The sequence below is a fragment of the Megalops cyprinoides genome, chromosome 2 (genome assembly GCF_013368585.1).
Source record: "Megalops cyprinoides isolate fMegCyp1 chromosome 2, fMegCyp1.pri, whole genome shotgun sequence".
Classification (NCBI taxonomy): domain Eukaryota; kingdom Metazoa; phylum Chordata; class Actinopteri; order Elopiformes; family Megalopidae; genus Megalops; species Megalops cyprinoides.
The window spans coordinates 13478651-13622829 of record NC_050584.1 but is presented as its reverse complement, the minus strand read 5'-3'; the positions used below and the strand labels follow the sequence as shown (position 1 = coordinate 13622829).

The 144179-nt window shown below is 42.2% G+C and overlaps 4 protein-coding genes across 4 annotated transcripts; 3 read left to right on the top strand and 1 right to left on the bottom strand.

The window, feature by feature from the left end:
• Positions 1-13452: 13452 nt before the first annotated feature.
• Positions 13453-25118, top strand: LOC118772791 (ankyrin repeat and SAM domain-containing protein 6-like). Its single transcript, XM_036521402.1, has 16 exons — positions 13453-14038; positions 14896-15428; positions 16961-17005; positions 17617-17821; positions 18607-18713; positions 18899-19047; positions 19662-19896; positions 20342-20391; positions 21081-21284; positions 21436-21604; positions 21804-21979; positions 22544-22730; positions 23078-23145; positions 23369-23485; positions 23767-23863; positions 24490-25118. Exons 1-16 carry the CDS (start codon positions 13725-13727, stop codon positions 24537-24539), a joined length of 2706 nt encoding a protein of 901 aa, XP_036377295.1. The 5' UTR covers positions 13453-13724; the 3' UTR covers positions 24540-25118.
• A 12788-nt stretch (positions 25119-37906) lies between these two features.
• Positions 37907-110853, top strand: LOC118773072 (aryl hydrocarbon receptor repressor-like). The gene is made up of 9 exons (XM_036521827.1): positions 37907-38051; positions 38529-38619; positions 41397-41578; positions 92443-92555; positions 96490-96579; positions 100114-100249; positions 100882-101015; positions 103232-103431; positions 109378-110853. Exons 2-9 carry the CDS (start codon positions 38558-38560, stop codon positions 110477-110479), a joined length of 2019 nt encoding a protein of 672 aa, XP_036377720.1. The 5' UTR covers positions 37907-38051; positions 38529-38557; the 3' UTR covers positions 110480-110853.
• Positions 110854-118856: 8003 nt separating this feature from the next.
• On the top strand, positions 118857-136228 carry exoc3 (exocyst complex component 3). The gene is made up of 13 exons (XM_036522833.1): positions 118857-118983; positions 120775-120937; positions 123789-124008; positions 129066-129747; positions 131439-131556; positions 132289-132414; positions 132500-132600; positions 132992-133102; positions 133631-133772; positions 134249-134371; positions 134780-134941; positions 135204-135325; positions 135524-136228. Exons 2-13 carry the CDS (start codon positions 120794-120796, stop codon positions 135705-135707), a joined length of 2235 nt encoding a protein of 744 aa, XP_036378726.1. The 5' UTR covers positions 118857-118983; positions 120775-120793; the 3' UTR covers positions 135708-136228.
• Positions 136229-139438: 3210 nt separating this feature from the next.
• Positions 139439-142662, bottom strand: pigm (phosphatidylinositol glycan anchor biosynthesis, class M). Its single transcript, XM_036555063.1, has 5 exons — positions 142447-142662; positions 141250-141794; positions 140319-140577; positions 139950-140051; positions 139439-139714 (listed from the first exon to the last, which is right to left on the bottom strand). The coding sequence occupies exons 1-5, from the start codon at positions 142660-142662 to the stop codon at positions 139547-139549; spliced, it is 1290 nt and encodes a 429-aa protein (XP_036410956.1). The 3' UTR covers positions 139439-139546.
• Positions 142663-144179: the final 1517 nt, after the last annotated feature.

Below are 144179 nucleotides of genomic sequence, written 5' to 3'. Positions count from 1 at the left end.
AGAAGGGACGGTTTTGAAAATCTCCCCATCAGGGTGAGATACAGTCTGAGAGCGTTATGGGCTTCCATTGCAAGTTCTGTTTGTTTTCTGGTGTTGGAGACATTAAAAAGCTGTGCATGAGGGCAAAGCATTAAAAAGCAAATCGGCAGCGACGGCGGGAGCAAGCGCACATAACGTTGATTACAATTATGGCAAGAAATGCCTGCAACTGAGTAACAGAACTGCGTTATTCTTGTTGTTTTTCATAATTAATTCCAAGGACAACTGTGCCTACTGGCGTCTAAACAATAGGACTGAAAGCAGCAGAACAAACTGGCAGTCAGTGCCCTGTATTGTTTTTTGGACTGCCTGCGACTTTTTGTTTGACAGTCAAACCCTGTCTGTCTGGAGAAACGTCATGATATAAACATTTTACGGATTTTGGCAAAAATAACCGATTTCACGTAAGGTGGAAACGTCATGTGGAAAGTCTGACTGTTTTGTCTTAGTCATCAATTTCCTTTTAATGAAATAAAGTGAGAAAACATAAGAAGTAGGAGTCCAACAAAAACATATAGTGAATGCTACTGAATGCTTTGACAGAACTGAGTGCTGTCTGTTTTTTTCCTATTGCTCTGTATCCTCTCAGATAATGAAGACAGAGGTTTAGGAAAGCAACGTCTCCTGTTGGCACCTGTTTGGCAGGACCTGCACATTCTTCATAGAACTGCACAAAAATGTTTCCACCGATGTCCATTTTGTAGTGTCTAGCTGAGCTTTGCAGCTTGCAGCAGAATTGTGCTATGGACACCTTTCTAAATGCTTTTAGACGTGCATAATTTATCCCTCTGCATGCTCACAAACCCAGACAGTCCCCTATGACCTGCACCGACTGAGTGCAGGTGCACTCTCAATGGTTATCCATGTATGGTGATAATTCTTGCAGAGATCTTTTCAGCAGATCCTGTTACAATTCCATGCACATCTTCCTTTGTGTTTAACACTTTGACAGAAAAATAATCAGAATTTAAGTGGGCTCCTAAATAGGAACAGGAAATTGCTGACGCACATAATTAACATCTCCTTTGTTACCACTGACAGCCTGGTGTCTTTATCCTTCAAAGTAGCTACTCAGTTAAATGTGTCACATACACCTTTCAGTAGTTGATCTGTTACAAGTTTTGGCAATAATTACCCTGGTATTTCTATTTTGAGAAATAACATTGGCTATTGGATTGATAGTTGTCAGATAACAGTCCTTCATACATTTTTTTTTTCACATGAGAGCATTAAGTTAAAAAGAATTAGATCCCAAGCTAACGTAAACCCAAAAATTGAGGTGAAATGAAAGCCAAATATAAATGCAAAACACATTATCCTTTAGCATACCTATCAGTTGTTATGAAGATTATCTGTTCCAGGTAACCTGACTTTATCTGCCTTTGTGTGAAAACATGGAACTAGAGAATAAAGAAGAAAACTGTCAGTAGGCTATTAGGACCCTGATACACCAAAGGGGACAGGTTGTGCACAGGGTGTACCCACTCCTGGTCAGCTGCCTGCTCCTTAGGTAGAACTGGAGCAGAAGTGCAAGGACACCCAGCCTTTTGATGCAGTAAAAGACACTGGCTTGGTGGCCCTCTTTTCTGATCAATAGGCATAGTGCTTCTGCAAACAAGACAGTGTTTCTCTCTCTTGGGTGTTACCATTTGTATTTTAGGTTCGGTTCTGCTTTTGTCCCACCACAACAAACACCTACAAATAAACTGTCTCTTTGAGTCAGAATAACAAACAGCATCGCACCTCATGTGGCCCAATGCTAAATCACATTGGTGCATTGTATTGTTTTAGAAATGTACTATTTTCAAAGGTCTTGACTTCCTGAGCCGATCTGTAATTGGACTTTTTTCAGAGGCTCATGTTTATCCGTTGGTGTTTTTTGATTCATGACTCACAACTTTGTCGAGGGAACACCTGGGCCATGTTTATTTAAATTTTAAATTCAGTTACTTCTCTTAGCTATGCTGGCCCAGGCATGATCCCTTGAGTCAGTTGTTTTGCAACATATTAAGTTTCCAAGAACAGAATTGAGAATTTGGCAGTAAGACTTAAGGTGTTTCTGTTAATACGAGTGACACGGTATGTTCATCCCTGCAGATGAGCAAATATTGCAGCTTGTCTAATTGCCCAGCACAGTTTCCTAACACACTGTTGCTGCAGTGTCAGTGCGTGCAGTGGCATCTAGGGCCTTGACAGCAATACTGCATTCAGGCATTACCCACATTCCCTCTAGAGTCCAGAATATCAAGGCAGAACTGTGCTTGAAATGAATGACTGAAACAGAGAAAGAGTTGGAATAACAGCCTCCAGTGTGGACTGCCAGGTCACTCCTTCAGCTGGGACAGCTGTGTGTGAGTCTATGAGTAAGTGTGTATGTGTGTGCCTGTACGTGCGCATGCATGTGTGTGTATGTGCACCCGAGCATGCATGCATTAGCGTGCATGTATTAGTGTCCACATTCTTCCTTACAGGTGTAGTGTGGAGACCCTGGTTCAGCTCCCGTGCTTAAAGAACAGAGGTTTCCTTGAGAGATTGGTTTCGAGCCACTGTGATGTCACACAGACAACATGGCTCATCCTTTCAGGTCTCTCTGCTTAGACCGTCACAGCTGGGACAGTGGCAGGACCATCACTCGCCAACGGGGACTGTAGCAAAGGGCGAGAGCAGTCACCCCACTCGGCCTTGAACCCGGGTCTACAGGGTACCAAACATGCGACTTTGACCGCGACGCCAAAGAGCCACATAGACCACAAGCCTGTCCACTCCCCCTCAGTTGAGACACAGTTTTTCACACTTCAGTCACAGCATCTCTGGGCCCTGGGGTTCACACTAAGACAGGCTCCAGCTTTGGCGCTGTTGAAGATTGCTGGTGGGAACCTTTTGCAAAACTGCTATGTTGCACTTTTTATAATTGCAATGGACCACCTATATATGAGTAGCTTATAATTCTGTGTCATATTCAGATCAGAAATAATTTAATGATTTTCAGGTCCTCCTCTTGAAATTCCCCCTGACATGTTGGATATGTAATTTACTTTTTTTGCTGAGCAAGCAAGATACATCAAACATTTCAGACGTGTCTCACACACAAGTTTTAAATTCCTACGGGGCTAATATGGTGCATGGTGGAAAAGCCAATTTTAAACATTGTATTTCTTGTTTTCGTGATAAATTTAGTTTGACAGGATGCAAAGTCATGAACCCACAGTTGGAAAGTGCCGGTTGTGCTGCTTCTGAATTCAGGGAGGATCCATCCACTGAGCTGACAGAGAAAATTTCACCTTTATTTCATTGTTTTCAGTTGAAGTCTGTTCTCATTACCCACAAAATATCTATCTCTAATGAACACCACAAATTCAGGACCACAATCGGGTACTAAGTAGGTATTAGATGGAAGGTGAGCATTTTAGTGGGGCTCCTGGCTCTGGCCTACGTGGCGGAGGTTTCGGGGTCGGGCGTACTCACATGGCCTTGTCACCGCACAGGGTGACGAGAGGGAGCAGCATGTTAATCAGAAAGAGAGGCAGAGGGGACTGTAAAAGTGAGGAGTGACTGCCGGGCCGGCGGCGCAAGATGGAGCACTAAATCTGACAGCGCCTGGCAGTTTCATTACCGGAAGCGCTGTCCGAACGGCCTGAGTGATCGTACCCTTCCCAGCACTGTCAGCTGCCGCGTTATTATTTTTTTTTTTTTCCTTACATGCCTACAAAGTTGAGTGCACCACGGCTCGGGGAGGACGAGCAGTTTATGAAGCCACTTTTCATCTCACTTCTTAGCAGCTGGGGACACTTTTATTTCTGTGAGATATGTTTACTGTTTATTGCTGCACATTTATTGAGCACTAACTCTTTGTCTTTGAGGTGTTTACTCCCTTTACCTTCAGATATATGTATATTACATAACTTCTATGTACTTACGTAAGTAATTCTGTTATTCTCAATGTTTTATGCATCAGCCGTGAATGTATTTAATGCCACTACCCGAAATGGTGATATACAGTATTTAGTAATATATTATTAAAAAGTGAAAAAGGGGTTGTTGCACTCATGTGCAGTGGTAAAACTGAGGTGCTCAAAGACTGTGAAGAGCAAGTACTGCAAGAAAACATTTTTCCTGTTGAGAGAAACTGTTCTGAGAAAGACCACAAGTTCAAAATCTCTCATTAAACTGACCGCATTTTTCAGCCCTAAGATGAAAGTATGGCCTTTTGTTTTCCTACTGTAAAATGTGTATACATCAGTCAGTTATTACATCAGTCAGATTACCATTACCATTACCAGATTACCATTAATACATCTGTCTCCCTGATCACATGGACAGAGACAGCAGCTAAGGGGCTCAGATTTGAGGCAGATGACATCTTGTGTATGAGACCCTGTAAGAAAGAGATCTGGCCTTATTCATCTATCCCGTGTTACACATAGACTAATAGGTGACCATCTTAGGTAAGAATCTCTCTCTCTCCACCTCTTAGGCCACTTCTAGGCATGCCATTTTGTTTAGACTCAATTAGGCATCTGTTGATAACAATCGTAGCAGAGAGGAGTTTTTTCAGCTGTACATTTATAGTGATTGAGTAAGGCTGGTGGCAGATTTTCCCAGATTTGAAAATGAGAGGCTACACCTCAGCTGTAAGCTCTGAGATAGCATTTACTGTTACTGTTATTACTGAGTCAGTGAGTCATTTTTTTTTTCAACTGGCTGGATGGGAAAGCTCCATTGCCATTTTTCCCTTTTTAGAAAGCTCTCCCGTGATTCCTCCCATCTCCATAATCTCTGCCAGGGGGGTTTACAAAACTGAAGCGTCTTCGATATGAACATCAGAAGGTTTGAAAATAAGATATGCACATACAATTAAAATAACATTAATTTTGATTTTGCGTACCGTGTATTCGTTCCATTTACTTAAAATGATAAGCTTTAGTAGCCGTTGTACCGTGAGAGGAGAAGGTTGCATTGTGCAGTTTTTGCTTGCCTTTGTTTCACAACTAATTGAATATTTAACAAAGCTCACACTTAATCAGAAGAATCTTAATTAGAGTAAGAAAAATGTCATCCCTGTATTGTGGTTCCACTGTTTCTATTCCTGAAACAAAAATGATATTCATTGTTTTATGAAATTTAAAATTCTTCGTAATTTCACTGCTGTGTGGAGGTTTATATTTGCATGCTGGCGTGAAAAAGGAAATGAATAATTTCATTATTCTGATTCGTTTACAGGTAATGGATGGGTTTCAGCATGAATGAATGTTAAAAAGAGATATTACTTCTGTCACATTTGATCATGTTAATGGCAGGAAATGAAGACCTTCATCATGCAGTCTGGCGGTGTTGCCAGGACAACCACGGACGGCGACCTCAGTCAGAGAAGACTCATCCATGCTGTAGACCCCTTTACCTCCCATACCCAGCACCCAAACCGCAACAATAGAAACAGGTTTTCTCACCCATATTTCAGAGGAATTTCATGAAGCTTGAGATGTAGTTTCAGTTGAGTGTGGACTGAGGACACAAGGGCTTTGATGATCTACAGGCAAGAGAGTGTTTCTCTACATCCCCTGTGCAATATATGGAGTTACGAGATCACTGTGTACAGGCCAGTGTAAGGCAGTTCTTTTGTTTAATGAGGATGTTGCCTTGAACTGTGGGCTAGAGAGATACATGGCTATGCCTCACAATCTCAGTTTGAGCTTGCTACCTGTGTGTGATCAGGGTTCTCCTCTGTCCATATTTTTCAAAGGGCACTTCCTGCACTGATGAGGTTGGGAGTGGGATCGGGTGAGATGTGATTTTTTTCATACTGGACATATTTCCCTACCTTATTTAGTCCACAAGTACGACAGAACATCTATTTTTTGTTTCATTATTTGTTTTGTTTTTTTTTGTCAGTGGCACTATTCTCGTCAGAAATGATACTTTTATCAGCATGTTAACAGCAAAATTGGTTCATAGAATGTGTATTAAATGTTATTAGCATATTGACTTACTTTACTTTCTGCAGTCAAAATCTCATAGGACATTAACTTTAGCAATTACAGCTATGTAGCAATTACAGTGCAAATGTGAATGTAATAGGTTACTGTGGTCAGAAATTCCGAGAAGCTAGCAAAAAACACCATACACAGTGCCTATTCCTGAAGCCTTGGAACAGCCTACTATGTCTAAGGACGGAGGCAGAGTCATTCAGCATTTCATCAGCACACTTTGGACTGATGATATAAAATAAAAATTCCAAAACTGTGAGAACCAACCATGAATGTTTATTGTCCTTATTTTTGACTGAATAAGGCAAAAATATGATGACAGCTGGGAAGATACTGGTCATTTTGAACTAAAAAAAAGTGGTGCTATCATTTTGACTGTGTGTGAGGAGATTATGAGATTAGGAAAAAAAAAAGGACAATACAGAGCTGGAGAAAGCCATGCACAGCAGAATGCAGCGCATGCATGTTCTGATAACATGAACTTCAGGTTGATTCAACCCTCTGTTCATTTAAATCACATGAGATGCAGGATACTTTTCATTGTTCTGCTCCTTGACCCCCTTCCCCTCAGTGACGCCACACGCAGCCTGTCATCCTTGGGAGAGCCTTTCCCCAACACACGCTGCCATTTCGAAGCGAACAACTGACTGGTGACGTGTAACGAATGCAGGATAATCGTTTAATTAGGGTTTAATTAGGGTATGGTGAATGCCCCAAAATCCATCAATGACAGATATCACCAATGTCAGGCTTTGAGGAGGAGCATTCATATGACTAATCTTGTTAGATTTGACCAGTTGATCTTTTCTGTTCAAGAGACTAATGATTATGAGCAACACATTCTGCAGATGAAGAAAGCTGAGAAAGCCTGATTTGTTTTATTCTGGTGTGTGTGTTTTTTTTTAAAGGTTCCCATTTGTTCATGTTAAATGTTTTTCTCATTAATAATCAAATTTATTTACAGTTACAACTCATGGGGAGTACTATTGTAAACATTAAATCATCTTGTTCCTTTCTCATAATTGTAAATGCCTCAATGTTTCCACTTTCAGACGTAGATTAACGACAACCTCAAAGATATCATGTATGGACAGTTTTTTTCTAATGATTAGTTTCAACCAGAATTGTGTGAATGCCATTACTACATCCTGAACTTTTGTTCCAGTAAAAGTTTTGAGTGACAGAGCAATAGAATTGGTAGGTATTAGTGCTATACTGCCCTCTTCAGGCTAACTTGGGAAGTTGAGGGGAATGTATTACCTTAAATGAAACTCAAGATTTATAGCTAAAGGCTAATGCATGATGCCTCTCACTGTGAATCGCTAAATTACCCACCTGTTGTTATGTATAAAGTAGATACAAAGCTTCATACTGTACAAAATCATAACTTTTATAAATAGCGCTATCCTATAAATAGTCCTTTTCCTTAAACAGCAGCATATGATTTCCTCCATTGCTCACCTTGTGATTCATACTGTTAAGGTGTTCTGATCCTGAGATGACTTTGTCTTTCTTCAGAGAGAGCAAACAATCTTCCTCTGTACAGAGCAAGGTGTGCTCATTCACCAGCAATCTGAAGTCTGCCCTGTGTCTCTGAAAGACAACATAGATCTTGAAATGACATTCAGGCACTGTTCTATTGGTTTGCAACAATTCTGCGAGTTAAAAATGTTTAAAAAAAATAAGATGAAAAAAGAGGAGGGTGGATTTATAAAAGTTCAGTGGAATTCAGATCTATAACTGACAGTTGTAATTGTGATGATTCCCATCTCAGCCTTGTGAGTGCCCTGTTCTATCCCAGCATTGCTGTTTGTATTGGGATCCAAGCACAATCTCATTCCAGGGTTTCTTCTCAGAGGCCAGATGCCCAGCAAGTCGTGAGGTGCAATCTGTTCCAGCAGATAACTTTAAAGTGCCATTTCTCTCAGGTTACGCAAGCCCATTTCTTTTCAACTGTACTGTAAAATGACTTTCGATCTTTTTAGAGTTGCTGATATTTGGTCATCAGTATTTTGACTATTTGTATAACCCTCCCCCCCACTACATTCAGAGGCAATATTATTCTGATACAATTGAAACACAGGTATGCATTATTCAGAGCTGAAGCAATAATTAGATGCTGACAGACCTATCAATGTCCTCTTCAAAACACAAGTGTGTGAATGCATTACTAAGATGCACTCTGTTCTGATTCAACACATTGTTCTGGACAGGGAATCCAAGTTGCAACTGTGTATATTACGAATAAAAGCGATTGATTTGGCATCCCTATTTACTAACCTCAGAAACTTGCTGGTCCACGGAGATGGACAGGTTAACATAATACAGGTTTAGCTGGTTTCATTTTCTCACAGCATTTTCTCATACCCCTATGTGGCAGAGCAACAATGAGCATTTTAATGAAGCTATGGGAGTCAGCGTGCTCTATGGAAAATTAATTTCACACCCTCTGGCCTCCAGAGATAAACCATAATGTGGATGCTGTACCCATTCATCAAATATTCAGGTATTTTCATTGGTGTCAGCTAAACTGTAAAATGGATGATGCGCTTTAAAAAGTAGCTGACTGTCCCTCTGACAATCATTCACCTTGAACATCATCACGGGTGGTTACAGAATGCAATTTGACCACCCAACACAGTTTCCGTTTCTTTTCAGTGGCATATCTTACCGTATAATCATACAACAGCCTCTTGCCTCATATGCTCTGTGATTTCCAGCATAATCACAAATGAAAGCATCTATGTGATCCTGTTGTTGATGCGTGTCTCAGCTGGAGACGGGCGATATTCAGACATATGGACCTTTACATATAGAGGATGACAGTGGCACCGGTGGGGCCTCGATGTGTCTCTGTGCTTTCTCCATGGAACGCCTTTGTGTTTGTCAGTCCAGCGTGAAAATTTAGAAGTACATTCCTTCACAAGTAATTTGAGTAAATATGCATTAATATTCAAAAATATTTGGTATGGCAAAATGAACTGTGCATCTAAGAAAGGTCAAAACTGAGATGAGTAAGTACATTTTTGTATTTAGATCCATTTATATGGTCTATCGTGCTGACATTTTGAGGCTTCTGGATTCCAAAGAGTAATGACTTCATATATAAGCTGGAAAAGCATTCCTTAAGGCTATTATTTTTCTTCTGTTTCTCAGTTTCTATTAAACGCTTGTGTAGATGCAGGAGTCATATGTGCTTTGAGGTGGGGAATATATGAAAAATGTATATATTGACCTTTAAGTTTTAGGTCATTTCATTTGACAACTGTCAAATTAAATCTCTTCTCAAAGATGCAGACTGACTTGGGAAAGATTCATTTTGTTCTACGTAATCTGAGGATTTAAATGATTCTCAAAGTAAGAACACTGCTTCCTTTATGTAAACTCATTAATAATGTAAAAAACAGTCTAGGAATCAAGATTACTGTACAATACTGGTTGGTAATCTGAGCACATTCCTTTCTGCTTTATGGGCTGTAGGGGGATTTTGATTTCAGCTAATGATAAAAAGTTGTGCTGATTTTCATCTAGCTACTAATAAAGCAATACTTATAATTGTGCATTGCAAGAAATGACCAAAAACAAGATGTGCACTGTAATTCTGACCGAGTCAGAGGCTGCCCCTTACTTTTTCTTTCATTGTCCTTTATGTTGTCCCTGTTTAAAATTGCAAACTCTTGCTGTAACTGTAACTCTAGATAATGCTGTGGCCGTTCAAAGTAAGACAGCGTTCAAGTTGCAGGTCTTGGCTAAAAGAAGGTAGATTGATTAGAATCAATCATCATAATAAATTTAATGTGGAGAGGGCGAAATGCAAATCACAGGCATGGGCAGAATGCAGAGGGAGCAGGATAGAAACCGTAATGAAAACAAGTGTTGTGGGGGATGATTGATTTAGATGTCTGAGGCAGAGCACCTCTATCTGTGGGTCAGTGAGCTTCTGCGTTACCACGCTGAAAGTAGGTGATTGAGTTCATCACCTTCTTCATCAGCACTTTAGTTTCTGCTGCTCCGTACCGGGAAGTCATCCAAAAATCTTACTTCTTTTTTTTTTCTCTGTCTTCAGCAACTGAGATTAGGAGGGATTAGAGGCTGCAGATGGTTCGATTTCTGAAATGTTCCATTTTACAACAATGTTCTTTATTTCTTCTGGTGCTTACTGCACTGTTTTAAATGAACAGTTTACCTGGAAAAAGAAATGATTAAAGGTCAAGGCAAAAATCAGAGGTAATATTCTTCATGTACACTGACAAACACGTATCCCTTAATTAAACATATACAAAGCGGTGCAGTCAAAATAGATTGTAGCTTCTCCACACGCTTATTGTTGCAGTACAGTGGAGTTGATTGATTGTGGTGTTTTGTCTCCCCCTGTCGGACGAAAAGTACTCTGCATGTCTTTATATTACGGGCAAGTATAGTAAAGACGTGAAGCTTAGCTTCTAATGCAGTGATAAGGGGAGACGTTTCCTCCAGAAACAGTACATACCAGATACTTCAAATCTCTTGTATACGTGTATTGAGTGTATCTTACGTTTATATTTGGGAAATATATATTTAAATGATGAAGCAGTGTACCTCCACTATCGTGATTTTTCTTTTGAAGCACTGCGCACTGTTCTCATTTTAGTATAAAAAGTAGTGGTAACAAATATGTGAATGTGTCTAACGCGACTTTTACACGTGTCGTTCCATGGTTACAACGTTACATTTCTTACAATATTTGCTTTAATGCTGTTGCTCACTTGTTTGCTGTTTTTGAGAAAGGGATAATTGCGTATAATTATTCACAGGTGATTGTAGTGACCATGCTGAATTGCGCTTAATGGTAGAGCTGTAGAATCAATGTGGAATGAGGCATGTTTTGAATGAATATTGACAAGCTAGCAACAGTCACATTGACACTATCTCTTTCGCAGGTATTTAGTTAGTCAACAATTTATTATCTCAGCCCTCACGGTAGAGTAATTGATTGGCAGTGTGATATGACATGTATAATTACAATGATTGTGGGTTCCTCTAATGTAAGATGATTGATGAGCACTCATCAGTTTCATTTGTATCAAAGTGGAAATTGCATTTTTTCCTGTCCTGTGATCTGAACGATGGCACAGTGGTGGCAACATCAAACAGCGCTAAAAAGTTTCAGATGTGCTGTTTTACACATTCCGATCGGGGTAGAGGAGCTGTATTTCAGATCAACCATCACCCCTTTCCATATGTTTCAGTCGATATGAACCTGCTGAGTAATTAGAGTGGTTACCCAATGGGCAAGCACACTACTGTTCTTGTGTCCCTTATTATTAATATTATTAGTGTATGACTTTTCGAACTGCCTTGCATTTCTCCCTCATTTATGGGACTATACTACACATCACACAAGAGGACAGTTCGTGTACATTCTCTCAGTGTCTTCATCTAAGAGCTGTGATGTACGGTTTTTGAGATATGAGCCTTTGTTTGGTCTTTGGTATCCCCTCACTCTGACCAGATTTGACAGTTGACATTAAAATTGCTGCAACAAAGTCATTTAGGGACAGCTGGTGTCAAATTACACACACACACAAACAGACACACACACACATACACACGAATACACAAAGACATACACACTCTCACATACACTCTCACACAGACACACACACAAAACAGACACACACACATACACACACACAGATACTCACAAACAGACACACACACACACACGCACACACACGAACAGACACACGCACACACACACACACATACCGTTGATAATGCACACAGGCAACCACACATCACATTTTCTTCAGAAAATGCATACAAATGTAGTTCAATACTAAAATTCAACGCAACAATAATTCGCTTTAAATAGCCTGTCAACACAGGTGGAGCTCATATCATTGTTAAACTAACCTAACACTAGCATAATTATCTAGGTGCTATAGAGTTTTATGAAAATCTACATTTGATCAGATTTTGATTAATATTTCATTATAGATAAGTGACTTTAAGCTGTTCATAAATATCTATCTACAGCGCTCTGAAAGCAGTATCCATGAAAACAAATTTCATACAGATATGATTTCATATTGACAGTGGTGAAATATTGTCACAGCCCTTCTTGCCTTAGCACACTCTTAAAGCCTTTTTGCTTTTTAATCTGTCACAAACAAGCTTTTCTTCACAAAAGACACTGTTAATGGTGCATGTTTTACATACAGAAAGAAATGATATTCTTAATCTTAATATTGCGTCCGATTGCTCACAATGATAAATCTTCATTTCAGGAAACAGCCACATATGTAGGTGTTTCAACCATGTTCGCAGAGTCTGTGCATCATGAACATTCAGGGAGCTAAATTAGATGCCACGACAGTATAATAAATCTAAACTAAATCTAAATCTAACTAAAGGATCAGGTATTCAGGTATCAAAAAAGTCAAAATGATTTATGAAGCCCAACCAGTCATTTTTCTATTACAGTATATTGCCATCGCCCTCTCCTTTGGATGCTGCAGAGGACTGCAAATGAGAGGATAGCCAGTGCCCCTTGGTAGATTTTCTCTTCTCTGTTCCAGCATAATTATCCATTTTTAAAGAAAACTGTGGTTGTGAATGTAGTTTGCATCACCATGCAGAACTATATGTTTACTAATTTTAATTGAACATATTGACATCCAAACATGTTGCACAGATCAATATGGACTAATCCTAACTCATCAGTTGACAGCATCCTTCAAACCCCTGGTTACATTTTTAAGTATTTCATCCACCACTTAATCACATAATTGCAACTGGCAGTAAATGGCCAATAAACGGAACATGGTTTGGCCTTTTCAACATGTTTTGAGTTCATGTTAACTACTTCCATAAATCTTCATAGACAGTCTAGTTTAACGTCAATCCACAATTATAAGACAACTCTTTCATGAAAGATTAAAAATAATACATACCTCTTTGCACTGTGACTACATAGTGCTTACAGAATGATTAGGCTCAAAAGTGGATGGCTAGGGTGTTTGAAGATTTTAGGTCTACTCTCACCGCTGTAAAAAAAAAAAAAAAAAAAAATTACCAGTATTAAATGTGGCCGATTTATGTCCTTATATACATGTTCAAAATAAATAGTCCCGATATGCCTGTGATCTTTAAAAATACAGTCCAATTTAACAGAAGTATGGCTGAGTACTTTGCCATACCACAAGCACAGAGAATTAGCTGAGAAAAAAAATACCCAAAGAAATCATCCAAATTAAGTTCCATGCGTAAGTCTACCTAAATGCACATAACGAACCTCAGTGAACGTCACTAGCTCATGTACGGTGTGTGTAGTGGATCCTAACTGCACCCGATCTCTGTACTCCTTTTGTGCAATTTACGGTAAAAGGGAAGTGGTCTGAAAAGTGTCCTTTTACGTCTTGCAGATGTTACGCATGCGCCCCGCGTTACAGGGAACAGATTTCTTGGATACATAGCCATCTAGCTACGCCGGCTACAAATTGTTTTACAGGACGAAATCGCGAACAAAAATATAATGTATTGATAAGTCGGCATTTAGAGTGTGTGGGATATATACGGATGTATGTTCTGTGACATATTTCAACATTTACTGAAATTTAAAAGCGCAATGTCTTTTAAACATGGGCCGGCGGTAAGCGTTGGAAGTAGTGGGGAGCAACTTTCAGGACATAACTGCAATCTAGAAAACACCACCCCGAGATGAATTACAGTATTCCAGCCAGTTCGCAGCTGTTGTTCCGTGCCTGTGATGAGGGGGATTATGAGAGTGCCCGGAGGATCCTCGAACCCGGGGCGAGCGAAACCGGGACTCAGTGCAGATCTGAGTGTAACGTAGATATCTCCCGAGCCCTTTCGCTTGTACCGGTGGACTGCACGGACGAAGAAGGAAACACTGCGCTACAGTTCGCCGCAGCGAGTGGACACGAAAACCTGGTCAGGTTTCTACTTAGGAAAGGGGCCTCCGTGGACAGTCGCAATCATTATGGCTGGACCCCGCTCATGCAAGCTGCAAGGTGTGGTACCAGATTCTGTTTGTGCTCATTGGTCAAAAAGTGGTAGAGGGGGGATATGGGGTGATTAGTTGGCTCATTTAGATATGTGTATTCCATAGGTTCTCAACGCCATTTCGTTGCAATTTATATTTGCAACGTGTCGCCGTATTTAAACACTATTTTTAAGGGAAAGGCAAGCTAGATTGCTGCATGTTTTAGTTGATATATAAACTTTTCCACGGATGCCAAGTAACATCAGTCCTCGCATTGTGCAGTTATTGGGAGTTTACTCGAATTTCAACCCCTGACAGAGTCGGGAATTCAGGTATATTGTGCCAAGAACAGTCGCTGCTAAAATGTACGCCTTATCTTGGAGTACCTTTTAATCATTTTTTTATGTTTTTGCTTTGTGTGGGCATCAGCCAAGACAAATTTACCTGTTGGTGGACACGAGTTGTGGGTCGTGGCTTTTGAATCAGTGCCAGTGTTGTGGCATGATGGTATAATGTGGTATAATGACATGCCAAGTACAAGAGTTAAAATATGACAGTTCTAACTTGTTCACTGTTCGATGGCTGTTTATTGTTTTGAAACAATTTGCAAACAATCTGAAACATTGCTTTTCAGTTAGGGATTGATTGCTATCCCAGTTGCAGGAGTGATGCAGCTATTCAAGACCAGCTATCTCCATTACAATATATTCATATAAGTTTTTCTTAAGTACATTACCGAATAGCTTAGCCATGTTATACAGTCGTTTTGATTAATCACAGCTAGTCCAGAAAGGCAATTTAAAGCATTAAACACAAGTTCAGAACTTTAGGACCAGAGAGAACCATCTGTGGAGGTGTCACTTAAGTTTTCTTTCTTAATATCAGGTTCGGGCACCTCAATGTTGCCCAGATCCTGCTGGAAAATGGGGCGGAGGTCAACGGCAAGAACAGGATGGGGGCGAGCGTGCTCACCATGGCGGCCCGAGGGGGCCACGTCAGCATGGCTAAGCTGCTGATGGAGAGTGGCGCCTTCGTGGACGACTACGACCACCTGGACGTCCCCGCCGGGAACAGCAACCACAACAACAATGGCGGAGGGGGCGGGGGCAGCGGCGCCGAGTTCCTGGACGTCACAGCCCTGATGACGGCTGCCCAGCACGGCCACGAGCCGGTCGTCAGGCTGCTCCTGGAGTGGGGCGCCGACGTCAACCTGGCCCCGAAGACCACGGGCTGGAGCCCGCTCATGCTGGCCGCCCTCGGCGGGAAAGTGGGCGTGGCGCAGCAGCTGGTGGAACGGGGCGCCGACCCCGACCACGTCAACGCGCTGGGCAAGACCGCCTTCGAGGTTGCCCTGCAGCTGAAGCAGAAGGATGTGAAGAACTACCTAGACTCCATCACCACCGTTCGCCCACAGCCAGGTAGTGATCTGGGGGACCGCAGCCTGTCCTAGTGAGGCCTGAACAGAACCAACCAAGGGTCAGCGGGCGAGCGAGTTTCGAACCTGGGTTCTCACTGCTCACTGCCAACCCCTTACGGCCAGTGTCATTGCCAGTTGAGCTAAAGGCAAATTGCCCCTAGCCTGTCAGCAACAACTCTAGTTAACCAGGTCTCGGGGACATAACTGCTGCAACCTCTCGGCTACCTGCTACCCACTACCTAAGGCTTTACGCAGGGCTCACATGAGCTATTTACTTCAGCTCTGCCACACTCACCCCCCTTTGACTTCCTTTGACTCCCCAGCAACCACTGACAGCCAAGCCGCGCTTTAGCCAGTGATCCGAGTCAAGGCACCAATGTAACAGGTGTAGGGTCAGTGAGTGAGTGAGTTTCGAACCTGGGTTCTCACTGCTCACTGCCAACTTACTCACTGGGCAACTTACAGCCAGCGTCATTGCCAGTTGAGTTAAAGGCAAATTGCCCCTAGCCTGTCGACAGAAACGCTAGTTAACCAGGTCTCAGGGAGTGATGTAACCACTGAAACCACTCGGCTACCTGCTACCTGCTATATGCAGGGCTCACACAAGCTGTTCACTTCAGCTCTGCCACATCCCTTCAGTTATTAAGTAGGAAACGTTGCACTTTCAGTAACAACCTCTGTCTTTCTTGATCTTGTTTCTGTGGATAAACTGCAAAACTAAACTGTATATACTGTATATATATACTGTATAAACTGTATATATTCCCTACATCAAGTAGTCTTGTAATAATATATGAATTAAGAAGTATTTAAAATAATGTCCATTTCATGTTACAAGATTTTCAAAAAGACATATCTGACAGCATTCTGCTAGAGTAATCTGTCAGGTGGTATCCATTCACAGTTTACAGTGGTTATCAGTTGCTGATGTGTCAACATCTCTTTGTAGTTGGTGGCAGTGGCATGTTTGAAAACAAAATTTCTCTCACTAATAGCCACATTAAGGGTCTTTTGTTGAAGTGCAATTGGCACTTCTCTGCAAGTAAGGAGATGGCAGGCCCTTTGGTGGTTTAAAAGAGACTCCTCTATCATTGTGGTGTTATCCTGCTTCACACCTCTTCTGTCTGAAGTGTGACTTGGGGGTGTAATGGGAAACACCTGCAGGCGTTGAATACAAATTTGGGTTTTTTTTTTGGTGGTAAATGCAAAGAAAATCTTTTAGAATGACAAACTAACCACACATCCTTTAAATAACGTTGCCTTTAGTATTTACATCATCTCAGATTTCTGCGACAGGATTACTCATTTTAGTAATTGCGACTCATGACATTGAAATATATTTGGCATACCTGTGTGGCTGGAAAAACAATTTTGTCTATGGCAGGCGTATGTTGTCTCTGTATGATGTGCTTCTTGACACAGCATTACATTTACAGCACATTAACAACGGTATAAATTCTTCATTCCGACACAGATATGTGCGTTTTGTTTTAGATGTGTAATATTGGCTGCTGTTCTTTTAACTTTTCACAGATGATGAGAAAAGAAGACCAGATGTATTCAGTGCACTGAAATTAGGTAGGTCCATTGCATACTAATGCAACAAGCACATGTTTGCAGTGTTGCAGGAAGGGTATGGCTGTCATGTTACTTTATTAGTAAAAGTGATGCCAACAGAGACATTGGATAAACTAAGCAACAATTCCCCATGATTGCCATTGTTTAATTATACAAGGTAGACATTCCCCTAGTGTAACATGGAACATAATTCATTCTTACATGGTTGCTCTGTGTGGTCAGGTTTTGTATACAAAGAGAAAAGGAAGTGTGTGGGGGAACAGTGTGGGTTTGGAATGGGGATACAGCGTTTAAGAATAATATTGAAGAAGCCGCTTGTGGAGAGAATCCAGAGACATTGTATCCACAGCCTTTGTACTCCGCACTTCTGGCACTGAAACTTTCCATGATGGACAAAGAGAGATCTATATTGTCCTTTGGAGGGACAACTGGTATGCACTAACTCTGTTTGCGTATGTGTGTCTGTGTCTGTCTGTCCGTCTATATGTGTGCACATGCATGTATGTTTATTTGTTTGCATACGTATGTGTCTATGTGTGTGCGTCTGTGTGTCTATGTCTGTGTCTGTGTGTGTGTGTGCATGTGCATGCATGCGTGTGTGTGTGAGACAGGGAACACCCAGCTGGTGAAGGACATCCTGGACGAGGACCCGGCCCAGGTGAACATGGCCAATGCGGACGGGGCCTCTCCGCTGATGATCGCCGCGGTCAGCGGACAGCTGGAGGTGGTGCAGCTGCTGGTGGAGAGGAGCGCCGACGTGGACAAGCAGGATGGCGTCCACGGTTGGACCGCGCTCATGCAGGCCACCTACCACGGGTAACCGCTCAGCCTTTTAATACCGTATAACGCATGCTGCTTCTGTACAAAGGGCCTGCATTGGGGGCACTCAGATTTACCCATGAGTCCTGGACTCAGATTTGCCTGTCATTCCTGGACTCAGATTTGCCTTTCCTAAGAAGTCAGACTTGTTTGCTTGATCCGTGTAGATTGTATAAAAAATTAGCACATACATTTTTACTGTTGAGGTAACCATGGGTTTCATGCTTGTATCTTGAACAGTTTTCTGGCATGACTATTGAAGAACATTTTTGTAGTTCCTTTATTTTGACAACCCATATGTGTCTCCTGCAGCATAACATCCTTTGGGAATTGCTTATGCATCTCATGTTTAATATGTATACAAACTGTTTTTGGGTTTTGTAATGATTAAGGTGGAAATGACTTCAGACAGCTCACCCTTTTTATATGTGAGTGATTTAAAAAGTTTGATTAAAAGTTTGAACATTTCTTAAAAGTTATGTTTGCTTGCAGGCCTCTTTTTATAAGCCTCTTCTGATAGAGAACAGAGTGCTTCCTGACATTTGAAAGTTGTTATCCCAGTGAGGATTTTTTTATCAGTGCCTTTTGTAAAAGTTTTAATTTAAACTCGGCTGAAGAAGCATAGTTTCTTGTCTGTCTTGTCTGTTTCTCGTTTGACACCTTGTTTTCATTTTGTGTTTCATGTTCCTTCATGTCGGTTAGGGCCGTTAGTACAGTCTCTTGAACTGGAATAGCAGTTTTCATGACAGTACATTTGTTCCTTTTCCATCTCTGTCTCAAAGGAACAAGGATGTTGTGAAGTACCTGTTGAACCAGGGAGCTGACGTCAATCTCCGTGCCAAAAATGGATACACTGCCTTTGATCTAGTCATGCTGCTGAATGACCCAGGCAAGTCAGGTCACCACTCTGTGTGCTGGCACATCTGTAGCATTAGGACTGGCCCTCAACGTCATCCATCAAACAATCTCCATCTTAATTTAGTTTACACCTGGTGACGGTTGTAAAGGCATGCGCTCCCCTCTGCTGGTTGCCGCTCCTAAGCCGGGGGCTGTCCCGTGCTGTTTTTATTGCAGACACTGAGCTGGTTAGGCTGCTGGCCTCCGTGTGCATGCAGGTGGATAAAGAGAAAGGCAGACCCAGGACCCGGTCTTCCCTCACGCGCTCCAAAAGCAGACAGTCCCTCAGCATCCCTGTGCCTCCTGATGATAAGGGCGGATTAAAGGTACGCTACAGTGCAGACCTGCCTGCAAGGCATGTGTGGGAGATAATATACATTACAGTTATTATGGCAGTCTTTATCGCATTATCTTTTTATTCAGCAGGAACAGTTACCTAGGCTGACATACAGAGATTGAATACAATATGTTACAATTTTATCCATTTATGCAGTTGGAGATTTACTGAGGCAATTGTGGGTTAAGTACATTGCCTAAGGGTACAATAGCAGCACCCTAGCAGGGAATCGAACCAGCAGCCCTTTGGTTACGAGCGCTGCTCCTTACCACTACGCCACACTGCTGCCCCTGGATATTTGTTGCTGTTCAGGTTGCACTCCTCACTGAAGGTTACAACAGCTAGCCCTCACACCATATTCGTCCCTACAGAAATTTAGTTACAGATCTGAATTCTCTGACCACTACGCTACTGGCCTGGTTTAAGACACAATGGTTGAAAGTGGAACTGTGTTAACTGAATCAGCTGTAACTGCTGTACAGCTTGGATTTGATTGGTGGAAAGATGATGTCATCATCAGGAGAAGGTGTGCGGTGCCGAGGGCTGGAAAGCCCAAGGCTCGTGGAGCGGGTTACACGTGTGACTCTAATCTGTTCCCGACAGTCGTGGTGGAACAGGATGTCTAACCGGTTCCGGAGGCTGAAGCTGACCCACACACTGAGGCACGGGCTCTCCACCAACCGTCTGGCCCCCTTCCCGGACGACCCCGAGACGGCTCTGGACTCCACCATGAAGGCGGAGCGGAAGAACGCGGGCCCCAACGGCGCCGTCGCGATGCCCCCCAGTCTGGGCAACACGGAAGTCAGCATCGCATGGACCGCCAAGAGCAAGGACAGTGGTGAGAGAGGAGCGCTTCATGTTTCACAGTCATTGACAAAGCAACGGGGGGCTTAAAAGAAAGCGCATCGCTACCCTGTTGGCTCTAGTTTAACACTGAAACCAAAATGTTAGTGTAAAATCATGCTGATGTCTCTAACATCCCTCTGTATAGGTATCAAGGAGTATTTTTAAACCAGAATCCATTTCATCCTTGCATGATTCTTCTTAAATCTTTTATTTAAAAAAAATCCAGGCCAACGATTTTGGTCTGTCAGGGTCTGCTTGATTAATAAAGTTTTTCAGTGAATGAATCTGATATGATGGTTTTATTAAGCATTCTGTTCATGTTTTTCCCGGCAATAGTGCATTCAGCTCATTCTATCTTTGTTCCTCGATGGGGTATTGCAATGTAAACCATTGGAGGTGAAATTCAATGTTTTTTTAATGTTTTGTTTTTTTTTCAGGTATTGGCAGAACCAACACAGAAAAAGATGACTCTCTCATAACTACAATGGTTGGTGTCCAATATTTAGAACTGACTTAGTATCAAATATTTTCGTTTCATTCAACCATTAACTGTGTTGCGCACTATGCTGTCCAGCAGAGGTGTAACTATAGTTTGTAGTGAAAGCAGGTAAAATTTGAAGTGAAGCAGCCATGCCCTCTGCTGTTAAGGTGTTTCGCCTCAGATTGTGTTTCACTGCTGTTGAGGGGTGTTTGGGCATCTTAAACACGTAAAGTGTCTTTAAAATATTTAAACAATTTGCATTAGTGCTGCAGACTCTTTATAGTACGTACTGTCCAATGTCACGACCTTTTTAAGAAGTAAAATAAAGTAAAACCTATTTTACACTAAACAAATTTAAGTATGTCTTACACATGACTCCTGACAAACATATCCACAGGTTTTTTTTATCATATATATGAATTGCATGGTTTTCTTGCCAATTGTTTCAGAATAATGAAAAATGGCTTTGGATATTCACAGCCACCCACACATAGTGGAACATCAGTAGTGTGGGTGCTGTTGTGGCTATCAGGACCTGGGAAAGGAGATTTTCTGTATGTGTGTGGCAAATTTGAAAACAGGATTAGAAATTCTGCAGTCTAAACACCGCCAAGTAGCAGATGACTATGGCAGCACACCATTTGTGACCAGAGCAAGTGGAATCGGTAAGATCTCTTTCGACCTCGTACCCACAGCTGAGGAATGGTGCTCCCTTGACCCGCCTCCCCAACGACAAGCTGAAGGCTGTGATCCCCCCCTTCCTCCCGCCGTCCAACTTCGAGCCGTGGAACTCGGACCGCTCCCGCGTCATGAAGGAGGGGAAGACTGAGCCGGCCCGCCTCGCCATGCCCCAGAGGCCCGGCAAGGGCAGCTTCAACAGCAGCGGCAACTCCGACATCGTAAGTCATGTTCGGCGCCCTGCTCACAGGTGCAGGGAAGCTGCTAAATCTGCGGAATTGTTCATGTGCAATGTCTGTTCCTCGAGCGTTGGAGGTTTAAACTTGAACTCCGTTGATTCTGAGACGCCCTGTTTCCCTCTGCGCGCTACAGACGTCTGTCAGCCGCGTGGTCAACCGGTCCATCAAGTTCCCCAGCATCACGAAGGGTCCCGTGTCCCCCTCGAACTCCGGAAACTTCAACTACTCCCCCCACTCTTCCGGGGGCTCCAATGGCGTGGCCGGCGTGAACAGGCACGCAACGGACCAGCACAACCGGTCTGGTACGCACCGCCTGCGTCCTCCTGACCCTATTTCTGTCCCTTCCTTCTGCTTGTCCTTCTGACCTCTATCACTTCCCCTTTTTTGCCCCACTTCCATTTCCTGCTTCCTTCCTTGTACGAGATTAGCGGAGTGCAGCACGCCGGTCCGTGTTGAATGCTCAGAGCCCAGACCTCAGCACTGTGCTTCTGTGTGTCTTAGGCGGCAGCGCAGACAGCGTCCTGTCCCAGATTGCTGCTCAGAGGAAAAAGGCTGCAGGGCTGCTGGACCAAAAGCCCCAGGCCCCAGAGACGCCAGCCCCCCCAGTGCCCGACATGAGCCTCCCGGACATCCACAGCACCCCCAGCCTGGTGGCCAGTGAGGTCCACGGCAGAAGGGTAGAGCACTCCCCCCCCCCCCCCCCCCCCCCCCCCCCCCCCCCTACTGGTCCCAGCAACTGCTCAAGAGATGCCAGAAGGGCCTCCATAATCTGCAATTGCCAGGCTCTCCCATGTTCAATATAAAGAGAGGATTACAAGATTTCAGTCAGATTGGGGATTAATGCTAGGGATGGGCTGCAGGTCTCTGGGTTGAAGCAAGGTTAGGTTTGGGCCAGCTGGAGGATTAGTTCAATATTATGCATACAAATAAGGTAACTCCAATCTGACTGCTGTTTGAACTCATGTTGTGTTTGTGTTTGAGTTGGGATTTTGTAAGCGGCTCACAGTTTTGAAATGGGATTTGCATTTGTTTTGGCTTTGGGTAATAAAGCGTGCGCAATAGCTCGTCAGGACCTTTGGACATGTTTCCTCTTCAGTTTTGGGAACAGACGTTCCGGCAAGCTCCATGGAAGTCATAAAACTATTCAAGATGAACATGGAAATGCTGCAGGTCAGATGCAATCCTCTGCTGTGGATTGATTCTGGGGTTCAGAGGTTGACGCGTTTCTCCCTTTTCTGCAGAAAATGGACCTCATGAAGCGGCCGCAGTCTGGAAACTCGTCCACCTCGAAGAGCACTTCCCCCACCCTGACCCCCTCCCCGTCTCCGACACCCAAACCGCCCCCAGGGGACTCCCTCTCCTCTGCCTCCTCACACCCGCGCTCCAAGAGCAGCGGTGGCTCTAGCAGTGGCACCATCACAGACGAGGGTGAGGAGGTGTCCACAGACAGGCAGAATGCTGTGGCAGCTTACACCAGGGGTCACAGCTTTTTCTTTCGTGCCATTCCTCATCTACTGAGAATACGAACTTGAGCAAGACAAGTTCATGTGAGCCACGGAGAATGCAGAACTCACTTTTGACCTACTGCAAGGCAGAACTGGATTCAAAGGGTAGAGATCTGCAAAGGCCCAAAAATGATGCCATCATGTGCTCTGATTGTGCAACAGCCACAGTGAAATATTAAAATTCCAGACAAAACATAGTGAAATAGTAAAATTCCAGGAGCAATGCTGCTCTGTGTACACTCTGAGTAATCTGTTTTTTTTCCTGCACAGATGAGCTGTCAGGGATTCTGAAGAAACTCTCACTGGAAAAATACCAGCCCATATTTGAGGAGCAGGAGGTAGGGAAATTAATTGCCACCTTGTCATTTCCTGTTTTCTCCAGAGGGTTACATATGTAAGAGGTTATTTACAGAATAATTCTAATGGTATGGTGTGTATTTTGCTTTAGACTCTGCTCCATGCTTTATGGATACAGTATTTTTATTAATGTTTGCCATAACCACTGCTTGAGTAGGTCCCAGTTAGTCCTCTTATTTTGATTATCTTTGACATTTTTTTCAGGTAGATATGGAAGCCTTCCTCACCCTGACTGATGGGGATCTAAAGGAGCTTGGTATTAAAACAGATGGGCCCAGGCAGCAAATTCTGGCAGCCATTTCAGAGCTGAATGCTGGAAAGGTATGAGTCATCTATTTTTGCTGTTTTATTATTAATACCATTTTTCAAAGGCTGTGTATGAAGGGTATGTCTGTGTGTGTCTTTGTCTTTTCACACATTGCTGTGGAGCTTATACACTTGATGTGCCTATGGATTATACTGTAGTATTTTTTTTCCCTCGCATTATCTGAAGTACTTTTTAAATGTTAATGTAAATTTTTTTTTACATTTTTTTAAACATTGATCACCAGTGATTTAAATTGGGATTATTTATAGTGTTGCTGTATGAATTCTTGTTGCAGGGTAGAGAAAGGCAGATTCTGCAGGAAACAATTCACAACTTCCAGTCCTCATTTGGCAGCAGCGCCAGCAACCCTCGGCCCCCTGGGTATCCCCGCTGTGAGTACTGGTGTTAATGTTTAAGTCGCCGGGCAGGCTCATACAAGGGGGGCTTGCAATGCCTGAGACATGAATAACAACTACAAGTGTGGTAACACAGTGCAAAAATTTGAATGAACCTTTCAGAATAAGACATTTAAAAGTCTGTATTTTGTATATAGAATTTAATATGTCTGTTCAAGCTCATATGTTCAGGTTGAAAAAAAGCCAAAAAGGAATGATCTGATAGATCAACTCATGATGTGTTTGAGAAGAAATATTTATATTATTGAAGACAAACAAATCCAAAGAAACCAGATAGCTACTGAAAGAGTATCTTCAATATAGAGAGCAGAACATTCTGACTCTGCATTGTCCTCTCTCTGTTTTTAAGCAGTAAATATAGCCATTATTGTCTGGACAGCCTCTGTAAGTGCTTTCATGGTTTTCTAGAAAGGTCCCTCTACATCTAAGTTTTCCAGTTGACTGGTTAGCTTAGTTATTGATACATGAGGCGTGGTCAGCAAGGAGGGCACTGTTAGTGGCTATGCCATGTTGATTGCCAACCGAATGGTGTGTGTGTCTGTCTATCTGTGTGCGTGTGCGTGCGTGTGTGTGTGTGTGTGTGTCTCTCTCCTGTGCTGCAGCTCCAGCAGGTTGGGTGAGACAGCAGGTGCGCACCTCTAATAAGAGGTAGTGGCAGGGCAGCCCCCCGCAGGGGAAAGGGTGAACCTCAGAGTGTTGGGTGAGCGAGCCCAAGTGTGTGGAGCCTCTCCTGGACGCCAGTGTCCCAGAGCACAGCCTAGTGCTGGAGGACGCTGCAGCACAGACGCCAGGCCCGCGGCCCGGGCTAGCAAGCGGGTGGACCGAGGCCACAGGGAGCCGCGGGCAGCAGCCCGCTCCTGGCCGCTTTCAGACAGAGCACAAAGTAATGTGCTGCAATCATCCTTACCACGGTACTATGGGTGTCTTACACCCTGTGACATGGAGAGAGAAGGACTGTGTGCTCAGTGTAGTAGGCATTTACAAAAGGGTTCTTCTGCAAAGCTTTGCCAGCCCGCATATGGAAGTTTGGAGGGAAAGCCTGCATTCTATTACTGTGGTCATCATGCTGATGTCATCAGTGGATTCTGGGGTGCCCAGATCAAGAAGCAGTAGGAGAGAAATTATTTCTTTTGTCTTTTATTTTATCATATTTGCCTTTGATATATTTTAGCAAAATAAATCGTTAAATCATAAATATAATTTATTTCTGTGTTCTTGTAGCTTGTTGGTAGGTATGCACACAAATATATTTAAACAAAAAGTGTTTGTATTTTTATGATAAATGCAGTATGATTGTATCATGAAAGTATTGAACATTAAATTTATTGAAAGAAGTTTTGTTCACTACATGTTTTATTAAGAAAAAAGCACTAACAGCTGACACATTTTTCATCCTCTCGCAGTATTGCAGTTTTGATTTACACCAATCTGTGTTTTATTTTGGTTTCCCCCATGCAAACTCTGAATTACTGCATTATTTTCTTTTTTTGTTTGGTCAGTTGAAGGCCTTTTGATATACAGCTATTGTTACACATGACAGTACTGTCTACCCATATCTCCCCTCTCATTCAACCCAGCTGCTAGTCTAAGCCCGGGGCACTCTCGGCTGTGCACTGCTATGACTCCCTCCTGGCTGACTTCCCTGCCGACATGATGACACTCCTTGCTATCATCCAGAGGCTCCGCTCTCTCCCTTGTCTCCTCTCCAGCTCTCTATCCCTCCTTTCAGCAAACAAACACGTGATGCGGCCTGCTCTCTGTTCATGCCCTTATTCTCATCACAAGAACTCACTCGTTTAGGCCGTAGCTGTATTTCCTGATCCGGCACGATTGGACTTAAACTGCACCTCAAAATTCAGACCTCTGTGAAAACGTTCCTCGAGTTGGTTCGCTCTGATTTGCTCTCTGTAATTTCCGTTCTGCGACGTTCACCTCCTACAAAAACCCTGAGTGTTGAACTTGAAGTGTTGATAGGAATGCCTACCAATGAAACGGATGCTAGCAGCTAACAGATTGCTGTGTTCTTCGGGTTCCTCAAGCCATGTGACATCGCCCCCGTAGTTTATGGAAATTTCCAAATATTTAAAAAAATGTGATTTATGACTTATTCCTTTATTTGGGACAATCTGTTTACGAATTGTTTTCACATCGCTGAGAACAGAGGGCCGCTTTCACATGAGCCGGTGAGAGTTGCACTGCCATGCTGGCATCTGTGCCCTCTCTCTTTGGGACGCGTGCCAGCTGTCTGCTCTACATTACTCGGATAGCACGGTGGCCTGTGTTTAGGAATGGGCTGCCTGTACCAGTCAGCGGGGGGCCCCATTCTCCTTAATGTCCCTTTTATGTCTCTCCTGTGTGTCCTCAGCACTTTCGGTTAGTCTGTGTTTTAATGGTTTCGTTCTTGCGTATCTGTGAGTGTAGGAATGAGGGTAAGGATGCCTTAGGCTTGGGGATTTTGCCGAGCGAATTAGATGTACAGTGTGTATGATCATAATATGTTTTAATTAAATAATGTATTAATTCGGGTCATGTTACCAGTGTGACATGGTGAGAGACTGGGCTTCCAAGTGCCAGCATGTATGACAGTGACATGAGTGACAGTGTCACAAGACCACAGCAAATACGGTTCCCGCGGTTCAAACACTGGGCGTTCAATGGGGGGGGAAGAAAAATAAATCAGGCACACAAGTCCAGCAAAGGGAATCCAAAACGCAGGTCCAGTCAAAACAAAATCCAGATTCTCCTCCAGACAGGGTCATATGCTAATATAGGTTCTATTTTACCCGCCACTTCCACTGCTCACGACAAATCCTCCTCATTCCCACACAGCACAGGTGAGAGGACTCCCTGTTATCCAGTGTTGATGAACCTAAACGCCTGTCAGGAGTGTCCATTGGGAAGGCGTGGTGTGAGCTGAGGAAGGGGTGGAGCCACCGGTGGAGGAAGTACCGGACCTCAATTACCTCTCCCCTTGCATCACACTAGGTATAAGTGCTTATGGAACTACAAAAAGAAGTACTTTTATTGTGGGGTTTGCAAAATGGGGGCGATTGTTACTTGTTATAAAATTGCACTTTTGGGGGTGGGATGGTAGGAAGATGCTTACTTATAATTGAAGTAAAGATACACAATCAGTGACCGTTGGTACTGAGCCATCACCTTCATTATAGTCTTACTCTAATTTATTGCTCTATGGCGTATTGGCATTCTAAGCAAAACGTGATCAAATGTCAGATGTCCTCTGTGTGCTTTGTCATAGTTAAGAGCGCAGGGAAAGGAAATAGTTATTGAGAGATCTTCACATGCTATTAATGGCTCAAATTCACTGAATAGCAGTGTTACTGCTAAAAGTGACCCCTTGGCTGCACTTCGGAGCTGCCCTCATGTACTTTTGCAAATTCATTACATGGGTATTGCGTGATGTATTGATTTGGCGGGCACCCTGTATAAGGGCAAAGATATAGCTTGCATTTTTAACATGCTGTCCAGATATACAGCAGGATATTTACTGAAGGAATCCGGGTTTAATAGATCAGTCAATGCTACAACGGTAGTGTCCCACCTAAGAGTGGAATTTACAGCCTTTGGATTGCAAGTCCAGCCCTTAAGCCAAACCAGTCCCAAACTCCAAACTAAAATGTAAATCTTCACCACTATATTATTGAATTTGAATGCAAAAATACACAAAGACAAACCAGCAACAGATTCTGCAACTGTTCATATTTTCCTAAATGAAAAACAGTACATTTTACTGCAATCATTTCTGTCCACTAGGTGGCGGGCTTTAACCTCTAAAATGAAGGCTTAGAAGCCTTGACTGGACTGAAGCAGTGGCACTAACCAGTTGGGCCTTTATTTTCTAAACTTATCAGAACTATTCAATTTAACATAGTCTTATTACTACAATGGAAGGCAATGTCAACACAGGCTAATATACAAAATACACAGTGGAGTTTCTAACATACTTCCTTCCCACCTTCCTTTCCAAGACAACAATATGAATGCCAAGTATTATTTCAGAAGTATTATTCATCAGCCATTATCTCAGTCGGTCAAAGGTTAGTTGTCCAGTTCCTGAAATAGTAATGCAAAAAAAAAAAAAAACATTGCGGTTGCTGAGGTTTGAAGCTTACCACTGGAATGCTTTCATACAGCTCCGTGAGCAAGTATGAAACTAAAGGTAACACCTGTGGGTGTTACCTTTAGTTTCATAATTGTGACCTATAGCGTATGTCTTGTAGGATTTGCATGTGAGTGGTTTTGATTGGTACATGCGCCTCTATTAGTAACGCAGGCACTGCAGAGATGCCTGGTCATTATGTTGTGGCTCTGATGAAGTAATTGTTTTCTGATGGTGATATTGAGTGTAGTGCAGTGTACTGTATAGAAAAGGTGCGGTAAAACGGTGGATACTATGGATGTCATGCAAATTAAAACGTAGCAGCAATAGAACCTGAAACGGTGACACCCAAAAGGCTGTTGATAGATTTGGCAACGTGTTGCTTTGCGCCTGTCCCCGATGCTGCCAGCATCGGAAATCCTCGCTCCGAGGCCTCTAGATCAGACGGACTTAGCAGCTCTGTCCCCTGCCTGCTCTGGCCAGCTGGATGAGGCCGGATGCTTGGGATTCCTGGTCACGGGGCCCAGCGTTGCCAGGAGTTTCAGTGATCTGTAGGTGTTTGGGGAGGTTCTGACAATGACCGTCCCGTGCACAAATCTCTGATGCACACACAGGTTGTGTGGCTTCATCCCTCCGGCCTGCCACTTTAGTTCCAGATATAAGCCGACTAAGCAATTTTACACATCCACAAAAGCAGCTTGTCGGGGACTCAATTTCTATATTTTTTTTCCATTGTTCGCATTCCAGGTTAAATGTCATTTTAGCCTAGCCATACTCACGTTAGTAGTAGACCTGAATGCATCCAGCTTGTTTCGGAGTTCAAGTGAACTCAATGGCTCAAATACAGATGCACAAGATGCCTCTAAAATATTAGTATGATAGTGCTGCATCAGAGAGGACAGAGGACACTTCCAACAGAAGTGCAGGGAGTGGTAAGAATGTTGAATTCAGTGGTTTCACTTCCTCTCAGTTTTACTCGAGTTTGACAGTTTGCTGCCTTCAAACTACCAGTTTGGTTTATGACATCATTGTATGTATCATTCTGTTTCTCTTTATTCACATAATAATGACTGCAACCTGGTCACTGTGTTTTTTTCTGTATTTGCTGTTGGAATATAGAGCTCAGCAAATTAAAGACAGTAAACTCCTGACCCTTGAAGATTGCATATGAACATATTGGCATTATGCACCTAAGTAGATGTTATCCATATCTGAAGTAGCATAAATGATTTTTAAATGTGCCCCACTGAATACTGTGCAATAAAACAGAATATTGAACATTGGTTGTAGGCAGTCAATTGACTGTATTTCAGTCTAGGTGCAATTTAACTTTATTTCACTGTTGAACTTTTGTACCTCTCATCTGGGTGATCTGAATGGAATTATGTTGACGACAAATATTGTTTTACGAAAACAATTACTCCATGTCTAAGACGTTTCCGTTCCAAATTCTAGTGTCTAGAGCGTTTGGATGCAAAATCATTTTAATTAAAAGGTCCCCATTGACAGCCAAGACACATTTGGAATTCATTAGTTTATTGTTGACATGTGCAATGCAAATGCGTTGAATAGTCTCATCATTTGTTTTTGCAGCCATAATGTAGAAAAAAATACCATCTGATAACTATTTTGTGAAAATCCTGGCCTCCGTACATTAGAACTCTTTTTGTCAGACAGGACCCTTGTTTTCCCTCACTGGGAGGAACAGTTAAGCTACCTCAGACTTCAATTTGTTCCAGGGCTGAAGATGACATGGGCGTGATAGGGTCAGCTCTTGCCTCCCCACTTCAAAGATTTGTATCAGATGGGACAGCCCATGAGCCACAAAGGTAATTGCAGTCATCGTCAATGCTGGTGAACTCACATGCAGTAAAGACGCAGTCTATCCACGACTGTTGTGACCAAAATACATTGGTCCCATAACTTAATTGCTCATTATGAGCTAGATTCACGTGGAAAGTTGCAGTCTGAACATGCGTGCCTATCTTGCCGAAGACATTAAAGCGAAGAACTAATTTTCCAACCGCCCTAAGGCAACAGCAAGGTAAAATATGAAACTTACTTTCATGTATGATATGTGCCTTTGATGTCCGAACGTAGACATGCGTATGGGAACATCCCTGTCTGGTATCTTCGGTTGGGTCCCTCTAGGCAGTTGGGGGGAAATCTCTTCCTCTTTCTTCAGATGTACTGATTCCCTGTTGTTTCACACTCTTCCCCCAACACATGCTGAAAATACAGTGGTTCCAATGCATTTTTACATGTTAGCATAACGTAACAACAGTCCCTTGAGTCTGCTTACCAGAATTAATCCCTGCAGAATTTGTACTCATCTGCGCAGGTGTGCACTTAACAACACCAATAGGAGTATCTGAAGCACTTAATCACAGTATTTACAATACAATGATTGCACTTTAAGTTACTGTGTTGTAAGTTTGAAGATTGTGGAATGAATACAATATTTGCTTTTATTCCCTAGCCCAAGTGACAAATATTAAAAATTCAGAGCCAGTTCCAATTCAAATACATTTTTGAATCCTTCAGTGAGTGGCATCTGTTGATCCTGAGGTGCACAATGTCAGGTTATCAATGGAAGGGAAAAGCGAGCGCATCTCTAAGCCCTTACAACCGCAGAAGTGTAATATGCAAGAGGCTTGTCAGGTACACATAATGCTTCCCAACACGCTAGTCGTGTCGAAGCCCAGCACGGCAGAGTGTAGCCGTGTCGAAGCGATCCTCCCGCCAATGTGAAATCTGCTCCGCCGTCAACTGTGCCGCTGGCACCTTTTCTTAGTAAGGTTAAAGCTTGACAGCACCTGAGGCTAAAGCCTCTAAAGCTTTCAGCTTGTGCATTGCTATCCCTGGGCCATTTACACTTGGCGTTGTGATGATAATGTGAAAGTGAAATCATGTCTTCGACTGGCTTCCAGCGGCTTAGGCCTGCGGATCCAGTCCAAAAGAGCGTAGCCAGGCTGCAGCAGGCTCCAGTTTCAGTGGATGCTGAAATATAGGGAGTGGGGAAATAAGCACACTATTACAAGTACACTTCATCTTTCACAGCTTTAATAGTTTATCAGTCTAGTTGTGAACATTTGAAAGAGCCTTCAGGTAGATGTGGGTCTCTTTTTTTAGTAATTCTAGGAAGCCTGAAACTATGTGTGGTATACAGTAATTATATTGGGAAATCTGGAGTGATGTGAGTGCAGTCGGCATCTTGGTTTGGGGCGGTATTGTTTGAATGATTTATTATTTTCATGTGTTGTGAGCAGATAATCTCTGATGAAACTGCAAGAACAAAAGCCAGGCTAATGTGCTTTTAATGTATTCCGTGGCTTTCTGATTCAGAATTTAAGACTCAACGTTGACCCCTTGGGACTCCCCATTTAACTCGCTGACCTTAATTTCACTGACTTTCACCACTTTGCTGCTTTTCGCACACAAGAATTATCATATGGCGTTTTTAGGTGCGTCCTCTTTTTTTATCCGATATTTCTTTAAGTGATGAATATAGTACTTCAGACAGATGGTTGTTCACACACACACATATATTATATGTGTATATATATATATATATATATATATATATATATATATATATATATATATATATATATATATATATATATATTTAGTCTCATTGCTATTGGTGATATTAGTGCCTTGTAATGTACTTAACTTAACTGTACCTAAACAACCCTTTTCCTGCAAAAACAGTTTCTGAAAAACTGTTTATTGGAATCTGTCTTTGAACACATATACAAAAAGAAATAGTATGGCTATAACATAATTCAGTTAAAGTCTGGCTATATTTTGGTCATAATACCAATGCTCAGGGTGAGGTAAAAGGTTAAATCATTGTGTCACCCACTTTCAAAGAGGTCTGTGGCAATTTTTTTCCAGTTCAGTTGAGTATTATCCTCTACTACACTACATGTCCATAGACTGGGTGACTCCTAATGTACAACTAATGCTCATAGTCAAAAGCCACTGTATTCAAATAAATAAACAAAGAAACTAATGTTGAGTTTTTTGACCATGAACATACTACCAGACTAATCTGCTAATCCCAGCTTCATATAGGAACAGGAGGAAGCTGACACAGTTGACATGTTGACTCATTTTGTATAATGAAGTAGACAATAATGTTGTGTATCCTCATGTGTTTGTGTCATGACATGCGTTATATAATGAAATGTATCTTATATCGTATCACTGGAAACATGCTGATATTGCTCTCGTGAGAACCCAATTGTGGCACAAAAGAGGGTCCTGGCAACCAATGGGGTCATGTTACAGGCTAGCGTAAGGCAGATTTTTTTACTGGCATGAGAAAATATGACTGGGCAGTTCTAATAACACAGACTGTGAGATTTTAAAACTTGGCTTGCTTTGAAGCAAAGTTTTGTGGTATTGACAATTCACACCAGACTTTTTGTGGTCCTGGTTCCTTGTCTGGGAGCCTGAGAGTACTCACTTTTAAACCAAACCATTAGGATGCTTTTTTTGATTTCCTGTAAGAAGATATATTTTGCATATGTATTTTTTTTTTACAATGACATGTGACCAAACAGATTCACCAGATGAAGGGAGAAGGAAGCAGGATGGCTCTGGCTGACCATTCTTTCTCTATAAACAACCTTTAAAGTCCCCTGTTGACCTTCTGAGGACTGAATTACATCACATCCCGTCATTTCTTGAATCACATGGTCACAGTTTGGAACATACCTTTATTTTGGGCTTGAGTGTAAAAAAGCATAAAACATTTTAAATCACCTTTGCTTTGTCATTTTTTTCAGGTGAATGTAATGAAACAAAAGTAATATTTTGTGCCGGATATCTTAAATTTTGCTGCAGGTGAAACAGTGAGTCGTGTTGGCATGCTGTGTGCTAGTTCCTTTTCTTTCAAGGAATGGATCTAAAAGAACAATTCAGGGACTTGGTAAAATTATGAACCACATTGTTTTCATTGCATTTCATGCTCTCCCGCAACTGTCATATAGAAGATACAAGCGCAGACACAAAATGCATGTTTGACAGGAAAATGTGGTTTGTGTAGTGTGTTTCAGAGTGCTTGATGACACGTGTTTTTCTGAAGTGCGGCATTGTAAAGCAAACCACAATTATCCAAAAGCCAGATTCCTCCCTGGACAAACTAGCAGTTGCGGAAGATGATTAGCATCCCTGGGGGGTCTTTGGAAAAGTGCAGATCTCTCCCAATCAGGATTACACCGATTTTTCTCCTCAAATCCCACAATGAGTATACGGTGCTGTCCAATGAAAGCCCTCGCGTGGAACCTGCTGCTAATGAGCATTGATCAAATGAGGTCAGCACCACTCTAAGCAACGCCAAATGCTTTGTTCGCGTCAAAAACATGCAAATGTGTCCATTGCAGTGTCCACCGATTAAGGTCTCTGCTCTTAACCTGACATGGCCAGAAGGTGCTTCTGGGTTTGTGGGAAAACAATGATCTCAGATGTCTCTGTATTTTACTCTTATATCTATATTTGCATAAATGCAACTAAATTTGACGTTTATGGGGGATCAGGTCCGTCGACGTTGGGTGTCATTATTCCTTTGGCTTGTCTCAGTTTTATGCTGTCAGCGTAAGTGTGGTGCATCATGTTGTAGGTTTACGGATATCTTGACAAAATGGCTGCAAATGAATATTCTCAGCATCTGAAACTGGGGTTCTATTCAGTAAATGCAAAGAATTGTAGTACATTTTCACCTGACTGGTGTTCCTGACACAAGTTATTAGGTCATAAGAAGAATACACACTATATTCCATTAAATTAAATCAGTTGCTACCATTAAAAAACAAAAAACAAAGAGGGCTTCATCACTGAAATTAGCAATTGATTCGATTTGACCACTCAGTGGAAATGCAGTGGTACACAATAGGCTAATGTCAGTCTAGTGGGCCGTGCACTAACAGCTAACCAGGTTGCGTGCGAAGACATGCTTCCTCTACAACTGTGAGAGCTTAATGATGCTTAAGTCAAGGCTAATCTTAAAGAGACTATGGAGAAGGGATCCTTTAGGATTTACACTGACACAAAACCCAGCTTTGAGAGCAAAGACTGACAGTGTTTCCAGGCCTCTGGCTCCACCTGTCATAACATTGACATATCACCCTCTGACTAATACACAGCATAACACATTGATTTTTATCTTTGTGAGTAAATGATATGCAAAGAGGTTATGCTTCCATTGTATTCTGGAGAGATACCATACTCGACAACAAAGCCATAACCATGGGACATCAATCACATTTCTCAACTCATTGCCCCCCACTAAGACCTTTATTATACATTGAAAGAAAACTAAGACTTAATATCAAATGCAGTTGTTGCAATATTGCAATACAGTTTATGCATTCTGAGCATGGCTTGCAATCTGGGCTCTTAAATCTTGTTTTGGCATGCAGTCACTCATGCTCACTGCATGATATGCTCATTGTTTTGAATCATTTCTAATTGCTTTGTGCAAATATGTTATGATAAGTAGCTTCAATTCAGTGGCAGACAGGATTTTTTTATTTTGAAAAAAATTATGAAAGGTATAATGCCCATCCATTCTGATGTGTTTTTTATGTCTCATATATAACATGGACTAAAGTGTGTATGCATGGCTGCAAGACCTTTTCCTGAAGGTACAGCATGAATTAGATTGCTAGCATCAACAAATCTGGCAGTTCATTAGATTAATGTCTGCTCTGTCTAAACTTTACATTGGTGTGAGCATGCTTCTGTGTCTGATAATAGGATTATTATTATTATTATTATTATTATTGTTATTATTATTAATTGTGTGTAATCACTCGTCTTTTGCTGTCCTTTTTACTCTGGGTAAGGGCATCTGCTGAATAATTAAATGAATTAAATAAAGATGAAGAGCTCATAACTGCCTTGACAGCAATTTCAAAATTCTTACAGAGATACCTCATTGTGTGTGCTATAAGTTAGTTTAACCACTGTTCTAGAATAAATGTTTGAATCCACATGTCTCATTGATAAAAGCGCTCTTGCAGTCATCTCCTACCGCTTACAGCTGCATACCATTCGCCTGACATCTATGATGATTTAAGTTGTGAGACTAGTTTCACGTTCAGGATCTCTGTGTATCTTTTTTTAATGAGGACACTCGCTTCTCATCCTTAGAGCCACAAAAAATGTAGACGTGAATTAAATAGTTAAGCCAACCGTTGTCTAGGGCCGGGTGGTGAGGAGGACTTGTATAAGCCTCTGCCTCCATCTCCTCTGCTTTAAAACATCCTGTTTGACTGGTTCATGCTCATCATCTGTGGATCATCCCACAGCCTTACGGTTCAAATCACCACACAGGAACCTCTCAACATTTCAAATTAATTACCTCATGGTAACCAAGATCTAACAACATGAGAGTGATCAGGCTACTGATATCACTTCTGTCTCTTTGCAATGTTCTGTAATATTTTGTGCACTATATGGAAGAATGTGGTGTTCCAGAAAAGTGTTTATGAATGATTCAACATATGCTCTGGCTTTATTTGATAACTATCCTAATGTCACTTTTTTTTTTAAATGGAAGACGATCAGATACATCATATTAACATCAGGTTGACTATGACAGACCGATGATCCGTGATCAGAACTACACATTTGACAAATAAGATGTACAGAACATTCAAATACACATTCCTTTATGAAAAACAAGAATTGAATAAACATAATAAATTCATTTTGGAAAACTAAAAAAAGGTAAATATTGGGCAATCAAATTGTGTAAGCACAAAGGATAGGCCTTCACGTGCTCTTGTCTGGTGATGTCACTGTCCTACAGTCCTGATCAAGGTGGCCTGAACCAAAGTCACTGGTAGTTCACTAATTATCTTTCAGAAAGGCCATGAATCCATTTCCCTGTGTACAAATGCTGTTTCTAAAGATGCATCTCTCCCTCTTTTTAGCCCAATTTAGTATAATTTTGATCCTTAACAATCCTCTCACTAATTAAACTGCATTTAGTGCTCTCAACATGTACAATCATAAGTGATAACAGTGACAATTATTACATTCTCCAGATGTAGTAATGCCTATGCAAACCTACTGAGTGAAGAATAGCTCAAATTTATGCTGATACACAAACTTAGTTTTATTTGAGAATTATAAAACTAATGGTGCAACACAAGAAGTATGTTGTAGATCTGCAGCCATGACATGAAAACATTTGCTGAACACATGTGGTTTGTATTTTGTGTTTTGCATATTTGTAAAGGTTTACCAGTATAGGTCTATGAGTTTTCATGGATAACTAGACATGACAAGAGGGCCAACCTGCAAATACATTTTATTTGGTACACATATTCTGGTAACAAAGTAATAGGGACAAAGTAACAATAGTTTTCAAAAAATGCAAAGCATTTCATTTGTGTTGCATCACTTCATAATGTCACTGTCGAATAAAATAAAATAAAACAACATTGGCTAAACAAAACACGAGACTTCTTTATCATTTATATTATTATTTGATTGCTAAGCAAAACAGGAATAGAAAAAAAATCGCAAAATGGTGAATGTGATTAAAGGCGCTAAATGTTTATCCGAACACGCGTTTAATTTGAATAAGGACAAACGAACTTTAGTGGGATATGCACGCTGTTCGAAATACCCTTCGGGTAATTATAAAAAAGCAAAGGATGACTATCCATTAAACAAACTACCTAGTACAATTTGTAATGTTCCTTTCACATAACCCACATCCTCTAGTCTTCTTTTTTTTACATTACAAGCGTACATTATGAATAAGAAGTCTTTTTTACTTTAGCAAATGCAGTTCCACAACTTTGCCACACGGACACAAAGCGGTCGCACTTATATAAGCAGTGTTGTAACGAATCCCTCTTGTGTCTGTCAAATTCGCCCATAAAGACGCGTACAACGTAAGCAAAATATTTCACATTCGAACTTGTCTGGTCTACTGCTACAATAAACGCATAAATGCCACGTACAGCAGGTTACCTGTCTGTGGTTTTTCATCTTGTTTAACCTCCTTGTGTATTTACCATCCAAAAGAGTTAAAGGTTAAGTGACGTTTTTGTAAATAGAGTCAAAAAGTAATTTTATTTACTTTCTGAATGCCCGACAAACGGTAACAAATTAGTTTATTTGCTATTTTAACATGCTATGGCATCTGACCGGAGGGTATTGTGACCGCTAACTGAACTCCACCGGCTGAGTTCACTCTACATTGACGCGCTGTACTGAGTCACCGCGTCCTAACATGACGCTTTTTACTTCCTTTTCATCTTCAATGTGGCCTCATATGCACCTCTTCCAACGATTCCCTTTTTGTTATAAAAACCCCATAAACGTTTTACTTTGCGCTTCATTAAAAAGAATATCCAAATACGCGCAATTGTCTATTATTAGATCTTCCAACGCACCACTGAGTCATGGGCATGTTGACGAGGTATTCCTAAAGTCTTTTCGTAAAGATCTGGATCTCAAATCCCCTTTTGTGTCCACACACGCAGTTGAAGGCTGTGTCAACACCAATGCGTTTTTTCGAAATGGCCCTGCAATCGCCGTTGCTCCAAATATCCGATCCATTTCGGACGAGGCGTAAAGGCAGCCGGGAGTGAGCGAAGGCTCTCTCTGAATATCACCCTCACAGGAGATTTGTAGTGGATTGCATTGCGTGTGATCCCTCCCCTCGCTCTGCGCTCTGTCCTGAAAGCTGAAATGCGTGTGTGTGTGTGTGCGCGCGCGAGTCTGTTTGTGAGGCTCAGAATTGCGTGCGAAGAGCTCGCCTTGTCATTCAGAGGAATCCGCCACCTGAAACACAAGGAAGTGAAGGCGACTCAATTGGGTATAAAACATCAACCACATCTGCCTCTAGCATTGCAAACTGATAAAAAACATCAGTTTAGAACTCCGGTAGACGGTTATTTTATTCTCCCAAGGAATTTGTCCAGTTTAAAAGTATAAACAGCTACATTTCAAATCATTTGAATGACACTGTATTGACATTTTACTGGATTTAAAATATATTGACAGAGCTGCTCGGTAAGTGTTTTCAATACTTTTACCTTTTATGCAAGACAGCTTTGAGAGCTGACAGACAGAGATGTGTTTTACAAGCTATTCATTTAATAACAATAACATTTCTGAATAGAAGCAGCATGTACAGAATGAGGCTTGCAACTGATGCTCACTATGCTGCTTTTCAAAGCTTTTATGCGATTGGTTCTCCAATGTAAACAGCAACCGCATGTAGGTAAAACGTTTTAAAATATCCTGTACTGTACATGAATTTTCTGTTATATTTCCCCCCACATATTAATTATGTTTGCATATTTACACTAGTTATTACTTTTTTAACTGATGAGTTTGTAGATGTAGGTGTGTGTTGTACTCTGTGTCAAGACTTAATTGGTTAGGCTAATATTTGTCCGGGAATGCTTTCTTTTTTGTATGTAGAACAAAATATTCATTTTTATATTAGTGTATGAAGTAAGTGTTACATTTTTATTTTTGTTTTAGCGCACCTGTTACCTTCTCAGAGTAAGATCATGATTCCACCGGGGGACTGCATGTACGCTGGCCGGAAAAGACGGAAGCCCATTCAGAAACAGTTACGTATCCCGCTATACCGTGCGGTTTGTTGGATGAAGTACTTATTGACTCTCGTAAAAAGTTGTTAAACATTCTTCACTTATGTGTTCTTAGTGTTTTATACTGTTGGGAGAAACTTTCAGAAGTTAATTACATGGCTTGACAAGCTCCCCTTTCAAAATTAATTGGAAACAATACAAGTAATAATTAAAGCGGGCTGGATTTTCGTGTATGAAATATGTAAAGCCATGGTTTTAACTTTTTAAAATGGTAATTTTCAGAGGGATATTGGGTGGATGTTTACGGCTTTTTAAATTTGAGTCGGAGGTCCCCACACTTTTTTCAGTTTTATTCTTAACAGAATTTTTAAAAATAATAATTTTCAAACACAATTTCAAGACGTCGTTGTTTAAAATAATGAAATAATGTGGAATAAATTTGAAAAGAACAGGCAACAGGTTGTATATTTTATTGAAAGTTTCATGTATCTTTATAAATATCTATAACTGGTTGTGGAATATGGTACTATATACATATATATATATATATATATATATATATATATATATATATATATATATATATATGATACCATGTGCATTAGGAATCTGGCACTTAAAGTTTTTGCCTGCTGAGGAAGTCAATGTTTAATTGGTTTTTACTGTAAACTGTAAGGCATTTGCCAGCCATCTTTCAAATGTTCTCTGCAGTTAAGGTCACATGTGGATTAAAGCAACATGACCTTTACATTTCAGCTGTCTTTCCCTACATTTGTTTTAAAAATTAGCCACAGTACCTCCCAGAGGGAGGAAATTAATTATTCAAATTCAAGTTGGTAACTGTGGGCACCATCCACAGTTTCTAAAACAGTTTACAGTTTTAGTCTTGACTTCTGATGTTTGAACTCTGATTTGTCTGTGGAAGCCTGTGCTTACAATACTGTGGTTGATATAAACAGCAGTAATCCACAGGGTCAACACTGTATTCATTTGGATATAACTGAACATGCGAGTACATTCTATTTTAACATTGATGACAGTACTTTAACTAACTTTATTGTTGTGAACAGAAGCCACACTTTGGTGATTGCATGCAAAGGATCTGTGTTGATACTCATCATGGCATACATCTCTACTCTTACGGGTATATTCCAGGTTAAATCTACTGCTTTTTTGATTGTTTGTGTAATACACTATAGAAACAGTTGATTTGTAACTAATAACAAACAATTAGTACATAAGTACAATAATAAATTAATTGAATACAGTGTATATGGGGAACTACAGTAAATACATAGCATATATATCCCACACCAGTAGTCTTTGAAGACATCTTAAATTCCTTAGTTTGAGTTAATTTACAGATGTTTGATTGTAACTGTGAGAAATGGGAAATTATGATTAATGATTGCTTAGTGTTTACATATTGCATGATTTTCTTGCTTTTTTTATAACACTGATTATTACTGTGAAAGAGCCGGTTTTTGGCCTTAAGCAGCTCAACCGGCTAAGTGAAAAAAAAGTGTTTGTGTTGAATATACAAACACTTGCATGTCGTTCCACACGCTGGCGAGGCTTCACTCTCGCATGGAGAAGTGAAAAAAAGAAGGGATGGAACATCATTTGGGACAGCCGGCAATGGAGCCAGTGAATGAAACTCATACTTGAAGTTTATTTAAAGACATGCTTTGAGTGCTCTGTGGCTTCACTGACAGAAAGCAGACTCCCATGGGCACCGCTACCTCATTGAAACTACAGGAAATCCAGCTGGTCTTACCATCCCATATGCAAAGGGGCAAAGCACAGGCGAAGAGAAAGAAGTTTTGATGGAGCACCTGTTTCGTCCAGAGGAAACAAAGAGAAGTCAGCGGCAGTGGGGCTTAGCCTAGCCGCAGCGGTGTTGTATGATGCAGATTTGGGATCTCAGTCTTATAGAGGGACACTGGGATCTGTTACCTCTACTGCATAATCAAAGCCTCTCTTAGAGGCTGGATGACCTTTCTTTTTCCATAAGTGGTTACAGGTCTGACTGTGGAGCTTTAACTAGGACAGCACTAATGAGTCATTGCCTTAATGTTTATTATGTGATATCTTTCTGTGCTATATTAGCCTGGGGATTTACTTGTTTGTCTTTATTTTTTTTCTTTTGCACTTTTGTTGTCAATGATACTATAAAATATACACTCTGACCAAAGTAAAGAAGCAACCAACTAAAAGGCTGTTGAATGACATACCAGTGAGATGGAATGTCAATGATAATTTATCAACCAGTATTGTGTAGGCTTTTATATTTGGAAACTTGAATTTGCTTACATTAGGTTGAAGTGACACAGTGTAGATGTTTGTTTTGGCAAACTTCCAGCAAGCTGCTGTTGAGCATTAAGTCCATTCATTACAATGTTTAAATTGCCTACAGGGTGTTGATTCTCATAACCATTGTAAGCAGTGGTATTATTTAGATTTCATAGCGGGTGTAACTCCCTCTGAGTGTACTTTAGTGCTACTGGTTTATGTTGTATGACAATTCAGGATAAAACTCTCCTTTGTGCAAGGTTTATGGTACTCTCTTTATGATCACGAGGTGAAAGTGATTTGCCCTCAATCTGACCACTGAGTCAGTAAGTGGTCTTCTTCCCATTTCATGCACTTTAATGGCAACTATGACTGACATTTGTAGGGTTATATGCCACTTCTTTACCTTTATGAAGCAAATTCAGCAGCTTTTTTTAAAAAAAAACCATAAGCAACCACAAGCTCTCTTTAGACACACTCTGAGCCCTCTGCACTGTGTCACCAGGAAACCGGCAGCAGTCAGCGAGAAGTCCAATCCTTCAAAGCGCCACCGGGACCGCCTGAACGCGGAGCTGGACCGCCTGGCCAGCCTGCTGCCCTTCTCCCCGGACATCATCTCCAAGCTGGATAAACTGTCAGTGCTGCGGCTGAGCGTCAGCTACCTCAGGGTGAAGAGCTTTTTCCAAGGTGAGGCCCTCCCACCGCCGCTGCTCCCTCACCGCACTCTGCTCCTGAGAGTCACACTGACGCCTGTGCATCAGTGGCATGCCACTTCATCCTCGCATCCTTTCGAGAGGAGCGAGTGCAAGTTACCACCCAAAGTTAAACTGTAGATTTTTTTAGTGTGTATCACTGGTCACTTAATATACAGCATTCAAATGTATGTTTGAATTATGAATCTGAATGAGGAAGCCTCCGCTTCAGGTTGTAAATTGGTGGGGGGGGGGGGGGGGGGTGCTTCCATGTGTGTGCGTGTGTGTACCTGCACACGTGTGTAAGTACTGACTAGACATCAAGGATTTCCTCACTGCTGGCTCCTGAGTGTCTCCTGTAAACCTGTCTCTGGAAGAGATCACTGGCCTCAGGTCTCAAATGACTTTTTTTAGACAGTGCGTGGCTGTAGACTCCAGAACACAGAGACAGCCTTGTGTGCACATCCTCGTTGCGCATGGATTGTTTCTTCAGTCATGCCTCTATCTAACTCAAATTTAGTGGGTGACGGCCAATGTTGCACAACACCCACTCCTGTGCATTCTTCTATGTCGAAGTATAAATATCTCTGTGCGGCTCTACTTGCAATTGTCTACTTGCAAAAATGCATGCAAACTATTTGATTGACCAATGTAGGATATGAAAGTAGCACCCCAACCTTCCACCCCCCCCCCCCATAAAAGAAAAAAAAAACTGAAAATTGTTTTCATAAAAACATGAATGATGGGGAACCAACCATGAAAATGCTGTATTTCAGACAGCCTGTGTCCAGACTTGGGTTGTGGTTCTCACATAATATCCCTGTAACTTTCCGGATGCAGAAATTCATCTAATCTCCCCCATAAATGCAGTTGTTACGACATCAACCAAAAAAGCTGATGTCACAGGCAACTTGTTTCCTGTCTTGGCTCTTATTAATAAATACAGCTGTCCCTCTTACCAAACATATTTTTTAAATAGAACTTATTTGTTCTTAGAAAACAGAAGTGGTAAGTTTGATCTGGCATCTGGTCATCCGTTTCACTGAATGTAGAAAGAATTTGTGTTTGTTTAACAATAGTGTATAATACTCAGTTGATTATTTCTAGTCTGGCCATGTCTTATCAGCCAGGCAAAGCTGTATGTTCATCGCTTTATGATATGCTCATTAGCACAAGATACACTATAATTTGTAGCAAATTATAGTGTACCTATAGGATCTCACAGTCCCAAACAGTTGTTGCACACTAATAAAGTGTTCTCTGTTTAGGGTAATAATTTAAGTGAAACACACACATAGGCTTGGTTCCCTCTCTATGGTCTGTTGAGAAAGAAGAGGAAGGGCTCTCCATATTTGATTGTCCTACCTGTCCCCGGAAGATCAACACTCAGTTCCCTCTACAGAAAGTGAAGTTCCCCCAAGTTTGTGACAGGGCCATCAGTACACGACCTTTAATTCAGCATGCTCAATGTCTTGTTATGAATGGTAGTGTCCTTGTTTAGAATACTACCTTGTATTGTGGGACTCCCTGAAGGTTTCCTGCTTTTTGCTATTAACAATTCTACTACTGCAAATGGCTCTCATAAATATTTGTTTTTAAGGAACAACCTAAAATAGTGTATGTTAATGAAAAAGAAATTAAAAAGTTTGTGAGCACTTTTATTACACAAAAACCTATAGGGTTGAATGGTATATGACACCTGCTCATTATGAGAGAGTCGCTATAAACCTGCAATCTTTGACAGACAGAACTGGAAATCATGCTGACAACTAAAACAAACAAAAACCTTAATTTCACTCAAAATAAACCTTATGTGGGTTATAGGGTTTTTCCAGGTCATCTCCATTGACTCATTTCCAGAGTCCAGACAGCCTTTGCGAACGTTTTTTGGGCTGAACGTTACATTGTGTCGGAGGGGGTTGTATATAATCCACCTTGGAATACTTCAGACTGACAAAGATGTTTCCCCTTGCCAGATGACTAGATAATATTTTCTCTTCTAAGTCATTACTTTTCCCCTCGGACAGTCTCTGGTGCATTCATGTAATATGAAAACAGACCAATATATTCCAGTAGCATCAATCATTGGTGCATTTAGTGTGTCTGGCTCCGTTTTTGCTAATCTTAGTGTTATTCCCCATCCACTGCATGTTCAATTATTTATGGGGCACTTCAGAAAAAGATCTGAAAACATCTCACAGCAAGTAGCGTTGTGGTTCTGATGTCAAAACAAACTACTCTGAGGCCTGAATGAGGCCAGGCTAAAATCACAGGCTCACTTTCAACATGTATTTCTTTCACTGTCATTGTTTCGCTGGTATTAACAGATTGATTACTTAACAGAACTGTCTTTTTTTTTTTTGTAAAAGTAAAGTAAAACTGAAAAAACCCAAAAGTATGCAGAACCTCTCTTCTCTTCAGCTCTCTCTGCATAATTAAGTGTAATTTAATTACGCACTGGCAGTTCGAGGGAGGTGCTTTTCTTGTTCTTTTTTAAGAAGTGTCAGAATGAATATATACTCAACTCACAGTAAGTTGTCCCTGAAATTAGGACAGCAGGAAAGGCACTGAAGCCGTGCAGCAGTGCAGAGCGGCGCGTGATTGGCTGAGGGTGTGTGTCAGGCTAAACAGGTGAGGGGAGTGGCCCGGAACAAGAACTAAGCTCTAAGGCCAAGCCAGTGAGCTGGCGCAGTGGAAATGCCCGCTCATCTCAGCCCTTGCTGAGGCGAGGTGCGGTCCCGTCTCCCTCCTCCCCTGCAAAACCACACACCCCCAAGCACCTCTCCCTGTTACATTCCTCACACAGCCCTGACAAAGCACTTCCCAGACCCTTCACCTCCCGCCAGGTGTAGCACTTAACAAGTCTCTTCCAGGCGGCTCACATGATATCCGCACACATGGCGGGCACATGGCGGGCCTGGCCCCGACGAAAAAACCAGCGTGCGCATCGCTCAGACCCAGGTGATTATGAGGCCATTAAAGGTATCACAGTTACACTTCGGGATGGGGGCATGTGGGCTTGATCGTCGGGAGGGGAGAGCGATATTCGTGTCGATATTTGCGAGGCACATGTTGGGCCTGAGGATTCCTGGGTCAGAGAGGGAGAAAGAGATATTGATCTCTCTGTGGTTCACAAAATGGAAATAGAGTGGGAGGGAAATAAATGCATCTGTTATCAGTAGTAATGGTTGTTATTATAAGAAGCAAGTGTTGTAGGCAGTGTTAAAACAGCTAAATACATTAAGACCCTCCCAAGGGGATTGAGTGAATTGAATCTGAACATTCCCATGTACACACTAAGTAAGTATATTTGGAACTTGGGGGAAAAAAGGACAGTCTATGTCTGCTGACTGTGCTGTCCCAGCCCTGCTGATAGGGCTGACTGCAGCTCCTAGTGACTACAACATGCTTCTGTAAGACCACTAGAGGGACAAAGAGAGAAGCCTGCATGTTGCAATGAGGAAAGAAAGACAGAGGGGAAATGTTGTGTCAGTCTGAGTTGCAATGGAAAATAGCAAGCAAAAACAGAAGGCAATACAAGCAAACAGAAATGGCAGAAACCACAGCAGATGTTTTACCTTAGATGGTAGCTTAACCATGGAGTTTATCCCCCTCTCTTGAGTTGAGGGGTGCCCTGTGTGGGTAACAAGTAAGACCTGTCCTTACTTAGCCCAAACAGTAAGCATACTTTACTGAGCAGGCATTTAGTGGCAATTTTGCTGATTCAAATCTAGTGAAATAACTGTGATCACAGAGAAGATTGTGTTATATTTGTGAGTGGAAGATGTCAGATTCAGTTGTGAAATTGCAAAGATGTCAGAATCTGATGTCAGGATTTGGTTATGCAACAACTATAATGAGGGTTTGACAACCGGTTGCTTCATATTAATGCCACATTGACAATCCTGATATTGCTATGATAGTGTCTATAGTGCAAGAAACAATTGGATAACTGAACCCAAAACATATTGGTCAGCTCTCAGTTGGTAAAAGTTTGAAGTCTATCAGATAGTATTTACCAAACACACACACACACACACACACACACACACACACACACACACACACACACACACACACACACAAACACACACATATACACAAATGTGCATGTGCGCACACACACACAATAACACAAAGAATTAAGGTTTTGCTTGAGAAATACTGACTGAATCCTGTGTGGTCAGTGGTGGTCATATTTCAAGACTGTCTGTCTTCTGCAGATCAGTTATGGAACAGAGCAACTCAAGTGATTACAAATGTCCTGTCATGCCCAATTGTTGATGCGGGTTATCAGGCTTTTTCCTAGACAACACTCTATTGTGCTCATATATATGTGTATGGGGGGGGGGGGGGGCTTGTGTATGTACATTAGGATAGAACAAGATGGAGGATATTGTTACTTATCTGGACACTTAATCTCACACTGAGTTGATCCCTCAGCATGGATAGACGCAGTCCAATTGTTCCATCAGTAGGGTCACATAAACTGAGTTATGTCTGCCACACAGAGAACCATACATTTGTCATCATCCGGTACTAGAGCCAGTGAAATATAGCAAAGTACATACTGTATAGTTGTAGGCAAGCTGTTTATACTGTCATGCTAAAGTCAGGGAGGCACTGTCTGAGCTTTCAGTGCAACAGGAAGAAAGGAAAAAGCATGTCCTGCTTGTAAGAGTACCATACATGAGTGCGACCCTGCATTCCGTGTCTCACTTCGAGGCATTTGCATTACATGATATAAGTGTGTAATAGCCTTGGCCATTCCTCAATAGCTGATGCAGAATGTGATGAAAATACATGTCTGGTATTTGAACTCTGAATCTGTAAGTAGACTTAACCCATTCATCAAATTCATCCTGCCAGGCCATTCCAGGGTTTCTGTGTTGTATCCAGTCACCTTGATGCAAGCAATAAAAAATGTCAGGAGAGGATAATTTATGGGTAAAATGAGTTTATCGTCTCCTTGCGGATTCAGATCGGTTTTCTATGAAGGATACTGTAGCCCCTCTGGCCTCATCCTCCAGAGAAACTCTGCAGTCAGGTATTACCCTCAAATGCTATTACTGTTTAGCAAAATCTATAAATGATGCCAGACTTTCGGTTATCAGACAATATGCAGCTTTGAACATAGGCCAGGAGTGTAAGCATTTAATCTTTCAACTCAAAAAAGCTTTTGGAGAAGCTACACTAAGTGGCAGACACACACAGGACAGTAAACATATCAAAAGGCAGATTAGCTAGATTTTGGTCTGATCCGAATCTGAAACCTGCTGTTCCATAAATATTCTCGCTGGAAAGGGGGTGCCTTTACAGTGGCTGTTTACAGAAGTGGAGGGCAGTGTTCTGGTTCCAGCTCCAGTCAGACTCACCCCTTTATTCCCCTAAGTGTGCTTTGAGTTCTGGGTGTTTTCAGAGCGCGTGTAATAATCCTGTCCTGTTTATTGTCATGTCACAGAGGCTGCTGTAATTAGTCAGCTCTTTAAATATTTACTTTAGGGATTAAATACCTTCTCTCCTTTGTATTTCTGCATCGGTTGGTTCCACCTCCAGTCCTCTAAGCTGCCTAGAGCAGGTTCTGTCCTGGAAATCTCAAGGGGCGTGGCAATCTCCATTGTCCTCAGTTGTACTCAAGTTTATACCAAAGTCACCAAAGTCGGCTTACCACCTTATTTAAGTCAATAATCCTTAGTGTAAACAAAGAAAAGAGCTCAGACTACATTTAATTGACCCCATAAATCAATCGGCCCAATAACTTCTTTCTTACAGTGGTGAACCTGGACAGAAATACTACCTCTGAAAACTTACATCAGCAGCTGTTACGTTATAACCAGTTTTTCAGTTCTATGTTTTATATAGGTTTTCTGTCAAGGTCCGTGGCATGTATTATTCATGTAATGTAGACGATCCTATTCCTTGCCCTCAGTTCGCCTTTCTTATCTGTGTGTCAGCATTGATGCTCATTGCTGCAGTACGTTGAGGCAAAAACAAGCTAATGCAATCCAACACAACCCGCACCTCTGTAGCATTGTCTTTTTTGTACTTATTCGGTTATGCCCCACATACACATGAAAAATACAGGCATGCCAATCATCCAGGTAAGCAATAAGTGTGAATAGGGAGCTGAATGCGTTGTGATTGTATGGATTGACGAAGTGCCTGGGTTCTTCACTTGAGTTTCCATCTGGCCTCCAAGGTAGGTCCTGCAACATTAGAGCAACTTTACATCAACTATACATTCTCCAGTTTAAATAGTATTTTGTCACTAGCAAGTAGTATAATACACATCTGTGGAATTTACCATCTGGGTATCTTCCTCTGTGTTAGTTTTCCTGTAGTCGCTATATGATTGGCTCAGATAGCTTTTTTAGTTTTTTGAGGGTTTATTCACTATTCAATTTGGAATTCTTAAGGGAAGAAAACATATTAAAAGGAATCATTTTGAAGCCCTTTGATAGGTATTCTAAAAAGGTTACTATGTAAAATACATTTTAAGTTTGCATTAACCTACCCTACTACCCTATCTACTATCTACCCTAAATCGCCTCTAATTTAAACTGTGGAGAAACAGGGGAGTTTATAAGCCATGGCCAAACCTTACTGTCACAGTTGTTTGAGGGCTCCATATTGTCCGTTGTGCTATCTTGTCTCTCAGGGAGTACATCTTTTTATTTTTTCTGTTATCAGATATTCATTTTAATGGTAACCAGCCGTGTAAATATTAGGTACGTGGATGAAATCAATAGCCTCTGTTATGAATATCAGATGTTCGAGCTCCAGTCAGCCGTTTTAATAAAGGACAGGCCTGTCTATCTGCTCCTTGCATCTAATCCATGTTAACTTGCTGCAAGCTTCTGAATGTTTCACAAGACCAAAGGGATCTAAATATAGTACCAGAATGAAATTCAAGCTGTTATTTAAAAAACTACTTAGACAATTTTTCAATGAGTTTTCAATTTTTCAATTCTGATGACCAGTGAGAGAAAACATACTGAGAACCCTATGTTGTTGTTATGATGTCCAGCTAATTTTTTCTCCAATAATGCCACTTGTCAGTATTTCCTGCCAGCATTAATTCTCTGTGGATAATTCTCCCTTGACTTAGCATGCGGGCCCAGTTCCTGACACACTGCAACAAGCCGACCTACCAAAGCAACTGTCAAAATGATGTAGCTTACCCACCAAGAGACAAAACCTCTTGAAGTGTTACGCCTGCCGGAAAACTTTCAAAGTAGCTCTGTCAACCAAACCTCTGAAATCTTACACTTTTCTGGAAAAGTGTTCTTTCGCACATTAATTCAGACATCTGGAGCTGGGGTTACATTGTGCCTTGGGACAAAAGACCTGCACAGTTTAAGGACCAGATTTAGAGACTGTATAACAGTATAGCAGAATCTCACAAAGACTAAACAATACCCTCTCCATAGATGTCAGTCCCTACAGTCCCTAATTTGTTTTAAAATGATCAGAAACTTGTGTGTGCTTTTGCATCTTTTGTCATTGTCCAAAGCTTCAGCAGAGCTCTGTTGCACTGTTAAACTACGCCTATGTGTAGGCCCTGTAGAGACATCTGCCAAGATCTCGATATTTAGATACAACAAGCTTATTGTGGGAAGTGGCAAGACAGCTTTTTAGAATAAGCTTGTGAATGAAACCGAAAAAATTGCAAGGCAGTTGTATCCAAACCTATTCATTTGGTGCATCTCACCGCATTCAGAACTTTTCCTAGTTCCTAGCATTTCCCTGAAGTCCTTTCCCCTCAAAGACCACACTCCTTCAGCTCGCTGCCATGCTGTTCTCGAGCCAGTCCCCAGCCGAGGAGATGAGTTTACTGATTATTTTGACTGCTGTTGTGTGAATGAGGGTTATTTTGACTGCATCTGTCACCATCTCTCTCCGCTCCGCACACAGCACACTCCACACTGCTGACTCCTCGGTTTCTTCTTACCCCGCTGTCTGCGGAGCTGGCAGTCTCCCGCCTTCCCCTCGCCTCAGACCCACGGACAGGAAGAGGGCCTGTCGGAGACTTCAAAGTCCCCCTCTAAAAAAAAAAAAACACTTGTAGGCCACATTTTTCATGACTTTGTCCCTTTCACTCCCCAGGTTTAATCGAATGCAACTGGCACAGGTTTCTGCAGCCCCTCGATCTGGAACTGCTTATCAATGAAGTGTCTGCTCTTCACCCTATCTGTTTTCAGCTTTTTTTAAAAAATTTTAGGCGGAGAGGAAGGTCTGAGCAAAGATATGAAACCCAGTCCAAACAGGAGAACTTTAATTTAAGTTGGACTATGTCTGGATTTTTAAAGTCAGCATAGCAGGGACAACCTAGTGCTCCTTCAGTAGAGACAATTTGTTTTGCTTTTGTTTCCTCCTTGCGCATATAAGGTCACTTCGCAGGAACCCCAGTTCAAAGATAAAGTCAGGTCAGAGTAACCACAGTGAACATTTGAGACATGCGCTTATACTTGTTCTGAATGAACTCAAGGGTACGTGCGTCTCCTTCCATAATGTAATTTTGCGAACAAGTGGGAAATACTCTTGTATAATAGAGAGGGGGGGATAAGCATGTCCCATGAGAAAGGCAGAAGCAGAGGTGTACTGCATGTTAGAGGGCCCCCCTTTCTTACCACAGCACATGTTTAGTCTGACTTAAGTGAGCCACTGTAGCCCTGCCCCTTAGTGGGGCCGTAGTTGTCAGTCATTTTTCTCAAACTGAGGAGAACCAACGAGAGACATAAGGAAAATAAACCCAACTTTGCTGCAGCGTAACAGGACCCTTTCAGAACACGAGGCTGAGTGTTCTGCGTCAAACCTCTTGAACACCTCTAAACGTGCACACCCTCCCCACCACAAAAATTTATCTAGTGCATGGAATTCTCATGCAACATGCTGTAAGAACGGAAATGTATGAAATACAGCCTCCTCCGGTCCATTATCAGATTTCATGCTGATTGTGTCCCTAGTGTGTGTTTTATTGGGATCTACTGCAGCTGTGTTACAGCTCTATCCAATAATAATCTCTATACTTTTTTTTGCACAAAAGTTATGCATGAATTAATGATCAAAGAAATGTATAGCTTTGCAAATGCTGTGGGGAATGGTAATTTTTTTATTTAGTGTTTTTTGTTTTATTATGTATGCATGTTTTATTATTTTAGGTGCATTTTAAAGGGAGGGCAGGGGGGGAACACATATTTTGGTGAGACAGATTATTTTACTTGCATTATCTTCAACAATCTAAAAATGAAACCTCGGTAATCTGGCTCTGACGGTACTATACCTGCAAGAAGGAGGGCCTGTTGAGATTATGATGTCAGTAACAAGAAAAAGGATGGTCAACAAGTGTGGACTATGGCTAGACTGCATCGCTACCATAAAATGACATCACTCCTGTGAAAACATTACTTATATGTTAATTACACAGAGAATTGCAGTGGCGTCACCTGCCATACCCCTGGGGCCAAAGTGCTGTTTAATCCATAAGGGGTCCTTTCTGTAGCCAGTCTGCCACTCCCCCTGAGCTACCAAGGTGACGCCCAGTCTTTTCATAAACACCGGCTGCATGGAAGTGTATCGTGGAGAGTAAGGATTCTAAATGGACAACAAACAGGTAATACGTTGTGCCAGTGCAAGCTGTGTAATCGAGGCCACAGGAATAACCTGTGTCCAGGTGGCCACTGAATTCCTTTCAATGTGCCGAATTAGGCCCTTGTCTGCTAGTGGCACGGATGCCACTGGAGCCGCTCCCCATCCTGACACTTGGACTGGTACTGAACTGGGCTCCATCCTGGCACTGCAACTGGCTCTGTTGGAGTGGGTCTTAATTTGGCACTGGAACTGGTTATTTCATACTGAATCATAGTTTGGTACTGAGACTGGTTTCTTTGGACTGGGTCTTCATTTGGCATTGGGACTAGCTCTGGAGTAGGACCCACCCTGGCACTGGGACTGGACCTGTCAGGCCCGACCCCTCTCTTGCATTTGTACTGGTTCTGTTGAGCCGGCCCGCATTCTGGCACTGGGGCTACTTTTTCTGATAGGGATGTTTGTAGTAAGAAGTGCAAGTCTTTTTGTGATCAGGCCCACTGTCTGGGGCTGTGGGTCACAGTGCTTCACATTTAGGAAACAGGTTTGGTAATAAGTGTCTGCTCTTGCTCTAAATATGGGTTTTGAATGGGGAAGAATACATCAAGAGGAACTCCTGCCCCATTCTATTAACGTCAGTCATACGTCAGCCAGAGACAAGGTCCACTTTCGTAATTTGCTGCTCTATCACGCTACAGGGCATATATCCTCTGTACCACTATGTATCTGGGCAACAAGTATTAGATTATCCGTGATAACATCTGAGTGTGTTCTTTCAGAAAATTGATCTCAGCTCACTCTGTTAGAATGGGAAGCGTTTTAGAGAGAAATCACATTCTCTCAGTCCTACCGAGCGCTAGCAACCACAAGAGGTTTTAGTTGCCTACAGTGTTTGGGTCTCACTGCAATTTTGTCATGTCAGTTTAAGTTTTTTGAATGACATAACATGGTTTAACCAAATGCGGAGGAGCTTCATGATAATAAGCAATCCCCATATTCTAGTTCCAGTGATATTACATAACTGAATGCCCCAGAGAGGAAAAATTATGCAAAACCATTTTTCTGTATTCTATTTATGGAGTTGAACTGCTTTGCCAGATCACAGCCAGACAATATATGCTCTCAGAGTTCTAATATCCAGTATGTAGTGTAGTGTAGTGTATCATAGACTTACTGAAAATACAAAAAATATATGTTTTTCATATATTTCTAAGACCGATATAAAATCATTCCATTAGTATTAGAGTTCTTTCACAGGTGTGTGGTGCTCTATCCACCCTCTCTGTAAGTAATTATGTCTGCTAAACCAGGAAAACATCCAGCTCCAAAGCAGAGGGGAAGATGGAGTGAGGTGACGTAATCCAGATGCAATCTGTGAAAGGCTGCGCCCGTCAAGCAAAGCACCACATAAAGGGAACGTGTGGCGCATTGCACTTGTGCACTCAGACAGCCTGTAACTTCTGTGCAGTGTTCGCCCAGCACAGATGAGGCGGAGAGGACTGAGGAGACACTTTTGCAAAAGGTGAACTTTTAGCGAGATATAAATTAAAAACAGCACTGATCATTTATGGACTCACACTACTTTACGCTGTGATTTTTGAATGTTTCTTTTTTTCACTGTTACTCCGTTGAAGGCAAGGTGTTTTGCATAAGCACCACAGCAACATTTTATATATTGTGCTGTGAAAGAAATTTGTACTAGAGGCTCTCTGTCACTGATTGAGTTTTCTAACTGTTAAAACGTGAAAATACAATCATGAAAGATTATGTCCTCTTGAAAGTTATCACTTCACAGTGTTTGATGAAACCTTGATGGAATTTTATAGCCGTTTTAATGACATGCCACGATTGCTGGTACGGTAGTGGGAACATGGGTTTAAAATGTTCACTGCCAAGAACAACCACTGAACTCTATTTAATCTAACTGCAGTGTGCTCTGTGAATAAAATTAATTGAAGTAAATGTCCATTTTTCATTCTTATCAGAAAAGTTGCTAATAAACAGAATGAAAAAATGTCGTACAGGAAGCAAGAAAAGCAAAAACGTGTTTTTCCAAGTTAAAGATCATGCCATTTTCTTAATTTCAGATGTACAGTCATATCACTTCCAATCAACCTCTTACTTACTAAACCTCTCTGTAAACTTCTGTTTGTAAAACCCCCTATGTAAATGCCTGTACCGCTGCTTTCTTGTATGCTTGCTTATGTGCAGTCAGCCTTGTTCCACTTTAATATTATATATCAAAACAAACCCATCACATTGATCAACACAGTCAGTGCTTACAATTAATCGGAGTGGCCACTGAGCCCTGCAGCTAAACTGCCCATCCTGCTGACTTCATTGCATTTTGCCCCTCGGGAGTTTTCAGCAGGAGATCCCAAAGATCTCTGTCTCGCATATTTCAAATGTTTAAACATAATAGCAGAAAACAATACATCCAAATTGTCCATCTGTGTGACTTTTTGTACGAACTATGTACCAAATATTGCCGGCCGTTTCAGCTGCACGTATTGCACATTTGTGTGTATGTCTGTGTGACCGTAAATCTTGTGTCTTTGAGCTGTCACAGAATTATAGATGTGGTCTCAGTTGTTCTCCGTGTCTTAGGACTATTGTTTGTGTGGTATTGGGTGGGGGGTGGGGTGGGGGGAATGGGGTCAATGCAAGCTGACATTGAGTCAAGAAGAAGTATATGTCCATTCAGTCAAGTGCTGCAGTAAACAGCTTGGCTTTTAGCTCAGTGATTGTCACCCACACTAATGAAGGCACAGATCTGTGCTGCAAGATCTCTGTCTCTGTTTTCAAGGTACTACATACTTATTTGACGGAGTGACTCTTCAGATCTTTTAGTGATGGACGGTTCGGTGTAGCACTGTTTTTGTCAGGCTTCTTCTATACAATAACAGTCTAACTGTGGAAAATGTTGGTTGTTTTTAAGAGCTAAAATTCATGGAGAAGATAACTGTTTCTCATTCACAGCCAGACAAAATACATAAGTATGTATGTTACTAACTAATCAGTTATTTTAAAACAAATAAAGAGAAGTCAAAAAGAGAAGTCATATTGTGGGGGAAAATGCATGTAATGTCTTTTTTTATTTTTAAAAATTATTCTGTTCTGGTTTTATTAAATGATCCAGGATGATAAATACCAGTCAGTGAAAAAAACTGAGACATCTAGGTTCTAGATATTGGAATTGATATTAGCACTCAGCTACGAAATTCATTTTCACTTGATAAGTTCATGATTGTAAATTGGACAAGGGGCAGTCAAAAAATGACATTATCCGCACATAAAGGAAATGTTATGTGCATTAGTGATTTATGCTAAAAGCGTGAAATTTCCTTTCATTCCAGTGGCGCAATTGCTGGTGTGTTCGCTTGAATAATTCCACTTGAAGGATCCCATAGATCACAAAGGCCATAAGTAAATTACCCAAAGCCACATCTGGTCTAGACACAAAGTATCTGAATTTGACAAGGCCAAGCTGAGAGCACAGCATGTGCAAGTGTGGGACTGGATGTTTCTGTCTCATGTCAAAGTGAAAACCTTTGTTTCCCCAACACCATTGTAGGACTCTGTCGGGTGTAATCACACTCAAGTGGAGCTGCGTTGTGGTTGGGCAACTGACATTGTGGCTGCCAGTAGCCCAGGCCTCCATGTGTCTTGAATGGCCTTGTTACACGAGGATTAACTTTGGAAAATTGAAAGCATTGGTCAGAAAGAGAAAAATCTGAAAAAAAAATTAAAATAAAATGAATTATGTAATTTAAAAAATTAACAGTTAAATTTAACAGTATGTATTCAGTCAGCAGAACCCTCATCACCCAAAGTCTTGCAGAATTCTTCAATACACACAGTGAAAATGAAGTGGTATTTCAAAACAAATAGCACTTTGTAGAAGTGTGGAATTTGCTCAGATTTTTCACCCAATTTTCAAACAATCTCCAGCTATGTCAACAAAAATGTGTGCTTGCTCACTTATTTTCTCATGCCTACATTCATACTGGTGAATTTTCTCTTTTCGAGCCTTTTTTTTTATGAACCCTGTCAAGCAAGACATGAAGTGTAACTGCAAAGAAGAATAAGGCTTAGTTGTTCAAACAGTTCAATCATTAGTCAACCTTAATGAGCACTTTACAGACAAAAACATACAGTATTATATCAGACATCATATTTATTTCGCCATAAGGAGGCTAGGTACAACCCACAGTATTTCAGTATTTGTTTATTCTAACGATGTATGCTACCAGATATTGTATTGCTGCAGCCAAAGATGAATCACAGTGGTGTCATTATACCAACCAACAAAAAGGGCCCACCTCATTGTGAAACAGTCTATGAAATAGCTTGCTTTGTTATGACTTCTCCTTTATTTTCTGTTGGACCAAGCACTTTAGATGAAGTTTTCTATTATTTTTATCCTGATGATCATAGGCATCCATTTGCTTTGTCCCCTTTCAGATGATTGTTTTCCAAGCATCAATATTCATCTTGGATGCATTTTCACTTCCTTTTGATCTGCAAACCTTTTCTTGTTTACCTTCAATTGCTGGTTATCATCAGTTATTGGATGATAAAGTCTTGAGAAAGAACACTGAAGAATTGCATTGTAAAGATTTAATTACATGTCAACTCATCATTTGAAACTACAACTAACAACTTACTACCACAAATACCTGTACTGGTCACATTAAGATGTCCTGTTTCTTTTCCTGACCCTCTGCCAGATGTTACATTTATGTCAGTTCATAATGCTGTGGAATGTCATTTGTCAAGTGTAAAGTTAAGGTTGTCTACATACTATAGATCTTTGTTATGTGAATATGAAAACACATATGGAGCACATTTATTTATGCTGCCCTCAACAAAAAGACTTTAAAGTAACTAATGCAGGACAAATGTGTTATATCTCCCCTGGGCCTGTTTAATATTCCACTTTGACTGTTTAAAATGATTATTTTATTACTTGTTAAGAAACATTGTGGTGAGCTAGCTTAATGTCCATCCAATGTATTCAAAAAACAAATGACCTTTTCTGTGGTCTGGAGAGTCGAGGGCATGCTATGGCTCCCCTTGACTGGTTTCCCCATGAAAAGCATTTAGATATCACACAGGCTTCCTTCAATTTGGAACAGTCACTTACAATGAGCTTATAGTGGAGGTAATAGGATTGGTTAATGAACTAATTGCAGGTTGACTATTCTGAGTGACTGCAATTTAAATCAGGTAGCAGAACACAGGAGACCTTTTTGGCTCCCAGTTCAAGTGCATTGAACTCCACTGAGAAACAGCTGGTCTTGTTCTGAGAAATGGATCTGGATGTGTACTTATCGAAAAAAAAAAAAAACTTAAGTAGGCCATCTACTGCCACTGAGATATCAATGGTGTTGTCATTGTTCCATTTCACTGTGAACCGTTGCCACCTGTAAGTGATACTACCTGTAGTGTTCTGGGGTATCACTGACTCTGTTGCTGGTAAGTCATGAGTGGAAGAAATATAGTGGGAGAAACGTCACCTCTTATTTCAGATTAGCATGCCTGAGTGCTTACTCCCAGAGATCAGCTGTTAGCCCTGTTTGTTTTGTCATTAATAAGAACTGGAATTCCTGGTACTAGGAAGGCTAGAACATTCCTTTTTGACCTACAGTATAGCTTTCAATGTACACTGTAATTGCACACCATCACTGAGCCATGATATTGTAAAGAGATGGCCGTAAGCTTGTTTAAAGATAACCAAGTAAGTATATCCATAGTAATCAGGCTTAGAGGGCTCTGTATTACTCCTAATCAATTATCAAGACATGAAAAAAACAGGGTCCCCAGACATTACTTTTAAGCATATACGACATATTTGATTAAATTGCAGTAGTGTACTGTTCTTTTGCAAAAATAACATTAAAATCATTTTAGTGATTTCAATCCTTGATCTTTGGGTTCAGTTCCATAGCTGAAGAGAGAGGAAACACATTTTCTACAAAAAAAAAACAACACTGAAATGATTTCTGTTTAAATGGGCGGCATGCCTGTTCCGGGAACACTCACTTGTTACATACACAAAGCACACTGTCATTGCTGGCAAACATGGGGCTGTTTTATGCCTGTGTGAGAGAACATGACAAAATGTATTTCTGTCGAATGAGGGGGAAAAAAAAGACAAAGGAAAAAAAAAGATGAAAACAGCAGTTAGGGAGCTCATAGCAGACTGAAGGTTCCAAGCACATAAGGGAGTAATTGCCCTCAATGAGAAGTGGCAGAGGACAGTTATGGGTAATGAATGCTCCAGTTATTCACTGAAAGCATTGCGTGACTACTCCTTGGCAAGGCCCATGGGCCCAGAGGCATAATTTGTAATACAGAAGAAAGGAAGGTATGTCTTAAGTGTTCTACTGTAAATATCACCACGGCAGCTCTAATGCTGCTGGATTTGAAGATTGACTTCAGCAGGCTTTAATGACATCATGTCGTTCAGTCCTGCTGGGTGAGATGATATGGAATGTCTTTGAGGCTTTTAATGGTTAAAACTGAGTTGCTGTTTGAAGAAGGGGAAGAAAAAAAGCCCAGAACGGTTTGCCTCTGGTGGGTTTTTGATCAATTGTTTTTCTTCTTTACAGGCAAATGCGTGTTGTCATATGTTTCTGTGTGTCATATTTCCGTGTTTGAACCTGGAATAAAAAATGAGAGCTTTTTAAACAATAGAAAAATCAATCCATCATGGTAGTGCAATAATATTTTTTTCTCTCAAACCTTTGACTCAGCACTTTGAAACCTGTAAGAACCACAAAAATAATATTAAAGGTATATGTACATATATGTTTACATATCGCCAAAATGTTCTGTTTTCTTTGTTTTATTTTTACACATTAAGAAATGTGTCTTAAAGTTTAAAGTGATAACACTCTCAGAAACTGTGAAGCTAGTCATTTTCAGTGATGCAAATCAGCACAGTATTACAACTATGGCTTTTTACTCACTCTTTCCCAGATGCATATAGTTAAAGAAACTGAAAAGTAAGTAATCCTGGATAATGAACTTTGCCAATTGTATTTTGGAATGGGCCATGCTAAAGGTAGAGGAAGTGCTGGATGAGTTCCCCTGATCTGCGAATCGTATTTGCACGTCTTGGCAGAGCCAATTCCTGCTGTCAATTGAACCTATAATGTGTATCATCAGTTGTCATCCAATCAATCAAATTGCTGATGGTCGGATGAAGGAACTTGCCACAATGCATTTAAATTGGATAAGGTTGATAAGGAGTGATTTATGAATTCTGTATTTCCCTATATTGTCGGTCAACCAAGATTTCAGGCGTAGAGGTTTTGGTATTATGTCTTGGAGCATATTAAACATGCATGCTATAGACTTTCAGTTATGAGTTAAGAGTTTCACCTCATTGTCTTCATTTAAATGATAGGCGGGCACTGGCATTGAACACCACTGCTGTGAATAAGATGTTGAGCAAACAGTGGTATGAAAAAACATACGCGCACATGATCCCCACCTGGAGTCACTGGTCAGATATTCAATATTCACACTTATGCGATAAAGCCACAAAAAAGAAATCACCAACATTGTCAGCAGAAACACTACCGACGTAAACGAAACTTGTGGCCTACTTGTCTGGTTTTTGGGGAAGACATTGTGTTCTTTGGTGCAGGCTTGTGTTCTGACTTAGTAATAGCAATGCCTGTGGCAAAACAAATGAAATGAGAACTATATTAGTGTGGAATATGGAACAGTAGAAGGTCTATTTGAAAGAAGAACTGGTGTCCGACTGCCATTCTTCACATCTCTTTTTGATTGATTTAAATGTATCGTTCAATAGCTTACAGTGTATTTTTTTCAAATAGTTTCTCTCCAAAAGAGAGAGACCAGCCACCTAATCAGATGGTTTCACAATAGAAGTGCTCCTTTTGAAAAGGGTAGCGTGGGCTTATTGATGGTGTGCCCCTACCAGTGGAAGCCCTGCACAAATAAGGAATTTAACGCTGAGCCCTGTTTACGTTGACCTGAGTATCATGTTTAAACCTTCAGAAGGACAGAATGTTATACTCGTGTTCTGCAGCTGCTGAACCCTCCCTGGCAGATTGTCCTATAGCTTGCATGCAGAACAGGGAAATTCCATTTTCACTGGTTGTGCCCAAGTGTTTGTTTTCATCATTTCACCGTGTTTTAAGTCTGTGCTGTTCCAATCAGGATCAGACACATCCTCCCCCTGTGGACCTGAACAATAAATGGTATATTTTATGCAGCATCCGATTCCAAACACTTGGCCCTTAATACAAGCGCAGGAGATGAGTCATGTGTGCTGCCTCCCTCCCTGCCTCTCTTACACATCCTTTCCATTCCTGTCTTCCATTCTCCCATTTTATCCTCTGTTACTAATTAATTGCCTGTTACTCATTCGGAAGCTCTATCCCACAGTGTGAATATGGATGCCTTAAGAAAAGGAAGCTCGTTTCTTTTCAGTTGTCAGCTGGGGGGGGGGGGTCTGCGTGTGCATTTTGGGGACATCCAAAAACCTGCTGATAAGGGTCAAGCGTCGTGCTTAAGATTTTTATTGATTTCTGAACAGGGTCCCCATGAGCTCTGCAAAGACAAGACATTGTAAGGCATTTTATTCAATGTCACGGGCTGCTGAATTAGGTCACATGAACAATGGCATACAAAACACAGCATGTTTCTTAAATTTATCATTTGCGCTAAACCGCCTTCCTTATAGTCAACTTTCTACAAAGTTCCCCACCTCACATACACACACACACACGTGTACTATATACATGCACTCACGTGCACATATATATTTATTGTGCCGGCAGTTGTTTCGGGTAACAGCAGAACCAGTGCATGTGAAATGCAGGGATGTTTAAAAGACTGTAATAGCATCAATTCAAGTCCCTGGCCTGTTTAAAGTAACCCCCCCCCCCCACCACCACCACCACCACCACACCATTACTAGATAAAAACAGCCTGTCTGCTGCTTCATCATGGGCTCAAAGGAAACATTCATTCCATTGCGGCTTCTCCCTTTGCAGGCAATTGGATCTACAGGATACCAATCTGTTCACACGCAATGTAGTGTAAACTATGAGAAAATGACCCCAATATGTCATAAATGAGTTTAGCATAAAGCTCCGTCCTGTCACACGCCACCGCCGCAGCGCTCCTCTTCTCGCTGGAGACTCATCTCCGCAGCCAATGATCTTTCATCTTCTCTAACATCGGCAGCTTTGCTTCTCCGGCGTAATCTGTGAGCAAGTCCGGTTTAGCTTCTTGTCAAACACATTTTCTTGTCTTGTTTCGCGGAAAGCAGCGAAATTTGCATCATAATGCCTTGACAGCCCATAATTGTGCTCCTTTGATTGTCTCGTTCTTGGGGCTGCCCAGTGGTAATCCAACACATTATTCATGTATGCAATTAATAATGTGCCTGTCAGTAGCCAGTTGTCTATGGGAAGAGCTCATTATCCTTTGAGACCAATTTCACAGAGTGAGATGAGTAAATACCATGAACACAGAGGCTTAGAACTAAGCTGTTGACACTGGTGTTGACATATTTACAGTGCAAAACCATGCTGGGGAAAAGTAAAACTTGCTGATTGTTGATTTATTGTTGGGGGTACAGAGGTCAATAGCCTATCACTTCACTCTCAGTGGAAATACCACTACTGGAAATTTGTTCTGCTGTTGAAGCATCGCTTCATTTAATTAATTTTGATGCCCAGATAATGTTATCCATTATCAAGCTTTTGTTTAGGTCTGATTGGGATATATTTTCATTCAGTGATGGAGACGAACAAGCAAGTAACAAGGAAGGATAATGAATTATAGTATAGTGGTTTACTTAATAGTTAGATACATGATTAATATGTCTGTGAACAAGCACTCATAGTCTTATAATATGCACAGCTCTAAACATGAACAATTTCATGACCAAGTGGTTTTATTAGTTACAACGTTTCAGTGAAAGATTTTCTCTGTGGCACGGGTTAAGGATTCTGTCCTCAAAGGTGCAAGATTGACAGCATGTTGTTTTCCACGTAATTGTGAAGTATGAGTTGTTGCTGTAGTGTTATGGCTTTCGCAGGGCTGACATATTGTAGTGAGGCAATGGAATGAGCTCTACCTCCGAGTGTATTGTTCCAGACTGGGCTGCTGGTGCTGGGCTGCTAGTGCTGCTGCACACAACTGCATAGTTGTCCTGCCATTCCCCAGCCACACAGTGAGCATGGCAAGTCATTCTGTTCAGCTACTGTGTTAAACCGTATCTCCAAAACACAAGCACGCACATAGATGCACACACTTACCACACACTCACACACACACACACACACACACACACACTCACATTCACCCAGCCACACTCTTGTGCATCTATTCATTCAAGAGCACCCTTTTTTTTGCATTATGATGCTTATTTTTTTTCTAGAATAAACAAACAAACGAACAAAAAACAAAGAACTGTGCTGACCAGTTCAGGTTTTCTGGCCTCCCTCCATATGAGACTGCAGGACCCGCTTGTTCAGGGAGTGTATGTGAGTGTGTGTGAGCAAGCAAGTGTGTGAGAGTGAGGCAGTGAGTGAGTCAAAGAGTGAGAGAGAGACTTCGGCAAGGGCTCCTTCCTCCAGTCCCAGCCAATACATTTGAACTATATCATTTCATGTGACACACTCACAAAAAAAGGCAGATCGCTGAAAACTACATTGTGCCGACCCACGCTGACATTAGATGAATATGTGTGCTTTTAGTGTCTCTGTGTTTGCGATACACATGATCTATGTCTGGGATAACTTAGGAAGTAAAAATGGCAGTGGGTCAAAGAACCATAATTCTGCTGGCTGTCCAATGTACTGCATGACACCCACCAGATTATTAACTTTGCTCTATCAGAAGCCAGAATTGCACTGACTCTCATCTTATCTGGAGTGTTTTTACCATTTAAGGTCATTGTAAAGCGCATGCCCATTCTTGAATGTAAATGGAGTGATGCGGTGCACAGTACCATCTCTTACCCTGTAATTTTTCATGCTGTTTTTTTTTTTATACCTCAAATCTGCTTGCCATATGTATAATATGCTTCAAGGGGTTGTGTGGTAGATTTGGTTAACTTAGATATGGATAATAATAACAATAAGCCAAAGAAAACAACAAATGAAGACACTGTTCCCCAGATAAACAGATCAATGTGGCTCCACAACAGATTATAGTTGAACTTGGATGATCCACTTTCACTGCATTTGCCCCATGCATAGTTGTATTTAAGGATATCAATGTGTGCATGGTATACAGTGTTGGATTATTCACGATCTAGCACTTTCCCTCTTCATGAATAGAGGGCATGGCCCGTGATTAAAGCCAGCTGATTCATGCAGAAAAATCTCAGATCACATGTTAGGTTGGCCCTACATGTTTTCTCATAGGAAATTAAGATACCTCACTGACACATAGCCATATTCATGCAGTAGACAGATATAAAGGTCCTGTACAATAACATGAAAAAAAAACAATTATCAGTGCTTTGCTTTATACTGACTCCCATCTTGATGCCTAGGCTTTCCACAGAGTAACACTCTTACAGAAAGATGCAAAGCAGTATCGGTTTGTGTGGTCACTGTCTACTGAAGTAACATTGTGCTCACTCTGGTTGTGGTTACACTTTCCAGCTGCAAGTGACCCTCCGTATAGGTGTTTGTGCACAGCGGTCTTAATATGTTTGCTGACCCTCTCCGCGGTCATCTGTGGAAAAGTGATTCATAGGCCCATCACAGCTGGGTCATGCCACCAGAAGTGGTTGCACTGTTTGTCTTCTGGGATAGTGGAAACGCCAGAGGCAGGGGCAGCGGACAGCTCACATTTTCCAAAAATCTTCCCCGGGCTTTAAACAGAGCTGGTGAGCATCCTGCTCTGCCGCAGTGGAACCTTGTTTTACCTCTAGCGCAGGAGCGATCGGGGCCCCCTGGTGCTACGGAGGCCTTGGCAACGCGGACGCGTCCCCTCCTTAGCGAACACCTCCAAACAACCGTCAGTTTTCTTCCGGTGCTCGATAATGACAGTGGAGATAGACGGTAATTCCCCGAGCCCCAGACCACAATACGCCCCTGCTCTGTGAGTCATGTGTTGGATCAATACCGATGTGGCATGAGCCAGAAAGCTTTGGGATCGCTGTGCTGTTTATGAGTTTCTTTGTTAATGGAAAGCGCCGATGCTCATGCTGTACTTGAAGCAGGACCTTCCAGAATTCTGTTTTGCTGTGTTACAGTGTAGTGTAAAAGTTGAAATATTGGCCAAAACTGCTAGTAGTTGTGATATCCTCTAGGTTAAATGAAAGCACCTTATAAAGTCTTGTATTTCTATTTGTCTGTGTATTTTGCCTTTCTCTGTTCAGTTTTGCGCTGCCAATATCAAGACCACTGAACAGAAATAATCTGCCCTTTTTTAACAAAAATGCAAATTGACATTTTAGGGCAGCTAGGAACTCGTGCAGAGAAACCATTTAATTGTAGTGTTTCAGAAGGCTAAGAAAATTAGCACACCAATACATCAAATGATTACAGACATCAGACTGCTTGTAGTTTCTAGAGTTATGCACCGGGTTTGGATTTGATTAAGTGACTTAATTTGGCCACATGTGACATTTTCAATCCCGAATTTCACACGCAACAGCATCGCACAGCATTTAGCTGCGACTTTTTTTTTTCCCTCCCCTTTCATTTGTTTTTTTGGTGGCTTCCATGTGTTGGAGAAGCTCATGGAAGATGTAGCATTGAAGGACACAGGCGGCACACATCATGGGTGTCCAGCACAGACGGACAGTGGACAATGGGAGTCTTTGTCATGGCCATCAGTATGCTCAAATTCCAGACAGTCATTACTCTGTCATAGCCTGGCCTGACCCAAACACGAAACCCTGGTTTAGCAAAGAGAAAGGGTGTGGGACTGGACTTGTGTAAATGAGAGCACGGTCTCTGTGCCTTAATTAATTTGTTACAGCTCCATTAGCTTGAACCTGGACTTGCCAAACAGTGGAATCAAAGCCAGTGAGCAGTTTATGTTTGAGAGATTATGGTATGCTGTGACGTTACCTTTGCATATCACAGTCAGTACTTGAAGAACGTGACAGTGTCATTCTGTCACAGTGCCCCTCATTCTGACCTCTTTTCAATTTTCAGAATTCAACACTTATCTTCTTTCCTTTTCTGTTTAAGGTTTGCCATTTCAAACAAAAAAGAAAAACAAAAAGCGGTTGTTTTTTTGGTACTCGCAGTTTGCATTACCAGTTTGGCTGATATATGTTGCTGTACTGCACAAAATTGTAATTTCTGTTGTGAACCAGCGTCAGTGGTCGATTAGGAAAACAAATGAGCAATTGAAAACTCAACTGCATCTTCTCCCTCCTCTTCTTAACCATAAAACCAAAACAACCAGAACAAATGATTCCACTTTAAAGAGTAAGCTACTCTGCACAGAGGGACACAAAACACACGGTTGCTTCCTGGCCCAGGTATGTTTCTCTGACAAAGTGTGGGGAGTTGCCAGGAACCTTCCACAACCACAGCGAAAACAAGCACTGTCTCTTTAAGAGGCTCTCGTGTAGTAGTGGTGTAGTAAAGCTCACCAGGCGGGGGATTGCGTGACTGCAGCAGACTCGGCTCTGACCTCAGAAAAGTGGTTATGAAAACGATCTGTCGATCAGAGGCGCGCAGGAGACCAGCCCTGCAGAAATGAGCATGCTTCCTCTGTTCAGGGTAGCCTTGTCCCGCCAAGAGGAAATTTCTGCACTCTGCTCTGAAAGACACACACATACGCACACATTCATGCACACACATAAACACAGATACATACACGTACACACATGCACAACACACTCATGTGCACAAACGCACACATGCACACACTCATATAACATGCATACTCACACACACACACACACACACACACACACACACACATGCACACACACACACACACACATTTATACACATACATACACACACCCGCACACACGCGTACACACATAGAGATAGATGCATACAGAGCTCACACATATATGTTACCACAGAGTATACACACGTGCATACTCACAGACACACACACACGCACGCACGCACGCACACACACACACACACACACACACACACGCACATCCTGCACAGGAGGCTGCCGGAGGAGCACAGTGTGGGATTTTAAAAACAGACCTGCTCAGATCCTGATTACTATCTCAGGAGTTTAATAGCTTGTGACCACTGTGGTGACAAAAATAAAGCAGAATTTAAACAGCGGGAGTACAGATCGTGTGCTAAGATTCGGCTAGGGTATGAAAATAGAGGAATAAAAAATAAAAAAGCGCAGTATTATTTCTGTCCACATGACTTGTGGAGATGAAGGTGTCATATTCTGGCTTTCAGATGCAGGCTAAGAATGTTGTGGAGAGGTCCCGGTTTGCAATGTGCTTCACCTGGTACAGTAGCCTTGTGGAAACAGTTGTCTCTCTGTGTACTTGGTGGCTTGTTTTGCTTTCTGACTTATGCGTGCATGGGGAAAACTCATTCAAGAAAACAGGCTAGCAATACGCAAACCCTCCCTGGAGTCCTGTATTTACCAGCCCCACATATCGGGCCTTTATTGGGGCCACTACAACACTTTATTGATTTTGGCAGTAACAAGTGACAACAAAAGCCCCAGCGCTCGCATTGGTGGTAAATTAAACACTGTTTGTCTTAATCTTCTGCCAGCACTGATAAAGTCCTGCAAAGCCGTTAATATCCTCCATTAGCCTGAAGAGGTTATGGAGTGCACCGGGGAGCCTGTAGCTGTACACTGCGTTATGTCTACAATTGGAACCATGTAAGAGAGAGGGTGTGAGAGAGATAAGGGGGAGATAGAGAGAGGGAAGGAGAGAAAAAAGAGGAGGGGAGGCAGGGGGAGAGAGGGAGGCTGGAGGGAAGCAGAGAGAAGCAAAAAAGAGAGAGAGAGAGAGAGAGAGATGGAGTTGGGCCAATGAATGGATTCCCCACAGGCACAGGGGGCACTGCCACGGGCCACTCCAAATGTCAATATTTACAGTTCATCCTCCCGCTCACAAAGTGCTTTCTCTCTCCGGTGCCTGTCACTGTTGCTCGGTGTAATGCACATGCTCCCAGCCAATTAGGCACATTCACCACGAGCATCCAGCGGAAAGGATGCGTTCGGCATGGAAACTCTGCTTGGCTCTCCCTGCTATCGCAATGCTCTTAACCTCATCTGGTGACACAGGAGGGCTGGACATATGCGCAGGAAATCTACATTTAAAGTGTCACAGAGTTGAAGGTTGAGATAAGGCAGACTATCCATTAATGCTGCTGTTGTGAGAGTGTTGAATTGTGTTGTATTGCTACATTGCTATTATTATTTTGTTGTTTAACTCAGGTAGCCTACTATCATATTTAAATGTTTGTGAAACTTTGTGAAAAGCGCAGTGTAAGTATCCTCCCGTGTTTACTTTGATTCCGTGAGTAAACAGAGTAAACCTATCTCGGTGGTTTTGCCTTTTTTTAGTTCCTATCCGGTCACACTGTCAAAGCAAAATATGAAAGCAACGTTCATGTAGTTTTTTTTTTTCTTTAGAAATTGTACTTTGTTACCACAAAATCTGATATGAATTATAGAAGTTGAGAAATCTACCCAATTACAGTTGTAATTAAGAAGTCTTTTGCCGTTAACTTTGCGTAACACATAATGACACATATTTTTTTCCGTTGTGTCACAACATTTTTGGTAAATTTCGTGAGGCTACAAATTCATAAATATCAGAAGCTATGACAAATCAATGGATTTAATCCATAACACAGTCTTTAATTCAGTAAACAATGAAGCAGTTTATTTAAGAATATGGAAGAATCATGTACCATGTTTATGGATTTTAAATTGCATCTGTTGAGGCTTCTGCTCATATCTCCTATATCAGTTTGCGAATAAAAATGTTTATTGATAACAACAATCTCTTATTTAAATGTGCCTGGTGTTACTCAATAACTGTGCCTCCCTCACCCCACTTGCTCTGAGGTTTTTATGTCCAGCTGACAGAAAACAATCTCTGAGGTGTTAGCAGATTAATGTGCCAGAACAATGCATCCCGCTCCTGTTGGATTTTTCCATTGGAGAGAGCGCTTTCACTTGTGCAGTTTGGGAGATGCAGATCGCAGCAACAATACGCATTTAAGTGGCATCACTCTCACTGTGACGTCACTCCCATTGCAAGTTATTTTTTTTATGTATGCTTTGGAATGAAAATATTTGAAAAGCTGTCTTGATGAACAATGCAGGGAAACGAAAGCTGCGAGATGCAGATCCCCGTGTCCTTTGCAATGTAACAAAGGAATGTAACATTCTGAGATGTCAGCATGCACTTAGCTTGAACCCATTCTTAATGTGACGGAAGGGTTATTGCAGTGCATTTGCAAAGTCAAGCCGAAGACTCTGAAAGTGCAAGACGGTCAGGCAGTGGCTCGCCTCTGTCTGACCAAGGGAAACTTACAAATGCTCAGGTACATTTGGCAGCTGCGTCATCATCCCTGGCCTGATCGTTTCAAATCACAATCCTGAGCTACTGTGCTGTAAAACAAAATTTGCTACACACCCCTTGATGTACCCAGTATAAAATATTCCCTTTTTTAGCTTTCCAGAGCAAATTTGACACAACTGCCAAACATTCATGCATGTGGGTAAGTCTTTCTGGCTTGTGTTGAAGTTCCAGAAGAGGAAGACATACCACTGAATATCTTTAGGCATTCAGCCTTCTTGGGCAGGCCTTCTACCTTTCTCATGGCTGCTAACAAAAAAACCATAAACATTTAATCATTTCTCATTCTGTAAACCATACATGACCAAGATCAAGGTCAAATTAGTTTATTTTTAGTTTTCCTCCTTAAAAGCAAAAATTATTTTCATCCCCGCATGTACATGCAGAGATAATTTATTTGGCATGTTCGTACAGCAAAAGGTTTTAAGCAGTCAATTTATGTTTGGAAAAATAAAATGTTGCGAGTGTTGAAATTCGTGACCACATTATGGCAAACGTAGAGCAAAGACTGCAAGCTACGGTCTGCAGAAGAGGGCTTGAATTCCATCGGAGTGACCTGAGTGGTTTGCGTGCTGAGTTTTATTTTGCATGGAAGCCACATGTTTTGACATTGCATAACTCTGTGCTGGTTTATAAATCATGATGTATTTTTGGGTTTTCTTTCAGAACGACGCTCCACTGTCCTTTTGTAAACAGTAAGCACTCTGGGAAGCCAGCAGGCTCGCTATCGCTCAAATGAACCTTTGTGCTGAAGGTTTATAAATACTTAATGGTGTGACTGTACGAGGACTGTGAGGTACTAGACTGAGGTTTGATCAACTCCAAACAGCTCACTGTAAAACATAAACTCACTGAATGGAAATGAGGCGGCCTTGCTGTGATATTGAAGAAAGTGTTTCCATGAAAGCTGGCATTTTGGCTGTCTCTCTGTGAGACCAGCTTCTGAAGGACAATTAAAGGAACACTGCTTGTGAAAACAGGGCAGGCTTTGTAGCACTATTTGTGCAGGTGGTTCTCATCGCATGCTGTAATGGTATCAAATTATAGCCTCTCAACCACTGAAAGTTTCCCCCAACACCACCATCACCACCACTATTTCACTGAGAAGTCTGACTATTAGAACCACTGCCATCAACATTCCTCTTGCCTGGAGTGATGGACAGTTGCTTAATAATGTGTTCCTTCATGCTTGTTTGGAGGGTATTTCCCTGGAAATCACCATGTCAGAAAACTCCCGTTCCTCACAGGATGTTGTCAAAAGAGTGTGTCTGGGCAGCTCTGCCCCAGATGGGCCTTGACCTCATCACAACCTTCACTTGTCTGAAAAGAGGCCCTCTTTACATGCGATGAGCAAGCACCTGTAAATCACAACCAGCAGGTTATTCAGGACAGCTAGACTAAAACCACTTAAACTCTTACAGTGTTCTTTGAGTGTGTCAAAGGGAACATACACAACACAGAACATTACACAACAAATCCTGTTACCTGTGTTGAAGCACAGTTCACAAACACGTATCATGATAAGGGAAGGAATTCAGGGCACTTTTCTCCAGCAGTACTCCGCGATCTGTACTTGGCATCCAAACTCGGCTTAGTCATCTGGAGAGTATGTGGTGATAAGGGCCAATTAGTTTGATTGTGTGGCTATATTTATTTATTTATTTATTTATTTATTTTGCTTATAGGCCCATGCAGCATTGATATAAAATGTTGCCCCCGCTCCCAGCTCTGGTTTGGCAGTCCTGTGCTGCCATGACTAAGCTTGCAGACATCCTGAAGAACTGGCAAGTCATGCCGTGAACCGATGTTATACATTGTGCTCTGCTCCGTGTGGCACTGGATACCTGTGTATTCGCCTCAGTGTTATGCTCGGTTCGCAGCTATATTCTGCAGCTAAAACGAGATGGAGGTTTTGCACGGGCAGCACAACAGCACTTACGTAACACTGTCCTCCTTAATGACAATAGACTCAGTCATGGTTTGAACTGGACACGGTGCTACTTGGCTTGCTGCTTGCCCGGATTTCTTAATTGTTTTTTGAGTCCTCGTTCTTTGCCTTTCAAATCCGCTTCAGTAGGTGTTTCTCTCTGTCAGAGCTGATTACATTTGTCTTCCTCTCCCTCGAGATTAGGGTGAGTTTGTAAAGGGCAGCTAGGCTTGTACAATGACAAAACGAGGTGAAGAAACATAGGAGTGTTGAGTTGGAAATACCAGTTTCCAGATGAACTTTATATGGGCCATTGATTGGTGTGCATACAGCTGTACGTTTCCCAGGGTTACTTTTCAAAATACTTGTGCATTGCTGAAGAGTTTAGGTTGACCTCAAGCTGTATTTATATATGGAATAGAAATTATAAAGTAAAATACTGATGACTTTTCAGAGGGCAGGCCCCGAGGGCCCTCAGTGTGCTGCTTATGTGTTGCAGTCATTGTCGATATAGATATCCAAGATGTGCCTAATACTATAGAGATGTAAGCCAGTGCCTGTACTCTGGCTGTTGGCTTCCTCACCATGGGACTCCATTCACTGCTTCTCATGCCTGCCTCCTCTCACAAACAAGACAAGATTCGTATCATCTTGACTGCTTTTCTGTCCCAACTTTATGTTCTTTTGCGAAGTTAAATCACTTCCATGGGAAATATTCAATGTTCCTGAACGGATGCAAAGCCGTTTTGACTTTTCAGTATACTGAGTGTGTGTGTGCACGTGAGTGTGGGTGAGTGTGTGCACGCATGCATGTGTGCATTACCACATGGTTTTCATTTAGTGCTTTGATGACCTCACTTCAGTTCACTTCTGGTCAGGATGTTTGATGACATATAATAAACTTCTCATTGATAAGGGCACTAGATTGATGTACCAGCTGTTTTATATCAATTTAAGAGTGGTATTGATCATATTAAGACCACTGAATGCACAAATGGGGATACACAGCTAGGTTTTCAGCAAACCATTAAGACCTGAATTAATATTCTTGACTTTTTTCACATGTATGTATTTATCAATGATCTGATGCTATATGAATTATACTTTCAAAATGTTGTACCTGTTCTTTCTGACCTGGCTGTCCATGCAGTTTAAAATAAATATTTTTTGTTTGAGTTTCGATTCGGTTGTGTTTTCCTCTCCATCCGTATGATTCAGTTGAGCTGTATGTGTGACTATATTTTGTTTTTTATATAAAAAAATCCCTGAGAACTACAGTATTTGGCAGTAGAGGTGTTCCAGTCTTTCCAACAGAATATTTCCAAAGGAGATAGCGCACATGTGGCAGTAAATTTAACTGAAAGTGTCAGGCCCGTATCCCTTTCTGGATCTCATTTACGGCAAATTTCACATCAAAACGGACCAGCGGAGAAATACAAATGAATCACTTGGAACACGGAGTGGCCAAAGGACACAGAGATCAAGAGAAAGTAGCACACTTTTGTCTCTCAGCGAGGCCTGATGGGAAAAAAAATATGACCATTATCAACCATATTGAATGTAAACCAGGGTTTGCCTTCAATCCTGCTAACATTACTGCATCACAGGATGTCCTGCTTGTTAGGGGGCAATCTCTGAGCCATGCATCCGTAGGTCAGGGCTCATTTTCACCTCAGTGTACCTCAGGCGCTCTATTGCTTTCTGTTCTGCTCAGTCCAAAAATTATGTAGCGCCACAAAAAATCAAACTATTCAGCGATAAGAATGGCTTGCAGTTGTTCGTTGATACACTTTTAACGTCCTCATTTCCATGTGTTTCATGTAATGTCATTTGTTTCGACTGAGACGCTACTGCCTTTTCTAAACACTCTACGTATGCTTGTCAGATGTTAAAATTCAGAGGAGATATCACATTGGAAGGGCATCATGGACTGATGGAATTATTGACATATATATCACTTTCTACCGGTTTAACACCGCAACGGAAACATACAGAGCAGAAATCGCTCAGCCCCCAGTAATCGGGAGGAGGATAAAAAAAAAGTAGAGAGTTCCCATTCTTCCATAATTATGGGTTCAGCTTTGTAATGTTTTTCAGACATAATTGTGCCTCTCCTTCCCACCCTTTTTTATTCGTTCCTTGAATGAAATGTTCGGCCGTATAGGCGAAACCTCAGAGTTTAGAAGTCCCCTCCCCATGGAAACGCACGGCACAACATTCCCCTACAGTTTGAACGATAGCTCCATGATTTCAGGCTGCTGTTTAAGCCGGCACCTGTTTACAACAGAAATACATGCTGCAGTGGTGAAAAGTGAGAAAAGAAACTTGCCGATTGGGATATCGGTAAAAGCAATCGAGGTATTTTAGACAGAAGCCACAATTCTTGAGAGACACAGGACAGTGTAAGTGGGGATGACAGATAAGTGGTTAAAGATGGTTAAGCCTGTTACAGGGCATGCGTTTAACCTGTAGCGATCAACGTTCAGTCGGCTGTGCCCTGGCAGTTGCACTGTTGGGTGCTACGGCATCGGTGCTCAGCACAGTTGGCTGCCCCATCGCACGCAATGCCTGGGATCCGTGCAGGTCGAGGATTTTCTCTGCACGCTTTGGGAATCCCACAGCTACGCCCCCAATACCATGCTGTCACAGCTAACACAGATCAGGTGAAATCACACTCGCTCGCCGCCATCCGCATAAGTGGAGAATCATGCCAGTGTGTGCGTCTCCCTCTCTCCCCCTCTCCCCCTCTGTTCCTCTCTCTTTGTCTCTCCCTTCTCTCCATGCTTGTTAGCTATCTTTCCATTGAGCATGGTGATGTACCTCACAGTGCATATTGCTTCTCTCAAAACAAACTGCACTTTTGTTCAAGGTTTGCCGTTTTGAATTGAGCAGCGATATGATAACTGTTAAGTTGTCTCAGCCCATTTACATGAGCATTAGGTCACGCAACCTGATACCTTGCTAATGGACTCAGAGGGAGAATCTAGCCTTACTACAGTATGCTTTTAAAATGTACAGTTCTTTAACTACAGCACCAATTCGCGATAATCACTTTTATCATTGGCTTATCTCTCCATGAACAGGAACTGTACCTGTCAATGTTGTAGCACATGAAACAAGCCCCACTTCTGTTCAAGATTTTCTGCTTTGAATTGAGTAGCGATATGATAACCATTACATTTTCCCAACCCATTTACATGACCAGTGCAGCATTTTGCAGTTGACTGTGAAAGGAAATATAATACTCTTATGTAAAATGGATGCAGATGACTTGCACCAATGGCTGTTCTTGCATACAAAGAGTCAGAAACAGAAGCTCCAAACTGTCGCATAGCCGACTGGTATATAATCAGTGACGTGGAATGCGTGTTGTGAACATGCTTTGCAACATAATGTGAGTGATGAAGGAGAACCTTGTCTCCTGCAGTGGCAGCAGGGTGGGGTGGGAGGGGGCTGGTTGGGTTGGTCTGCTGTAACAGCGCGCCTTTTGGGGCCCATGCTCCCCCGCAGCCGTCTGCGCCGCCCTGCACAGCGTCGGCTTGGGCCTTTAGTGCCAGCGCCAGCAGCCACCCCGGCTCCGCTTGTGGCAGGCGCGCGTAAATATTTTGACGGTCATAGGCTGCAGGTGTACGGAGGTAGGGAAGGGGAGGCAGGACCTGGACACCTCTTCCACCTCTCTGCTTCAGGAGGATCTCCTTAAGGGGAAATAAGGAGCTGAGCGGGGCCCAGGTTTCAACACCTCCGCGGCCGACTCCTCCACAATGGCACACGGGGTGTCGGGACCCGGCAGGCGCTCGCCATATGTCCGTGTGGTCGTTAGGCAGGCCCGTACAGCGTGGCTTTTATCACCCCCCCTCGGCCCACTCCGACAGCAGGTGAGGATCCTCTCTGCAGTGAAACCTGAGTGGGGTCTGGACGCGAACGCATCTGGCCATCCCCACAGGGCTGTTTTATTCCAATCACTTGAAGGCCCATAAATACTTTTTTTCGGGTGTTTTATCATCCTGTGGAAGGTTTTGGGGTTCCCATCGAGGCTCATTGATTTAGGCTGTGATCTTTATGGCATTCTTTAGATCTCTCATTACCTGAGTTCCTGCTGAAGATCCCTTTCCATAACTTATTCCATAAAGGACGTGAGTCATGCACCCCTATCGCTGCAGTGAGTAGAAATCATTTTCACAACGGTTGCTATTTTGGATTTTATATCTTTGGAGAAGATCTGCTGATGTCTTTTTTCCACTGAGTGTCCCTGAGTGTCTGGGTTTAGCTTCTGGGAACAGCTGACACTGGCCTATCTAATTCAAATATACACTATAATTGTTATTGGAGAAAGCACTTGTTGTTTGGAAAACTGCAATAGAAGCCTACTGGAAGGCTTTTTTTTTTTTAAACCCATGTTCACACTCATTGGCCATCACTACATTTTCAGCATCTTAGTAGTAAGGTCATTGCCATTTTATTTGGGAAGCTACTATCAAAGTTTCATTGCGACTGTGTCTCTTCTTTAATGTGAATAAGCTGGACATAATATGTTTCAAAGCCTTGTACGTGTGAAAATTCTGCCTGATAAGTCATGAACAAACATCATTAGTATTGTTCTCAGGCACCCTCTGTACCCCAGCACTCCGGTTTCTTGATATGCAATACTGAATATAGCTGGAGCGTACACAGAATGATTGCACAGGAAACGTACCATTCCGCTATGCCTGTAAATGTTGTAATTGTTGCCCCATGCTTCATCAGTTTTGAACAAAGCGCAGTTTTGAGTTTGTGAATCAGTACTCACCATGGTCTCCTCAATGTGCAAATATTAACCCCCGCTGCCAAATAAAAGCGGAGGAAGAAAAGACGGCAACATGGGTATTTAGACACGATCAACACTGGCATCAGTCACTTGCCATCACAGCCACCTGCCACGTTTCATGTGTGTCATCTCCTCCTATCTCACCTTGTACATCTTGTAGCAGTAGGAAGGGGAGCTGCAGCTTCCCTGGAGCTATGTGGGTGGTGGGTTGTTGTACAGAGGTGTTCTGCCAGTTGGTGGGCGTGTTCACAGACAGACAGGACAAGCAGGTTCATGTCACTACACAAACACCTTACTCTTCTGTGGGCTTTGGTATCAAACTGCACTGTGTTTTCAGCCTATGGGGCAAATAAGCAAATACTAAATGCCAATAATAATAAGCATTAGCATGCAGTGTTTGAACATGGAACTGGGTAGATGGAAAGATCTTACTTAAGCTGGACTTTCACTAACCCCAGGGTTCTAAATCTTTTTCTTTGACCAGTCTCTTTGAATTATCATGGAATGTCTCAAACCTCTTAAGGTCTCTTCAGGCATTCAGGAGCTTTGGGTTTCTTGTATCAAAACTGCGTCCCAGTAGCTACTAATGTACTAACCCGGCACCTGTTGGCATGTTTTCATTCCAGTGCCTGAAGCCTATGGGGTTATGAGTGTTGGCCTCCCCCAAGGGTCTGGTGAAGCTGCTAGTGTCTGGACAGTGTTGCTGTGAGGACAGTGGGACAGTCCTTATTATCTAGTTTTAAGCATCTCTTGCCTGAGAGCATTTGTAGCCGTAATGGACCTCTCACAAAGTCCTCTCTGATTCACACAGACCATGCTCTGTAGTGGCACACCTGTAGGAATGGTTACGCATCACATGGAAACTGTGGTGTGTTCTAAGCTCAAGGTCAAGTGGTGCTGGAATGAGATTTTACCCCAAACTCCTGACATCTGTGTCTTTAAACCATCCTTTATATGGTTCTGTATGAGGAACAGGCCACAGTGCAGAGAGGAAGTCAATCGAGAGGCAGTTAATAAAAAGACCGCACACACTGACCCAGACAGCCCCGCCCAAATACCCACCTGCAAAGGGAGACATACTTCAGCAGTGAAACAATTAAAGTGGAGGTAACTTTGGCATGATTCTACCTGATCTCCTTGAGGCGTGAAGTGAGCAAGACTACAAATTTGTTTGCCATTACTGATTTTGAGATGCAGAAAGTACCAGCGTGTCGATACGTTTAAATGTGAGATGTTACTTAGTGTAGTGAGATTGTATTCTCTCACTTTTTTTGATGAATGCAGCACAGCTTCTTAACCAAATCAAGCAGCAAATATTTAGCATGCCACTCTTTGTTTGTACAGGTTTACCATAATTTAACAAAACCTTCCAGCTGCTTAGCACATCTGCCGAAAATGTGCAATTTACAGCACTCGCAAACAAGGTTGAACTGGACCAACATGGTTATTATATAACCGTCAGTCAATGAGTTGCTTACAGGACAACAGCACCAAGAGAAAAGTTTGGAATGGTATTCATGGACATGCTCATTTACATATAGAGCAGTTGTAACTTTTCAGCTTTGGATAGACCTCTGGGTAGAGGAATACAGAGTTTCATGTTATGCTGTATATGGTCTAAACAAATTATGGCATGATCATAAAATTGGAGTGCGAACAGAGATTAAATTATTACACATTTAAAATCAACAGGCATCCAGAGCTCTTTCATGTCCACAGGTTTCCACCGAATGAGATCAGAACTGGAGGTCAGAACTGTGCAATACTAAAATCTGTGCACAAGTGGAAGAAACAGGTTCCCAGCTCCAGCTTTGCCTCTTAGATTTCTCCCATTTTACAAACTGTCTGCAAACCCTTTCTGATGGGCAAATGTTGAAATACCGTTCTGGAGGAGGAAAGTATAGAGGCAAAAAGTCAGAAAGGAGTGTATCCCGGTGTATTTTTCCATTAAACTGTCAGCCGCATTACCCTGACTGCTGATGGCAGACACTAGGGCGTTGTAATGGAAAATCCATTCATGCAATTAATAAATGTAATTTAAGACAGACGCAAAAAAAGTCCACCCTTTGAAACGTCAGGCATGTAAACTTGGCTCTCTGAATTTGTTGATTGCGGACTACTGATGTGACCAGTTTGAGGTAAAAGTTCCATTAGTTCTTTGCACGCTATCCCCTACCCTCCCTCCCCCCTCCCTCACATAGGAGCAGTTGCAGCAATGGATATCTTTGTGTGAGAAGATCGGGTCACTGGACGATGTGTTAAGTTGGTAAAACTGTGATACCACAGGTGGCTGTGAGGGATCTCATATGATGATGGCAATCGGTGCCGTAACACTATATGCTGCACTTATCCCATGTCAGTGTATGAAACAAAAAGGGGTTTAACACATGCTCCTTTTACTGAGTACTGTTTTGAGATAAGGATGATTTTTTTTTTAATGCTCTGTGAAGTCCCCAGAAATGTGGTCTTGAATGCATCTTGTTTAAAGCAGAGAGAGGATTGCCCTGTCTTTGTGCAGTTCAATGCAGAACAGAGTGGTGAAATATAAAAAAACAGCAGCTACTGGTCATAGTTAAATAGGTTCAGTGAGCAGCACAAAGTTCGAGGCTTGCGTGAGTAGTCCAAAGTGACAGAAGGGGTATTTTTGAACCACTAATACTTGCGAAATCAGCAATGTTCCCCACTTAGAAAACATACTGAAGTCATTTGAGAGAGAAATTCCTGTGGCTGTGTCATAAATCAAGCTTCCGCTGTAAAGAAAACAGAGAAAAAGTCTCATAGAGTGATGTACAGTATTTGCAATGTGCAACAAGAAAAAAGTTTATTTGCTTTACCCAAACTGTGTGCCTTTACCATGAATGTGACTTCTAACTGACACACCTGGGTAAGTAAGACAAATTTCAAAGGAGGTGCAACTGCAAATTTTCATTGCTCATGCATATTTACTTTCTGAAACCATATAGAACAGATAGACTACACAGACCAGAGGGTAGACCAAGTTTTCTTTATCATTTAATGCATTTTCAAAAATAGTCACATTGACATTGTATGATTCAATGTTACAGATCTTCTCCATTATAGCATAGTTTGTTGTGGGTTCATTCCAAGAGACATTTTTTCCTCCATAGCAACAGTCTTGGAAATCAGTACTTTGAAATGACCAAATGTTCTTTTGAGTGAACGAAAGTGTGAACTTAATGATCATGCAGAAAATATTTCTCTTTTTACTGTAATAACTCATGAACACTCAGCTCTGTCTGCAACATGGATGTGCAAACATCAGACACAACATTGACACTACATTTTGTATACAGACTGGAATGTCACAGAAAAGTTGACCATACTTTAAAACATAGATGGTGCTCTGAATCAGTTCATACTGCAGATTACAATGATGGTACTGACAATGACTAGACTGTGCTCAAAAATCATGGCACAACCTAGCAGAGAACCCAAAACAACATTACCTGATTCAGATAGATTACCTTGATCAGATGGAAAATCAAAGGTCAATTTCAGCAGCAATTCACGTAATGAAATTCAGACAATCCTTAATATAATGTGGTGTTGGAAACTTCAGTGAAATGTCATTAATTTGGTTCAGATACAGCAACTTCCATAGCATTAGTCCCAGCATGTTTGAAATGATGCTGGCTCTCCACATTGCATTGCAGGGAATACCACATTGCCTAGCTTCTCCATGGGCCGGACTCCAAAACTGAAAGCCACAGGGTTCAACTACTAGCAAGCCACTAAAACCTGTTTATTTGTTCAGAATGTTAAAAGAAATTCATTACTGTGGCAGTGATAATTACCAATGGGTTCTGTTAAGTGTGCTGTGAATTACAGAGACACAGCACTCACGTGTCATGTTTGACAGTTTTAATCTATCCAAAAAAAAAATCTAACCTAATCCAAAATCTAATACCCTAAAAGCTCAGTTCCAGTATAAAAAAAAAACAAAAAAACAAAAAAACAAAAAGAATGATCAGGATGTTTTTCTGTCTACAGCAAAGCGTGCTTCGTGTAATCCTACCAACATTTAGTACTTTCACAGGTCCTCTCTCTGTGGTCATTCTGCCCATGGGGATTCAGTTAACAGTGATCCATTCTTCTCGCCCGGTGTCTGGCCAAATCGGTATGCCGGTTTCCTCACCCCTGAAACAATGAATACAAGAGGCCCTCTTTCCCACTGTGGGCACACTGCACAAATTGAGCAGCGGCGGCGGCTAGTTCAAAACTCGCTCGGTGTGGAAAATCTGAAGCGCGGTATTGTTTTAATTGGTCGCGGACAACACAAGGACACAGAGGGAAGACGGCAACAATGGCTTTGGAGGCCGGCAGGAAACGTTGCGTGAGCTGAGCTCTCTCTGAGAAACGGGCTGTTGGTGCCCTGCTCAGTTTCGCTGCAGTGTCATTTCCCCGCTTGGCATCTTGACCTGACGGAAGGCTCCTTTCTTTTCAGCCCCACGTCGGTTGGTAGTGACTCCTTAGGAGTGCCGCAGAAGCATAGACATAACCATGCACAGTGAATGCTGGCAGATGCGTGTCTATTCTCCATAGCATAAATAGCAACTGTGACGTCCCTCGTGGCGTCCTGTCTTTTGAAATACTTGTTATGTACTGTAAAGTCACAAGCTGACATCAGGGAGGAAATGGTTTCTTTGATATAAATGTTTTCCCTTAGTGCTGTGAACGATCTGAAATATGGCAACATGCTTGAATTTTGAGGACAAGATGAGTCACATTTTCAAAATAAATAACATACTGGGGAAAATGAAATAGAAACCTTTTGCAGTTCTGTAGTTATTACATTTGCAACATTTTACCACTAAGTTGAGAAAGGTTTGCAGATCCCTTTAAGTTTGTACCATAAATGTTGCATTGGCACAAACAGTCAATCAAAAGCTTGCGTTTGCATCTGATATGTCTCATGTCATTTTCCTAATCTCAGAAACATCTTTTTGGTTTTGTTAAGTGAAGCCTTTAAAAGCATCATACACCTGCAATGGGAATCTGAAGTCTAATTTACACACACGTATTTCATATACACATCATTTCTGCCAGTTCAATTTGGTATTATGAATGGCTGGGCAGTAAGCTGCAAGAGTTTCAGGCAGCCCGTCTTGCCAAAAAGCTGAGAGCTTTATTGAATACTGCAGATAATTACTCCATTCACTGTTTCAAAAGGGGACCTAGGCCAAAACCAGCTGGAAATTGAGTGGCTGCCAGCTTTCCATGGCCCATTCCGTGTCAATAGCCGCCGCTGGGTCATCGGTTTGGCTGCTCAAGGTCAGCTCCCTGTCTGTTTCCCTCCCCAGGACACAGCTGCGTGATTCAGCCGCTGAGGCCTTGGAGCCAGCCTGAGTCTGAGCCCGCCGCCTACACCATGGCTCTCCGAGACCTCGGTCCTGTTTGTGTATGACGCGCTCGCACAGCAAAAAAAGAAAAAAAAAAAAGCCCTTCCCCACAGTTAAACCTCCCCGGGACCGGAGCGTGGGCTTGTCGGACTAATATTTCAGAGCTCCTCCGCTGTCGGAAAAATGTCACATATTAATCGTCAGTCCGGGCATCCCTAGAACAAAGGCAGCGATCATTTTGTCAGATTTTTGGGCCGCGGATGCACATGAAGATGTCTCAGAAAGGGCTGGCGAACATTCCGTCTCACGGTTCACTTGACTGTGGAAATCTTGCGAGGCCCGCGACACTGAAAAATCACTTGTGCTCCGAAGCCTGTTCAAGCTGTCACAGCTAGGTAGGGGAATAAGACAGGCAAGATACAGTATGCTGCATGGGAGTGCTCTGTGCCCTGAAAAAGTGCCTTTCCTAGCTGTTTTTGCAGAGGGAAGCATGCCAGTGCAGAGTGAGGCAAAACAGACATGGCTTTGGTTTCCCCAGAAATGAGCTCAAAATAAGAGCAAATTCAAATGCTCTAATCTGATTTAATGAAGCATGGCTATAGGCTGTTTTTATTAAGGCTAATGGACACCCCAGCAACATTTCAGAGGTGGGCTTTTTTTTTTGGTATTATTACGCCACTGTGACTTGTGTTTACCATGGTAATTATTTCTCCTAAATTCATAAGCCTGGACCATCAAAGGCATTAGGCCTGGTTCTGCTGGTCCATTATAAGTTGATCTCTGCTTATTTTCAAATACGATTAGCGCAGATGCGCGGCAGCTGCCAACACTTCCTGTCTTTTTTGGAACATCTGAAGCATTACTTGTCACAATCTCTTGATGGAGAATCGTTAACCATTTAGTAAAATGCTGTGGGTATGTAATGTATGTACCAGGAATGTTTTCACATATTTATTGCAAAAACAGATTTAGCTGGATTGATGAATGCACATTTTACACTAAATTTAGAAGATAATTGAAATAGCTTGTGATGCCTCTGTAAGTAAAAGAAGCAGCTGATTTGAGACCTCAGCACCCATTGTCCCTCAGTAAAGTGCTGTGTGAGCGTGTGTGTGTATGCATGTGTGTGCGTGTGTGTGTGTGTGCGTGCGTGCGCACGTTATCTTTGTATTTGTGTGTGCATCTATGCATGTGGGGGATCTATATGTTTGTGCGTGTATGTTCAAGAGGAAGCGCTTCTGTGCTGGGGGGCTGTTGTGTGACCTCAGAGGTGACGTGGCAGATCCCCACAGCTCCCCCCTGGGCTTTCGTGAGAAGGACTCCATTTTTTTAAGTGGATAGAGGGCCAAATCTCGAATCAGAGCATGTGGTAATGAGATCATCACATGGCTTAGCAAGGCTCACACTCAGTAACACAATGCGAAATCTCTCCTCCTCCGATCTCATGAGAAATGATTGGGATTACTCCATTTGCCATGGTTGTTAGAGGAAACATTACCCCCCAGCTACTGCATATAGAATAAATCAAATCATCTACCTATTCCTGCTTAACATTTCATTTCTCCAAGTGGGATAACAACACGAAACGTTAGACAAGAAAAATGTCGTGAAACAAAAAAATCCTTTGGGTCAAATATGGTCTATTCTGCTAAGCGCAGTGGATGGCCAAAGCGACAATGGTGTCCTGCAAATATAAATAAGCACACTTCAGCGTGTGTGCTGTGTAACACTAGAGCCCCATTGTCTGAACGACAAATATACACCAAGCACGAGCTCTCTAAATCCTCCAGACTGAAGCCACAGGCCTTTTTACAGGCTTTGTGGCACTGATGACTTTCCTCTTATAGCAGGGTTGCGTGTTGTGGAGGTCGTTCCCTGTCAAGTGACGCAGCCCAATAGCCTGGGGGAAGATCGCACGAAGGGGGCGCGTGGGAAAAACAGAAATCTTCGCTGTTTTTCCGATCCTCTAATGACTTGACTGCGCTGAAGCTAAGAGAGAGAGTTATGTTTCTTTCTTAAAACCGCCTCACAATGCAGTGGAAGCAGAGTCCAAGGTCAAAAAGCAGATGACGGTTCTGTCTGAAGTGGTTTAGCCCGGGACAGCGGAAGGCAGCACACAGCGGTGCTTGGACACTCAGAACAGGGTGAACCGAGGTCCTGAAGTTAGCAAAAGGGGGAGTGCTTTGGAATTACAACAGGTAACCTGTCCACAGCCCGGAGGATCCAGTGATAGCACTGATCCATGACATGTATAATTCACAATAATCGTTAACATGTCAGTCCTGGGAGAGCCATGGAGTGTTGTATGACAGACAAATTGTCACTTGGCACCCCTCTCAGCGGGTGAATCAGGTAATACATCTCAGTGTGGCTTGTAGACAAGCCGTTTGGACAGAATCCAGGAGGTGTTGGCTTCCCTCTACCCACAGTAACATTATAAATGCCCTTGCCAACGGGGTCCATCACTCATGGGTCTTACCTTTCCACCTTGCATAAGAGTTGGGGTGTACCGCTAATTTATTTAGCCAAGAGCCACCTTTCCTCCAGGCAATTATCTTCTCTGCTTCTGGGAGTTCAAAGCCACTCAAGCCGTGGTGAAGAATTTGGATATGCAGGCGATCCGAGCGCAGATATCTGAGGAGATCCGAGTACGCGTTACGCTGCCCTCGTGCTTCGCACGCATCTGTTGTTTTCCTTGGAGCTAATATTAAACAGACACCATGCCGGGGAGGAAGAGAACCACACTGGCAGAGAGTGGCAGTTCTGGGGATATAATTGTGTATAGCAGATATATTACCACAGCAGTGCTGTTAGCCCATAAGGAGTTTACCTTGCGGGACATCTGCGTGTTGTTATACTCTTCAATGGCCTGTAAAGGCTGATAATGTTTTTAACAGATTACATGCCTGTTTTATGGATTAAAATACCAAAGGGCCACCAATTCAGTGTTTCATCAGATCGAGGTAGTAACATTCCTTGTGAAAGCCCCATCTTCTGAACTAAGAGGTGTTGGGGCTCGTGGGTGAAGAGCCTGTACACTCACAAAAAAAACAAAAAACACTATTTACCTGGCTGAACAGGGACTGTGTCGCAATTCATTTTTGCTGTATCTGGGAAAGCTTTTTGCTTCTCCTGTTTCACATTGCTCCAAAGTGGCGCTCCAAATTTTATGAAATAGGTAATCCCACTGATCACTCAGGTCAGATCACAAGTTTGCTTGTAGCGTTGAATGTCAGAGGTCAGCTGGTGAAGTCTTTTAGAGCAAACGTGTGCTTATAAGGAAGTCCAGTTGTAGGCTTGTTGATTTTCCCCCCTCCACACACACTGGGATCCCAGTTTGTTGATGTAAATACACTAGTCAAGGCTCTGTGGTTCAGCAGCAGAACATGTGCTGAAAATACTCACAGCAGCATGTTGGTCAGGTTTTTGTGAACGCATTGTAGACTGATTACTGACTTCCAGAGTGTGTCTATATTTCTAAGGGTGCCATGTGATATATTACACAATATTAGTAAAACTGGTGTCTCATAAGGAGTATTGAGAGTTCAGAGAATGCTGGAAACAGATTTGGTTTTGTCGAATTTTGTGTGTCAGGTCACATGTTAACAGCAGTCATGTAGAGGTAGTAAGGAAGCAAACTGTAATATGGATGTGACACTGTCAGACTTTTATTTTTGGCATGTGCACCTTTGACATGCGTTGAAAAGTTTGGTGCTCTCATATGGATTGAGCGTTAAGGATGCCTGATTATGACGGGCTCGGACCACCACTGGGTCCATGAATAGATCGAAGAGATTTTTCAGTGCTGCGGAGGGTTGTATGGAACACGTTACCTAGTTGTGTTGTATCTGTGGTTCACGAGGTTCTGTCAAGCACTTCATTTAAAGTTTTCTGGTATCAGTTAGCAACAACCATCAGAAAGGACACAGAGAGAAGAGTGGCCCTTTCTGCTACAACTCACCTCATCATATAATTTTGATCTAAATGAATTACCAGTATTGTGCTTTCTCTCTCTTTCTGTCTGTTTTTTCTTCTCCCATTGTCTTTCTGTATGTCATTCTGTATGTCTCTCTCTCTCTCTCTCTCGCTCTCTCTCTCTCTCTCTCTCTCTCTCTCGCTCTGGAATGTAGTCTACATCAAAGTGTTCTGCTTACTGCTCAGACAAAAATAGAATGTTCCAAAACTAATAATTATTTCCATAGTTGTTTGACTCATCAAAAAGATTGTTTCGTGAAGTGGATAAATAAGTAAAAGACGAGATTTATTGTCTGTACCTCAGTTCATGTTGTATATAAATCTGTGCTGGATGAGTTGAAAAACTACTTTTCAAGAGAGTTTCAGCTAGTTCCCAGGAAACAAGAATAGCAATTCCATTGAAAGCGAAGTGATCAAATATACTGGAATCTGTGTTTAAATTGCTGAACGGGAGTCCATAATTTGAAGTATAAATGCAAAAAATAAAAAGTTTCCTTTGTAACTCAGAGGCTTTGTGAATCAGGTGTCTGCAATGGGAGTGTATTTGTTGTGGGGTTTTACTCTGGCTTTGATAAACGAATTTACTTTGGAGCGCAAGGCCCTACAAACCAACTTGCAATAACTGTTATAGTTCCAAACACAGGAAAGGCCATATGTTTCTCTTTGCAGCAGTCATTTATACATGCTATCAAATGTGTGTATGCTGTATTTCCTTCTTACATTTTAAGCAGCTGCTTTGAATTCATGTTTCAAGATGTTTTTGTTCTTTATCATTTTCATTTTTGCAAAGATATTCAAACCTTTCACTGGCAACTTAATTAGACTTTATATCAATAAAATGAGTCTTTCCTAAAATATTGAAAGTAATATTTCTGTATCTGCCGAGACAATAGAACATTGACCTTTAATGTATAGAAATGAAAGACAATCTTACCAAGAAATTTTACAGTACTGTGAGTTGACTTTCAAAATATTTCACAGTTAATATGCTGAGCAGTGTAGTAAGGAATATAAATGCTTTTCATTTTTTTGGCTTCTGTAGCAAGGCAACCATCTTTTCCAAAGAATACAATATTTTATGTGCAGTAAGTTTTGGTAATGCATGTGCTTACACTGTAAATCTTGTTGGGACATGAAAGGAAATGAAAACCTATATATAGCTTTCAACAGGCCCTTTAACAGCTACCAACAAAGTGGGTTAATGGGTGTTGATGCCCCAGACAATGCTGCCTGTGAGGTCTCCTGCTCGAGTTTTATTTCGTTGTAAAACAAGACCGCCCAGCCCCTTTCAGCCTCAAGAACAGACATTGCAATCACATCAGCAGACCTACTTGTTACTAGCTGGGAACTTCAATGGGGAAAAAAGATACACAAGATAAAACTCTGCAATCCAGTCTCCGCCCATGCTGAGACCCTCTATCGTGACCGCTGAAGTCTGGGAAAGGAGGAACCAGAAACAAACAGATTATTGAGTAAATTTAGGTTAATGTATTAAAGGAAGCTTTTATTTACTGTAGATTGGAATAAATAGAACTGGAGGATACAAGCTCCGTTTGAACGCCTTTTGGTGAAACAATGGCTTTTCCCAATCAAATTCCCAGAGAACATTCAAACCCTGGGTGTCTGCTTCCTTGACTCGCAGTATTTTTGGGATGTGATTGTATGGAGGACAGATTACTCAACTATTTTGACTTTTGGGTTCCCCTGCATGCCTCAGTCATGATCTGTTGTGAAAAAGCTATGGAGGCTTGAAGGACTGTGAGTCAGGATATGTCAGTAAATGTCTTCTAATGTGAACTCAATGAACTCTTCATTGAGTTATTCAGATGAGGACGCTGTTTCAGGTGATTGCAAGCAACGCTCAATAACTTTCCTTTTAAATTACATTAACATTTACATGGCATATGCTCTCAGCCAGAAGGACTCACAATGCATTTTTAAGTCAAATGCAATTTATTTTTCCTGTTTTTCAGTCACAGGCTTAGAAGAAGGAATATCTTCCAGTTTCCATGTTCAGGAATCTGTTTTATTTAATTATTATATTATGTTTTGTTGGAATTGTCTCAATCTAGTTCACAAATGGAGATAAATGTGTGCTGACCAATATCCCATGAACATTTCTAAAGCTTTCTTGCCTTTATTTCTGTCATGGCTGCCTAGGGACTTGAAGCTCTGTCTGCCCTTGCAACTCTCTCAAGTGCCTGAGCCTAAGTGTTGGACACCTGTGGTGTGATTCCAGGAACCAGAGTAGCTGTGGCTCTGATTATACACACGCAAACACCCACACCTTCACACATACACACACACACCACAGTAATGCTCAGCCTCTCTATTTTCTACATAATAAGTAGAGCGAAAGAAACCATGCTTGCACAACACACGCCCAGGTCATAAAACCTAAGATCATAAAACATCTTATTAAATTAACTTTGTCGCATCAGTTGTCATGACAGGTATTACATTGACAGCAAATTCAGTGCTGTCTCAGACCGCCTGTCAACACAGTGCTGACCACTACAAGCCTGGGAACAGCACTGTTTATCTCAGGGAGACACTGTTTACATCATCCAAATGGATGTCTTGTATCACTTCCGTTTTGCACAGTTGCTGCAATTATAAATGATACTTTTGTTTGCGGCTTGATGGCAAAAAAAAAGAGAGAGTTCTCGCTGAAGTGGGGCTTCCGCCCTCTTTATTACTGTCCATGAAAACCCCCTTGGTTGTCAGCAATCCCCAGTGACAGATTAGCTTTGCCATTCCTTCTCCAGCGGGAGCTGATTTAACATGTGTGACCCTTGTTGCAGTTTACATTGAGGCCTTTCAAAAGCTTGATTGTAATTATTTTTTTTATTCCACGCCTGAAGGTTTTTTTTTTTTTTTTTTTTTACTGCTGCAGCTTCTGTTCTTTCATTGTGAGAGGGTGACCTGAGACATGAAAATATATATATTTTTTTTGTAAAAAACAAAAAATTATTTATGAATTGCATAAGGAGCTGTTTACAGTTGTGGAGAGACTAGAGATCATGTGGCAATGTGGCAATCCTGTGTTTTTAGTAATTGTCATACTGTTCAGTTTTTCTTATCTCACATCTATTCAGTGGAGTCAAGCTGCAAAAAGAGTCAGCCTGCAAAAAGGATATCATAATAGGATAATTACATAGGATAGTTTCCACGTGTCATTAAAAAGCAATACAATAAAACATTGCTCCAGAAACTAAAATGGCACGATTAAAATGCATGCTGCAGAGCATTTTACATGGTGGTTAAATGACTGAAATTGCTTTGTTTTTTTTTTCTTTTATAAAGATTAACTTTTACCAAAAGAATCCAAAAGAAAACAGCTGCCCTCTGCCCTTCGCCAGGACGTCCCTGATTTCATGCCACATTACCTAAAAAAGAAAGTTCCGGACACACGATACAACATATAATGAAGAATTAGGTTCCATTACATTGCAGGCTTAACCTTTATGGAGAGCATTCAGTGCTTGCCAGCAGTCATCAATATTTAACAGCTGTTGTTATTATGAAATTCTTTATAGGCTAATGTGGCTTGCTGGTTTGCACGCAAGGGTTTGAACGAGTGCCAAGGCTCTGTCAGGGACGAGAGGAGATTGACAGACGGTTAGCTTGCGTGACAACAGAGCCTTGGTCAGCCAGCTCCGATTCTCTCGACATCACCCCGCTCTCCCTCTGGTGTTTCTCTGCCTTGGATTTCCTGGGCTGGGGGGGGAGGGGGGGCGCGCAGGGAGGGAGGTGGGAGGGGGAGGGGAGTCAAGAGGGGGTGGAGATACCCAAATGAGATGGCTAGCAGCCAGTTCCCACCCTCTTGCCTCCAGTGAAGATATCTGTGCTCTGTGTGCACGCAATGCTGTCAGGCGAGGCTATGCTTGCATGTGTCTGGATTGCTTTAACTCCAACAGACCATGCCAAAAGATGGCACCCTGGTAGTGTTTACCCATAATGGTAAAAATATCCTGCACTCTATTTTCCTATTGATAAGCACAGAGCGTACACACTACCTACAACTGTAAAGACCCTAATCAGGGCGGACAACTTACACTTTCACTTTGACAAGAGATGAACTGATCTGTGGAGCTGCCTGTTGAATGTGTTGCGTTTGCCAAGGCTGCGAGGATGTGTTAGTCTGTGAAAGTTAAGGCATGCATGACAGAAAAGTACATTCATGAACAGCGTGTTGAAGTTGTTGAACCAGCTCACTCTGCAAAGATGGCTGGTGCCGTTGGAGGCTGCTCTGACCAAACCCAAACCAACATCTTCAGGAGTTCCAACAACCGGTTCTGATGCCCTGCACAACACCATCCAATTAACAGGTTTAAATATGCATCACACCCTTATAATTTCTTTTATTCTACGCATTTACAGTATGATCTTTTTTGTGAAATTGAGCATTTGTTTGATACCATTAGAGACTATGCTGAAAAAGTAAAGGATCAATGAAAAAGTAAAGTCAATATATTATTCAATATTAAAAACTTAATCATGGTGATCTAAAAAATTGTATGAAGAATTCACTCAGGCATCAGTGCTGTACAAATGAGCAACTAGGAAGTAAAGGTATCATGTAATTTGGCAAATGGCAAAGTAATAGCTTGTTTGCTAACACTTCGGTTGAAGTGGGTCTCAGGAGATATGCACAACACTTTTGTCAGCTGTAAATAATGGTTATAACCCTATGCATTATGACCAGCATAAAGGTTGCAAAGAATGTAATCATCTGCATTATGACATATGTTACATGTTCAGAAAAGCAGCTTTTATACTTTTGTTTATGTTTAGGGCAATGTTAAGATGAATTATGTAGTGATTAAGATGTTATGAATTCTATCAAGTGAATTGTTACCATTTGTTTGGAATAAACTTAAAATTTAAGCAGTAAAAACAGGTTTGAGGTGTGTACAGAGGACATCACGTCCCAACTTTTCATGCATATGAACATTTACACGTTACTGCATAATGCATGCAGTTATTTTTCATCTTTTTGCCTTGAATTAATTTCTGATATAATGCAAAGCACTTACAGCTGTCTATGGCAACAACAGAAATGTCATTGATTTCTGTGTCAACGTGACAAGGAGAATGCCAGGTTTACAGCCGCTGGTATGCAAGTTCAGTAACCCTCCTGTGGGATAACACATGCTGGTGCTCCTTTTCAAAGAGAGAGAGAGGGAGGTAGAAATCATTGAGAAATTGCACGTTGTGTTAATAACATGTTATTGGAACCGTCTTCTCAGACGCACCTGTGCCGGGTTCCGCTGGATGTTGTTTTTCAAGGTAGGCCTTACCCAAGGCAGACAGAAAATAGGTTAATTTCCCCATGCTGTCACCGCGAGTCCATGCAGCTCTCAGCTCCTTGCTCGGATTCCACACTGTGTACTTGTGTTCCTTGCCGAATATTTGAATTCTTAACGATTAGGTTTTCTGTTTATACAAAAACTGAAAGAAAATGAATAAAGTCACTGTTTGGCAGTGGAAGCACAACTTCAATAATTAATCATCCCTTTTATTTGTCTTTCCTGGACTCACATCCTCTCCAAGGTTTTCGTAAGGCTTCAAAGGCAGGTTGGGGGGAGTGGAGAAGTACAAGGGTACTGAAATATGCGGTAAGACTCATTTCCTGCAGTGGTTTCCACCAGTCAGGCGAAATTTAGATGACATTAAATAATGCGATCATTGGAGAAGGAGAGCGTGTCTGCTGTGAAATAAATAAATTAAGTAAAAAGATAGAAAGAAAACACATCACTTTTAAGGGATGAACTGTAAGAGCCGGGCGCATTCACAAGGTCTGTGTCATGCTATGAATTTATACAGGCAGGGAAAGGAGAGCTCAGATCGCCTTGCGTAAGAAAACCGTTGAGGAAAATTGACGGGAGTCACGAAAGGCTCGTGCTGGCACATCGGAGGTGTGCGGAGAGGAGCGGTTCGGGGATGAACCTGTGCAGTGGGGGGACGGGTTGCGGTGGCTTTGGGACTGTGAGAAGAGGAAGTGTGTGTTTGGGGGGGGTGGGGGCGCTTGCCGTGCTCTGGTGCGCAGGAGTAGATGTGGGTCTGGAAGTGCGTGCCTCGCGTGACTAATCTCTTTGTGTTTGTGGGTCTGTTGTTTATCTCTCTCGTGTGGATCGCTGCACGCTCGCGGATTAGCGCCCGAGACGCTGCGTGACAGCATCCCCTCGCCCACCGCTTTCAGGGGATCCAGGATGCGTGGGCTCCCCTGATTACGGCGCTGCGATCGATCTGTGTCCCGCACCCTGGCTCCGAGGGAGGTAGATTGGGGGGGGGGATCTCGATGGCACCGTCGGGTGGCACAGCTATGTTGGCACATATGGAGCAGCTATGCTGGCACGGTCATGGTTCCGAGGTGCGGGCACGGTGTGTGTATTTTTCCTTGGTTTTAGTGTAATCCTGCACATTAGCCAACCCCACTCTCACAGCACCAACCTCCCAGCCTCTGCTGGGGCTCAGATATAGCGCCGTACATCCAGACCTTACGCAGCACTTAATCTCATCCACAGCAAACAAATTTTATTAATACCGGGAAAATTCAGCTGCAGAGGAGACTTCCATTAAAGAAGGCTAACTGTCCCATTCAGAGTCATGAATGGAGACCGTGTGAATGAAGATCCTGTGAATGAAGAGGGGTGATGCTGTGGCCAGTTCAGTTAGCATGTGATTTCTAATTAATTTTTATTCTCCTAATAACACATAATATTCCCTTGTTTCTTTGAAAAGGTCACACATTAGGGTTTTAAAAAAACAAGAATGTCTCAGTTCTCGTTTATAATATTTGTATTTAGCTCAATGACGGTTGTTTCCTTTTTAATTATATAGTGCAATCATTTCTAATCCTGCATTTATTGATTTTAGTGATCTTTTTTCTACACCTCTTTTTTGTCACAGCAAAAGTATGAGGGATCCAGGACATGTGTGCATGGGGAAAGGGCATGTGTGTTTATAGTGTGTTAGAGGGGGAGCTCAAATAAAATAGGATAGTCTTTTTGCTCAGACTTTACAGCACAAGATGGCTGATGGGAACTAGGACTTTAAGAGACTTTGGGAAATGTTACTGCCAAAGTGCATGCAGGTCCGTGCCAATCAGATCAGAAAATCAGATGTTCTAAATGCCAGTTTAAGACTTTTTTCCAAAATAAAGAGCGAACCAGGTGGTGGTATCGTGTCAAATTAATCCTGGTAAGCCATGAAAACTAACACTGTTTGCAGTTCTTATATATTCCATCCCTCTGACCTGGTATCATTGTCTGAAAAAATATTAGTTTCATTTTATATTAGGTTACTCTTACATAGCTGCTTTAAACTAACACTATGTATAAATAATATTATTTAACTACAGATACATTTTGCCATGCCCTGGGGAGTTAGAATGCTTGAGAACAATTTCTCATTTTTTTCAGTTGTGAAATTAGATGATAGAGATGCAAGGATCATATATGGTAAGTATAGTGATTCAAATGCACACACATATAATAGAAAATAGGAAAACAAGATATGAATGCAGCCATATGAGTATTAGTAAATGAAACTGATTTGATTCTGTGTGTACAACATGTCAGAGAGAGAACAATAAATAAAGCCATGTGAGACTCACTGTAAGTTGGACCACTGTTGTGAATTCCATGTAATGCTCTGATTTCAGTTTTGGAAAATATTCCAAACGCATAGTGTGTGAGCAGGTCTTTATTGTATTAGGGTGGTAGATATCAGTGTGTTCCGTGTGCTCATTCCAACAGAAAAGAGGCAAAAAGTTACAGGAAGCCCATTACAATGTAAAACCACCACCAGTCACCAGGCAAAGATCTGTGTCCACTGGTGCTTAAAAATAATAATAATTTCCATTGTGTAGCATGGCACTACTCAATAAAGCCATCGACTTTATACGGCACCTCAGCCAATTGTTTTAAGTGTACTTGTGGCCATTTTTGGTTATTGTTACCAGGCTTTCCACGCTAATATGATGCATATGCAAATACTGGAAATTTGGTCAATGGTGAAAGACAGTTGCAATGCAAATGCTCCTACTGTTCAGCATTTTCCAGGATGTTCCATACTTATTTTTTGTGAGTGAATTTGGAATCCTTGTGTATTTGTTGGTAACATTAGTAATGGATGTTTTGTATTGTGTATTTTATATAGGATTAACAAGTTTGTTGTTAAAGCTTAAATTGTTATTTAATGGCTTGATAATGCTATTTATCGTAGACATAAATACATATATTTTACAATGGGTGGGTGTATATGGTATGTATGTGTTGAGGGTTAGGGGAGTGTTTAAGCAATTTATTGCAAAAATCCAAAATGCAGAGTACAAGTAGTACTGGAACTAAATGGAATCAATAATACCATCTCTCCCACACTCATACATATTTGAAATTATGAATACCGTTCCAAAATCTACAGTTCCAGTCCTTTTCTCAATCCCACACGTGATGGCATCTCAATTGGTATTAACAGTGTTGCTTTAAATGTTTACTTCCAAATTTTAAATCTGGTATTGAAACAATCCCACCCCTTGGCTCTCACTGGCCGAGGATGCAGAAAGCTGCCTTTGCGCCGGCCGCACACGATCCATTGAAAACTTATCCTCTCCTCGCTCTCTCTCCGCTCCCTCTCACAGCCATTCAGGAGAAGCCGCCCAGAAAGCACATCAGCCCGTCCGCCAATCATGATGCCAGGAAGGACGGCCTGCCAGCGGCGACGGGCGTCGTGGAGAGCGATCTCCTGCTCGAGGTAAGAGCGCGGCTTTGGAACGCGTATCCGTCGGACGCGGCCGCGCAGCGGGGAGCTCCTCCAGCGCAGGGCCCGCAGGGCTCACCTCCGCCTGAGTGACCTAACATCGCGTGACCAGGCAGGCCGCGGACACAGGGGCGGGAGGGAGTCTGGGGGGGGTGGGGGAGGTTTGGGGGAGGTGGTTACTGGCAGAATTCAGATCCATGGGCCGACCTCCAGCGAGGTTTTCAAAAAAGGTGGAGTGTAAATAATCAATTGACCCCTGACTGAGGAGGTGGGAAACCAGCAGCCCCGGATAGGTGCTGACAGCTTCATTCTCATGCAGTCGCAGGGGGAAAACCGAGGAGTGAGAAAGATGCTTGAATGCTTCTCCAAAAATTGTTCGGAGCTGTTTTAATTTCCACCCCTGCGGCGCCGCCTGATTACAGGAAAAGGCCTGTGTACGTCGCGTCACGTCAGATCGCTTTTTCTTTTAGGCCAGCGTTTACAGCTGCGCTCGTCTGAAAAAAAAGAAAGAAACACTGAAATCAGCTATTTGTAATCATGACAGAATCGTCACATTACATCACATTACCTTCCACTGCATCTCACTGTTCACGTTTCAGAAATGCACAGATCGGTGAAATGCTATATGCATCGTGAAACTTAATGATGGTGGACTCTCCCTGCCAGCAGAGAGAGAGCACAAGAGAGATAAGGATGTATGTGACTATTAAAGAGCACACGAATGCCTCTCAATGGCACATTTTGACAGGCGCATGACAGTGATTTTGTGGCCAGGTTCAGATAGGGTTCCTTCACGATAGGAGGCTTCACACATGCAATGAACGTCCTCAGCTCAGAAATTACCAATCAATCAAACAGCTGGGAAATGCGCAGGAGGTCAGAAAGTCTCTAAATGATAAGGGGTTGTGAGACCCTCGACAGGACTGAGCCGAGAAAAGGCTCAGTCATCTGAAACTGGCACAACACTACACGAATAAAGAGCCAATTGACTGTGGAAATGTGTTGCCCTTATTGCGTGACTGGAAAAGCTACTCACAGCAAGGCATGGCTTCAGGCCTCGGCAATTGTACTGCAGTAACCACGGCAACTGGGTCTCCGGGGACACAAAGATGCCAGAGTGTTTTCCTTTATTCTCGGGAAGACTAAAATGTTTGGAACAGTCCTTTTTTTCAATAAGCTGTGACCCTGATGAAATACCTTTGATGTCTTTGTGACAATGTTTTGCTCAGAGATGAGGAAAACGGTCAGGATATATAAAATTTCTGTCAGCTACCATGCACCTCTTACATCTCACTCCTTTAATTTTTTTTTGTCTGTTTTTGTTTTCAATTTCCAAACTGTCCCATGAAAAGAATATTCATTTTCATCATGTGTATAAACTCCTGCAGAAATTTACCAAAGGAGAGTGTTTAGCCTTTTCTCATTAATACGAGACACAAGTGCATTGCTTTTAAATTGAATTGGAATTGTTTTTCGGTTTCAGCAGCGAACAGGTGCAAGTTTCCATGATCTCATCTAATTGGAATTCCTTGAACCAGTGAATGTTGGAGAGCGCTGCAAAATTCGAGAATGCCCCCCTTTTTCCCCCCCTGAAAACATACGGTGCAAAACCGTAAGAGCTCTGTCATGGCAGAATGGCATCTGCTTTGAGAGAGATAACATCAGAACAAAGAATGCTGGAACGGCAATTTGGGATTAAGTAATAAGCAGAATCCACTTCTTGATCTGCAGCGCGTCGCAGGCAAGCAGAAAGTGACGTGAACGGGGAGTGTAGGTTTAGCTGGAGGTAGCATGCGACCGGAGGCGTTCGGCCGGCTCGCAGAGCGAACGATCGTCTCTGTGCTGCTGAGTATTTGCTTTTTCTGAAAGTAATTTCCCCTCTGGGTCCCGTCGTCAGCCCTGAAAATGTAAGTGTGCGAGGCGCAGTGGAAGACACATGTAGGGCTAGTCACGCACACAGCCCCGCGCAAGTGTTTTGCTGACGTGCAGTTCTTGCGCGTGTTGTGGCTCCACTATCTAGAAATGAGTGGAAATGGTTACTGGGTCAGTGGCCTCTGGCTGCCTAATGACTGCACAGTTTAAGTCTGTCAAACAGAGTCTCCGTCAGCTACACGGGAGACCAGGAGCAGAGCGCGCGCCTCTCTCTCACGTGCAAACAGGCATCTCTGCTCAGGCTCCAGAACTGGAGCTGCGTACGCTCATGCTGAGTGGCTACGGTAAACACATTCCTTATGGCATATCCTGTATACAGATCATTCCTAGATGGACAAATATGCACAACAATAAAAGCATAGTTCAAATACTGATTTTCAGCCTATAATTCATTACTTTTTTGGTGCTTGTTGCAAGCTACCATTATAATTTTTTTATATGAACTCTTACTGTTATACAAGTTTATACATGCTGATTTGGGTGATGATTGTACACAATCTGTGAGACCTGAAGCGATTCACATTTAACATTAACCCCAAATTTAAGCTGAAAGTGCTACGAAACTATTCAGATTGATAGTTTGTGCATCAGTACATTATCAATTTCTTCCACCTTCCTGAAGAAAATCATTAAAAGGCTACACACAGATGGTACTAATAGATACCAAGTGAGAAAAGCAATGAAAAACATTGTACCTATATAATTTTTGTAATTGTTCTTCAATGAATATCAGACTATCACCTGTGTACTGTTCTGAATAATCTCAGTGACATTAGCAATTTTACATGTTTCTAAGGTGTATTGCTGCTTATTTTAATTGTAGATATTTGTTGGAAATATATTTTTTTCCCATGGAGGTGTAGTTAATTTTTGCAATTCATGCAACTTTTTGTACCATGTGCCAGCTGTAATTTTATTTTTCAAAATGCGAATTTTTCCTCCATCACCAGATTTGGCATTTCAATATGGCAATGTATCCATGGTTCTCATGTACCACAATATGGATCAAATTGATGTCTTTTACTTACATGTGGCAACAGCAATTTTGAGATTACATCGTTGGACGTAAAATCGTGGTTGAAATCCCTCCAAATATTTCCCCCTGTCCTGCACTGACTGGGAAAAAGTAACTGAGGTCTGGCACGGACTAAACGGAATGAACAAAAATGAGACAACCAGTGTGTTTTACTGCATTTCTCAAGTAGAGCGCGTCACGCATGGAAGGAATGGAATAAAAGTAAACAGACTGAGTGACTGGTGACTGAATGAACGAACGAACGGATGAATGAGCGAATCAGGGCACTTCTCCTGCTGTATGCTCTGTGCGAATATGAGCGACAGTGTGGCTGGGAAGGGAACAGGGGTGTTAAGCGAGGCAACCACGGGGCCCCGTGGCCCCCCCCCCGGCCACAGACTGCCTGAAAACATCCCGCCGTGGCGTGGCTACCGAAACGCCCTGCCCACAGAGGAGAGCCAGCAGCAGGGCCGGGTAACGGCAGCCAGGAGAAAACCAGCTGGCCTGACCTGGGTCAATTCACGTTAAACTGGAGGTGACAGGGCCTGGCGCGGAGCGGACTGGAGTCACGCGATTGTCGAGAACTTGGACGCAGTACAAACACTTGAAAGTTAATAAATTGCAGTTTGTAGGACTGACTCCTCCATTTCCCTGACCTCAAATATGGAGGGCCTGCTGCAGAGATGCAGTGTGAGTTCAATTTAAGTCGCACTTGTTTCCGCACAACGGTTAAGCATCTACGCAGTGACTTTGTGGTGTCCTTGCTAAACTCTGAAGTGTGAGCTACATTCCTTGAAAAGCATTCCCAAATCAAAAATGTTGTTATCATTGTAATTTTGAATAAACTGTTGCCTCACAAGTGGTGGATTTTACTGAAAAAAAGGCAAAATTTCAGACTTTTCTCTGTCTTGATTTTTTAGAATTAGATTTTGTGGAGTATATGCAAGTGAATGTTTACTTTCGTCTCCTCTTTTTTTGTAGTCCTTGAATGGGTTTGCGCTGGTGGTGAGCACAGATGGGATGGTATTTTATGCCTCATCCACCATTGTTGACTATTTGGGCTTCCATCAGGTAAGTTTTGTTCATGAATTTTTGTTTTGTGTTTTGTTCAATTCGGTTAATGCAAATGATTGTTACAAATTTATTATGCCAGTCTGATAATTAGTGCAACTGCACATGTGACAAGTATACACTACAGTAAGTAAACAAAGCTAAGTGTCACAGCAGGCATAAGAGTTGCAAATTTTGCTGGGAAGAATTTCTTAAATGGCATGCTTTTAAGGAGAAGCAATGACGAGCTTCAGTGAGAAAGTTTTAAAGCTGTAGTAGTGACTAACACCAATTTTAGACATTTCCGAGGCCCTGCTGTCTAGGACATGCTGTGTATTTCTATGAGGATTGAATGCCAGCAGGGCAGTGTCTATCGCAGTCTTCCCCCCTCGAGGGAGGTCCCCTGAACACAACGAGCGACACACGAAATGTGGCCTTAGAGACAAGAGCTTAACCATGTAACACTGACCCGGGGAGACCTCCGTCACTATCGGGGATCGAAACGCAGCCAAGAACCAGCGGGGGTTCTCCAATCTCCAATTGCCACCCACATGACCTCACATCATGGCAGCCATATGCACTGCCGTTGGAGGTACCGGAGAGATGGGGCTCGATTATTACAAAGCAAGTCATTCCCACTCAAGCAGGGTCCAGAGGCTGCAGAGCATGTGGAGTGTGTCAGGGGTCCAGGTGGGGGGGGGGGTGATCTGAAATTCGGCTGAGCACCGCTGATATTGCACAGGGCCCCCTTCGGCCGGCACAGTAGCAGCTGGATCCATGGGACTGGCCCGCTCTACCCCTTCTGCTTCTCTCCTTGCCTGTCAGATTATTTCGTCTAGGGTAAAAGCTCTCTGAGCCTCACTCCAGGGAGGCAACCAGGAGGTCAGCGCTGCGGGGTTTTTGAGGATTTCACGGGGTCAGGAGGTAACAGCCACATGGCTAAAGATAGGCTGAACCTCCACTTCCTCTGCGGCTGTTAATTATTGATTGTATCAACTGGGTATGCCTGTCTTCCCCCTCTTAAATAATGTTCCAAGCCCGTGAATAAAGAATGTTACATTACCATGCCGACTTTCAAGGCAAGAAGGGCTTTTGGGTCCTGGAAACTATTACAGTACAGATTTCCCTCCTGCCTTAATTAAGGTCAAGCACGATAACGCCACCTTTTGAGTGAAATGAAGACTGAATCACTGTGAAACAGTCTGTGAGTCTGTATGTATGTATATATGTGTCAGTTTTTACATATTACTTACATACCTGTGACACTTATTACACATTTTTAAGTTCATAGAGAATGGGATTAAGCTTTCCTAAACTGACAGTGTTTCACAATGATTCATATAATAAAAAATATTGATTTAATTTATTTAATATGTGTAATATCATCTTTTCCTTACATTTGTGCTGGCTGCCAATTTAACACACACCGACTTTGGGGTTTTCAAATTTTCTTCTTTTAAATTTCATTTTTATGCTTCAATATCAGAATTTGATGTGTGAAGAATAAAGTAATTTTCACCAACAGGAAAAAAATGTGAACTTCTATCATGTACAGCACTTCAGGCCTATTACTGTATACTGTTGTGGTTATGCTTTCTTTTAAATCCCATTGCTATGGTACAAATCCAGTATTTAAAGCATTTTATTATCATCTGTGTTGCTTTTTGCAGTTTCTCACATAGACTGTGTCTTTCGAAAGCTTCTTTGCGTCAATGCATCTGATAAAATACAGTGGCCAAACAGCAGTCCCCAGCAGTTCTGGACTATTGATATTCTGATAAAACCATGTTTTTGCATTGTAAGAAAAAAAGACAATTTAACTGATGTTTTGATGTGATTAGTACCAAAATAGTGTCACATACAACAGTACAAAGTTGAGTTTAGTGAATATAATTTTGTATCCATTCACCCACACAGTTGACCAAAAAATCTTTACACCGAAATTTTAACACAATGGTCCGCATTTTTAACACAACAACTTTATAAGACTGACAGTTTCCTCTGGACAATACATTTGGTTTACAGCTGTCGAATTGTAGCATAGCATACATAAATTAGTTTAAGGCTAGAAGCCCAAATGCACTTGGAAGCATTGTTTAACAATACCACCAGAACCTTTTAAAAGCACTCCCGACACCCGAAGAAAACACAGCAGAAAAGATTCACCGTTATATAAACAAGACATGACTAACATGCCCCGCAAGAGACGAGAAAATATATGTAATTTTTAGCATTCATGCCACAATAAAGTGTAGAAACAGTGCATCCCTTTGATCTAACTTGTTACTTTGTAATTATCCTTTGAAGGACAGGAAGCTCAGGCCAGGGAAAATATTGCTTATTCTTTTTTACAAGAGAATCTCACACAATAGTCACTTGATCTGTCTGCTGATGGGAATCGTGGTGGCGCTGCCATGTGTTTGGTGAGGAGAATTGTTTTGCAAGGCAAATGTTCAAACCCTCGCGTGCCTCCGATGTGGAAATTATGGGGAGGTTGAATATTTTAGAAGGAATCTGTCATTCATGACAGAAAGCAAAGCTATTGCTGGAAAGAGAGAGGAATTACAAATGTGGGGCGGGTTGCAGGGCTCTTTCTTTTTTTTTTTTTCTTTTTTTTCAGCGGGGCTGGGCTCTGTCGGCCCTCGGCAGCCCGTGTCACGCGATGTTTGACAAACAAACCAGCCGGGACAGCCACGCGCCCCTGTGAATTGAAAAGAGGCTCTTAATTGCAGGCTGTGGAAAAGTTAGCAACGAACGTTTCTGTGTCAGACCTGGACAGATGATTTTAACAGTGACAACAGAGCAGACACCAATAAAAATAAAGTGAGAGTGTTCATTCGGAGAAGATATTTGAGCGCTGGTCACTTTATTGCTAGGCAAATAAACGCAAAACATTATTATGAGTTTCCGTGATGTTGTCTTAAGGGCTATGATCTCTGGTGTATTTTGAGGGCCTTGAAACTGTGAAAATGTCATTAATGGACTTACATCATTACAATGTCACCCTAAAGCTACGTCACTGCTTAAAAGACACCATGTGTTGTTCTGTGAGAAAATAAAATCTGGGCACAATGCTTGGTTGGCCGCACAAAACTTTCAGAAATCAGCCCTATGAGGGCCATATACTGGCGCGCCCAATAAAACACATTTCCTTAGGTCTGTTTTCAAAGCTTCATATTAATTTTAAGTTCCAATTAGTTATATGAGCTGAAAGGTTGTTGTAATATAAATGAATGATATTCTCTGCGGAGAGCAGTCCAAGATGCTCTTTAGCCATTTGTTTTGAAATCGAATCCAAATCCCAGAATGCGTATGAAAGTGACCGTTATGTGGCTAAAAAAGGGGAAAGGAGCAGAGAGTCGGGCGGGTCCGCTGCATTACGATACGCTCGGTGTCGGTCCAGTCGCCTCCTGCGTGTCAGGCGATGGCCTGAACCCAGTCAAGCGTGGCAGAGGTTAAGTGGGGGGACCGCTGCTGTTTGCAAACACAATAGAGATTGTTAATCAGGGGCTTTAGTGGGTCAAGCCTTGATGCATTATCTCTCGCTTTGCCCAGACTGACGTGATGCACCAGAATGTCTTTGATTATATCCATGTGGACGACCGGCAGGAGTTCCGAAGACAGCTCCACTGGGCCATGAACCCCGCACAGCAGGTGGCCGCCCAGGACCACCATTTAGCGGCAGGAACTGGTGTGTATATAATTACAGACAGCAGAGACATGGGGGCCCTTTGCCTAGCAACAGCAAGAATGGGCGAGGCAGACGGACAGTGTTACACTCTCAAAATGTGCTCTTTTTTTTTTACTTAAAATTATCGTTTCCTTTCATCAACTGTGTCATGCTAAGCTTTCGTCTCCGGTTGCATTCATTGTATTCTGTAAAACTGTGCAAACAATGAGTAAGAAGGGCAAGCGCGCTGAATAAAGTGTCAAGGCCTATCAGTGCTGTGCGAATATAAATTCATGTATTCTGTTCAAATGTTTTGTGGAATTACAAGTTCCTCATCACATTTGTTTTAAACCCAAGCAACAGTATTAATAATCAAGTGCTTAATTTGTTGAACATTGCTGGGCTGTGGGCCCAGACTTTGAAGCATGAGAGCTGTTTGGGCAGAATGCTGCAGCCCCATTGTCCTGTCCCTCCCTTTCACCACAGGAACGTGTGATTGCAGCTCTCAAACACAAATCTCCCTCTGTGTCTGTGTGTCTGCGTGTGTATTTCTGTGTGTGGATGCATGTGTGTCTGTGTGTCTTTGTGCCTGTCTGTATTTGTGTGTATGCACACACAACTGTGTGACTGTGTGTGTGTGTGTGTGTGTGTAGGTGAGGACTTTGTGGTCAGCAGCCTCTTCAACTCTCAGGAGCTGGGTGGTATTCCTCCGGACTTCTCCTCCTTCCTCAACCGCTGTTTCATCTCCCGGGTGCGCTGCCTGCTGGACAGCACCTCTGGCTTCCTGGTGAGAGGTCGTCTCCTCTGAGCACTGAACACTCACCTCCACCACTTCCCCTACATTACTGGACACTACGTGCCCCACCCATGTGTACCACCTCAGAACCCAAATTAGCATCAGAGTCTTTGCCAAAGTGTAAAACCACAAACACAACAGCACTGAATACTCAGTGCTGCCTGCTAATGCTTGGAGGTACTTTGTCTACATCAGTTATTCCACTCTCAGGTCATTTGTTCCCAGTGTGGTTTTAACACTGTAGTAAAAGGTTTCTGTGGGTACCTTACAAATTGTCTGGGATATAAGAAATGCTTCTTTTTGAATGTAACTAAAATGAGCAAAAATTCACTTTGTAGCATGTCTACTGGGGTTATCTGGAAAGTTATAGTGCATATAAGCAAGATTCATAGCAAAATGACAGGCATTGTGTATGCCCAATGTCCATAGCGTTAAATCTGAATTTGGCTGTTTTGATTCTGTTGAGCATAGCTATAAATAGACTATCCCATAAGCCGGAAATACCATGAGTTTGATATTTGGAGAAAGATGTATTTGCAGCGTGTTACCACCTCCTAAACCTTCGACCAGAGTGGTTTGGATGCAGCAGTGGAAATACATGGAATGAGGCACTTAATTTCACATGAAAAACCAAAGGCTTTGGAATGTTCTTCCCAGGAAAGGTCAACAGGCGTTCTCTGTACATTTGTTTCTCTTTTGTAGGGTAACAAGCAGGTTTTGTTTTGTATCATTATTTCATGTAGTTTATCGTGTAAAAGGCCCTTTTCTTCAAAAAACTCAAAGCCATTTATCTAATGGGGCCCCTGCTTCCATAAAGGGGAAGTCAAGGGCACTCACCATGGCCTCTCATTTTCCCCAAAGAGGTCGTGACCTCTCGTGAACAGTTGTCAAAACTGCACATTCAGATTCAGATTTACTGTATGAGACAGCAAGCATTCACGACTGCCCCCTCCCCAAACAACAGGCAGAATTCTTTTCACGCTTTGATGTTTTCGCTATGTCAAATCATTGTCACAATATCACAGAAACTTTAAGGGAATGTTTTGCTGGGTTTTGTATTTTCTGGTTCTATGGATGTATCTGATGATGATGTTAAAACAAGTGTTAGGAGGTCTTAGTAATCATGTTCACCTGGAAACCCTGTTTAGACCCTGCAGGGAGACATATAATAAGCACTGCATATCCGAACATAGGGTGGAAATCAAATTTTCTGGTATTTCATATATTTGTGCATCTAAATGCACATTAAGTATGTATAAATATTGCACACTGCAGCATGCATTCCGTGATTGTTCAGGAATGAGAGGACAGAGAGAGCAGCAAGACACAAATTATGACCTTTGGACAAGTTTTTATTACACAGTTAGCAAGACAGCGCACACACTGAAAGCAGAAAAGTAAATACATCTTCTTCATCACCCTCGCATGAGTTCATGAAATGGAAAAAATGAAATAAAAAGACAAAACAACAAGCTATGCAAAGACTCTGGGTTGATATATAAAACACTTTGCTTGTTTTTACATGGCTGCTCTTGTTTTTGCTCATGTTCTCACTCTCCAGGGTCCCTCTCATAATAAATCAGTTTTTTTTGTTGTAAAATTATTAACAATATTAGTGATGGCATTTTTCTGCAGATGTTGTAACCATGGATCATTATAAACCAGATTGCTACAAAATGGGGTCTGTGTGTATTGATCAGAGCATGCGGTATTTTGTGTGTAGGGTCAGTCAAGTACCTAATTATAACGTTTATTACAGTTTTTAAAGGTGAAGGGCTATTCCTGTGAACAAGCTGCCATATTTCAAATGCCATATTAGAATTGACTTTTTTCAAAGTTCCGGCTGCGTCTCTCATCAGAGTCTTAATTTTGCATGCTGTTGTAGTCAGCGGTTTATTACAAACCTGACATTATTAAAATTTCCTTTTGTAGAATAATCAGCTGTTGAAAGAGCAATGAAACCTTGTTTAAAATATGCAGTAAATATCCAAGAATAGAAAAAAAAAAATCATTGAACTAACCGTTTTCACATGCCATACCAGACTTTATGAGTTTTCACCCACCTGCCTATTACAATTAAACATAGCATTAATAGTCTTCTGATCTAGATAAAGCCCTCCCTGCAGTTGTGTACGCGTTCGTTTGGAAGCAGGCTTGAGGTCGGCCTCCTGCGAGGTCAGGGTGTAACTCGTCCGCCTGTGTCTCAGACCATGCAGTTCCAGGGCCGCCTGAAATTCCTCCATGGTCAGAAGAAGAAGACCCCGTCGGGCACCGCCCTACCCCCGCAGCTGGCCCTCTTCTGCGTGGCGGTGCCCCTCCTGCTGCCCTCCATCACCGAGATGAAGATGAAGAGCATGATGATGAGGAGCAAGCACAAGGGCGGAGTCGTCACCGCGCTGGAGCACAAGTAAGGCCCGCCTCGGTGCCTCGGAGCCTCAGAGCGAGCAGACGCGCAGGGCAGGAGCCAGGGCCCGACAAACAGGAAAGGGAGAGGATTTGCTCTTTCGCTGTAGCTCTATGTTCTCTGAAGATGATATAACTGCGCTGCGATTAGGATAAAGGTGGAGGTTACAGGAAACATCCCTCTCAGAACCCCGCCCCACCCGCACTTAAGTGCTGTAGAGCACATCAGATTGCTTGATTTCTGCAGCAGTGATGCAACACTGGCAAAAAAAAAAAAACTCATTCAAAAGCGTCATGTCCTCAGCCTTTTCCTGAAACTGGCGTTTTTGTTCTATTAATACGATTCTTTGAAAAGGGAACCCGGAGAGGCCGTGATAATCAGATGTCCTGGTTGGACCTGGCATGGGTGTTTCACTCAGATTAAATCTGCTGCTTCAAAGTGCGCGTTGTGCGCGTGGAGGGTTCAGCCAGGAGGTCAGTCCCCTGCTTCGGACGTATCTGGGTCAGCTGGAATGGTGGCTGCGGGCCCACAGCCTGCCATGCTGTTGGGGCGGTGAGCCGCCCTCTCTGTGGCCCTGTGTGCATATCAGGCCTGTTCAATCACAACACCTCTGTCACGCTGCTCAGTGAGCTGTGGCTATTCTCTATCTGCACAATGTCTCTCTCGCTCCTCCAGCTCCTCTCTCTGCTTCTCTCCTTCTCTCCCTCTCTCTCAGGCTGGCTCTCTTTGTCTTTATCTGTATCTGCTTGCCCCTCTCTTTTCTGCTGCCTCTCTTCTCCGTTCTCTCTCTCCCTCACCCAGAGATTTTGATATCCTTTACCGCATAAACAGAAATAGCGCTCACCAATTCTAGAATTTCACCACGTGAGCCGTTTTCACCGCGCACAGAGCCTATAACAGCACAAAGCACGCTGCCTTTAAATACCTTCAGCAGACCAAAACGCACAGTATACTCTCATGTTGTTTATATTATAGGCTGGTCGGATTACCAACAGGGCAGATTTAAAGATAAGAGCGATTAAACCTTCTCTTTAGTGCAGCTCCTTTTCGTTTCTTGCTTGTCCAAAAAAAAAAAAAAAAGAGAGGGGAGGCAGAACTGACAGTGGGTGCAGCTGCATTCCTTCCCCTGCATGAAAGCTATAACTGTAACATTTCATCTGCTTCATTAAGCTATCACAGATATCTTACCCGCTTTTTTCATCACACTGCAGCTCTGTTTTTGTATATAAGATTACAGCAAGTCCTCATGAACTATACAGCTAAGTATACGAATTGAAAATAAAATTATTCTGGCTCTAATATTTACTGAGCAAAAAAATACAGATTGATTCATTCCTGAGGCTGAAATAATAAACTGCATTAATGTTCAAATCCATTGTTGAATCAGAGGAGGTTAATAACGAAGGGGATCCATTCTTTTCACATACGAGTTAAAGTAATATCTTAAGTGACATCCGTTCGCTGCTAGGGATGCTCTACACCTGACCTTCCGTTGACATTACAGGAGCGTTTATTTCTGTCTGGGAAATCATATTCCACTCAGCGAGAAGTGCTGCACGCATATGTGTCTGTGGATCTTGACGGTGCACGCGCCAATTCAGAGCGTCCCAGGGGTGCCGTGCTGGGTTCATGCCAGGTGAATAGTGTAGCCAGTCCATCACATGCAGCCCCTGTGCCAGGCAGGCCTGACAAATGCATGGAGCACGTGGCTGTGCATAGTCATGCATAAATGACAAGCCGCTTTTTCCGAGCAAAGAGGGATGCGCTGATCGTTGTCTGCGGAGCGCCCCACAGTCAAGCAGCCATCAGCGAGCGCTAAGTACCGTCTCCATCTCCACCATATCTATCTATCCCCAAGCTGTCAAAGGAGGTCCTTCTCTGCAGCATGCGGTACACCCAACTACCACTGCGCCTATGTGCGTCACGCAATGCAGCATTACACAAATTCGCATTTTTAACATTTCTGATGGCATGTCTTTTGTGACCAGGCGTAGCGTGTTGTCCTGTGGCAGTGATCCGGTACCCAGCCGACATGTACACAGTAAGATCTGATACCTTCGCCTGGGCGCTGCCATCTTACCGTATGGGAACTAGTGTGGTCACAGCAACATCACAACGTCTCTGCAGCACTTTGTGATGGGAGATCCCAGTCGTGCTGGAGAATGTTGAGCCCAGAGAGGCTTCGTTCATATATGCCGGTGTTCAGTAGCTGATAGGTGCCTGTCCTGACCTCTGTCTTTCACCCATTCGGGATGTAACGTGAATGAAGATGGCGTTTAGCTGCTCACCAAAGCGTCTGGAAGGCCTATGCATTGGCATTCTTTTCCTCAGAGTCCCAATGACCTCTTCTCTCATACCATTGGCAGTTGGTATATTTTGGTTAAGTCATTATTAGTGCAATGTTCCCCATCTGTTTTCATCCACAGGGGACTCACTCATGTAGAAACGTGAAAATCCCCTTAATCACATCCGCATGTGTAAATCTCCAAACCCTCCTATCATATATGGTGTGTTCTTAACACATGACTGACCAAGATGTGTGTTTTTTGTTCAGCTTTGGGTAGTTGAATGGTAGAAAATGAAATGAATTATGTTATTTTTACTAACAATCTGTAAATATACGTCTGGTTATATACTGCATCCGTTGCATTTTTGAAGCTGATGAGAAAATAATTGAAAGGTAGAAAAGGTTTTGATGAACATATTTTCATTCCACCAAACTTTTCATTCAAAACATGGGGATGTTAAATATAGCGGGTAAGCTAATGTTTCTGAAAAATATTACTAAAAACTAAACTTTGGAGCTAAGGAGCAAATTCTGCCTTGTGCACCAAATAAAAAAAAAAATAAAAAGTATTATATGTCTGCGGATGTTTGACATATTTACATCTTATGCATTCATCTCAAATTCAGAATTGTTTGCATGGATGCCATTTCTATGTAGACTATCAGAAATGACCAGTGATTAACCAGAAAAGTTATAGAGAACTTGTACAAGTACCTTTCAAAATGAGGTGCATCAAGGAAGTTTTGTTCCAAGACAATGTGAATGTGGGAGGAGCCGGTTCAAAGGAACAGGCTGAGGAGCCCTTTAATGGGATGGGTAAAAATAGCTCCTAATACATCAAGGGTAAAGCATGGAGGAACTGTCCACAATCTGGAGCCCTATCGCCCCCTCTGCTGTCCACAGCATGTGATGTTACACTTTTTTTAAGAACAGCGATCCATGGAAAATACCAGCATTTGTTCCTCCTCATACTTGGAATTCCTAATAGTCTGCAATACTTCACAGCTCACATTTGGGAAAAACACACAGATGTTATGCGTGTAAATGCCCTGGCTGGTGTTTTTTCCATCTCACTGAGAATCCCAGCATTGTCTGAGATCACAGGAAGTGTGTAAATGAGGTTATTTCCAGGATTACAAGGGGAGGCAATATCTGTGGCTTTAGCTTCATACTGGTGTATATAGGAAAGCTCTAAGGCATTTCGCTGTTGCTGGGCCAGTGGATGCATTGTAGCTCTTTTCCTTGACTTGGGACCTTGTTATAGATAAATTGACTGATTGGTTGTTTGGATGATTGGTTGATTTATTAATTCATTCATTTTTATTTTAAGTGCAAAAGAATGTGAAAGTAAAGCCTGTCATATGTTTGTTGATATGACGCATAATGTTGACAACCATGCCAAAAGCACCTCCTTACATGAATGTAATTTGCTTCTCTTTAATTAAAGATACAGTAATCCCTCAACACCCTTGCTTCACATAAGCATTATTGGTGAATGATTCATATCTATCACAAACTGTGAGATGCTACAACATCATGCCCTCTGCTGTAAATTGGAAAAAAAAAAAAACTTTTTTTCCCCTGCTCTTAGTCTGACATTTAGGCTCTGATGGCATGTTTGAGATTATCACCGTCGATCAAAGACTCTCGTGATATTTTTAAGATTATAACAATCAATCAAGAGGAAAAATATCCATAATGAAGCTTGAATTGTTAATTAACTTAAGTTAATTAAGTTAATGAAGACATTTAATTTTCAGCCACTGCACTTTAAACATTTATTTCTTTAAATAGATACACAATGACTGGTCAATCCAGTTATCCAGCCAGTAAATATGATTAAAAGGAAAGTTTGTAATAACTGGAGAGGAAAGTTGTGTGATAATTTACCCCTTTCATGTAACATTACAGGTAATATATTCACAGATAATGCTTTCAATTCCAGACTTTGATTGCATTCCAAGTCCTATTTTATGGTTTTTATAGTCCTACCTCTTATGAATAAAATGTTTTACGGCACAGCAGAGACTTGGGACTCCAGCTCAAATCTCTTGAAAAGACATGGTTAAAAGAACTGAGAATTGGACAGACTGTAGAACCAGGTTTTCAAGCTGCAGAGGCTTAATATGTTGGTAAGAGACAAAAGAAAAGCCCATACACATTTACGACAGATGCGGACAGAACATAAAATACCATTTGAATACATAGAAAACTGGCAGGACAGTATATTATCTGTAAAACCTAATAGCTTTATGGAATAATAACAGGTGCATTGAGTGTGTTGGCAAAAGTTCCCCTGAAGAAAATATCTTTCCCAATCACTTGATGCGCTGTGAGAATGCTGCAATGCCATTTTCGGGCTTAGTGCCTCACAAAGTAAGCTACAGGCAGACAGACAGAAGGAAAAATGAAAGGCCCTAACCCTCGCTCTCCCTGTATGACAGCGATGAATAAAGCAGACAGTTGGCCCTCCTGTCGACACAGTTCACTCAACTGAGGAGCAGTGCGTTTGGGCGCGGGCTAACGCTCGGCTTGTGTACAGAGACGGACGCCCAGAATACGTCACTGTCACACAGCGGGCCCTGAAGTATGTATTTTCATATGCCTCTCTGAAACATCTAAAATTACAACACTGAGAGGAATAAAGGAACACTGTATCTGCTGTATCTTTTTTAATCATTTGCCTGACTATAGCCTCTTAAATCGGAGGCAGTGTCTTTGATCTCGGTTCCTGGAAAAGATCTTCAGAAGGGTTTAGTGACTGCCTTCGTGGGGAATTCAGATTTAAAAAAAACTACAACAATGCAAAATTGATCTAGAAGATTGACTGTCTGATTGCAAAAGCATGGTGCTGTATCAGGTAAAGGAAGAGTCAGGCAATAAATTGGCTCACTGCACTGTGGTGTTGAAAATCGGCTATTCATCTTCAGTTTACAGTCTGTGGCTGGTACATTTTCTTTTGTAATGAGGTTAACATATGACTGTCCAGATCTTGAAGTCATTTCAAGTTCTGTCAGAAAACAGTTCATAAGCACATCATATGGAACAATTGGTCTTGTACAAAAGGCCTTTATAAATTTAGTGCATGGTTGTCATCATATATGTGATCATACAAAACTTCTGTTGCGTTAACTCAACTTTTGTTTTCCAGCTGCCATCATTGACATCATTCCTGCCCCTTGTTTCCAAGTCAGACAAAACCAACCACACCAAATCTAAGCAAATTAACACACCCTTTCCATTGCAACAAACAGAACATTCAAGTCTGTGTTAGACGGTTGCCAAGTGATTAATACATTAATTGCTTAAGGTGTACTTCTGAATTTTAATGTAAAGACTGTGTGCACACATTGGCATTGCAGCCCTGTGTGCAGGGAGTTATTAAATTGATAGAAATGTTGTAATTGTAACTGCATTTTCCCCATAGTAGTTTAGTATTTATTTAAAAAAAAAGAGTTTTTCTGATATGGCTGAAACAATTCTACTAATTTCTGAAGTGAAAAAGACTCAATTTTCTTGACATTCAGTGTGTTGTCTCCAACAGTGTATATGAAAGAGGAGAAGGTTTCAATCTGTGTGACTCTGTTTCCTTTCTGGATTGTGACAGCTGGTGACAGAGAGTGTGTAGAATGAGACTTGTTTCTTGTCCCTGTCTCCCTCAGCGAGAGAGAGGAGCATCTGAAGAGGCACCCCAGCGCCGGGGGCGTGGGCGACATCGGGGACGTGCTGCTCTTCAACTGCTCGGGCAACCCGAGCAGCCAGCTGCGCCACCACGCCCCCTGGACGCCCCTCTCCAAGGACGGCGTCAAGTTCAAGGCGGAGGGCTACTACCCCCAGGAGGAGCCGCTGAATTTCTGCAAGTCTTCCGTGGGCGCGCACAAAGCTCACACCTTGGAGAGCCCGTGGACCATGCGGGCTGCCGCCGGGGCCATCAGAGTGGGGCAGAACATCAACCTCGTCCCCAACCGGCTGGGCAAGCCCAGCCACTACGGGAAGCCCGGGGCCTACCGGATGTCTCCCGGCGGCCTCGGAGGGAGGAACGACGCCTACCTGCCCAAGCTGTACGGCGGTTTGCAGAACCCCGAGATGGAGAGCTACTGCGTGGACGGCATCAAAAGCGAGAACGGGTACATGGGCCACGGCGAGTGCTACGACGGGCGCGCGCTCCCCGAGATGCCCATCAAGGTGGAGCAGGATTCTGACTCGGAGAACGGCTGCGATGTGTACGGGGTCCCTCACGGCCGCGCGTGGGTGTGCAAGGAGCACGTGGAGAGGCGGTACGGGGTGGGCTACGACGGCCTTCAGCTGAAGACGGAGGCAGACTACTACGAGCAGTACTCCCCCTGCCAGAAAAGCAAGGCCAACGTCAGCCCCACCTTCAACGGCCATTACCAACACATGTGCCCGGGAGGCAACAGGCCCCTCAAATGCGTCCTGAACAAAGATCTGACCCAGTTCAGCCCGCAGCGCCTGTCCCACTCTGACCCCCTGTGTAGCAACCAGAGCACAAACTGTATGGACGGCCACATGTACGCCAACAGCTCCATGGATCACAAAGCATACATGCAGCAGGACTACAAGTTAAGCTACGAGTTCAAGGGCCACAGCTTGGTCCACGCCATTAAGCGTGAGCCCATGGACTCGCCGCCTTGGTCCGACAGCAGCCACGACATCAGCCAAACACCCCTCCAGCGAAATATCATGCCCAACTGCGTAATGAATGCGGGAGGCCACAAATCCAACCCATATGTCTATATGCAATAAGGATGAACTCCACTGCTCCTCCGATCACCACCACGCCAGAAAGTGCAGGATGGCATTCTGCTCGTGCCCTAGGCTCAGGTTCAAGAACAGTGTTACAGTTCTGTAAAGACTGAAGGTCCACCCAGACGGTCGCTCTTGTGTGGTCGATTAAAAATGCAAAATTTTAGAATTTATTATAAGCACTTTTAATATTATTAGTGATACTAAATATTTTTAGATTCACGCCACGTTTGTATTTATGTGCTGTGGATATGTTACCTTGTGTGGGTTGGTAGAGCATTGAAGGTATTTTGTATAAAGACACTGTGGGGGGAAAAGTGTGTTGTTTTAATTTTTTGCTTTGGTAAACGCAAAGGGAGAGACAGTTACTCAGACAGAACCAGAGAGAGAGAGTAAGAAAGAGACGCACAATGATACTAATGTATGTCATGTTATACTGTATATTGTATTTACAAGTAAATTGTGACCTAAAGAAAAAAGAAAATATGATTACACATAGTTTAGTAAGAAGGAGTGTTACAGACTGATTTTTGTCAGACTTTGTAAGCAATTACTAAATTTTTACATTTTCCCCCCAGGGGAAAAAAATTATCTAAACTGAAGGGTCAGTATGTGGTACTGCATTTGTACTTGTGTTTTTAATGTTTTGGAAACCTTTTGAATTATTTTGTCTTTTGTTTTTTTTTTTTTTATTATTATTATTTCTAGAAATGCTATCTGCACTACTATTAACATTGTGTAATTGTTTAATGAAAAACTATTCGTTAAGGTGCATACATTTTATTGTTAAAAATGCCCCCTCTCCACCCTCCCCTTGTTTTATCCAACCCTAATTGCAACACTTTTGTAATTTTTTTAAAATATTGTACGAATGTTTTAAGAATAATAAATATAAATGAAGAGTAACTTTTCAAGGTAATTAAAGGCACCACACAGATAGTGGATATTTCCTTTCATGCTAAAGTAAATCCATTAAGAATTAAAACGGTGATCATTTCCCTCATCTGTACCAACTACAGGAGAAAGATGAGCGTGCCACCCATTTCTCGCAATTTTTTTCAGTGTATTTTTAAACAAGCCACCCAATGACATTCACTAGGATCTCTCACAGTACCATGTACTGATCATTGTACAAGAGTCAGCTGTTTAAATTTATTAGTAACAGTAATCGATCCTGAAGCAGCATACCGAAGTTTTCAGGCTGAAGCCTCAGTTGCAATGCTGTAAGCATATATTAACGTTCACACAGCTGAACAGCAGCCTCACACTCATACTCATTACAAAGTGTTTTTTTTTTCTTCTAATCAGAAATGTGGCAAGGATCTCAGTTCTCCTGTAATATGAAGAGTCAGACTTTAAAATATGTAATTCACCTCCTTCTTAATCTGAATTTAATTGTTAACATGTACAGCAGATGACGTCTTCAATGCAGGGCAAAATTAATGAGCTAGTTTTACATCTGAAATTTTTAAGGAGTTTTTAAGGAGTGCCTGTTTTTAAATGGTACAAAGTGGATTTTTGGGTTTTATTTACTTCATAAATTAAACCCGTGCTTCTGGAAGCACATGCAAAATGTGGAAATACTACCAATTTATTTGAATGAAGAGGCAATGCACACAAGCCAAGGACAGGCCAGATTTTAAATATTCATTCACAAATGAAATGTCCATGATTTTCTCTCTCTCTCTCCCTCTCTCACTCAGCTTTCAACTTTAAATATTTAATCATAAAAAGACTTTCATCATTTAAAAGACTGGATGGTTTTAAACACTTTTAGATATTTATTTAAATATTAATTTTGGTAAATCTAGTCTCCTTTTGGTATCTTTTATTATCTGTTCATCTGCTTTTTATGTCTTGCCTCCCATTGGTAATATTAATATGAGGTAGCTCTATCTAGAAATAAATACTCAATTTGTGGACGGTTTTATTGAATCATATTTGTGATACGGAGCCACTCAAAAATAGTTTTATAGGCATAACATACTTTTAATAGATTTTGTCTACTTTTCAGGCTGCAATAATGTCTGAGTCTGGGTTTTGAAGATTGTGTTTGTGAGTCAACATTTCAAATTTAAATAAATCTACTACTGTGTGTTATACAGCCATTGAGTTTTTAAACTTGCACTATGGGACTGGATCATCAATCTTACTGCTACCTAGACAGAATGTCAAGTTGACATGCACAATTGTTGACTGTTTCACTGTTTTTGTGTTTTGTAAAAAGATTCATTCATGTCCAATGTTCTGTATTTATTGTCAATATCTTAGCAAAACTGTTTATTTAAAATCAGCGAGGGCTTTGCGCTGTTTCACAAAGGACAAAAATAGCTTCTTTTTTTTCCTTTCTGTCTTTTTGAAAATGCATTAACCAGTAAAATACACACAAGCTCTTTGGCTAACTTTGTAGCTGCAAAGCAGCGACTATGTATTGCTGCATTTTCTCAATATTTTTCTGTGTGTTTTTCAAAAATACATCAATAAAACTTTCATAAGTGAATGTTTCTTATTAAATTTCCCATACAGTATTTTACAGTATAATGTGACAAAAATATTACTCACCAATATTAATGTTTTTTTAGGAATAAGATCCACAAGATTTACAGAATAAAAATAAAATTGATCATGAAAATATTCATATTAATGCCGTGGATTATAAATGAGTATCAATGTGAGCACTCACTAGTATCACATTATATTATTAGCCGTGGGCCTCAAATTAACCTATAGCCATTTGTAGCATTAAACCACAGTGCCAATAGGGCCAGTAATGCACAGTTCTGTACATGAATATAAATGTGAATGTAAATGTTATACCTGTATAACAACATAGTATAATATTCAGTATAAGGCCGCACTACAACATTTGGCAGAGCAGAGTGTTAGGTCAGTGTAGTATATTGTACAGTTTTGAGTAGTGTGGATTATACTAAATTTAATTGAAATATTGTAGCAGGTGGAAGGAGAACACAGTCAAATTACTGTGTACTGTAACTATCTTGTGTTTAATTTCCACTGTTAAGGGCATCGCAAGGGGGCCAGGGTTCGCTGAGTTCTGGGGGTGTTTTTAGTTGAGATCTGTAGTGAAGGCCAGGTGCTCTCCAATGGCTGTTCCCCATGTCCTTTGCAATGTTTCTACAGTGATGTGAAGATTTTTGCATGCTTATATTAAGTTACGTTACATTACATATTTCTGTACCACAATGTCTTGTGTTGGAAAAGTGAATTTTCTTTTTCATGCTGTTGAAATGTATTTTCATGCAATGATGACACACACAAAGCCTCCAAAATATCAAACACCTGAAGAAATGTCATAACATGCATAAAACATTATCTCATATAAAATCGTGTTTTACGTGAATGGAAAACTAAGATTTTCTACACACCCCAGTGTATTTTGAATGAAAAACAAATACTCACCTGATAGCTATTCTTTTTTAGGTACGCTTGGTGCTGCAATACAGGGAAAACAACCTAAAATGTAGGCATTACTTTAAAATTACAGGAAATATATGATCCCTCTGACCTCAAATGACTTTTACGGGTGTCTTAGAAATCTGTGCATTTGCCAGGCTTAAAGATTTTTTTTTTTTTGCTATATCATATTGATTTATTCCAGATGACTCCCGAGCAAATGAAAATAAATAAATAATTCAAGCCATGTAACTTCTCAAATTTTTCCCAATCATTTATGAATAAATCATTTAGGAATGTGTAAGGGAGTGTATCTTGACAAATGGAATCAGTTAAATAACTGGAGAAAAATGGAGAAAACTCTTCACGAGTGCCTAATCATGTCCTTTGGGTTGCCAGTGAATCCCACCCCCTAGAGCCTCCCTGAGTTAAACACCTGGTCTTGGGACTGGATTCCATTATAACTCATCCACAGCTAATCTACTGGTTGCATATATAGTCATCAGGAATGAAGAAAGCCATAGAAGGCCATGCAGTTATTTTCAAAAGACATACATATGCATAAAGCAATGTAGCCATTGATCCATTAACTATCATTTATGCTTCACAGGGATACACAGAGTTGAAGATGAACTCAGGACAGACAGGGCTGAAGGTGGTACCACGCCTTTGGATGCCGCTCCCTCTCACAGGGCACGTAACAGCAGGCACACTGACACATGCAAAGAAAATGTCAAGACCCCAGTTAACCTTCAGTGTGGAGGGAGACCCACTTTGACACGGGTAGAACATCTGCAGCGCTACCCAGATGGGGCAAGATCTGAACCTGGACTCTGGACAGAGTAACAAACTTGTGCCACAGCACTGCCCGCTTGGCAGGGATATGAAGTTCAACGTATAATTCAAAGTAAAAACCAGCATTAATATTTAATGGAATATATCAATCATTCTAAATTGTCTTCATAAAACATGTTATAATGGAAGTACTGATATTTTTCCAGTTGAAAAAAGGTACCCTTTATGGTTGGTTGAAATAAATCATTACCTCAGTAAATTTCTTCTGAATGTATGGCATTTGTGGGCACAAGATTATAGGAAAGAGAGGGGACAGGTGTGGAATACTGTAGTTAGTGCTTTGATATTACTCATTGCAGTGCCACTCTGAATAAACCTTTACATGAACAATTACATAGTTACGATTTTTGGTTCAACTCCCAGTTCATTTTTAATATGAGGTCATTTAAATATTCTCCGTATGAAATTATATCTGTTGTATTTGACACTAGAAACATGCTCACTGACAAACACTATAGGTGACACTGCAATTGACGTGAGGTGCATATCTTCTGTTATGTTACGTAATGCTGCATTTGACATCAGTAAATACATTGCAGAATTTGCATTAGAAGATACAGGCTACATGAGTGTCAGAATGATCGCGTGTATCATGATGAATGCCCATAGCCTTACTTTACTTTTTATTTTGAGTATATTCAACATATTTTTCCCTGCTTTTTGACTCTAACAATCTTGGACAGTTGAAGAGAACTGTTACATTTTTTACTTGTTTTAAGTGATAGAGATTATTCTATTTTTATGTGGGTTTATGTCCTTTTTGAAATTAAATTCTTCTCTTCTATCTGTAAATTATTTCAAATATCAAACTGACATTTCTAAGGGCTGGAAAGGAAACACGGCCACAACGGATGGTGGTGTTAGTATTGTTTACAGTGAGTCTACACTTGGATCACCTCCACTTGGTTTTCAACCCTTGAGACTGCAGTTCGCCAAACCCCAAGCAGGAAATGTAAAAATATTTCAAAATATTCCCAAAATAAGAACCGAACGAAGGGCAGAAAGTTAACTGGAGCACTGCTCGACCCGGTTCAAGAACATTACGTGCTCGAGGCATTTCCTTTCTGGGTCTGTGTGTGGACTTCCACCGCACACTACTGCCTGGGGTCTGTGGAGCATCAAGCCAGGAGCAGAAGCAAGATTTCTTCAGACCAGCACTAACGTGAGCCAAGCTGCACAGGAGAGGGGACAGGAGTTGTATTGTTTTGGAATTCGTTTTAATTTCCGGGTTTGGGGCAAGTTTGTTCACCAATGCTTAATTCCTTAGATTGCAACTAGCATGTCAGGACAAACAAACACCAGTGCAGTGGATCAGTGGCGCAGATAAGTCCCCTTAAGACGATTACTGGCAGATTTTGGACTGCAGACAAACAGATACACTGCGGGCTGACAATGCCTTTTTCTTCTCAAAGTGTGACCTATTTTAACTTACAGGCCAATGAGCATGGATTTATCATTTTTCACTCCCCTTCCCACACGTTTGTGTTCTTATCTACGGGTACTATGTTCAGTTACTGGACATTATAATGCTAAGATCTACTCATCAAGTTGCATGCATGCTGCATCCAGTTCCTTGAGAAACCCTGACAGCTTGTTCTGTGAGGAAAATTCCTTCTAAAACCAATGTCAAGATAAAGTGATTATGGCAGTATCAAAGCCTATAATTAATGGAACTGCAATGCATTTTGTCCTTAACTTAAGGACAAAATAAAGGACTTAAGCAAAGTGTCACATTTTTGTCTGAAGGTTGCTGAAACTGATGACAATTTTAAGAAACTGTTAAAGTAAAAAAAAGGGTTAAATCGTTTTACCAAGTCACACAGCAGCTGAACTGAAAAGAGGTCAACATAAGTTCTTCACACCTCTGCATTTGATCACACGCAAGATATTCTTTTCCAATTTGTGCAAAACCTCATGCTCAATGCTCATTCAGAGTCATCATTATCACAATTATAATTATCCTTATTATAACCATCATGAATATTGTATTTATTATTTGTATTATTGTTATTTCTAATACTACTGCATAGACAATGCTATGGAAATGCTGCCAAACAAAAACAATTCAAAGACCGCTGCATAATTTCATGACTACTGCACACAGGATATTTTAGCATTGTGTCCCCCCTGCATTCTCTGTGCTGCTGCATACTCCCACTGTTTTTTTTTTCCTGCACTGAACAAGGACAAGACGAAGACCAGATTCTGAGGAACCACGCCCGCGTTATGATAAATGTGGTGTAAATTCTACAAGGCAGCTCCTTCGCATGACTTCGGTAATTGAAAACCGACCTCAGAACAGTCTGTGAAGGGCTCAAAACAGAAAAAACACCTTCTTAATTTGATGCAGTCAATGGGATTGCAGAAAACGTCGCATGAATGAAAGCCAGGTTCATTAAAGATGTTTATCAATGTTTAGGACAGAACAAAAAGGGGTCAGACATTTAACTCTTTGTGATCTGAATTCAGAATGACTGAGTCTGCTGGGGTTCCGTGGGTGCAATCTTCTGAGTGTGACCTTTCTGATTAATTCCTGTGGATTGTGCTTGGAGGGACAGTGGTGAGTTCTGCTATATTGGTTTAACAAAAATCAGAAAGCTTATATTTTATTTGAACAAGCATCCATAGTACATATATAGAAACACATTTTCAGAATGTGCGTGTAGACAATTCCAAATCCAAGTTTCAAATCACTGAAAAAAGAGAATTCGAAGTAATCACATACAGAAGTTATAACATTTATGTTGAACTAATTATATTTGTGTAAAGCTTCCTAATTCAAACAAAATTCTGTTTAACCAAAGAGAGCACCATTTTGGAGCCATGTTTCAGAGATGGCACTTCCTGCAATTAATTTATCCTAGTCAATTCCATCAGGGGTTCCAATGATCACTTAAGCAAGCCTGGCCCACTATCCTACTCATCTTACATATTCCACTTATGATCATTAGCAGACATTTGGCACAAATAATGCCCTGCAGAATAAACTTGGATCAGTGTTCAGCTAACAGCTCAACCAAACCTAACTCGTGCCACCTGAAAAACCTTGCTCTATAGACAGATTGGACGCTGGTGAAAGCAAAACTATTGAGGTCTGTGCTCAGCTTAAGAGCTTGCAGATAACTGTACTGTATATGTTTTTTAATTATTTATTTTATGCGGGAAAATATGCACTGCAATAACAGTGCTGTGAGCAGATTTCCCGTTGAAGAGAAGAGAAGAAAAGAATGAGAGGGCTGTAAAGAGAATAGAAGAGGGTGAAAATTGCTAAAGGGTAGGAACATGCCTGTAGGCAAGATTTCACAGAAGAAAAGGATGGGAGGGGAGACAAGGGAGAACCATGGAAGACCTGAGAGGAGGAGGGTCTACAGAGCAGTTCCTTGGCCTTGGTAGTGAGTTCAGTGTTGAGAGTGGAAGAGTGTTATATGTTTGTAGTTTGGATGTGTGTGGAGTTTGAGAGGCTTTAAGGGAGAGGGGAAAGTCAGTGCAGGTTAGCACTGAGGGGAGCGGTAGGGATGTGCAGTGACTGAAAGTAATTGTTGGAGTAAATCTTATAAGGCTGTGTTGTAAATATTTGTATTGGTTACAGAGCTTTTGTGTTAAGGAAGCAAACAGTAGGAAATGAAAGACATCAGCACAGCATGTAGGTATGTGGATAGTACTGGGAAGTTGTTTGTCCTGTTGTGTTCACTTTGAGATGTGTTGTTTAAATGATAGTATAAATTTAGAGCTGTTCAGGTGTTTATCGATTTCTGTGAAAGTGTGGAGTTTATTTAAAATTGAATTATTATCTCTCTCTCTGGACTTGATTTATAAATGATTCAGGTGGACCCACTTGTGGTGGGGCTCTGTCGTCAGTGCAGAAAAAGCAATATAGGTGTTGGCTTGCTGATGGTGGATAATACGTAAAGCAGGAATAGGAGGAGACCAAAATTAACCCCTGTAAAATTCCAATGTAACGTGAGGAAAGATTGTAACTGATCATACACGTTGTAACTGGTTGGACAATTCGGAACAGAAACCGTGAAGTTGTGGATAGTTTAAATCAATGAATTCAGATTTCTCTTGACTACAATACCCAGAATTCCGTGCGTCGCTGTTAGGAAGTTGTGCCTGTCAGATGTCCTACTCTGCGCAAGAAACCAATGTTCAGGAAGAGAACTGTCAATATAGCTAAATAATGATATAATATGTAATACAATTAATTAAAAAAGGATAACGGATATTTCATTCAGGTAGGCATATAAGGCATTCCATTTGTGTTTACCTGAAGTACCCAACACCAACAGCAAAATGTTTCCTGAAAGCGCCCCGTCTGGAGTCGCTTGACTAGCTTGCTAGCCAGGGCCTGTATGTTTTTTTTTAAGATAGCTTGGTAGCTCGTTTGCTTTGGACGGTGATTGTCGTGAATACATTTATTTTTCTTCCATTATGGACACAAACATTGCAATATTACACGATGTTGACCGCTAGCTTGCTATCTAATAACGTGTGCACGTATGTTGGGGGATTTATTTTCTGACAGCTAACTCTTCAGCAAGGTTAATGGTGAAGTGTTTGGCTAGCTAGCTAGCCGTAGATTCGGGATTGTGGAACTTTAGGGAAGGGTAGCATTAATTGTATGTAGCTTGCTAACTATGCTGCCTAGCAATCGCAAGCTACGTTGGCGTCCTAGCTGCTGGGACTAGGTAGATATTTGAACTCCCAATTTACTAGTTATTGTTTGCCGTTTTGTTGTAAGTAAACTCTGCGTCTTGCTAGACTGCTATTTCAGATACCCGTAACTAGGTAACTAACTGGATCCACGGCTGTACAAAGCGATACATAAAAGTAACAATGAATATATCATTCAAAGTTCAGACCGGGCCAGCTAGATTGCTGGGGAGCTTTTTGTGTGCAAAACAATGTGGTTTATCACGAGTATCAGTTTAAAGTAGCTGATGCAAAGATTCACTGAAGTTTCTGTCATGGAGGTGCGCTGAGAATAGAACATGATCACGCTGAAAGCAACTCGCACAATGTTTAGATAGGTGGCTCTACGCAGCGTCCGGTCTGATCCAGTACCCGTGAATATGTAGGATGCTAAGTAAGTAAGTGAGTGACTCTTGATATATTGAAAAATCTCTTGCTTTTCGTTACACGTTGGCTTCATGCCTAATTTTTAATCAGTGGTACAAATATAGTGACACAACATTTTATATATATATATATATATATATATATTTAGATATCCGATTGAATGAAATAGATTTGCAATTTGTTAATATCTTCAATCAGAGCTGATTTCCATTGAGAGAACCTTGGAGGATTTATATTTTTATCGCAGAATGGTTTTTCTCATACACATCGATATGCAAACACAACGTGCCACTTCTCATGCCAGTACTTCACAAGAACTGCAAGAGAAACCAGTGCAGCTCAGGGATATGTGTGAAATGAGCATGTTTGTACGCCCAAACCAAGCAGTATTTGGAAGTAGCGGAAGGCTACTGCTTATGGTCGTGCTTAAACATTGTTTAAACGCACTCCAAACGATTTAATTACTAAATGGGGTGGGTATGGTCAGAATTGGTCATGTGGTACATTACTGGTATTCTGGTATGTTTGCTGTTCTCTTCAGAAGTAGTCTATATAATGTTCAAAGCTCTGTTTTTATGAGTTATCTATGTAATACATTGTATGATAATTGATTTAACTATGAAACGTCAGATATCATGCAAACAGTCACGTTATTAATTACAGAGTAAAGCATCACCAATGTGTATTGTAAAGATTACATGCTAATTTAATGTGTTGGCGTGTCTTTGTTTCACTATAACATACATGTGAGACAAAATTTGCATGCAAGCCTTATATATTTTTTTGAATGTAATAAGGATATACATGCAAATGCTCTGAAGAGGTGCAGTCTCACACAACATTGTCATAAACACTTTACAGAATTAACGTTTTTATATTCCTCATTTCCCTCTTACCTATGTAAATATAGCAGCACCAACTAAGATATTGTGGGTGTTTGTGTTGAGTTGAGGGCCTGCCGTCGCCATGGAGGAGACTGATAGGGAGGCTGTTGCCACGGCGGTGCAGAGGGTTGCGGGGATGCTACAGCGGCCAGATCAGCTGGACAAAGTCGAGCAATACCGCCGGAGAGAGGCACGCAAGAAGGCGTCGGTCGAAGCCAGACTAAAGGTAATGTAATCACGGACTGAAAGGTTTCCATATACGCACGTACATACACAAACACACAAGTAACTGTGTTTGAAAGCTGTTTTCAGCTAGTATTAAAAATGCCGTGAACCCTTGTGAACTGTGTGACCCTGAGACTATTTTCGGTGTGAAAAAACCATAGCGGAATCTGTTCCGTTCTTCTCGGCACGGCATAGAGTTTCAGCTTGCGTGACGGCAGTTCTGTCTGAGCCTTTCCCACCCTTTCGTTTTTTCCAACCAAAGATATCTGTGGTAAACACTAAAACCAGGCTGTGTCTGCAGAAAAGTCTATTATACGGTTCCTTCCGAAACTGGAATGCCTCTAAAGTGTAAACAGAAATATAACCATTGGTCATGGCTCTGACAAAGCTGTGGTTATCCAGCAGCACCCACTAGGTAAACAGAGGCCTGTCTTAAAGAGATGAAGAGGAGATTGGCACTTCTCGCTTCAAAACCTAGCAGATCTTCTCTTATTCGGTTATCTACTCGAGGAAAAATTCATTGTTGGTTGTTTTTTGGAATTTGAGGAGGACAGAGATTCTCCTTTCATGGAAATTTACAGCAGTCTGTTTTTTTTTCTGGAAAATTCTGTACTCCTGTCATCAACCTGCGGTCACATGCAGCTAATTGAACTACCTCTTGAGCCTGGCTTGTGGAGTTACTGCGTTCAAGTAGTGTGCAGGTTCATGACCTGTCATTAATCTAGTTGGACACCGAAATCTACATTTGCGGTTTTCACCCGGCACAGAAGAGCAGTATATATTGTATGGGGAAAAAAAGGCGCAAAATTTTGCAATCTTCTTGGAAAAAAACTTCTTTATTTACAAGAATGGCGGTTGTCAGAAATACATCCCAACGCACTCTGGGTTCATCGGAGTCAAAATGAACACCGAGCACTCAGTGGAAGCATTCTTTATACTGATACAGAGCTTTGATCAGGATAGACAATAATTAAATAACCATCAGTTTGAGAATGAGAGTACATGTGTTTAAATACAGGAGGTCTGGTAATTAGATTGTCTTCCTTAGAAAGAACAGCCCTCAATCACCCATCACCGGTTTCTGTCGATCAATTGCCACAACTGATAGCTATGGCCAAAGTGACAATTGAAGTCTGTGAGCAGCACTGTGGTTACAGTAAGGCCATCTAGACAAATGGATACAGGTATTTTGCATACTTAAGTGAGAGGATTTGTGCTCTGTTATCCTGCATTAATTTTATAATCTGAGAGGGTCACCAATGGCTTGGGTAAATGTTAATGGAATGCTGAACACCATCTTCATTTATCACTCTTTTATTATGACTCATTTCATTTCTGAAAATAAACCCTTCCACTAATCTGCTGTCTCTCTCAAATGAGGGCTGGAATACTTCTGAGCATTTCTACACATATGGTATATATTTACGTAACTGTATCCCAAATTTATCCCAACTCTTTGCACTGAGCACTGAAATTAGGCCCATGATGTGTATCGCGTCTGGCATGTTTGCCGCTGAATTTGGCTTGATCACGTGATTAAAACATTTTCGGTTTTCAGTGCAGTGTCATATGGAATGCAGTTCTGCCGTGCATTTGTGTTCCAGCTAGTGTGATTATGAGGGATAATCAGTTTATGCTGGAGTTTGAACGGAATTGTCCGTGCTGAATGCAGTCCAGACATCACATATGTACGATGAAAATGTGGGTTAGATGATGAGAGAGGCCCAGCAAGGCACACACTTTTGCTGGCTAATAATGGGGCTTTAGTGGCTTGTACTTCCAGTGTTGTAGTCACTGCTCATCTCTTTGCTATCAGAGCAGTTTTCTGTCACATCCTTGAACAATTCTGAAAAGCTCTATCTAGGGAAGCTACCAGTGTCAGAGTTACGACTGTATTAGATTCTGAGAGTGAATCTTACTCATTTTCTAGATTTCTAAGTATCACAGTGAAGTGTTGTTTGATAATCTCAGGCTTTGGAAGTATTGTAGTTTGTCTTTGGAATTGGGGAAGAGGACACTGTTAATTAACGGCTCGGTCCTTGAGAAGGTTCAGTGTGAGTGTAGCTTGCACTGTTGCGCAATCAAATGGTTCATAACCTCTGGACCTTGAGGGCCGTAGTGTTGTAGATCCTGTAGGGTTCCTAACGTTATCTACTGCGAGGTTCAGATGGGCTAACAATATAGGTCACGTAAGGAAATATTAGAGCTGGGTCAAGAGGGCAAGGGTGGAATTCCGTTACTAAATGAAGTGAGGGGCTCAGCTGGAATGAAAACAAGTGGACCCTATGTCTTTGAGAGTGACGTTAAGCAGCCGGTTCTGTTAGTTGAAATACATGCAAAAAATTACCGGCATATTCCAAGTAATACTGTGTCACCTTTCTGGCTCTTGTAACTAAAGCAAATCTCTAAGGAGCGTGTCAGTGAATACCTGGGAATGTCCATAGCTTCACAGTTCCCTCTGTGGCCTCCACACTGATTAGTCTCCCCTGAGCTTTGAAGGCTGGAAGGATTTGTGGCGCACACGAAAGGCTCCGATCAATCACAACACCTGAGCCATGATCTTATCTCTTGCAGCTTTTTGAGATTTATGGGGCTAGCACATAATAAATTCTCATATGGCCCTTATTGAATGAGACCAAATATTAAGTAACAAGGTAGAAGCCCTTCCTGGAATTTTTACATGATCTTGTTTCAGTGACATTGCCAGGCACTTAAATCACAATGCCTTGGCACAGACAAGCATCTCTTTAGGGATCCTAGAGTTTAAGGTCTTTAGAGGGATACCTGTCCGTGCCCACAAAGGAAGGGGTTGACTTACAGCACATGAGCACTCCCACCTCTGCCCTGCACAGGCAGCTATCCAGTCCCAGCTGGACGGGGTGCGCACGGGCCTCACCCAGCTCCACAACGCCCTGGTCGACGTCAAGGACATCCAGAACTCGCTGGCGGACGTCAGCAAGGACTGGAGGCAGAGCATCAACACCATCGAGAACCTGAAGGACGTGAAGGACGTGGTGGTGCAGCACAGCCAGCTGGCCTCTGCCGTGGAGAACCTCAAGAACATCTTCTCAGGTACGAGCGCCGTCGGCGTCCATGAGGCATGGCAGACGCCAGAGAGCCCGGATAGGCTTCGCATCGCCAGGCCACAAGCAGCTCGAGTGTGCGTTTCAACAGCGTGCACTAAACATTGTGAACGGACAATGATGACTTAACCAAGACCTCAAAGCAGCTTTCACAAACATGGGTAATGTAGTCAACCACTCCACAGTCAATCGCGCAGGGGCAGGTGGTTGGTTAGCCACTTTGTGTAAACAACGGCCAAGAGAGAAGTGAGGTACTGCAAGTGAGGTACCCAGCACTGAAAAGGGTCATCAAAGTACTGCTGGTGTAGTCTCATAAACAGTACTGCTGGTATTAGCGTTATGTTAATTATGGAGATTATACTTTTATGCATAACGAAGTGCTTGAAGACTTGAAGCAAACAGATGATACGTTTATTGTCACAAATCATCAGTGCCTGGCCGTTAAATATACATGAGGTCTATTTTGTTAGATGTTATGGCGAATGAACGTGATTAAGGACTCATAAGGGGTCATTACTGAAGGGCCCTGAACTGAATTTGGTAAGTGACTAAGCTTCCCCGTGCTCTGTGCGTCACGCCTTAATCTTATTTTAAGTTTCACACTCAGATGGACTTTAAAATTTATGTTTTGAAAGGAGCTGTCACATCCACCTATGTCTGACGCGTCTGCGGTATCTGCCTGCAAACCACTTTAGGTCAGAAGGAGCTTCTGGCTTTTTACGGTGGGGAACAGAGGGGTTATCTTAGATGGGGATTCTGCAGAAACCCTCTAAAGCTCACAGCAAAGTGTCCGTTTTCGTGTGCATCACATCTGTGTGGAATATAGATCAAATATGCAGTTTCAAGTTCCCCAACACAGTAACTGAATTCTGCTGCAAGTGAAGATGTTCAAGCTGGGAAACTGTTTTTGACTACTCCGCGACTTGAAAGTTTCTGTTGTTTATCTGTTTTAGTGATGAAATAATTCACTAGTTTGAAGAATCCCCGTATTAGTGAGACCTGTGCGTGACTGGGTTTAGGGTTTCTCGTCTTTTCTGCTGGTAGTGAAATGTCATGTTAACTCAGATCAGCTCAGTTCCCTTCATGTCGAGTTTTTTTTTTTCTTTCAATGCTTTAGCCGTGGTTTACTTACATACCAGGAAGTCCCAGTGGTGCTAAGCCTTAGATCACACCAGCTAAACAGACACGGGTGGTCACACAAGTGGCAATTACGATGCCAGATACAGAGCCTTGACCCCTGGAAATCCCCTGGAAAAGTGATTACCCTCACAGTAGCTGCTGTAAACTCCTCTGATGTGTAAATGTGAGGAAATACCCTCTGTGAGGCGGAGTGGGTGGGGGTGTCTGGCGTTGTAGCTCTTCCAGACACACACACACACATATACACACACACACACACACAGAGTACTGTAAGTGAGTATGCTATTTCTTTTTAAAAAATATAGTTTTTTTTAATTTCATAATTTCACCTTGACATGCAAGATCACGGGATCCCGTATATGCAAGCCAGCTATGTATGCAGTGTATTGTTTTCTTCTTTGTACTTCCTCATGTAACCCCTCTTCACCACCTCCTCTCCCTCCCGCCGCATTTAACGGACGCAGATACATTCACAGATCACATTCTGGGGTTGGTGCAGCATTGCCCACTGTGCTGTGTACGTCTCCAGCCAGCGTTGTTATAATACATCCACAATGCGTCATCTTAATGCTATCGTAATGTAAAGGTACGCATCAAGAATTCTGCACACTTTCTGCATTTACCACTTAGTTCTTGTTCTAAGTTCTGCCCTGCTCTCTTTTATAACCGTGCACTGGAATGGAAAGGTTGCTATAAATAGGTGGCGGTTATTTAGGACTTTTTATTTTGTATATATAATAAGAATTAAAAAAAAACATAAATATAAAAATTAAATGGAAGACAGCTCTAATGGATTATAAAAATAGAGATAATGCAGTATGCAGACATAGTAATAGACAAAACAAAGTAGACAAACAAGACAAAATAGACAAACAGATGTTTATACTCAGCAGTGTTCATTTGGAACTACTTTGGGTATATACAGAACAAAAGATAGCTGTATATTTTTTGCATAATGTGTTGGTAATTATTTAACGTCATAAATAGAAGACAGTAGGATATTGAATCCCTTCACTGTTGTTATACAGATGATGGATGTTAAGACTTCCAATTTGTCAGCATCTGTTTTTTCTGCGTAGTTTATAATTACTAGTGTCAGCATTTATGATAGTGGTTGAATTAAATTAACATCCTCAGCTCCTCCCAGGGCCTCTGGAGTTCATGCCGTAGAGCTGCAGAAGTTTACTCACCAATGCACCAACAATAACTCTTGAATCTTTGACATTGCCAGAATGTTTAAATCTATCTTAAAACTATTGGATCTGTGTATAGGAGAAGCAAGGGGGACATTTGGGTCAAACCGGTGCACTTTGTACAGAATGTGCAAATGTGGTGGAAGATATCAGACCTAAATTATACCAGTCTGTGGTTATTGTCAGGCACTGTTTTCTGCAACAGAACTTCCCACTTAATCAGTGTATTGAAATGCTTTGGCCTATTTCTGTAGGGAGTCTTCGTGTTCAGTTTCAAATTGCTATTTGACTAATTTAACATGTAGTCCTTCATTCTGTTAGTGAGTCATAGAATTTGGGAAAGCATTGGGAAAGAATTTGATTTCACTCAGGTTCTTATTTGTAAATATGTGAGTTGGGTAGACTGAACGTTCCCATTACATTTGAAAAGTCTTTGAAAAATCTCCCAAATTGTTTATTTCCATGAGTGAGAACCTTTCTGGATTAGATGAATAGATGTAAATAAGTGGTGAGAACATTCATTTTTAAATTTGCCCTGCCAAATTAATCATATAGCGGACCTGCTGACCGCACATATTAGAATAAGAAAGCCACAAATAGTATTAGTGTTACCAGAGGGGAAAAAGCAGAAACGGCAGGCCGTTAATGATATGAGAGCAGGTGAAGAGGCCTAATTTCATGTCAAGGTTAATATCCTGCTAATGCAATTAGGTCTACCCTCTACTGTTGCCTGACAAAGCTTTGAGCCAGTACTTGTTGTACGTCTACTTTGCTTAAGGTGTAAATCTGTTAAGATGGTGGATTTCAATTGTCTGGATACTTCAGACTGACTGTTTTTATTATTTGATTTTAGATAGATGTCACTGCTTTGTAAGATAGTCTCCAAATCTACAAAACTGTTCCCTGATGGAATTAATAAAGAGGTCCAGATTGATACAAGCAGTATAGAATGTATGGCCTCACAACAGACACACTGAAATGACTGACAAAACTTTGTTATTTATATATTTTTTTCCATTGAAAAAATGTTTGACATGATCTGAATATTGATCAGAAGCTCAAAATGATTATACTGCAAATACCTTGTATGCAGTAGCAAATGTGTATTTGTAAATAAATAAAAAAAAAAGGCTGAACTCCATGACTACAAACCTGAATGACTTTTTGTGAACAAACAGGAACCAGTGCTGGTCACTGGCACGCTCAGTGTGAGAGCTGATTGGTTCAACATGGAGGGCTGTGGCTCCAAGTTCTAAAGAATCTCATCCGCAGTGTCCATGTGTCCGGTGTCCATCCCCGCGCCGTCCTTCCATTCCCCTCAGCGAGAGTGCGTGCATTCAAAACAAATTAAATTTTTATTTGTCAGCTTCCCGCTCCCTGCTCGCTGAAGCGAAAATTGCATAAAACTGTAAAATGGGGACAGCAAATACAAACAGATGAAGCCAGGGGTCAGAGCAGGACGCGTGGTACTATGTGAACGCGGTCAGTGTAGTAGATGTGCTCAGATACAGCGTTTCCTTGCTCTGTAAGCTAGCCCTACTGGCGGGTTCCCCAACACACTGCAGTATACACAAACAGAGGAAACTCTCAATTTTTTGAAGGAAAAAAAAACTCAGTCCTGTCCTTTTCTTCATCTAGTGAAACAACACATTTTACATTTGTTAGTATTCTGCTATTGCCACATTCTATGCTTTATTCCTCAGGAATTCTTTTTTTTTTTTGTAAGGGCTTCTTTCATGTGGTGCGTAGTCAAAGTGAGAGGCATCTCTGAGTTTGTGCATATTGCAGCGTGTTGTGGTGAATGTACCAGGAGAGTGCATCCTGTGGGCCAGCTTTACTTACCTTCGTCTGCCCTTTCTACTAGAACCAATGACATCAATGGCAGCCCTGTCATGTAGCATAAATTCAGTCATCCATTAGCCTAGGTGGTCCCTATTACAAATGCAGCACCTCTGGGCTTTTTAGGGGTGATTCTCCAAGACCTTAGTGGAATTGCGTCACAAAGTAGTCGGTGGCAGCCATTAAGATTTAAACAGCTCATTTGGGCAGAAGTGAATAGGACACTGTAAGTGGTCTCATTTGATGGGAAATGTATAAATGCGTAGATCTGAGCAACAGCAGTAGGAGACTTGACAGCCAATGGCAAGCTGCAGTGTTAACAGTCAATTTGACCACACCCCCACCTTGCCTTTGTTGTCAGCCTGCAGATGTGTTATTGGTAAATATTTCATTGCACATTCTGTGTCTTACCTTTCACTGAACAATTGCATGAGCCCACAGGGGATTATCAGTAATACTAATGACTGACATATTTGCTATGGTGTTATGATCACTGAATGAGCTCACTGTTATGCTCGCTGAATATGTTAAAAAAAGCATCAGGGAAGAGAGTGAAATATGGCGTGCTGGCTAAAGTGTGTTGTTTCACTCTCTCCTTCTCTATCCCCCCCCCCCTTCCTTCCCTCCCTCCCACTCCATTTCCCTCCCTCTCCCTGTCTATCCCTACCGACTTCCCCAATGTCAAAAACATGGGGGGAGAAGTTACATTACATTACATTACATTACATTACATATTGGTATTTAGCAGACCCAGAGCGACTTACATAGGTTACAGTTTGTGTGTGTGTGTGTGTGTGTGTGTGTGTGTGTGTGTGTGTGTGTGTGTGTGTGAGTCGGCCTGGCTCATGCGCGTCCGTCTGCGTTGCCTCCGCAGTGCCAGAGATCGTGCAGGAGACGCACGCCCTCATCGAGCAGGCCGAGCTGCTGCAGGCTCACCGCAAGCTGATGGACCTGGAGTGCTCCCGCGACGACCTCATGTACGAGCAGTACCGCATGGACAGCAGGAACGCGCACGACATGAACCTCATCCGCAACTACTTCGGCGACGTGCAGAGCCTGTCGGACGAGCTGGCCAAGCAGCTGTGGATGGTGCTGCAGCGCTCGGTGGTGACGGTGCGCCGCGACCCCACCATGCTGGTGTCGGTGGTGCGCGTCATCGAGCGCGAGGAGAAGATCGACCGCCGCATGCTGGACCGCAAGAAGCAGACGGGCTTCATCCCGCCGGGGCGGCCCAAGCGCTGGAAGGACAGGATGTTCGAGGTGCTGGAGCGCACGGTCAGCACTCGCATCGAGGGCGCGCAGGCCGAGACGCGGGAGCTGGACAAGATGTGGCTGGTGCGGCTGCTGGAGATCACGCGGCGGAACGTGGTGGACGACCTGCTGGTGGTGAAGAACCTGATGGTGCAGTGCTTCCCGCCGCACTACAACACCTTCCGCGTCTTCTTCGACCTCTACCACCGCGCCCTCTCCGCCCGCGTGCAGGAGCTGGCCGCCGAGGAGCTGGAGGCTAACGAGATCGTCTCCCTCCTCACCTGGGTGCTCAACACGTACAAAAGGTACTCAGCCTGACGGCGCGTGCCTTGGTCTCTGTCCCCATGCTCCAGTGTATTCATGCTCCCTACAGTGCTGAGAGAGAGAGACTGCTGCAGGCCCTGACCCAGCCATAGTGTAACTATATAGACCACTGATTCTCAGTCCTGGTCCTGGGGCCCCCTGCTCTGCACGTTTTCCGTGTTTCCCTGCTTTACCTACCTGACTGAACTCATCAGTGGCACTTTTGATTAGCTGAGCACACCTAATTTAATCAAGCAGCAAGGATAGATAGAAGATACGCAGGACAGGGGTGCTCCAGGAGTAGGACTGAGAGACACTGATACAGACACACACAGGTATCAGCAAGCGCTCAGTGTGTAATGCTCTGTGTTATGGGAGGTATAAGTTTTAGCAGTTTTCTCTGTCAGTTGGTGGCCACCATCGAACATGGGGAACTTCACGAGACCACCACTGGCATTCCCCACCAAACTGAATCTGTGAAGCTATTATATCAGTGCGCTTTATGGGTGTAGATACAGACTCATGCTTGTTTTGAACATATGCATGTATGTCAACCGTTATTTGTTGTTTGGGTGTACTGTAGTGTAGTGAAATATTAATTGCTGTGCCTAAATATTGAATGGTAAACATCAACTGATGATATGACAGTAATTAAGTTCCCAGCACAACAGAGCTGGCAGACGTTGAGCCTTTTTTCTGAATGATACTTGTAGAGCAGAGCTATATAAATGTAGGGAGAGCACTCACTCACTCATTCACGCATGTATACACATACACACACACACACACACACACACTCTCCCTCGCTCGGTCACGCACGAGCGCTAAAATGAGCATCAATTAAAGAGAGAGACTAATGCCTTCTAATTATCAAGAGCCCGCTTTGCGTTCCCGCAGTCTCCCGACATGGTGTTAACGCAACAGTACAGCGAAGAGCAATTAACTCAATATTTAAAGATAAACAGTCTCTAGCCGGGCTGCGGGAGGCTTAACATGTGATCCCGGGGAAACAAGTTGGTTTAATCCAATAAATACATACATTACTGTGCATTGCGTGTGCCGGGCTGGATTAGACTGGGAGAGATTAGTGCTCGGCAGCGACCCGGGGGCACCGCTATTTACGTTCAACAATACAAAGAGCAACCACCTGCCTAAGCCATGGGAACTGCCGCTTTGGTTTCTCCCATGATGTTGCAGATTCGCCAGTATGTTCCTGCAGCATGTTTTAAACGCAGTGGAAATTGGAAAAAAAAAAAAACTTTTTGTGCCCACTTTGCCTGCTGATTGGACCAAATTAGGTTTCAGAGGGTGAAAAGCACATGCCCTCATGGATCTTTTCGAAAGGCAGTGGTTGATGGGAGTCCTTCGCAAAGCCGTGGTGTTGTAACTCAATGCCTTCTGCTAGCACTTTGCGGCACCGCGGTGGTGTCTAAACAGGCAGGCCTAGCATTGACACTGAGACATAGCCTTGGCAGGGATATGGCACGGGGAAGGCAGAGAAAGCGATTTGGCGCGGTGGCGGGGGCATAGCGAGAGAGACAGCGGCACCTGGACCGCGGCTCTCCCAGGTGTGGGGGATCAGCGTGTGAGCACACTGAGGGGGGGTTTGACGGGATGTTCTGGCGCTCCGCGGGGCGGGAATTGCTTTCACGCGGCTCTCACAGCGCTTCTCCTGCCCGCTGCTGTGTTCCAGCATAGAGATGATGGGCCACCCTGAGCTCTACGCCGAGTGTGACGTCAGCCAGCTGGAGCCTCTCCTGCCTAAAGAGGTGGTCGATGATCTGCTCAGCAAGTACATCCAGACTTTCACAGTACGTCCCGCCCCAATCCACCCCCTCGAAACCAAATCCCCAGGCGTCACTAACACCCCACAAGAACACGCTGTAATTGTCCCTTCCCTCCACCTGACAGAGAGGACTCCCTGCTGATAGGAAAGGAACAGACAGGTTTAACACAGGCTACTGTTTTAAGACCCTGATAAGCACACATTCAGCCGTTTTTCCAGTGATAAGCACCCGTCCAGTCATTTGTCCGGCGATAAGCATGCATCCAGTCATTTGTTCTGGTGCGTGTAACCTTCACACCAGTGGGTGGTTTTCACTCACCGCCTGCTGCACTCTGCCTGCTGCTAGCTGCAGCCCAGATTAGTGGACACAAGGGCTTTCAGAAATAAGTGTTAGTGAGGGGATAACATCATCTGATCCTGCAGAGATATGATAGCTGGTAACTTCGTGCAGGTGGACACCGAACAGTCCAGGTGTTTAGCTGTGGACTGTGATATCTAGCTATATTGTAGTATATATTATAGCTGTGTGGTATTTTGTATTCTGAGGCTATGGCAAGAAGTGCAAAAGAGATTGTTCACAAATTTGTTGGGTCAATAATAAAATATAGTATAATCATTAGTTTATTTCTGACATTAGTTGGGATATGAAAGGGGATGTGCATGTGCAAGCATGTAGAAAAGCAGGAATGAATTGCACTACATATAAAAGAAGCCTTAACAAGAGGAGATCCCTCATCCTTTCCGTTCCGTTCGCCAGTCCAACATCACAGGCTGGCTCCGCAAGGCCCTGGAGACGGACAAGAAGGACTGGAAGAAGGAAACGGAGCCAGAGGCGGACCAAGATGGCTACTACCAAACCACACTTCCCGCCATTGTGTTCCAGGTAGCCCTTCATTCTCTCTGCCCACCACTCGGGACAGGGCACTCTGGGTTTTTCTGGTGCGCTGACGTTGTGTTCCTCTGCTCAGATGTTCGAACAGAACCTGCAAGTGGCGGCCCAGATCGACGAGACCTTCAAAGAGCAGGTGCTGTTGCTGTGCCTAAAGCAGATGAACTCATTCCTACACAGGTAAGAGTGACCAGTTCAGGGTTATTCTCCAGGAAGATCTCTCTGTTTGCCTAGGCCACATCTGTAGATGTGGATTAAAACAGTGTAGGGATGCTGCTGCTGTTGTAGATGCGTCCCTGATTTGGGTTATTGATTGGAAGAATTTTCGGCCGTTTATTGTGTAGTCGGCTTGTCTCCTCATCTAAATTAAGAGCGACCGTCTGCTTTAAAGTCCTGTTCTCCTCAGTTCTAATCTTTCTGCAGCTTATGGACAATGAGTAAATCCTCTGGCATAGAAACAACAGGATTATATTTAGTGGTTATCAATCTAATGAAGACACAAAAGACTACTCAGACACTGAACATCTTGTACTTCTTCAGATGCTGCAATTTCACGCATGTCTCTATTCAGGTACCGGGAGGAAGCAATCACCTATAAAGAAGATCACTTGAAAGACCGGCAGCTGCCTCAGTGCTACGTTCAGTACATGATCGCCATCATCAACAACTGCCAAACATTTAAGTCAGTTTATCAACTACTGTCTGATCAGAGCTCACTGATAAACTAGAAGAAAATATCAATTCACTGAAGTGATGAACAAATGAATCACTTATTGAAAAAGTAACATGTATTATAGCTCTTAATCTGGGAAGCTCTTATGTATGTTAGGAGCCTCAAATAGTGTTTTAAATATTAATAAATAATGTTCATAAATTAAGGTTGTTGTATTTGTAAGATGAACCCAGTGGAGAATGTGTTGGGCATACCAAACACACATCATGCTATACTTTAAATAATCTTAAGACAGGCTTGCCTTTTTTCCCTTGCTTTCCCAAACCCTCACAGTTTCAGGGAAAGCCTTTGAGCTGCTGACATTTGGTAGCGTCATCCAAAAGCCTCATTTCCAGAAGGGCACCTGATTCCTTGTAATGTTTTTAAAGCTATTAAAGTATGCCATTAACATACAGCCCTCCGTGATGCATTTTAAACAGCGTTACATTGCGCTATGTTACATTACATTACGACAGGCTGCCCCGGTTCTCATTCTAGGGAGTCGATAAACAGCCTAAAGAAGAAGTATTCTCAGAGGGCGGAGCCCACCCCGAACGACGCTGCCATTGAGAAGACGCTGAACGAGGTGGCCAAAGATGGCTGCCAGTTCCTGCTGGACGAAGTCTTCATGGACCTGGAGGTGAGCAGGCGGGCCATGGAAGCGAGGCCGCCCTGTGTGCCCTTTCACCTGTGCCCGTGATGTAAATGCAGAAACGGACATCACCTGACCACGTTCTGGTCCTGTGGGGAGGGCAAGGACAAGATGGCGTAGTTGATAGCAAGTTGCAGCGGCAGGGTTTTAGTTTCCTGAGAGGAAGGGCATTCAGGTCACAGCCATGTTGACAGAATTGTGCTATACGGAAGTGAAGAGGTCACAGCAGTTAACAAGTACCACAGCAGCCTTGTAACAATACTGCATAATGCAGTTTTAAGGCGACTGTTTGAAGGGATTACTTAAAATGCCAGCAGGCTCTTTCATTGGTCAGGTGCCTGAAGCAGGCTGAAGAGGGGAAAAAACATGTCCTGAACAGTACTTTCAGCTGTAGGTAGCACTCCTTTATCCCTTATCCTTAGTAGCACTGTAAATCTAATCTGTTGTCAAACTTCTCATCACAGCAACACCTCAATGAGCTTCTCACCAGGAAATGGCTTACTGGCTCCAACGCAGTGGACACCATCTGTGTGACTGTTGAGGACTACTTCAATGACTTTGCCAAGATTAAGAAGCCATACAATACGGTATGTTTAAAATGAAACGCAGTAACCAAAATCAAACGGTTTCTTTTAAGATCTTCTTTCTGCTGGGAAGGTTTTAATGCAGAACAGTTGGACAGCCCATAGCTGCACTGGAAATTAGCTAAGAAAAGCAGCATTTTGATTCACTTTTAGTCTGTATTCTCCCTCAGCTGTTCAACAAGCCACATTGCACAATTTCGTTGCACCCCCACCGTGCAATGACAGTAAAGTCTATTCTGATTGTGATTCTGAAGCTTTACAGATCGGAGGCTCCCTCGTGCTTGTGTATTTGTGTGTACGTGTGTATGCACACTTAAACTTGTGTCTGTGTGTCTTCCTGTGTATCGTCTGTACACGTGTGCATGCATATACGTTTGTGTGTCTGTGTGTGTGCATATATCGACATTGCAGGAGATGACAAGTGATGCCCACCGCAGAGTGGTGATGGAGTACTTAAAGGCAGTGATGCAGAAGCGCATCTCCTTCAGAAACGCTGAGGAGCGGAAGGAAGGAGCCGACAGAATGATCAAGGAGGCGGAACAGTTCAAGTTCCTCTTCAGGAAGCTGTCCTCTGTACGGGCTCTCACCTTCCTTTTACACGCTCCGAGTTTTCCTCTTCTTCTTTGATTTTTCAGTTCTTTGATGATTTTTCAGTGGTAAATATGTTGTAGTGTATTCTGTGATGTCTACTTATTAACATATTTCCAGAGGCTATTTCCATCTGATATTATATGTCTGGAGATACAAAATTTTCAACCTGACTGCTTGCTGTGTGTGTTATTTATTTTTTTTCTTGTCGAAACGGTTCACTGATAACTTTCCCGTAATCTTCCAGGGTGGAGACACTGACCGGCTGTGTGACAGTATATCTGCCATCGCTGAAGTGTTCAAACTCACTGATCCGACTCTCTTGTACCTGGAAGTGTCCACTTTAGTCTCCAAGTACCCCGATATCAGGTGAACCACTTCCTCAAACCTGTTCAGACTGTGTGCTGCTGTCTGCTTTGTGAATCTCCCATCATTTACCAAAATGTTAAGTGTAAAGTTGTGTATCAGGAGAACAACTCCTGTATGAACCCACGGCATTCTGGGAGAAGAATGCTGAAAGCATCGGTGCACTAACTTAATGTCCGGGCTCCTGCTGTGATATTGCAGGGAGGAGCACATCGTGGCCCTGCTGGCGGTGAGGGGGGATGCCAGTCGGGAGATGAGGCAGATGATCATCGAGACGCTGAACCAGAACAAGCCCTCCGTCGCTGCCAGCACTCAGCCCGTGTTCAAGGACATTGTCATCCCAACATCCATGACCTCCATGGCAGTGCCAAAACTGCTGAAATAACACCAGGGATAAAACCAACACCGCACCCACAACCTGTGATGGCAGCATGTCGCAGTGTTGTTGGAACGGATTGCCTTGTATGCACTTTGAAGGGAGATGACTCCCTGGCCAGGAGCTGAGAGGTGTGAAAATCAGCAATACTTACGGAAAGAGTAAACGGTATAAGGGAATAGTGATTTTTATGTTATTGTACTGATAGCGTGATAACATTTGATACTTGATGTACAGAGAACACTCGGTGTGTCCACCAGCCTTTTTTTCCAGGCGTAATTATGCCACAAACTATGTAGAAATGCATGTTTTTCAGTGAGTTACAACAGAGATACTTACGAATGGTGTAGGGAACTGCTTTTTTACTGATATCGTTAACTTTCGATACTTGATGTAGAGAACACAATGTTTCCTCCAGACTTCATTTACATGTAATCAAGGCTGAAACCTTGTGTAAACGCATGTTTCCCAGTGGTTTACAAGAAAATCACTTCCATGTTGCAAAAAGTCTCCATGATTATCTTATTAAAACAATCCAATCACTTTTGTCTGTTCTTTCTGTGTCTTGTTGAACCTCTCCATCTCTGCTTGGATCTTGAGGAAATCTCTGACCTCTTTTTTTTTTTTTAGAGCTTTTAATATTAATCCCTAGATTAAAAATCAAATTTCAAACAGCAGTCATCTGTTCAAATTTCATAAACTGAAGTACCTGAATGAAAAGATTCTGCAGTTTAATCAAAATCCATTTAAATAGAGATCTCTGTTGAATTCCTTTTGTATACAAAATAATGGCCTGTTTGTTCACTGTCAGGTAATGGAAGTGGTTGGAGTGGGACTGAACATGTATAATGAAATGATGTTATGAAACCAGCAAAACCATGATATGTGTGCAGTATACACCCATCAGCTCCATGTTAAAAAATGAATCAAACCTACGCAGGATGGGAGGATCTCTCGCACAGGGCTAGAACAACTGTTTCAGTTCTTTCATCCATTCTTTTCATTTATTTATTTCTTCTGTTCTAGTTTTGGTCTGAGTTGTACTTTACAGTGTATTTTGACTGATGGACTTCACAAATAATCCTCCCTCCAGAGCAAGTTCTATTTTACTTCATCGTCTCTCTGGGTATGTTCAATCATCAAAGCCAATCACTACTGTGGAAGTACTGTGCTCATTGCTTCTCAGAAGTTCCACAACCTCAAACAGCAGTGTGACTCGGCCTCTCGGGGTACTGTACTTCATTCATTTGGCATGTCAAAATAAAAGGGTGCAGTCACACATCTGCTCAAGTTTTTTTAGCGGAAGGACTTTAATGGGAAGCAAGTTTAAAAGTTTAATCTCCCTCAGCGCGCGATCTTGCGGCACGCTATCCGAGCGCCTGTGACAGCACGGTGCGCACACACAAAGAGGAGGGCACAGTTTTTGGCAACGGCAGTCATGAGTCCGAGCGAAACACTGACACTCCACGACAGCTGTATCAGGGCTTTATCTAGGGAGACCATAATCTGTTTCCAGCACATTGCGTGACCATTCATACCATTTGTTATTATTCTGATACCATTTGCTGCAGCTGGGCACACCCACCGACGTGCCTCATTGGTGCAGATTCCATGAGCAGAGACCATCCCCCTCTCCTGCCCGTTCTGCCCACAGCTAATGGGAAATGGCCACTGTGAGGGCCGGTGCACCCAATTATTCACAGCTACGACAATATTGACAAAGATGTTCGATTTCTTGGTAGCTGGAGCGCGGGGCGGCTGTTGCGCTCGCGCGGCTTTCAGGTGCATTTTCTCAATGGGAGGAGTGCGCTGGGTGTCGGACGTGTGAGGGAGGGGAGGAGGACGGAGCCTTAGCCGTGGGACTCGGAGCTGAGGCATGCAGCACAGCAGCTGACTGGGAAACACAAGCCCCCGGTCTCTCCCTGGGGTCTCCCTCGAGTCGGCCCCAGCCCTGGATTACGCACGCGACGGGGGAGAATGCTTCCCTCCGCCTGCCCTCTGTGGCTCCCATCTAAATGCAACCTAAACCGCGACACTGCTGACACTCTGCTGCTGTTCCGCTCATAGCACCCCGTGTGAGAAAGCAATACACTGCAGCCCCCCCATCCAGTGCCCAAACATGCTTCCAAATTTAAACATATATCTAATTTGCACGGCATCAGTGGGTCTCAACGGAAAAGTATCTCGCAACAGAGCATGGGTCATCTGAGAAACTGCCGATCGCTGTAAGGGGCTGTTTACTGTAGGTTTAAAAGACACATTCTCACCTCCAAATGTTAAGAAAGCATACTGAACCAAACTATTAAAACTAAATTTTAAAGCAAACACATTGCACTCTTTTGGTTGTACTGGTTTCTTACTGTACATGCTGGATGTAGGCCATGGCTTGTACTGTGAAATGTCACGTGCGCAGAGCTGACACCTGGAAAGAAATTTCAAGAATTCACCCTCTGGTGTTTCTTAAGCAACATCTGTAAAAGCTGCATTTCATTACACAAGAAGCAGACTTGGACAGTTGAAATAGAAGGCTGTTCTCCTACAAGTTACTACACAAACAGTTCCTTCTTCAAATGTTAAACTTGGCTCCCCTGGTATTACCCTGCTTTTGGTATTGAGATACTGTTTGTGTCTGTGGTCATTTTGAGCCCAGATCAAATTGGGTGTAACTTTAGCAAGGAGAAATCACTCCTCTGCCACTTCACCGTGTGGCAGGACGATACAGTGCACTTAATACAGCATCTCCAGCTTCCATTTCACCTTGGCCAGAAACCAAAGGCAACAGTGAGATAGTGTAGCAGGCGCTGATACAGTGTGTGTGGGTAGGCCTCCATGGGAAAGCTTGGCAAGCATTAAAACGTGGAAGAAGCAGCTGTAGTTTATTCGAGGTATTTTGCCTTAACAATTCTATTGAAAATATGACATGCATTTGTCTTCGGGGGACTTTTCATTCCTGTGGCTTTGCAGTTTGTCCTTAACTTTTAACAGATTCATGGTATTTCATTACTTGCACAGCAGTATTTGTTCGTATCAGTGAGACCAAATCTCAAAGTGCAATCAACAATAATAAAAGTAAGCCTTATTTATATTCAATGGTTAAAATTCTACACAAACTTCACAGTAGGGCAACTGACCCCATGATTGTTTGTTTTCAAATAGTAGGCTGTTCCCAACAGCAGCAAACTAATTGAGCACTCTTTGTATGTGGGGGGTGGGGGGGGGGTAGATCAGATTTTATTTATTAATATGTATTATTAACCCCCAAAGCATGCTACAGAAAAACTAGCAAGACACTTTATTTCCTGTGTGCTCATGGAGATACATTCCAAGGGTCATCTAAGGATATAGCAGTCATGTTTGCTTGCTTACTTGTTATTGGCTGCCACCCTCTGTCCAATAAAGGAATAACACCATTCAAAATTTCTGTACACAAGGTATATTATGACCTGAACTAGGTATTATATAAATGCAGTTATTTAAATTATAACTTCATAATGTTATATTTCCAGAATGATCCTGAAATGTTATTCATAGGGTTTCAATACACTTTATGTTGAAAAACAGTATGTGTGTCCAATGAAACCAGAGAATTTTCATTTCCCGCAACACAACTGCTTTAAATCTGGATGTTTTTAATTGCAACAACATATTCTCTGACAGATCTCTAGGCCCAGAGTGCAATACCCTATTACAGATTTAATAAGCCCAACATATAAAAATATTATTCCAATATAAAATGCCCGTACATTCCAAGCAAAAATGCCTGTATTGTGTCAATATCAAGGTCCATATGATTCTTAAACCACACATACCAAACCTCTTCAGCAGAAAATGCTACATATTTCTGTAAATTAGTCCAATTTCCCTTTCCGCTGGATGTCTGTTCCTTTGTAATTGGAAATGATCTGTACCAGTATGAATGAGTTAATTCCCAGGAACAGTAAGCCAGCCAGCCAAATTAGTACAAATGTGTCCTGTCCTTCAAATTCCAGATAGTATGCTGGTGCCAACCATATTGCCTGTAAAGCAAAATTGAGAAAACAATGTGTAAAATTTTACATGGCAAAATAATGGAAGTAACATCATAACAATTAGTGCAAACATGCACACAGAGCTAAATTTGTTTGTTCAAATAAATCCATGTTCCACTCAAGTACTTACTGTTTAATTTCTATAATTATGCACTCTCAAACCCCTATAAATTTGGCTCTGCGCGAGGGTCTCATGCGTGAGCAGTAAGCTCTGGCTTCTCACCTGTCCGGCAAACCACAGCAGGAGCAGCCCCACTCCACGCCTGAGTGACATCGAGAGACGAGGCAGAACGAGAGGCAGCAGGCACAGATACCATAGGAAGTACTGCAGCAAACAGGAGTTTCAGAGCGCAAAATGAGTCACTGTCACTGAACCACTGAACGCCAGCAATCAACAGCATCATCCATGAAGCGTAACCATCTGCACTCTCACCGCGCAATGGATGCAACTACTGTGGCTGTATTTTGTGTTGCAATATACTAACTATGGAAACAAACTGTAAATGGGACACATTCGCAATGATCCATACTTCAAAAAGGATTGTGCACAGTGCACAGTGCACAAGTAGCCTGCATTCTGTGATCGCTGTACCTGAGAGGTGCAGACTTTGTTGAAGCTGACGAAGATGGCAGTATGCAGGAAGCAGCAGAGAGGCAGGTCGGAGTGGAAGGCCAGGCTGGTGATCAGAAGCAGGGCCAGCTGAGGCAGGAAGGCAGCTAGGCCCAGCGCCAGACTCCACTCGCTCTCCGCCGTCAGGTACAGCATGTAGAAGTAGGGTGAGAAGTTGTGACGTATGTCACGCCTTGTCAGGTGGTAGAGGTATGTCTCCTGCAGGAATTCCCAGCCATACCTTTTTCCAGAACAAAATGGCACCCGCAAAAAAACAAGCTTTACAGCCCAGCAAACTAATTCACTCTGATTTGAACTCTTGCAATCAAGAAAACTTGCATCCAACTCTTTCCTCACTATGACGTGTTCATTTTGGTGCTTGACATTAGATGGATACCCACAGTTCTGTATAACCTCTAGAGGTTTCTAATGTAGGGGCAAGTCAGTCAATTCGGACACAGTTACTGAATCAGACCTGACACTAACAACAAGTTAAATCTTTTTCCTCAGCACTGATTCTCAATCCTGCTCCTGGGGGCCCCCTGCTCTGCATGTTTTCCATCTTTCCCTGCTCTACCTACCTGACTGAACTCATCTGTGGCACTTCTGATTAGCTGAGCACACCTGATTTAATAAAGAGCATCATTGGAGCAAGGATAGATAGAAGATATGCAGGACAGGGGGGCTCCAGGAAGAGGATTGAGAAACACTCAAAAGCATTTAAAAAACGTTTTAAGTAGAGTAACCCAGGTGAACTATTCTACCCAGGGGTAAAACAAATCTGTTCTATCTGGAATAAGACCAATCATCTGATCTAGTGGCCTAACTAGTACCTCTAAAACAGTGGCACAATTCCTTTGCTGTGGTGATGCAAGCTTAGGCAAGTGAGTTGGTGGGTGCCAGAGGGACTCACATGTGGTAAAACAGCAGGTTGAGCCCAAAGAACACTCCTCCCGCCACGGCCGCGAACTGCAGCAGGTCCCTGTTGAGGAGTCTGCGGACGAGCCTCACCATGCTGCCCCTGTCTCCGCCCCCCGCCCCGCTTGCGCCGGCCTCCTCCCGGGTCTGCAGGGACAGAGCGATGGGGAGGGCGTACGTCGCCGGGTAGATCTTCATGTGGACCGACAGGCCGTAGAGGGCGGCCGCGGCCGGCAGGCGCCTCCCCTCCACGCAGCTGAGCGTGCCGAGGACCAGCGCGGCCAGCACGGACTCGGCGTTCCCCCGGCTCGACACGCCCATGGGCAGCGGGTTGAGCAGCCACAGCGAGCAGTAGCGGCAGGCCGCCTCGCAGCTCAAGCCCCGCCTCCGCAGGACGCCGTGCATCAGGTAGGCCGACATCACGTCGCACGTCACAAACAGAAGCTTCCCGAAAACCGGCGTCAGGTAGATGTTGGGGGTGAGAATCCACGCCAGTAGAGGGGTGTAGCGGTACGTAGCCCTGCGATAGGGTGATGCACCCTGTTTGGGTGCACAGCACAGAACCAGCCAGGTAAGAATAAAGCTTAAAGCTGTACACCCTTTGTCATCACTTAATTATACTGGGGCAATGTAAAACACAGTATAAATACAAAATAACAGAGTATTTTGAATTTATTAAATAAGGGCTTAATTAATATCATACTCAAAAAGATGATTACTCAAATGACATAACATTATCCACAAATATGCACAGGTCATCAGGTTGTGAACTGACAACACAATTATTGAATCTTGAGGGACAACTCATGAACTAAAGTAAAGTATTTAATTGGCTGGATATGAAATTACATTTGGCATTGGAAATGCATAGGTTTGGGGCTTTCAGGGTAAACCTGATTCACCGACATTTGTTTGTATTAATAAATAAAACACACTAGTAGTAGTATAATAGTTCTACACTTGTAGAATAAGTAATATGTTATCCAAGCCATAACACAACAACAAAATAATAACACATTTATCACAACCCCCCGGACCAAGATTTTTACACACCCTACAAATACAATGTTACACTTCGCAAAAAGTAAGAGACAAGTCCCCCGGAGAACACAGTATACATTTTTTCCTGTTAAAAAGAAGACATGTCCATTCAGTAATTCGATTAGAAAAATTAAATTTCATGTGAACCAACCTCTGTAATGAATCTTGAGGCATCTGTGAAGACATGATAGTCGATATCTGTGTATTTTACAACCATTGTTTTGTCTTGATAAATTCCAAAGCCAACCAAAAATATTCGTATCAAAAATGCTAAAGTAAACAACGCACGTTTCCTCAGAAGTCTGGACATCATCCAGTCAATGAACGATGTCCCTCCAGGCTGAGCTGAATGAACTTCTGATTCCATAGCTGGCTAAATGGGTTTTTTTTTAGCAAACTTCCCGACTAACTCTATGAAACAACATTATTTCTGCTAACCAGTCTAGCGTTATTTTGCTCGCAAAGCAAGTGGTTTGTAGACCAACCACGACTTTGAACTTTGCGCTTAATTCATATAGGTAAAGTTAGCTTGTGCCAAACCAGTCTACCACAGCTTGCTAGTTGGCTAGCCACCTAGCCACTGTGGTATAGCTAACTAGTGACAGCTCGCATACTTTCTAATGAAGCGTCGACACATATCTAGCTATCATATCGTTACTGTAACAGCTTCCAGAGTTAGAAGACATACGAGTATGATATAGCTTTCTGAATTAATTCTACAGTTAGAAAATTGTTTCGTTGTGGCATTGCTCCTACTACAACCCATTCAAACACCAGGAAGAAAACGCAATGCCATGGCTCACGTGACGACGCGCTGCCCTGGCATTGCTCAAAAACTAGCCAATGACGTACAAATGAGTAGAAACGTCATTGATAGTACCCGCCTCTTTAGCCCAATGGACCAAAGACCTTCGGGGAGCAGTTTCAACCACCGCCCATTTTAATCTCAGCCAATCCGCTGGGAAGGGACTAGGAAGGAACCAGAAGTCTGGGTGGAATGGACGCACTGAAGGTCTCATTTATTTTTACTTTCTGAAATAACTAGGGTGACCATACGTCCTCTTTTTCCCGGACGCATGTTTTAGGTCCCAAAAGGAGGACATGTCCGGGAAAAAGAGTATGACGAATGGTCACCCTAGAAATAGCAGGGCTTTGTTAATGCATAAAAATAAATGCGTTATAATTGTTTGAAATAATGTTATGTTCATTATGTTTGGCATTCAGATAATATGTTATGCTTCAAATACGCGCAACAAACGTATCACTTGCAATGTCAGCTCTGAATGATGGAAAAAAACTATGTACTGTTCATAAGCATGAAGCCGCAATTTACCGTTGTCCTGTGTAGAAAATACTCTGAGTATAAGTAATTTGCAGTGTAGTGTCCTTCCTTAAACATTAGCTAATTTAGATTGCATCCATAATTAGTATGGCATTCTTAGACTGTCTGCTAAATGTCTATGTTATGAAATGTAATTTGTTAGGATGTAACATACTCCAGGACTATAAAATGACAATGTCAAGAGAAACTGTACTTATTCTTATACTTTCCAAACAGAAAAACTAAACCAAAACTCATACACATTTGATTTACATTTGCCAAGTCATACCATACTATGCAATGTAGTGTATGTAGCATGGGTTTGTTTTTTTTTTTTTTTTTGCTTTATATAAAGGGATATAAAAGGCATCTCTGATGCTTAGAACTCATGCTGCAGTCCTTATGCTCAACATGTAGGATGCTTGGTACAGTATGGTACCGTACGTTTTTCCTGTTGATGTTTAAGGGTCTACAGCTGTCCTTGTTTGCTTTCTACATTTTCCAAAAATATAACTAATTCTTGGACAAGAGATGGAGTGAGCTGGATAGAAGTTCACTTTAAA

Coding starts and splice junctions, on each gene's coding strand:
- LOC118772791 (XM_036521402.1), top strand. CDS start 13,725: ATGAATTACAGTATTCCAGCCAGTTCGCAGCTGTTGTTCCGTGCCTGT. Junction 21,605..21,803: donor GGACCAGCACAACCGGTCTG/GTACGCACCGCC, acceptor TGTGTGTCTTAG/GCGGCAGCGCAGACAGCGTC. Junction 21,980..22,543: donor GTGAGGTCCACGGCAGAAGG/GTAGAGCACTCC, acceptor CCTTTTCTGCAG/AAAATGGACCTCATGAAGCG.
- LOC118773072 (XM_036521827.1), top strand. CDS start 38,558: ATGATTCCACCGGGGGACTGCATGTACGCTGGCCGGAAAAGACGGAAG. Junction 41,579..92,442: donor GGTGAAGAGCTTTTTCCAAG/GTGAGGCCCTCC, acceptor TCCCTCTCACAG/CCATTCAGGAGAAGCCGCCC. Junction 101,016..103,231: donor ACAGCACCTCTGGCTTCCTG/GTGAGAGGTCGT, acceptor CCTGTGTCTCAG/ACCATGCAGTTCCAGGGCCG.
- exoc3 (XM_036522833.1), top strand. CDS start 120,794: ATGGAGGAGACTGATAGGGAGGCTGTTGCCACGGCGGTGCAGAGGGTT. Junction 129,748..131,438: donor GTGCTCAACACGTACAAAAG/GTACTCAGCCTG, acceptor GCTGTGTTCCAG/CATAGAGATGATGGGCCACC. Junction 132,601..132,991: donor ATGAACTCATTCCTACACAG/GTAAGAGTGACC, acceptor GTCTCTATTCAG/GTACCGGGAGGAAGCAATCA.
- pigm (XM_036555063.1), bottom strand. CDS start 142,662: ATGGAATCAGAAGTTCATTCAGCTCAGCCTGGAGGGACATCGTTCATT. Junction 140,578..141,249: donor AACCTGCTGTTTTACCACAT/GTGAGTCCCTCT, acceptor TTCTGGAAAAAG/GTATGGCTGGGAATTCCTGC. Junction 139,715..139,949: donor TGCTGTGGTTTGCCGGACAG/GTGAGAAGCCAG, acceptor TTTGCTTTACAG/GCAATATGGTTGGCACCAGC.